We start from the raw sequence: 128,789 nt of genomic DNA on the forward strand, positions 1-128,789 counted from the left end.
TTCTTAGATAGATTTTTGCAAATGAAGTGTCAGAAAAGACTGAGAACCTTCAGCTTGTATAAATCTTCCAGTCTTACCATCAGGCTATGCTTATACAAAGTTCTGCTGAAGGCATTGCTGAAAGTGCGTTAGTTATTCATACTCCCCTGACGGCACAGATACTTCTAAGGTGCAAAGACTTTCCCGGACTGCTGAATTTGCTCACAAACAGTGGTACCTTAAAGCCAAAGCATAAATACTAAATTTGAGAAACAAATTTCATTTTAACAGAATTAAATAAGAGCAATGCCTTTTTTACAAAGCCTAAGGAGCACCAGCATACCAATTTTACTGCCACCTCCTTCCCAAAGTAACTTTGCCTTCCATTGCCATTAACAAATCCAGATACTGAATTCATTGTAATGAATAAGTTAAAAAGAATAACATGGGTATTTAATTTCATGGGTCATAATTTCTAATATCACATTTCAAGAGATACAAATGTACTTTTTCTAACATATCATGATAGGTATTCTCTACTATTTGTTTTGAACAGGACTAATTTAAAGCAACAGAATTAATCGTTTTATCAATGGTCTTCTAGATTCCTTTATGATAACCTACTTTGATTTTACAAAAGAGAAAGATGAAGATGGATGATAGCTACGATGGAAGAGAAAGAAAGAAAAAGCAAGAAAGAGAAACCCAAGAAGTCATTCCATTACAAGTTGTTTCTCTTTCTTAACTTTCTTAGAGAGAAAAAAAAAAAATCGGAGCTTCCAAAATATTGATGTTATGAATTTTTCCTCTCTTTTTTGTTTTTGTTTTCGCGTGTTTTTTTTTTTTTTATTGGTCTTCGCCTTCTCCCTCCGCCCCTCATCTTTTTTTTTTTTTTTTTTTTCCCTTGTGTGTGTGTGTGTGTGTGTGTGTTGGTTTGTTTGTTTATTTTTGGTTTTAAGAGCAAGATACTTTTCCTGTTTCGTTTTGGACTCCTGCCAACCGAATCTGCAGTTTTTCTACCATTTGTTGTGCTAATTCAACAACATCCAGTAGGTGGCCTCAGCGCATAATCTATTTCTTTACTCTTCTTCCAGTGACTCTGCCTTGCTTTTTTTCATTGCAACAGTTTTATCTTAGTTGGAATCTCCTGTGTTTATCCCTTATTTTCCTCGGGGCTTAGAGAAACATTTTCTTTAAAGAATATGAGTATTTTCCAGGTCCTGACAGACATATGGGTTGAAAAACACAGCAATCCTTAGAGTCTTCATCTCTGGATCTTTCAAAGGACTTTGCTGAGTCTTGTGGTTCTCTCGCATCTCCACCTCCAGAACATAACTGACCTGGGAATCAGTCAGTCCCAGCTATGAACAAGGGTATCACCTACATATATCGTCCTATGGGAATGCCCTTTCAGATAAAGAAAGGGAAGTTATTTTGATACAAAAAGTGTGAAATTAATTCTTAACCTAATCAAACACCTTAATTATCTTATTTATTGCATTTAAGTATTTAAGACATATTGATATTCATGTATCTACCTATTATCACAAAATAGGAAACACTGAGCTCTGCCAGTTAGTGGGGTCACTTCTATAATATTCTACTTTGACAAGTTTCTGTATTCAGTCTGCCTTGTTAAACATCATGTAATACATCCTGCAAACAAACCAGTTGACATTTTCACTGGGATTTCCTACACTGAAAGAAGCGTCCATGCCTTTGTGAAAATTAGTTATCAATTAAGTATATTTGTCTACAATGAAGTCCCCAAAAATTCTGACCTGATTTTTGTAGATAATTGATGTGTAAATTCAGTCTTTGACAATTGCCAGTAAGCGAATAAGACAGACAGTCTTATAGTTTCCCTACCATAATGAGGCCTGAAACCAATTTGGCGGGGATCAAGGAAATATGAAGCCTCCAAATATTTCCAGAACTGCCTCACTATAAACTTTTTCAAAAAGGCAGATTGAAATGTCCTATAATAGATGTGCCTGTCTGCATCAAGAAGGATATTTTTAGATATTTTTAGATTTGTGTTAACAAGAGCTTCCAAAGGAGAAGTTGATGTCTGGTCCTATCATACCCTAACATCACTTTCATCTAAGCTTGTGACCTTTGTCGCCCCACAATGTGAGTCCAGTACTGGCTTCACTTAAGGTTTCATTCATATGGGGCACTGAGGAAAATGTCTGGTCAAGACAAATAACCATACGATGTATGTAAGCAAGGCTTTATTACATTTTCATTTAGAAGAAGGGCAGTTTTATATTTTTTTTTTTTAGTAGGCTAAGATATAGTGACCTAAGTTACAATGACTGAGAACATCCACACAGAAGTTTAGTGCAACTTAGCATATGTGCAGTAATTTATTCCATTTTAACATTCCAAAGTGTCCTAGTGCAGGGAAGCCCTGAGAAAACAACATTAGCCAAAATGAAAACTTGGGTTTGCATTTGTTCCCTCCATAGCCTGCTCTGCTACCATGGAGACAGACAGCTCTGTCACATCTAGTAATCTCATCTTCAAAGAAACAAAAACATTCTTGGTGAAAGAGCTTGCACCCTTCACTGAAATCCCACTTCATCACAAAAGAAAACAGAACTATTCTCTGCCACCCTTGTTTTCTTCTCATCTCTTCCTCTCAGTTGTAATCAGAGCTCCCAAATTGTTCCATGGACAGCACTACCAACAGACACATAACACCCTACGTGTCTCCAGCAACACCATCACAGCACCCTGTCCACTCTCTCATATCCCTTCCTAATCCTTCCAATTCTTCCCCATGAAGGCAGGACCCTGCCACATCTTCAGGCAACCCTCGCATGCCTAGCTGAGGCTATCTGGTTCACACCTTTGATGTCTCCTCTCCGCAGCTCAGTCTCCCCTCCATGACTCCTGCCGGTTTGGCTGGGGACTGAGAGCACCCTGTTCAGACAGCACTGGAGCACTGGCCAAGCGCTGGCTGCTTCTGAGCAGGCAATGACTCAATTCCTCCTACATTTCTCTCAGTTCAACTTTCTTCTCTCCTACAACTCTTCACAAAAAGTATGTAAATGTAACTTCTATGCCACTATGACAAATGTTCCTGATGATACTACTGACAGAGGCATCTTGGTTACTAACGTGTCATTGCGGTCAGAAACCAGGCTCATGAGATGAGGGTCCTGGGGTCTCAACACATACTAAAGATGGAGTTTCACTCTGCTCCCTACAAAGGAACTTGACCTCACTCCTCATTTCTTTGTCTATTAACAGAAACATGAAAGAGTCTATCAAAACTAAAATTCAGAAAGGTGTTGGGAGTTTAAGACAATGGTTGTACATTGGCATACTGCTGTTTTTAGCACTGAAGAAAGAACAGAGTAGGTCTTGTAGCTCTCAAGAACACAATGAAATAAAGGAATTAAAACTACATTCAAGTGTTCAGGAATAATTGTAGTTTGGGGGTATATTCTGAATACCAAACATAATTTTGAAGGAACTCCAACTATTTTTAAGGAGAGAAGTGACACATGGAAGTTATTTTCATGTTAGCTGAAGGAAATGCAAATTTAACCCTCAGACTGGGAAGAGCAAAACTGCAGCACATTCCACTTTCATGAGATTTAAATAAATCTCTTCACTACAGACAAATAAAGCTCTTACAAGCAAATGGCAGATCTCAGCTCTGCTCCTTCCAGAAACTGCTGCCAGAAAATCTTGACCTCTTATTTCTTTTAACCATGTGGTTATACATGATTTGGGTGACTACAGCAATCACAAGCTCTTTGTTAACATAACAGTGCTGTGCATAAACTACTGAGGAGTCGACGACCTGGGCTCATCTTCCACCCAAGGCACTCATCTATCCTGATCAACCTAGTGATTTAACTGCTGCAATGCATTCACCGTTTCAATCAGATCTTGGTATAAATTCACTAGGCTGAACATAAGAAGAGTCTCACCCTTTCCTTTTCAAAGAAGAATAATGAAACTAATTTCACCATTACAAAGAGGCACCTCCAGGCACATCAGTTACCTCAGGTAACCCAGGACTCCTGAACCCCAAACTAAACTGACATTTATGGTGTGTCCAGCAACAGAAAATGTGAGATGGAAAGCATCAGCTTTTTACATACTTGCATTGCCACCCACAAGACTTCAATAGGAATTAAAGAGGTTGAGCTGGGAATGCTGGCTGGCATAAAGCTGGTGTCTTTTGGGGGAAAAGTGAGCAGGTAAGTGGAAAGGAGAAGAATGTCCCCAGTGTGCTGCAGAGATTTGGTAGTTAAACTAAATTTTTTGTTTCTCTCACTGACCCCAACATATTTTAGCTATTTTGGAGTGTTTAGCCCTTTTCTCCTGCAGAGTGGTGTACAGGAAGAGGAAGACTAAGAATAGGATCATACACCAACCATGCACTGTGTTCACTGTCACTCAGACTTTTGAAGATAAGCAATGATGAGTTAAGATACTTGCCAAAATCACTTATATTCTGCTCTCTTTGAGCATCTCTAGTTTAATTAACATTTGTATATTTTGCCTGTGAAAATACTGTTTTAGAATTGAGGCTCTGATACTGATTCCACTTCATTGTTAATCTAAGCACACCTCTACATGAGACATTAAACCAAGCATTCCGCACAGCTGTGCACTCAGACTTTTAGCCTTGTGCCCAGAACTGACCCTGTTAAATTTTATAAAGTGTTATTTTGCTCTCAGCCACACCAACCCTTACACAAAGTTATCCTTTCATAGGCCTACCATGGACCCCTACAGCATATATGGACCCCTGTACATAAGCAGCTCTGACAAGAACACAGGAATTCACCACTGATACATGTTGTAAGACTTGGCTCTGGCCATTCTGGATCGCTACGGGAATCTTGGGAATCTCTGTCTTCTTTTGATCATATAATAGGGGTTGATCATAGAATCATAAAATAGTTTGGGTTGCAAGGGGCTTTTAACATTCACCTAGTCCAACTCTCCTGCAATGAGCAGGAACATCTTCAAGTAGATCAGGTTCTCAGAGCCCCATCCTACCTGAATGTTTCCAGGGACTGGGCATCCACCACCTCTCTGGGCAACCTGTTTCAGTGTTTCACCATCCTCAATCTAAAAAATTTCTTCCTTATATCTACACTGAATGTACCCTCCTCCAGTTTAAAAATTTTGCACCTCCTTCTATCATAACAGGCCCTGCTAAGAAGTTTGTCCCCATCTATTTTACAAGCGCTACTTTATTCATAGTCCGCATTAAGGTCTCTCTGGAACCTTCTCTTCTACGTGTTGAACAACTCCAACTCTCTCAGCCTTTCCTCACAGGAAGGAAAGGTGTTCCCTCCTTCCCTCCTTCTAATCCACTTTGTGATCATCTGTTGGAGAGGGTCCAGAAGAGAGCCTTCATCCTTCATCCTCCATCCTGTACTGAAGAATGAATCACCTCATGTCTAATTAGCAGCTTTCTCAAGCTGTTCCAGCTAATCCCCTAACACCTCAATTAAGCATCATCTAAAGATGGGGACAGCATCAGGCAACTCCAAGTGATTATCACCTGTTCAATGAGGAAGAGCTAAGGTTACATTAGCATTCACCTTGATTCCACACTCTGGTTTTCAGAGATCAGAATGTTATTGAACGGCACATCCTAAAAGAGCATGTGACATTACAAAACAATTATGACAATGTGGTAACATCTTTTTCTGCAGCAAAACCTGCAGGACTATTGAGCTAATGGCCAAGCTTTTTAAATCACAAAGTCAGACACTTCTTCCTTGCCCTTCTGTATGCAATCCTCTCTTCTGTCATGTGACCATCAGGTTCAGAAAAATTAAGACAGCTTATCTCTCACGAGTCTTTGATGAAGTAAGTGTTGGCCCTGTTTTTCTGGTTTAAGAGCTTATGCATGGTGTTATAGTGAGATGTAAACTTAGTCAATAAGCCTAACAAGCTTGCACTTTACCTATGCAAACTATTCTGTAGAGTACAAACAATATATATTTTCTTGCCATAAAAAGAAATATGATTATGATTATGATTATGATTATGATTGTGATTACTATTATTTATGATTAAAACAAATTGAAACTGACATGGAATAGTGGAAAATAACATCCTGCAAGATGGTGTTCAGTTTAGCTTTGACCTGAAATTGTGCTTTTAGGTGTTGCAAAATAGACAAAGCAAAACCTGAACAGACATAGACAAATTTGAGAAGTTCATGAGGTTCATACTGATGATACAAAATTATCTTATCTGTATGAGGCAACACACTGACTGTTTAAAAATCTAAGGTGGCCTTTTGACTTCTTCTATAGTGAGCTGCAGTTCATATTCTACTTTTGAGCCTTCTCATCTCTGATGTCCATTCAGCTCCAGATCTTTCAGGCCTTGAGAGATGGTCATCAACAACTGGAACTGCAGAGAGGTTAGGTGAGACTGAACACAGAAGGATGACAATCATTCCTGCTCCATTCCACATGCATGTAATTGCTCAAATATGAAAGCCCAGGACTTCCTTATTACAGTTGTCCTATATTTTTTCATAATAAATTAAGGAGTCATTTCATTATGTATCAAATATCTTGGTGTGTACCTTTTACTGTGGTTGCTACGGGTCCTAAACAAATGAAGGACTGCATCATTACATCTTCACAGGAGCTGGCAGGACACAAGAAGTTCACAGGATACAGTGATAAAGAAGAAACAGGAGACACAAAATGAAGGTAGAAATTTGCTTCAAGGACTTTCTACAAAGGGACACCAGTGAAAAGAAGATTAGAACACTGAGAAAAATAATGGCTGCACTGGAAGGACTGATTAGTGTGGGCATTAGATCTGAAAACCAGGCACTGCTGGTTTGAACTCAGTTCTTCAGAACAGTCAGCTGTAGGCTCAACTGTTCAAGGAGTTGCATGCCCTCCATTGCATACATTTTTTGCTTAAGATTTCACTGTCATAGAGATTTAGCAGTAATATTAAAATTATACACAGAAGAAATTTCTCTACACTAGCATAAATATATCTACTTTAAAATGAGATTGCTTTGAGAATCATATCAACCTATTAAACCTGAAACCTCTGGACCAACCTTTGTACATGCAATAGTCCAGTAATTTCCAGAAACATGTAATGGCCATCACATCTTCAAACATCCACTATGTCTGAATTATGACACTCGGGAGGTAATTTTTTTTTAAATTATAGGGCCATCAGGAAATAATGTTGAGTATTATAAAATTTTCTATGGAGCATGTCAAATAATTCAGAAGAAAAAATAGAAAGATGACCTTGTTTCAAAGTGGTTACAGTTCAATTTTCCACATGCCAAGAAAGTTTGCCAAACATGAAGGAAGTTTACAGGAAAGTATATGAAATAAACCCCCCAGTGGGTTTAATTTTCTATCACACCTTAACACCTGATGGCAGAATAAATATATGGCAGACAAAGAAACACAAGTCTCTTTCTGTAAAAGAAACAAAACAAACCAACCAAACACCCAAACAAAACCAGCAAGCCACTGAGTGAATTGTTCTTGAGCACTTTGCTTCCAAACCAAATTTCATTTGCAATTTTTTAAATGCAGAAACAGTTCTATGGTAGTTAGATATAGCAAAAACAGAACTGATGAAGAGGTGGACAACAAGCATCAGCAAATTGTGGAGATGCACCTAAGTATTTGAACATTCAGCAAGATCTAGAAAGTATTTAAATTAGACATTATTCATATGGGTTTGAAAAGAGTTCTGCCTGTGGCCAAGGTACTTCCATAATTTCTTGTGAGAGAAACTTTGCACTTAACAGTAATCTTTTAGTAAGTTACAATAGGTAACTTAGTTCATAGCTGGCATTATTCAGACCAGCACCTTCCCAGGGCTAAGGAAAAGAAGTCAAGGAGCACAGGTGCCAGTATAACACTGCTGTTCTCCACTAGCTCCAGCTCTGGCCCATGCAGCAGAAACTCTCTTATACCACAGTCCTAACCTGTGTAAGCCTGGGTGGCAAAGCATGTTCCCATGGGCTTCACTATCTCTGCTTTGACTACTGTTATTTCACCTCAAAGATGAAGCTTCTCTGAGGGAGCAGCTGGTGTGTGCATCAGAGCTTCTCACATCCCTGCTTTCCAGACCTAATACAGAACGAAGAAAGCAACAGACGCGTGGGTCATTTACAATGCATCCTCCATTCTTACATCCCTGATGCTTAAGAGGTTTTCTGGCTTTGCTGTATGGGGAGCTCCTCTGCCAGCAGCCTCTCATAATCTTCTACACATTTCTGTGTCCTGAGAGTCAAGGGTCTGGGCAACCTCCTCTGTAGAAAGTCTTTCCTTAGATTTCTGAGGTCAGTGGGGAATGACTGAAATGTAGATACTATTTTAATGTTGCAACTTGTAAGTAAAAGATTGATTTTTAAGATTTAAAGAGATGAAATAAAATTTAAGAGAATAGTTAAGGGTGGAAAGAATAAAATAGTGTCAGCTGGCTGAGTAGGAAGTACTGTAGAGTTTTAAGAGTGTTGAAGTTAGTAATGCACAAAAAGGGAGTGGTGAGAAGAATTAAGAATCTGGCCAAAAAAGGTGTGTGTATGACATACATCCAAATGTTGAAGAGATGATACTTGGAAGACTGATAGGATTACAACGTGTAGTAAATATGGGTTGGCTACGGTCCTCCTCTAGTGGAATCAGATAGGATTCTCCTAAAGGAGAGACTCTGAGATCTGTTTCTGATCCCAAAAGAGTTGAGGAGAGCACACCACCACCAAAGGAAAGGCTGTGGGGAAGACAAGGCAAGCCAGTAATTGTGGACGACTTGAGCTTTTAGCATCACAGACATGCAGGAAGGAGATTCCCGACCTGGCGACCAGCAGGTCTGGTTGAAACAGGTCTGGTTGTAACATTAAAACGTGGCACAACTAAAACATGAGCACAGGGTAGAAATCCGCTTGCATGTAAGCACCCAGGTGTGTTTCCCACCCACGGAAACGTCGTCACAGGGGCACACCTAAGCTCGAGGCCCAGAGAAAACATTTCGGGACCCACGTTGTTGTATCAGGTGCCTATTGCTCTATCAGCCCTCGTTGCCCAAGTGCCACCATCGCGGCAACAGGGCCCCTCGCCCAGAGGGACGGGGCCGAGCCGTGCGCGCCGCCACCACCTCCGATCCCGCAGGTGCCATTTTGTGCCACCTCGGGCCCGAAACGCTCCCGCGGCCTCCGCGGGGCTCCTCCGCCGCCGCCCCCCGCCTCAGGAGGCTGCGAGCGGGGACACGGCGGGGACACGGCGGGGACACGGCGGGGACCCGCGCTCCGGCCCCGCCACCGCCGCCCCCGGGCCCCGCGGGCCGGCCGTGCCGCCGCCGCCGCCCCCGCCCGCACTACATTTCCCGGCAGCGCGGGGCGGGGACCGGCCGGGCCCTGCTGGGGCTGCTGGGAGGGCCGGTGCCTCGCCTCCTGGCTTTCCGGAGCGTCAGGAAGAGAAGGGTTGGTTGGGGTTTTCTTATTGTAGGTGTAAGCCGAAAGGGGAAAGCTCCGCGACCTAAAAAAAGCATCACCGCTTCCTCAGTTCCCAGCGGGACCGATAACGGCAGCGCCAGCCAGCGATGGGGGCGGGAAGGGGGCTCCGGCCGGTTCCCAGGTGGTTCCACGGGGGAAGCGGTTCCTTCCTCTGGAGGGCTGTGGCACGTTAGAGGTCGGGCTTTAAAATCATCTATTTGATTTATGGCTTCTGTAATCACTTCGCAGGCATCCTGGAAACTAACAGCTGTTGGGGGATCGTAGTGGCTCCGGGCTTGGACTGTTTGTGGGTGTTCGTTCCAAATGGAAAGTCAGACCCTGTGAGGCCGTGGCTGAACACCACTGTACACTTCACTAGGGAAGACCAGGAATGTGAGGTTGGCATCTGGGCCATCTCTTTGGCCGTACCTTCCTGACCAGTTTTTTTCTTTTTTCCCAGCGTTATGCCAGATGTAAAAAGGCAGTCTATGAAGTTACATAAATACGCAAAACAAAACTGTACCCACCAATATTTGGGAGTGCACACAAACAAATGCAGAGAACGTGAAAATAAGTATAGAATCTTTAAAGCTCAGGTTTGGTTTTGGTTGCTTCTAATGGAAAACTGGTGCCTGAGCTGGCCTGTGCATTTTCTTTGCTCAGAAAATTGATAGATGATGGTTTTTCTTCAAGAACTATAGGTGACCTGTCAATTTAAAACAAATAAATAAATAAATTACTTTTGAGGTCTCTGTTGGACATGATGGAAAGCTTTTTCCTACCTTCCTTACTAACCTTCTCTTCCTGATATATTTTTCAATCTCAGTTTTCAGATGTCTAGAAATTTTCCAGTGGAGCTACATGTCCCCATATGGCATATTAAGCCCAGTGAGAAGAGGTTCATTTTTTTAGTTACTGTTGTTATGTGTTGGCCATGATCCACAGATAAAACAATCCATGGATCACAGCTTAAAATGTAACAGGTAGGCAGATGTACATTGTACACCAGTTCAGGGTTACCTTCAATAATAAATAGTTCCTCTAATTGCACAATATAAATATTATGTGCCTATTCTCTAATGCCTACAAAGGGCAGGTAAGTGAGACAAAACCGCAAGACTTTAATTATAGGTGCATGACATACTAACATGGACAAACCAAAAACATGCACCTTACATAGAAAAGGTCTTTTTCCTAAGGGAAAGTTCGCAGACATTATCCAGAGATCAAAAGGCATAAAAGCAGCATTTCCGTAATTATTCAGAAGCTGCTGTAATGCACAAGCATGTCAGTTATATTTTCTCCGTTTATCCATCGGGAACATGAAATGCTAAACTGTTTTCTGTGGCTTAGGAAGTCCCTGAGTGTGTCCATGTGCACTGAAAGAGCACTTGTTTGCTTTCCCTGTTCTTACACTGTTTGCCTAAGTACGTGCTGCTGGCTGCGTGAGGAGTAAAATACAAGGTTAAATAGATGTTTTGACTAACACGGTATGACTATTCTGCAATGAACAATGTTGCTGCCAGTGCTGTGTAGGTATCAGTCGTGTCAGATCAGCTGTGTAATTTAGTTTTCTGAAATGAAACACTTCTTCATTTAAACTGCTGCTCTGAGCAATAAGACCATTCTCCACAATCAATTTGCAAAGTGTCCGATACTTACTACGTACATACATAAAAGACTGTTGAATCTCCGACATGGGACTTCTAGTAGCCAATCACTAAAAACACTGGGTTTTAATACACTTTTTCTTGTGTATGTATTCATTTTAAAATCAACCTGCATTAAATAATTGCATTTTTCACCATGAAAGTCAGTCTGATTTCCAAGACTAAGAGCGTAGTTGAGGATGACACCTTGAGGATGGCAATCACTTGCTATCACCTACTTGTTTATTGTGAGAAACTGAATAATCATTCAGTTCATCCACACCATTTGAGATGTTACATTACTCTTATCACAGCTTTCCTCTCTCAATTCCTCCAAGCTGTTGAAATGTCTCTTAGGCAAAAGCTATTGCACAGTGTGACAGACTGTTCACTCTTTGGCGTGCCTTCCAAGTTGTTCTAGATCTTTTTTGAGATGGGAGTAGAAAGCAGGGGAACTAGTTCTCACTTGGCATGGAAGACGTGGGTGCATGATGGATTCATCGTGGTGTGATTGCTTTATATTTTCTTATCCTTTCTTCCCTGAAAAGCTATTACGTCACTTTGCATGTTACTCTGATAAACTTCCCAATACTTTGTGAACTCTTTCCCTTCTTCAGAGACCATTGATTTGGGTTTAAAAAGCAAGGAGTTTTCAGCCTGACAGATTTTGAAACAAAATCCAGTCTAAAACTAGGTGGTCTTGTGGTCTTGTTTTCTCCAAGTGTAATTTTCAGGGAACAGGAAGGAGGCTGAGGAAGATAATATTGGTGTAACTCTCCTTCAACCACAGGAAATTAAATGAGCAACAGTGAAGTATTTTAAAAATGGCTTTCTTTGGCTTTCAGCTATGGAATTAACATGTTACAGATTTCAAGTCTAGTACAGGAAAATAATTCAGAAATTAAGTGGGCAATAGTGAGAAATACAGACCTTTCAGAAAATGTAAGGGACATACTTTATATTCAGATATATGAGAAGTGACACTGTGAATGCTCAGATAATATCCTACATTCAAATGGAACAGAAATAAGGGGAAAAGTTCCGTCTGTAATATTGTGATGATTTCACAGTATTTCTGTGGGTGAGATTTCACGCTTAGCAAGTGATGTCTTGGGAAAGAAAAAAATCAAAAAATAAAAATCTCCCATAGATATTCAAAGTCAGCTGTGGAAAAAAAGTTTTAATTTCTCAGTTTCTAGTATAAAATACAGTGAAAGATAAAGGACTACAAAAGCAGTGATAGTTTTTTTTCCTTAGGTTTAGCTGAGAGTAAAGATCTGCTGGACAGGTTTCCTTTCTTCACAAACTCCCTTTGAGACTTTTTTTGTCATACCACTTTGTGCTGCTGTGGTATCACATGCATCAGCCTTTTGCCGCCAACCAACAAGATGCTCAGTTTAATCCGTCAATAGCCAGCTACAGGCATTACAATCAGAGATGAAATGAGACAACAGTGAATTTTAAAATAAGAATCTTACATATAATATTCAAAGATACAACAGTTTATTGTAGGGAAAATGTATTAACAAATGCATTGGATGCATTTCAAATGGATGTAATAAAATAATCAAAGTGCAAATATAGTCATAAATATAGTATTAAACATGTAACAAAATGTAGTACAACTTAAAAAAGGGTTGAGAAGTGTGACTAAAAGAGCTGGACAGGATTTTTCCACCTGCTTTAGGATTTGAAATGTCTTTTTCCTTATACTCTCTAACTTTCTATGCTACAGAGTACTGCATAGGTCAATAGACTCATTAGTACTCAAGACCTCAAAGCCCTGAATACAAATCATCTCCCTAGTTTAGATCAGAGTTTTACATGATGAAAACAGCAGTTTGCACAGCATGTTGTCTCATGTGTACCATATAGCACAAGCGTGTAGAGCTGAGGCACATCTAGAACCACTGTGTGGAAATCAGGCCTGTACACTCTTAGCTTCTTTTGGGGAATTGTTCAACTTAAATATTAAGTGGACCACAGAAATCCGGATTTGCAGATGAGGGAGAGTGGCATTTAAGTTTGAATCAAAGCAGAAGTGTTTTAATCTCTAGTCCCTCAGAAATCAGCTGGGTCACTCTGGAGGCAGCAGGTTTGAGGCTCTTTTGAAGTAACCAGGGGAACAGAGTTCAACCTTGTCCAAGCCAGTACACTCCTGTAAATACTTCATGCTCAATGTTCATAAATTTCTGTGTTCTCTGAGAAAATAGTTTCACCAAAATGTTTATGTGTGGATTTCCTCTGTAGCTGAAGACCCCAATAACTGGGAAATTGTAGAGAAAAAAGCAAGTTAAAATCCAAAAGAAAAACAGTGCTGTGATTTTGCATGTAGCAGAGACTTGAGGGTTAATGTCATTGCAGCTGGCAGCAAAGTATGACATCACGGACATAAAAACATAAAAATCTCAGCAATTTTTCCTTTCAAAGCATTTTTTTTTTCCAATTTGCAGGCCAACAATGCAGAGGAATGTATCAGCCTTTATTTTCTGCACAGACATTAGCAGCATTATCTCAACTTTTGAGAAATACACAGCAAGCCAAAATCAACCATCACAAGACATGCAAGTATATTCTGGCAGTCACAAAGTTTTACAGGGGGACAGAGGGTACTTTCTAACTTACTGAGAGCCACTTACATGAGAATAGGCAAAAATCCTGATCCTTAATAATCACATCAGCTGATACCCTATAAAGTGTGGTGCAGAGCTGGAAACTCCCATCTCCTTTGGGAAACAAAGAAACAGAGGCACAAAGGAGCAAATACTTTTTTCCTGGTAGCTTGCAGTTATAAAGATATGGAATGAAGCTGAACACTCAGAGAATTAGTAGCCACACATTACAGAGTGCATTAGAATACACTAGAAACTGCAGCTCACTCTCCCCAGGCTATTTAACATCTAAAACAAGACAAAAAGCAACAGAATTTGAAAAGAAGGAAAAGCGGAGAATAGAAGAGTAGGTCTGGCACAGAACCATTATTCGTTTCCTTCTCCCCCTATTATTTATTTTTACTTCTAGCCCCTACCTGCATGTAAGGCTGCCCTGGCTTTCCCTCAGGCCACAGATCTGCAAGTCCAGATGAGATATTCACGACTGCCACACTTGGAGTCTGCCCTCCAGCACTTGGAGGTTTAAATTAGTTCTTTGGTTATACCCTGCTGTTTCCAGTCTGTGTTCTCCTCCGATCCCTACTTACTCCTGTACTAGAACGCAGTCTCCAACCCACTGCTTTCCTATGTATTCAATTAATAAATTAAAACCTTGCTAACTTTGCTTTTTGTTAGCTGGATATCAGCCTTGATGCCTCATTTCCCAGACCTCCAACCATTTTTGCTGGTTTTGCTTTCCTGCTGTGTCTCTAATTTTTCCATGTCAGAAACCTTGAGTTACTCTTTATGAGGAATACTTTTCTCCACATCCCAAATGGTAGGAAACTGCCTCACTCTATTGTTCAGTGGGAATTATGAATTACCTTTTTTTTTTTTTTTTTTCCCCAACTTCTCCCTTTAAATCCATCCTGACAGCCTGTACATCGTAAATGATGCTTTAGCCCAGACTCCCTCAGTAACTATTCACTTTTTTTTTTTTTTTTTTCCATGAAAAAAGGAGAAAAACTACTTATGGGACACTTCTTCCTGCAGTACAGGCAGGTACTCTAGAAAGTAAACATGCTAATAAGAACATACCATGGGCACATAGGGGAGCATGCAAAAGCTCTGAGCAAACAGCTGATTGTGGCAGCTGACTGATTATCTGTGTTTATTGTACATCGACATTCCACCTTATACATTGGCAAATGAAATCCTAGTGCAGGATCAGAAAACACACACTGCTTAACAAAGCTGATTTATAACAGCTCTTGGACACATGCTTAATATTTGAGCATATGCTGTAACATTTCTGCATCACACTAGAATGCACCCTTTTTTTTCATTCGTCTCACTGTTCTGAATAAAGCGGGTTAACACTGGAGGCAGATGGGAGCTCAGCCAACACTGCCTGATTACCAGACTGATATAACAGGCATTCCTGTATGAGTAAAGAACGTAATTTCACACCCTGTGTATAATACTACCTGTTGCCATGGCTAGAGGCAAGAGCACCCAGACCACACTTTGTTATGGCATGGGAGACCCAATTAAGTTAGTCTTGTTTTGTGAGCTTTCATTCCTCTTGCCACGTGTTCCTTTGCACTGTGTGAACATATGATAAATTTCATCACAGAGCTGGCCTATATCAACACATTTTCTTGTTCTGATGAGGTTCACTGCTGAAAATGCTTGGGGTTTTAAAAACAATCTATCAGGTCCTGACATTTGTAAACACATCTTAACAGGCAGTGAACTATGGGACCTGAGCATCCAGTGGCTAAGCCATGGTGATATTTAGTGGCTGGCATATTCCTCTTCCAATGAGAATTTCTCCCTCTCCTAATGTCTGAGGAACACAAAAGCTGCTGGTTATATTTGCTGTGTAGTTCATAAATACTTTGAACAGATGCCAGTGCAGCACATCTCACCCCCTCACCCTCACTAAAGAGGACTTGGCACTTTCCCCAGAATGAATGGGGCACCAGTGGGTAATAATTTGTCACTTTTACAATTCCTGTATTTTCAAATCTGCTAATAGAGGGAATTAGAATTCCATAAACTTCCGTTAGATGGCAAATATCACTCAAAGGAAATGCACACAGTAAATGAAAATTCAAAATGTCAGTCAGGGTGTGATGTGTCCAGGATGATAATCCTTCCTCTTGACTGGAATCTCCTTTGCCCCTTTTTTCCCTCTGCAGGAATAAAAAAGGAAAAGTCAGTTTTGAGGAACTCTGGCAAAGTGAAGTTTGCCCTCTTTCCCTCAGAGGCAACACAGGAGACATCTGACGTCTATGAGCAAGACGCTAGGGTTTCTATAAAGACTCACTCCTCTTACAGAAGCTGCAATGTGTGACTGAGGAGAAGTTTGTGTAGGCTGCAACTGCAGTGACATACCTGCAATTGCTAAAGCAGCTGATACTGCCAATGAAAACTTACACAGAATTATAGAATGCACTGAGTTGGAAGGGACCCATCAGGATCATCAAGTCCAGCTCTTGGCCCTTTACAGGGCACTTCGAGAGCGCCATGTGCCCGAGAGCATTGTCCAAAACACTTCTTGAGCTTCGTGCTGTGACCACTTCCCTGGGGAGCTTGTTCCAGTGTTCAGGCACCATCTGGGTGAAAACTCTTTTTCCTGAGATCCAACCTAAATCTCAGATTCATGCTGTTTCCTTGAATTGTGACCAGAGTGAAGAGATCAGTACCTGCCCCTCATGAAGTTGTTGAAGAGCACAATGAGGTCATTTTAGAATTCTACAGTAAGCATTCAAAGAAAGCAGAAAGATTAGACTGTTTACAAGCATATTACACTATTTCACTTCAACACCTGGGGTACATGGGGGATAACTGATGCTTTAATATAAAAATATTTATTGCAATTTGAGTGTTCTGATAGAAAAAAGAAGAAATTATATGAGAGCTTTTAAGGGAATATGGCTCCAACAGCATGACAGGATATTCCTGTTGGTTTTTTTACTCTAAAATGAGGATGACTATGCTAATCACCATGCAATTGCATTTATCCAGCTTAGACCAACCTTAACTATCTATTTGGTTTATCCATGCTTCTTGTGACACATCTATAATTAAGATTAAGTGGTGGTGAAGTCAGGTGAATGTAATAAAACATCACAGATTCGTGTGAAGCATAAACAGCACTCTAGTGTGCTACTGGGTACACTGTTCCAGCAAAGGTGCCAGCATCTACCCAACAAGAGATGCCAAGTGTTTTCTTGAAGTTAAGGTAGGCCAAAATACAACACAGCCCTCAGTAAAAAAGGCTACAGACTAGCAGTACACTTACACGGGCTAAGTACTACAAACAAGCAGAAGTGACAACACTCACAAAGTTCCTCAAACATGTTCTTATGACTTGAATGACCTCAGGTTGCTTTGAAGACATCCAGTGGGAGGTCACACAAAACAAACACCACCAGTCCAAATTCTGCACTCCTGGAATTCTGACAGCACTCAAAAATCAGTCCAAAAGTAACGTGTGGCAAGAGGGAGGCATCCTCATCTGATACAAATTAGAGTAGTTCTATGTCCGGTTGTGTCCCCGCTCCGGGTGGGAGCTAACCGCCAGCTAGCTCGGGTCAACACAGACACAAAGTTTCCAGTTCGTTTTGGCTTCCCGGCTTGGCAGCTGGACTCAAAGGTGACAGTCAATATCAGCAGAAGAGAAAAGGCTGGCTCTCAGCTTAGCAGGTTAAAGGATGTTTATTAGCAGAGATCTCCAAGCTCCGAGGCGAGCGGCTCGGAGCTTCCAGGCTGAGAACCCAGCAGCTGAGAGCCCCGTGGCTGAGAGCTTCCAGGCTGAGAACCTGGCGGCTGAGAGAGTTTGCTCCTCCCTCCGACCCCCTATAAGCGGGGGAGGGTCCCAGGGAGGATACAAAAAAGACCACAAATCAGGGGTTTCAGGGGGTAACAAGGTGTGCCCACCCCCAAGCTTCAGACCACTAAAATCCAGAGCCAAAGGAATTTCCCCCAGGCTACCTATCACCTGAAGCTCTCTCACGGAGATTTCACAATCTGGGAGGGACCCCGGGAGTGATAGGCAAGCTGCCCCAGAGAGGGGGGTTGGGGCAGAGGGGATGTTACATGTCATGTGAGGTATGGGATGATTGACACAAAACACCTTATTATACAGACAACACAAAAGGGATACAGAATTGGGGATACAGTGAAACGAACCATAACATAAACTTCTTACAAAAATCTAATAAAACAGTTCTGCACTACCACATCTCCCCCTTTTTTGTTTTAATGACAGGAGGAGGGCTGGAATGGAGGAGGATGATATTCGAAGTCCGGGTAACTCTCAGTGAGCCACTCTGGCTGAGTGGGCCACTCCATCTGAGGTTCATCCTCTGGGTGTCTTCTGTCTTCTGGGTCTTCCTCCAGTTCCACGTCTTCCTCCCATCCAGGCACGGATGATACAGCAACATGGTTCACAGAGGGGGCATGTGGGGTGCTAGAAATTAATCTACTTAACATTTTTTTGATGATACCAAATCCAATTAAAATTAACAGAATAACAAACAAAAATAACAAAACTGATTTCAAAATTGAACCCACCCAGCCCGAAATTCCCCAGTCCCCAACCAAGGAGCAGGTGAAACTTCCTCAGCACAGGGGATTGGCGCTGGACAGGTTCCATTGGGACTAGAAGAACTAAAACAAACAATCAGCATTCGAGCAGGGGTCATTCAGGAAAGCGAAACCATCCAGGGAAAAATCTTCCCTCCTTTTCCTCCTAAAAGCTGCCTGAGTAACCTGTGGCAGTTTCTTTTTCTCCCCCGAGACCTTCGGGACATAGGGCCTCACCCATTTTGATGGTAACCATCTCGGCCCCGTGGGGGTGGACACACAAGCGTACCCACGGCCCCACGTGACTAAATCATGAGGTCCCTCTGTCCTTCCAGTCTCAGGGTCCCGGACCATGACTGGCGGCCTCTCTTTGATGTTTAGCTGAGGGTTTGCCCCGAAATGACGAACAATGGGAGGGTTTAAAAACTCAAAGGTGCTGTTTAAAAAATTCAAAGTGAATAGAGCCCTGGCCAATCGGGTCTGCGGTGTTTCTGTTTTCAACACCGGTTGTTGTTGGTTAAGGACCCTTTTGATTTCTCTGTGGGTCCTCTCCACTACAGCTTGGCCTGTTGGGGAATGAGGGATGCCGGTTTTATGACCCACTCCCCATTGTTGCAGGAAGCTGCAGAATTCCTTGGAACGGTACGCTGGGCCATTATCAGTTTTTAATTCTTTTGGGATGCCCATGAAGGAGAAAGCCTGGATGAGGTGTTTAATCGCATCCAAGGTCTTCTCCCCTGCGTGGGCAGAAGCAAAAACTGCACCGGAAAAAGTGTCCACAGACACGTGCACATATTTAGATTGGCCGAATTGGGGGATATGTGTCACGTCAGTCTGCCACAGCTCACAGCTGTTCAGACCTCTGGGGTTTACCCCTGCACTCAAGGTGGGGAGTGCATGCTGGTTACATGAGGGACACGTAGCCACAATTGCCTTGGCCTGTTCCCGGGTGATGTGAAACCGGCGAACAAGGCCAGGCGCGTTCTGATGATGAAGCTGATGGCTGAGCTTTGCCTGCTCAAAAATGCTTGGCAATGGGGCCATCGCTGCAGGAGCAGCAAGAGCATCAGCCCTTCTGTTCCCCTCAGCTACAAACCCCGGCAAATCGGTGTGTGATCTTGTATGCATCACAAAAAATGGCTGCTCCCTGTGGGAGACAAGCTTGACAAGCTTAGAAAGCAGCTCAAACAGTGCGTTGTTAGACACTTCCTGCAGTATTGCCTGATCTGCCCTCGATACCACCCCCGCTACATAAGCGGAGTCCGTTACTAAATTGAAGGGTTCGGGGAACCTTTCGAAAGCCCTGACAACAGCGGCCAACTCAGCAACCTGAGGTGATCCCTCCACCTCGGCAACATCTGCCTCCCACTGCTGAGTCTGAGGGTCCTTCCAAGTCATAACTGACTTGTGGGACTTTCCGGACGCGTCCGTGAAAACTGTCAGGGCCTCTAAAGGCTTCCTGCTCCGAACATCTTTCAAATTCAGTGTGAATTTGGCATCCTGATTAAAAATTTTGTGGGCTGGCCGATGAATTGAGATTTGCCCAGTGAAGGAATCTAGAGCAAACTGCAGTGCTTCATTTTCCTGAAGCAGGTGTTCTAACATTGCCTTTGTAATCTGGCCCGATCTTAATCCAATTGGAATGTGAATGCATTCAAAATCACACCCTGCCAATTCCCTGATCCGAACTCTGGCTTTTCGGATCAGTTCAGCCACCAGTTCCTGTGGACGTGTCATTCTCTTGGACCTTTGATGGCTGAGAAAGACCCATTCTATGATTAGAAGTGGGTCCTCTCTGCCCTGGTCCTTTTTGATGTTATTTCTCCATTGGAAAATGACTCCATGGAGGTGTGGCAATTTCCCCATTATTATAAATTTGAAAGGCAGGTCTGGATCACACCTGTGAGCCTGCCGAGTGGACATGAGATGCTGTACCTTTTCCAGCGCCTCCTTCGCTTCCGGGGTTAGTTCCCTGGGAGAACTCAGCTCCTCTCCCCCTTTCAATAAATTGAAAAGAGGGGCTAGGTCCTCAGTTGTGAGGCCCAGCCAGGGTCTCACCCAATTCAATGCCCCACACAGCTGATGGACATCTGCAAGGGTCTGAATTTTGGCCTTGATTTCCAATTTTTGCGGCACAATGGTCCGCTTGCCAATTTCCAGCCCCAGGTACCTCCAAGGTGGCATCCTTTGAACCTTGTCTTCCTGCAGCTCGAACCCTGCAACAACCAATGCATTAATTGTCAGGTCAAGTGCGTGGGACAAGACATCATCGGTGGGAGCACACACAAGCACATCATCCATATAATGATGGATGATTGCTTTCTCTGCGGCTACGCGGACCGGGGATAGCAAGGAAGCCACATACCACTGGCAGATGATAGGTGACACCTTCATCCCTTGGGGAAGAACCCTCCAATGGCAGCGTTTCCTCGGGGCCTCTCGGTTAACAGTGGGAACCGAGAATGCAAAACGTGGTGCATCGTCAGGGTGTAGGGGAATATGGAAGAAACAATCTTTTATATCTATAACAGCCAATTTCCAATTTTGTGGGAGCATGGTCGGGGTAGGCATCCCAGGTTGAAGAGAGCCCATGTCTTCTATCACATTATTAATTTGTCTGAGATCTTGGAGGAGTCTCCACTTGTCCTTCCCCGGCTTCCGGATAACAAAAACCGGCGAATTCCAAGGGCTGGTAGTCTCTACAATGTGACCCTTAGCTAACTGCTCCTCCACGAGCTCTTCGAGCGCCTTCAATTTCTGTTTTGAAAGCGGCCACTGTTCAACCCACACTGGTGCATCTGTTTTCCAATTCAGCTTGTGGGTAGGGCGCTCCTCAGCGACCGCCGCCCAAAAATCCTGTGGGGGGTCTGGGATGTCAATCGTGACTCCCCACTGGGCCATCAGGTCTCTCCCCAACAAGGGTTCCCTATAATCCAAAACAAAAGGGCGTAAACTGGCCAACTGCCCTTTTGGCCCCTTAATTTGCACCACACTCTTTGATTGTTTGGCCAATTGCATTCCCCCTATTCCTTGCACGTGTCCTGCCACGTTTTCCAAGGCCCAACGTGACGGCCAGTGCTTAGCTGGTATTACAGTCACGTCCATGTCCTTGTGGAGCAGGCCTGTGATGTTAATGGCCTCATCACCCACCTGTAACTCACATCCCACCTGGGGTTTCACTTCTGTGATGTTGTGCACGGGACAAGCTGTTGGTATGTTGTCTTCTTCCAGGTGTTCCCAGGTGGGTATGATCTGGGCAACTGTCTGCCCTTTAGGTAGGAATGTTGGTGGGTGAGTGCAGCGTAGCCAGAGAACGAATTTTCCAGGATTGTTATCAAATGTTCCTGGAAGAATTTCGATCTCTTTTGGGGTGTGTTTGCAGTCTCCCACAACGATGAGCTTACCTTTGACCCTTGGCCAGGTACCCTGCTCACTGTTGTCAACTGACACAAAATTCCAGTTGTCGTCTTTCAGGTGCAAACCCTCCGTGAGCTGCAACCTGTAGGGGGTATATTTAGAATTGGTTGTCAAAATTGGTTGTGCCATGTCATGGTCCGTGTAAGTCATTTCCAGTGTGTTATGTTTGCTGCCACCCTGAATGGGGCATTGCAGCTTCTCCTTCTTTTTCCCTTGGCTCCCTTTCCCCTCCCCTCCTGCCTGGTCCACCCCATTTTTTTCCTCACGCAGGGCGGACCTGCGCTCTTTCACCAGTTTTTTTGTGAGGGTTTAAACCCTCTCCCTTTTTCCCCTTCCCCTCCCCCTTTTTTGTTTTTGAGGTCGTCTACTTCTTTCTTGAGGGGGCATTTGGAAACCCAATGCCCCAAATTCCCGCACAAAAAACACTTCTGGGAGCTTTGCACAGAATGCTTCTTCCCGGTGTTCGGTGTTTTTCGGGAATCTTCAGTTTCCATGGCTGCAACTTGATGAGGTTTGGGCCATGGACCTGTAAAGAAGCTCATACAAGGCACCTTTACGTGACATACTTGAAGCATGTCTGGTAAGGTTGGTTTGGGGTGTAGGGGTAAACTTAAAATTGCAGCACGACATAAATCATTTGCATTTGAAAACGCAATCTCCGATAAAATGTGTTCCCGAGCCATTTCATTTTTGACCTGAGCTTCAATAGCTCGGGACAGCCTTTCCACAAAATCTGTGAAAGACTCACTTTGGTCCTGCCTGATTTTCGAATAAGAAATCGCAGGACCTTGTGTTTGCATGCTGAAGAATGCAGTCAGGGCTGTCTCTCTCACTACGTGGAGGCACTGGACAGGAATGACCACTTGGTCAGTGGCTTCTGCCCACTGCCCCTCCCCAGCCAGGTGGTCGAGAGTGAGAGGGTTTCCCTGAGCATCAACCCTGGTGTTAACATGGTTGAGGAGCCCTGGTAAGGCCTCCTGGAGCAGCCTTTTCCAAGCTGTGACCCATAGGATGTACTCTGTTGGGTTTAGCAAGCAAGAAAACAGGTACTTTAAATCAGCAGGCACCACTTCCTCTGCAGAGAGATCTGCTTTGAGAAGCCCTCTGAAATATGGTCCATCACGGCCATATATCCTGTGAGCTTTGCAGATCTCTTTGATGGTGGCTCGGGGAAATGGGTGATACTCTGCCCTGTTGTTACCACCGCGGGCATTGCGAAAGGTAACAGGGGCAAGGGTGGGAATGGAGCAGGAGCTGGCAGCTGTCTCTGCTCCCGTTCCCTGCTCCGGCACTTCCGGGTTTGAGGGCGCTGGGACGCCTGTGCCCTGAGGCACTTGGTTGCCTGGCAACCGAGTCCCTGCAAGGGCCGCGGCTTGCCCGGGGGGTGACATCATTGAGGAGTGGGGGGGGCGGGGGGGATCCCGGGGGAGCGGGGTCGAGCCCCGGCGGGGCGGGACCGGGACCGGGCTGCTCCGGGGCGGGCGGCGGCGCGGCGGCTGCGGGAGGGAAGGGGTGCCGCAGTGCGCACGCGCAGCCACAGGGGGTTGGGGGGGGCAGCGCGGCCGCGGCACGCGGGGCGGGGGCGGGGCCGCGCGGGCCGGGGGCCGGCACCACGTGGGGTGGGGGCGGGGCCGCGCGGCTCGGGGCCGGCACCACGTGGGGCGGGGGCGGGGCCGCGCGGGTCGGGGCCGGTAACACGTGGGGCGGGGGCGGGGCCGCGCGGGTCGGGGCCGGTAACACGTGGGGCGGGGGCGGGGCCGCGCGGCTCGGGGCCGGTAACACGTGGGGCGGGGGCGGGGCCGCGCGGCGCGGGCACCACGTCACCGGGGTAGGGAGGGGTGGGCGGCGCTGAGGGGGCGGGGCAGTCCCCCGCCATGCGGTCTCCGCCATCTTGGGAACCCCGAGAGGACCACGCGGACCTGGACCCGATTAAAAGCGGGGAGGGAGGGTTTTCCCATGCAGCATGGCCAGTGCTGCCGGAGATCTCCCTCCTGGCTCCACCGGGCCAGCACCGGCGTGGAGGCTGGGGTGCCCCGGAGGCAGAGCGGGCGGGCGGGACCCCTGCCGCTCCATCGAGAACGCTTTCCCGGGGACAAGGGGACCGGGGAAAAGAGGTGGGGGGAGGAGGGGGAGAACACGTTTCTCCGTTGGGCTCTTTCGGCATTCCCTTTTGAAATTGAATTGCCGAATTTAACTTCATTGCTACAGTAAAATACTTTGTAGCCTTTTTGTCCCCAGTTTGAATCAACCTAATTAATTCCTTTTCTACAGTGCCACAGAAATGTGGGCTGCAGAGACTGTCCGGAGAGACTTGGGGAAAATGCACATGAACCCAGCGAACAAAACTTCTTAACTCGCCTTTTGAGATTTTCAATTTGGCCTCGTTAATTACTGACGCATAATTATAATACAACCTTTTCTGAGCAGTCGTGAGCTTTCCGCCCATGTTTTCGATACTAAGTTACTTTTGAACCCAAACCCAGATGAAAAGCACTCCCCCCGCGGACCCCGTTCGCTCTAAATCACAGGAGGTTTAACCCTTTAGCTGCGCAGCTATTTTTGGAGGATTTTTTCCTCCCCAATAGATCCCCCTCCCTCGGGGGAACCCTAAAACCAGTAAGTATGTCCCTTTGTGGGTATACTTACCTGTTCCTGTGCCTGGGGGGTGCGTGGTCTGGATGTTCTGCTGCAAGAAGGACTCCGGTCGGGGCTCGAAGCTCCCCTTCTTTCCCCTGGAATTGCCTTGTTTAAAAGTCAATTTCACAGGGGTGCGTGACGCCCAGAGACTGTTCTTCGGGCTAAATCAGCCCCAGTCCGTTCGCAGGGTCCGCCTCGTCTCCGGGGGGCCCTGCGTGGGCGCTGGACGCTCTGTCACCGTGGAGCCGTGCTCCACGTGGTCCAAGCTGCTTCTGCCGGCGTGGTCTGCTCCACGTTGGCGCGCCAATTATGTCCGGTTGTGTCCCCGCTCCGGGTGGGAGCTAACCGCCAGCTAGCTCGGGTCAACACAGACACAAAGTTTCCAGTTCGTTTTGGCTTCCCGGCTTGGCAGCTGGACTCAAAGGTGACAGTCAATATCAGCAGAAGAGAAAAGGCTGGCTCTCAGCTTAGCAGGTTAAAGGATGTTTATTAGCAGAGATCTCCAAGCTCCGAGGCGAGCGGCTCGGAGCTTCCAGGCTGAGAACCCAGCAGCTGAGAGCCCCGTGGCTGAGAGCTTCCAGGCTGAGAACCTGGCGGCTGAGAGAGTTTGCTCCTCCCTCCGACCCCCTATAAGCGGGGGAGGGTCCCAGGGAGGATACAAAAAAGACCACAAATCAGGGGTTTCAGGGGGTAACAAGGTGTGCCCACCCCCAAGCTTCAGACCACTAAAATCCAGAGCCAAAGGAATTTCCCCCAGGCTACCTATCACCTGAAGCTCTCTCACGGAGATTTCACAATCTGGGAGGGACCCCGGGAGTGATAGGCAAGCTGCCCCAGAGAGGGGGGTTGGGGCAGAGGGGATGTTACATGTCATGTGAGGTATGGGATGATTGACACAAAACACCTTATTATACAGACAACACAAAAGGGATACAGAATTGGGGATACAGTGAAACGAACCATAACATAAACTTCTTACAAAAATCTAATAAAACAGTTCTGCACTACCACATAGTTCCATTTCTAGACTAGAACCAAGAGTAATGATTCCACTTGAGTCTTCTCTGACACAAGATTGTGAAAGATGTTAATCTGGCAGTCTTAAAAATGGTTTCTCTACAAAATAGTCTTTCATAATGTAGACTAGTAAAGTGAAGCTGTCTGGTGAATTTTGTTTCACAAGTTTTATTCAGCAAGTTTCTTATATGCCCAAAATCTTCATACAGGGTGGGGAAAGGGGATGTCTCTCACCTTCTAGCCTCCAACTCCAATTATAAGGTCACTCTCAATGTTAAATGCTATTAATTTCCAAGTATTAGTGCAAAGCACATATTTAAACCTTTTTTAAAATTAAATAAATGGGGTCAGTTTTTTACACTTTCTTGTTTTAAGTGAGCCACTTTAAACAATACAATCCACAAAAAGAAAGCAGTAGCTAGTGTCATTGACTATCGTTAGCGTCCTGAATGTACAGCTTTAATACAATTATACTGGAAAGCGGGCATATAAATGATCATGACAATGATTTGCCAAGCAAACGCCATCAGTTGTATTTTTTCTGGTGGTACTCAGCATTCTCTCATCATACAGACTTTCCTTGAAGTTGTAAATGTTCAGCAGCTTAGACTTTTCAGAGTTCTGGTGCCTAAGGATAAGCATATGGTTAGAAAAACCCTCCAAAACAATGCTGTCCTAAGGGACTTGTGTATATATAGCAGTAAACGAAGAGCATTTCACTGAATTAGCAAACCCAAGACTCCAGTCTGGGTACAGCCAGAACACATTATTTTAAAGTTGAAACGTCGTTCATTCCTTCAACAGAACACCACCCTGAAAGGGTCACGCTCACTCGCGGCGAAACCCCTTCCGTGCAGCACTGCTTCAACACAGGCCAGGTAACCTCTTCACATCAACCACACCTTGAGGTGCAGGTCTCAGCACGGAGTGCTAACCACATCATGTGTATAAATACTTAAAAAAAAAAAAAAAAAAAAAAAAAAAACCACCAGGGAAAGTGCGGGGGAGTTCGGGAGTAGTGCTCGGGAGTAGTGCCGAGGTCCTCCGCCCAACAAACTGCTCTGTCCTTTGAGCTTTCGACCCTACTCCGGCCTCAGCGAAGAGCCCACGGATCCAAGCGTCCTCACGGCCTCCCGGGGCCGCAGCTCTCCTTGCCGGGGAGGACCAGGTCCCCGCAGCTCCGTGCCGAGCCCGCTCCCCCGCCCGGCTGAATCCCATCCCGGCGGCCGGCAGCCCCGGGCGGAGCGCGGCCCCCGGCCCGGCGTTCCGCCGCTGCGGAGCACACACCGGCCATACCCTGCCGCCGTCCCGCCTCGGCCGGCCCGCCCCCGGGCGTCCGCTCGGCCCCGCGCCGGGGCGGGCTGCCCGATAAAGGCAGGGCTGCTCCGCTCCGCCCTGCCGTGCTCCCTGCTCCCTTCGCACCGCTCTCCCTCCCCGGCCCGCCCTAGAGCCGCTGCGCTGCGCCGCGCCGGGAGGCGGAGGTGCCCTGCGTGTCCTTCAGGCCGGCGGGCGAAGGTATCCGCAGTGCCGGGGCGGTGCGGCCGGGCGGGCGCCGGGGGACAGGACAGGACGGGACGGGACAGGGTGTGCGGGCGCGCCGCAGAGGATCGAGCCGCGGCAGCCGGCCGCTGCGGGGCAGCGGCGCGTCCTGGGGAGGCGGCCTGAGGGGGTGGTGAGCCCGTCACTGCAAGCTGAACGCTGCTCCTGGGGCTCCTTATGAGGCCGATTGTCTTGGTAGGCGCGCAGTGCCAAGGGAGAGTAGGGTTATCCAGCATCCTCCGGGGGCTGAGGAATTTACTGCTACGCTTGGGCAGCCTTGGCTACAGGACTGCTGTATTTTTGTGGGATCGCAACTCTCCCGGTACAGTGAGAAAAGTTCCTCGTCGCCAAACGCTGCTGAGGTGACTGCGTGATCAACCTTTAGTCTTTCGACTGGCAAAGGTGGTGTGCCGTTTAGCTGCCAGCCTCAATGCTGCCCTTGTGGTTCGTGGGCAGTGATGGTCTTCAAGACCTTGTCAGGTCCGCAAGAGTCTGTCGTGGTAAGCATTAGCACACGTACCGACAAGCCTTTGCCGGCCAAGTTATCTGCGCTTAAAATCTGTCTGATAGAACATTGCAGAACGTCTGATACTTCTTTACCTGCGTGAACATAGGCATACTAAAAAACAATGCAAGGCATCGTAAGTAATCTGAGATTTTACATGTGCGCAAGGCCCCCTTGGTTAATTCACCTGTAAATACATCCCTGCTCACTTCAGTTGACAAACCAAAATCGGCTGAGTGACAAATTTCATTGTCTGAATGGATATGCTTGGTTACGGTAGCTGGTGTAGTTAGCAATACTAATGCATTTAATGAGAATGGAGGCCCAGTCAAATCTGGGTTAGAGGAGAAAGGTGTCCATGGACATTAAGCATCTCATTGAAGGATGCGGAGTTGGTCTTCTAACAGGAAGTCTGCTGTGTTCTGTATGCATAAACAACTCTATTTCATTAAGTGAAAGTCATACTTTTCTGAAAGATCTAATGTGCGTCTGACCTATACAAGCCTAATATTATGACTATTTTACTTAAAGAATTACTGTCATAAATTTTAAACTGAGTTTAGGTCAAACTGTGTATTGCCTCTGAAGGCAATTGCCTCACTTGGTTTTCCATAGGGATTAACTTTAACATCCTTATCTATGCTAAAGATACCAGTCCCCTTTCATGCAAATAGAGGGTTTTATGTTAAGTGCATTAAATTAGTGCAATCAAGTCAAATTCAGCAACTGCATTCATTTTAAAGACTTGTTGCTTCTGTTTTAGGCTCAACAAAGAACTTGTGCTTCCAAAAATTTGCACTTTTTTATGAATATGAAATTTTTTCCTTTATAACTATTTTTGCTTAGAACTGTAATAGCTCTATAGATAATAGAGCCTATTACAGGAAATGCCAATATAGGTTCTAGAAAAAAGTTCCAGTGCTGTTTTGATATTTGTTTCATTTCTTGCTGGTGCTACTGCCTCTGTGCACATTTTGTCTCATTTTAATGAGAAGGAAGAGTAGAAAGTACTCAATAGAAAGCATTCACCCCACGACTTTGCCAGAAAGTACTTTTTTTTTTCTGCCCACTATGTCTTTGGCAAGTGTTTTTCTGTTATCAGAGCAGTTTTAAGATGTCCCAATGTTGCTGCCAGAAAGCTTACTGAAATAACTAGCTCTGCTCTAGCAGAGGCCAGTTTCTTTTCAAGAGCAGCCTAGTTTCCCATGTAAAACACCTGAGACTTGTGGTAACACATGTATATTCACATGCTAAATTTAATGAACTTTGCTCAGAGTAGCAGAGTGACTTATCTCCTGGCAGTTGTCAAACACTATTACCTATACATATAGGTAGCAAAGTTAACTAAGAGATGTAATCAGACTGGGCATGTAGTGCTAAAGGTTGAAGTGTAAGTGCCAGTGTGCTCTACCTTTAGCTGAGAAAGAAGATGTTATTGCTTAATAATGTTATTAGTCAAGGATTAAAACCTGTTTTGATCAAGGATTATTTTCTTGCACAGCTTTTGTATACTGGGAAATAAAATAACATTCCTCCCAGGACTTAAAGGCTTGCTTGGTGTCAGCATTACTGGGATGTGTACAGATTGTGAGGTTAAACATGTACCTGAGATGGTATGATTCAAGCCTATGACATTTGCTTAATGCAGGGAGGTGAAGAGAAGAAACTCAACAGCTTTGCAGCACATTCTTAAAGAACTATGTTCAGCTGCAAAAGCAGGTTCTCATCAATAATGGTAGTACAGGTAGCTGAAAAGTCAGTAGTGACAGTTACTTACCTAGTATGCTTTGGAGATTTATAAGCATATTGTCTTCTGAAGCTCCTTTTGCTCATCTTTTTTCAGCACAATTGGGACTGTGACTTGTTCTGCATACGATTTCATGGTGACAAGGAGTGCCTACAGAGCAAAGAAAGCTGTGGTCCTAAAAGCAGATTTTTTCCTGATCTATAGTACTAATTTGTAAGCTAAAGTTCTTTGATCAAACCGTAAATTTTGATTTGTAATTGTCATGTATTTCTGTATAAGATGCCCAGTGGGCATATTTTTATTAATATTAGTATGTATTTATTTATTTTAGATTTTTGTCCACATTCTGTCAGAGCAGAGAATGAAACCCATGGCATGAGGGATGGGGAATTTGTAAGGCAGATGAGTGCAGGTGTTTCCTACTGCTGCTAAGTGGTAAATTAATTGTATACTGCATTCTGGAGGAAAGTGGAAGCAACCTGAAGATGAGACAGAAACAGGACAAATGGATTAGATATGCATGTGTAAGCCTACATATTTTTTGAAACAACTCTCAAAAGCAGGCTAGAGAAAATATTTAGAATGGATCTGAAAATGTTTTAGCAATGTTGATATTTGCATTTTCTCTACGGTTTACCCTACCTGGTAAATGTTTTGGGTTTTTTATCAGGTATCTGAAGAAATAGCCTGAAGATGAACTTCTTCCTGGAAACATTAAAATTAATTGTACTTTTAATTTATTACTTACTGGAGTCACTGGTGTTCTTGGTTGTTCCTGGACGGAAGAAGAATGTTAGTGGTGAAATCGTATTAATAACAGGAGCGGGAAGTGGCATTGGAAGACTCTTAGCAATAAAGTTTGCCAGCCTTGGAGCCACGGTGGTCCTCTGGGATATTAATCAAGAGGGGCTCAACTCCACAGTTAGACTGGCCAGAGAAAATGGAGCAGGAAGAGTACACTCTTACATCTGTGACTGCAGCAAAACACAGGATGTCTACAGAGTAGCTGACCAGGTAAAGTATCTTATTTGTGGCTTTGACATTATTCTAAGATGAGTGCAAGCATGGATGTAAGATGCATGATTAAGTTTTCTACTGGATTCAAAGCAAGAGATTAAAGTTAATTCATTCTGAATGTATTGTGTTTCCTATCTATTTCAAGAATTCTGGTTTTTAGAGTTGACTTGTATATCTCTATTCCTTAAAAAATAAAAAGAGCCATCTCTCTCTTTCAGTAGCTCATTTTAACTGGGTAGCTTCTCATTCATTCACTCAATTACTGAGCAGGCACTTAATCGTGAAGTGCGGAAAATCAATTTATTGAAGCTAAAGCAGTATTTCAAGTTCTGGCAGCCTTTCACCAGAAGACCATACATTGTAAAAAGGATTAACTGCTTAGGCAATTTTCAAATCATCCCATTGCTGTGAAGAGATTTTTGCAGACTTACTTTATCTGAATTAATAAATGTATCTTGAGGTCTTAAATATGTCTTTCTTTCATTTCTGAAGAGCTTTGTAAACATAGCATGTGGTTAGATAATCCGGGCAGACTAGCAGTATTGCCAAAAGCTAAAATTGTTAAACAGTTTCAAGTGTAAGAACCTGTTCTCATTTGCTTAAAATTTGCTAAACTTAACTGTTGAACTAAGAGGTTTCCACAGTGAGTCTTACCTAGGTATGAATTTTTTTAAAAAAAATTTTCAGCTGTCTTCAGGAACACCTGTTGGCTGAAATAATATTTTCATGCTCTTTAAGAATCTCTAGCCTTCTGTCTTTTTCTATCTGTGCAAAAATTCCTATGAAAAGCTTTCTGATATGTGAAGCTTGTGCATGAATTGCAGTTTGTTAGATGCTGGTGCTATTGGTTTTGTATTCCAGCAATGCCGGTCAGCCTTGGTCCCCCTTGCAGTTCTGTTACACCAACTGAGCTGGGCATCTGCTGTCCTTGCAGAGAAGTTGCACGTCTCTCCACAGGCCTGTGGCTGTGCTTCCTGCTGAACTGGGAGAACTGGAGGAGGAGTATTGTGAAGGATACTGGAATGAAGCAGATGAAAATTGACCTTTAGTTTTGAGGAGTTGAACTGAGGGCTAGCTCTCTGGGCCTGTGGAGAAAAGCAGTGGCTGAGCCATGCTGGCCAAATTCGAAAAAGAGAACAGGGTGTAGATCTGTGTGACATGGGCTCAGAGCTAGACAGGAACAGAGAAGTTGTAGTAGGGTCCAGTGCATGGTCCCTCACTTATAACCTTCTGTCAGCAGTTCAGCAACTGTCAGATTCACTAATAATCCTCATGCTGACCTGCATAGAAGAAAACACCCTACTACCATTATTTCGGAAACGGCATGTCCTGCTGATGATGTAGAATCATCTAATCTTACAAATTACAAAAAGACTTTAGTATTAGGTGGTGCTCGGTGCCACTGTTTACTTCATGCAGCGTAGTAGACTTTGGTTCTTAGTGTTCAGCATCAGCCTTTGCAGGATATGACAGCATGGTTCCAGGTCCTTTTTCCCCTTCTGGTGATTCAGCAGACTTGGAGTTTTGCAAGACTGTTGTGAGTTAAAGTCATGCTGGCAGGGCAGGATATGTTTGAAAACTTTGCTCCCAATGAAACAGTCTTAAAGGTGAAATGAAATGCATGTGAATCATTATTGTGTGCTTCATCAGCCGCACAGAGACACACTGAAGAAGTTACTTTGGTAGGAAGAAAACCCAAAGGCTCTGCATGTATCATGTCATTGTTTCTTTCCTCTACCAACAGGATGAAGGACAGCCTTTTGGCCATTAAAACCTATGGCTTAAAATTTATTTCTTGTATCCCTATTCCAGAAGTACCCAACTCCTAAAGCTTAGCTAAAAAAAAAATAGACAAGACTGGAGCAAGTTTAAGGAGGAAGAGGAGGTTAAGATGGAATAAAGGATAGGTGATAAATTACTCTTTAATTCTTCGGTGTTATACCAATTTCACTGTTTTACCAATTTCATTTTTCCCAAATAGCTCAGATCAATGACCGGTACTTCAAATTCTATATTAAATATTTTCATTTCATTCTCCTGTAGAAAGCTGACACAATATCTTGCTGCCAGCTGGCCTACAGTTGTTCTCTCAAATGAGTCTGTTCAGGAAAGTTCTCAGTCTGGAGCTAAAATGAAAGCTATACTTCCTCTTACTGAATTAAATGTATAAGTATTATTTTTTAACCAACTTAATTTCTGGGATAGAGTGTACCAGATTCTAGTCCAGAATTGCTCTTTAAGATGTGTTTACTGTAGCAAAATACTTGTATTAGTTAAGCTTTCTGCATTAAAGACTTACCTGGAACATTTGTCCACGGAAACAGAGGTGCTGAAAGCAGAAGCTTGTGTGGAGCTGTTGGGCTCCACAGATTTGAAGAAAATCCATTTGACAGCTCACCTTTAAAAAGGCATCAGGTGAGACTGCAAGAATCTGAGGAGTTTGGATCCATAACAAGCATAAGTTCAACTCATTTAAATGTGTAATATATCTGTATGGTAAGTTTAGATGTTAAAGAATGAAAAAAAGAATGTTTTGTATTTATTGCACACTATCTTGATGCTTTCATTTTAGGTTAAAAAAGAAGTTGGTGATGTCAGCATTCTAATAAACAATGCTGGTATTGTAATTGGGAAGAGATTTCTTGATTCTCCAGATTCACTTCTAGAAAAAACCATTCAAGTGAACACAATGGCACACTTCTGGGTAATACTTGTATTTTGCATATACATACTTAGACATCCTTTTAACATATTTTCAATGTTAATTTTGCCTTTTGGAATTGAGGAAAACACATGAGGATATAGAGTTCTTTGGAAATTCAGTCAGAAATCATACAAGAAATTACTTATTTTGCTCTGGAGCCTGTAAAATTAAAGAAAAAGCTTGGAAGAATGGATCCCTTGGGAATCTCTAGGTGGAAGGCAGGTAGAAGCACTTTTCATTTAGGAATTCTCTTCAGAACTGAAGTCTACCATCTGCTAAATTCTGAGGCTAGTCATATGTTGTGGTCTCATTATTAATTGACATGAAGCAGGCCCACCCTAATAGTTGCTGCTTCTAGTAACAGAGAAGTGTTCAATTCTACTTCAGTTCTTCTGCTCTGTTAGTGTTCTAGTTGTTCTGTGGCTGTGATAATTTCAGTAAGAAACACCACATGTTCTGATAATCCTCTTAATTGTAAGTGGAGCTTTTGTCCAGAGTAAGTAACCTGGTGTGCTTTTTCTTCCTTTTAGTGAAGGCAGGTCACCTATATGGTGCTTCTACCATAAAGAATTGTAAAGAAAATATTCAATCATGTTTCAGTTTATTTTGAAATCACAAAGATTTAATGAATTTAATAGAAGGAAAACATGAAATTAAAGTCTTTGCCATTTCACAAAATTTGCAGTGAACACTTAATTCTCATTTGAAAGAAACTTCATTACTAGATTAAGCTATATATTTAGCTTTCATCGAGTTACCATTTGTCTTTGGTAGACTGGTGGGGTGGGAACTCCCCACTTAGATTGCTGAAGGTTAGAGTTCAAACAACAAGCTCCACATACATACACACATCCTTTCCATAATGGAATGGGGAAAGCTTATTTAAACTGTTGGGAGAATTTCTCTAAAGCCAACAAACACCTTAAAAATATTATGGCATGTAGCTTTCTTAGTGAAATGTTACATTACAACTCTGATTTCCTTTGCAGACTTACAAAGCCTTCCTCCCAGCAATGGTTGCCGCTAATCATGGACACCTGGTTTGCATAGCAAGCTGTGCAGGATTCCTTGGAATCAGTCACATTTCAGGTAGTGTATTAAAGCTAGTATTAATTGTGGTAATTAGTTTGATTTTTAACTCTGCAACCAATATCCATGGGGGGAGGGGATAAAAAAAAAAAAAAAAAACCAACCAAACCTGATTTTGAGTTTATGGATCTTTCTGTATAGTTGAAGCAAGTAGTCAGACTTTAAAACAGCTGACCTTAAACAGACCATTCCTTTACAAAACATTTTCCAGAAGCTCAGCAGTGCTGTGAAACAGGTTTTTCTGCCAAGGCAGGAGGATCTAGAATCCATACAGAACTTTGGAAGCTGAGAACCTTGATGTTGTTAAAATTTAGTTGCAGGTTTCTGATAGGGAAGAGGCCACTTTAGATGCAGAGGAAGCTCAAAAGGCACTTCTGGAACATGTATACAAAGAGGGAGGAATATGAAATAAGGTGACATAGCAGTAAAAGAAATCTAGCTCCAAGGAAGTGATAATAAGTACAAACTGAATTTCAAGTTGAAACCACATTAGAGAGTCTTGACAACGTGAGTTTGACACATAAGAAGTGCATGGATTTAAAGAAAAAATGGTATGAAAAAATGATATGAAAAAAATAATTTCATTTACCATTGTTCATTAGAGAGTGAAAAAGTGGTAGCAGGGAAGTCATGAGAAACCCTCTGTCTGCTAGTTTAGAACAACAGTTGGTCTAGGAGACGAAAGAAAAGGAATGAATCACATCAAAAGCAAATTTTAACCCAATCGTGAAAACCATTCCTATTCTGATGTGAAGTGGTTTAGTACTGGACAGTAAAGTTTAATTTGTAAATTTAAATATTTAACTGCAATTAATGTTTTATTTTACAGATTACTGTGCAAGTAAATTTGCAGCATTGGGTTTTGCAGAGTCAATTGATATGGAGATGAGAGCTCTGAGAAAGACTGGTATTAAAACCACAATTGTGTGTCCTTATGTCATAAACACAGGAATGTTTGATGGTGTTAAAGCCAAGTGAGTAAACTCTTGTGACGTTTTTATGAAAGTTACATTTTTAGCATGTTATAAACCCCTATTTCCTTTATGAAAACCATGAGCCAGGCTTTTTTCTGCTTGTATTATTTTTAGGGCTTCAGATGGGTGTTAACAGTGCTATCCAGTGACTGGGTAACTCAGAAGGCCTACGTACTTTACTATTCATTTAAGATGAAATGTGAAATATAATTGGTGTCCTTTCCTCTGCAGAAGCCAAATTTGTCCATATGTCCAAAGCTCCATTTGTCCTCTCTGGTTTCTAAACCCTCGTTCTCCTCCTGAAATTGATGGCATAGCTTTGCTCAGTATGCATGTATAATGACAAAGTTTAGGGGCCAAATAAAAGTCTAGCGTGTCTTAATATGAGTTTTCTGGTTTTGTCTTATGAGAGGTCATACAGGGGAAAAATAACAATGTCCACTCATTCTAATATAATGAAGATTCTGTTGTTCATAGGACTTGGGGTATTTCTTTCTTTTTTTAATTGAACAACTGTAAAATTGAGACTTTTTTGAATAAATTGTGAATCCAATGCCATTTGTATTATAGCAATAAATATTTTCTTTTTCAGGTGGCCACGTGTGCTTCCTATTCTGGATCCAGAGTATGTGGCTGAGAGGATAATCAGTGCGGTTCGGCAGAACCAAGAAATGTTGTTTATACCACGCATCTTTTATTTTTTGTATTTTTTTAGAAGGTAAGTTGTTCCTTTTCCCCTCTCTTTTCTGTCTGGGGATGCTTAAAGTATAAAAGAGGCTTCTACATATTGATGTGAATTTTCATTAAGTTATGCACACTTTTGGAAGGGTTTTTTTTGTTTGTTTGTTTGTTTCTACGGGTTCAGTCTACCCTTGGGCCACAGAACAATGGCAGAAATGTCTAACTGTGCCTTGCTGACTCCATTGGGATGCAGTTTTACTAGGGGCTGTAGAGACTGGGCCTGCTTCTCCATAACTGCATGTCAGAGAATTATTGGTTGGAAAAGACCTCTAAGATCACTGAGTCCAACTTCAAACCCATCTGGTGTCTTGCTCCAGCATTTGGGTGCTTTCAACTCTGTTGTAAGCCAGGTTGGAATACTGATCTATCTAATAACTCAGGCTTCCAAATGAGTGTAAAGGATATTTTGAGAGGACCAGTGAGTCTATATTCTAAAGAGTATACTGCCTTTGTCAGTATTAGCCAGGTTAAATGAATTCTGTGATAAAACTGCACAACTCTTCTGATATCTGTTTGTTCCTTTTTATCTTCTTCCATGTCCCTACCTTACAGCTTCCTACCAGTGAAAGCAGCTGTTCTCCTTTTAGACTACTTTGGAGGCATGGAGATCATGAGCACCTTCAAAGGTCGACCAAAGAAGGAGTGAGAAAGCACGAGATTCAGAGACCAGCAGCTGCAAAGTGGATGTTGTTAAAGGTGGTGGTGGGAAAAGTTCGCTTGACTAGCAGCTGTGAACTTTGGGTGCCTCATTTCTCAGTAGTAACAAGATTTTTGAGAGTTGCTTTTTAACTGGCTCTTAATCAACAGCTTTCATCTGAACTATTTTTTTAGTCCAGTGAATTTTTTTTCTTTTCACTACATTATGAAAATACAACAATTGAATTTAGTTGCTTTGGTTTATAATGGCTTAAATGTGATCCTGCATCACAAACCAATAATTGGCAACTTTAGAGGGAAGAAAAGACCAAGAAACCACATGAATTTAGCAGGTAGCCAGAAAAGCCTCTAGTGGATCTGACTTCTTGCTGCCAATCAGGGAACCCTGAGGATGAGCTGTACTGCTGGTGCCATTAGTATTCCCTGGTAGGCTGAGGAATTCAAGAATTTCCTCAAACAACAGATTCTAACTCTTACAAATGAAAGTTTTGTGAGATTAAAATATGCACTGTGTTGGTGAAAAAAATTAATTTATTAATTTTTGGAGGTGTGATCTCTCAACTCACAGATGACAATGGATGTTGGGGCAGGGACAGGGAAGGCTATGCAAATTAAGCATTTGTGCTGCTAATCTGTTTTGCACCTAATTTATTTTAAAAGCTAATACCATGACTGCAACTTTGTAACAAAAGTCTGTACCTTTTAAGTAGAGTATTTTAAGAACTATTTTAAATTGTAATCTCCTAAGAGGAATAAATTTGTATTTATAAAGCAAGAGAGACTGCAAGTCTAGGTGGGCTATTCAATGTCTTGTCAACAGAGACAATGAACTACTAAAAGCATAGGTGTTGTGTTCTATAATAGGGGTTTCTCTTGGGATTATTTCAGAAAGGAATTATATTGACAGAACTGAATGGTATCATTACAGCCATCCTTTGAGTAACAGCACAAAGTTTTCCTTCTCTGAGTAGGGTAACAGGTTGCCTAGTGTCTACAGAGACTTATTTTACTTTCCCTTTACTCTTAAGACTGTCCATTTATTTTGAGCATATGCTGAAGAGGCATTGCCCTTTTTGACAATGGATGCTTAGAAAGCTACCTTGATTTTTTTGTAATCCAAAACAAGAAAAAGGAAGCTTTTGTGTATGTCACTTCTGTACATGCTAAGTCCCACTTCATGTCTCAGTTCTCTGCTAGCAATTGAAACAGTATGGAGAAAAAGGGACTTTTCTAATGGAGAACCTTTTTTTCTTGAAATGATGGCCTAGAGACTACTTTCATTTCCCTTGTCTATACAAATAGTAATGTTTATTAGCAGAGAAAGGTTCACATAGAACTACTTTATTACTGAAGAGCAAGAAACACTGAGTAAAACAAGTGTGTTAAAATCACCTTACCTTTACAATGGATTGATAAGAGCTGGAATTCAGACTGGTGAAGAAAGATTTGTTACAATCTCCTTTCAGATCTTCTGCTTTTCTTCCTCAAAATTTTTACTCGTTTTACAGTACACCTCAGGAAACAGAAGTTAACCAAGTAAAAAGAGATTGTCTCAATGTGCTGTCTATACACACATTGCACAGTTCAAAATTCTACCATAATAACTATGTGGTGTATCTGCATCTTCAGCCTTCTCACCTTTTTATAGTAACAGAACATACTTTTCCCTTCTGGTTATGCAATACTAGATATGCAGAGTTCTGGAGCAAAAGGGAAAAGTGAGCTACGCATATGAACACTATGAGTATCAAATTCCAGCTCTAGTGAGACCAAGTAGCTTTTCATTTTTAGTCTTTGTGAAAACATTCTGCTCAGGAAAATTAGAAGAAGTGAGTCTGGCAGTGGGATTTGGGGATTCTCAGCATGTTCATGTTTGTTACAGTCCTAGGAAGATTTTATCTGATAATCTGTGCCAGAAAAATACATCTCCAAGCGACTTTACTACTTCACAGAATCAGTGGAAAGGACCTGTGCTCAGTTAAGTTTTGTATATCTCTAAGGTTGGAAACTCTACAACCTCTCTGGGTAACCTGTTCTAGTGTTTGCTCACGAGCTGTTTAAAAATAAATAAATGAAAATTATGTGTAAATTGAATGTACTTTTTTTTTCATGTCCTTTCAGAGGATACCACTGAGTCTGAATTTGTGTTTTACACCTTCCTTTTAGGTACTTGTACAGATTGGGGCTGAGCCTTTTCTCGAGACTAAGCAGTCCCAGAAATCCTTGTATGGTAGGTGCTCCATATCTTAATTATCTTTGCAGCCCTTCACTGGACTCACTGAGCATATGCAAAAACTAGTTATGAGTAAATTCATATCTCTTAGAGACCAATTTCTGTACTAGACCAAGCATAATATGTCATACAGAGCTTTACTAGAATATCTCTGCTTGCTAGCTGTCCTAGTAGGAGTACACAAATAATTACTTTTATATAAATATGCTGCTACCACATTGAATATTGTGGTCACTGGTAAATTACATCATGTGCCTGGAGGATAAGAGCCTGTCTTGTGGTGGTTTTTATCTCCTGCATCTCCTGTGATGGCATGACAGATGAGGAGTTGTATCCTGGAGATCAAACACCACACATTCTTCCCCTGTGTTCAGCTGGTTGCATGGAGCAGGTGTTTGGATCTTCAACTGAGATATAAATGTCTTGAGATAAAAGGTGGCTTACTTCCAGCATAACAATGATCTTGAGTGATTACTTTCCTGATGCCAAAAAAGAGTCTTTCCTTCTGCTCTCATCAAGAAAACTCCTGGAAGGATCACTGGGCCACTCAAACAAGAAGATAAAACTTGAAAAAGAAAAGCATATCAGCTGTGACAGCTGGATGGTATTCCAGGCAGATCTCACAAAAGAATTGTTGGTTTCATGGCCATTGCTTGAAATTTTAAATAGTCTCTCCCCAAAAATGATTGTCCAAAACTTGACTGGGATGGCCACATTGGCCTAATGATCATGGTTATGGCAATTCAAAGGTGATCCGTGGTGTTTTATTGCCTGCTGTATTTCTTTTCCTTGTGAGATCATAGTCCTGTGGTAGCAGAAATCTTGCTGTTCCCTCATGCTTCAAAACACAGTGTGCTGGGGAGGAGGAAGCCGGAGCTATGTGCACCTGCTTGGAATCTGGTATTCATGGTGGTCTTGTTTCATTATAGGAAGGAGCCAAGCAGGTACTTCTTCTCTGGTAAAATTCCTGGGGACAATTGATCTTCCAAAGACACCAGTGTGGACTGCATACTTTGCTAAGCAGGTGTTCAAAGCCATAGGCTTTTTAAAATAAGCATTTCAACAAAATAGCTTCTCTCACTGACTTTTTCTTTGCTGTGACAATCAGGAGAAATGGGTTTGGATCAATTATGGGATATTCTAGGAAAATGCTAGATTTCTATCTCAGGTGACATTAAAAATGTGTTATCAATGCTTCAAGTGGCGGGGAAGAACTACAAGCAGGGACTTTTGTCTACTCACCATATGACACTTTCTCTCTAGTCTTAGGTGTCTCCAGGGTGATATTTTCTCTGCTTTTCAAAGCCACCAAGCTCACAGCCCAAAGTTCTGTGAGAAATTCACAGATAGCTGGTGGCCTATGGCTGAGGAAAACAGCTCTGTCTATGGAAGAGAGGTGGAAAAAATTCACACCTTCTTCCTTTGCCCTTGGCAACATCACACTACAGAGATGAGCATCCTCAGGATTGCGACAGAGATGTTCAAGACAAAGGTGTGACTGTAGGCCCGACATTTCTAAGTTTGAAGAGTTTTTAGCCTGCTAACAGTGCTAACTGTTTCCCAAGGGAAAAGTTCTTGAGAAAGCCTCTTCTCAAAACAATCTTGGCAAAACCACTATCCTTTCCCAAAACAATCTCTCTCCAGGTGGTGTTTCGCTGTTTCTCTAGTTTCACCAATGGGATTAGAGAGGTGTCGTTCCGTGTCACCAATCACGTTAAGTCTGTATCAGAACACCTTATAAAAGGTGGTAAGAATTAGGCAATAAAGCCTTCTATACTCTGCCTTCTGAAATATTTGGAGTTTTTCGTCTTTCTTTCGTGTCCAACAGCGACATGTGACAAAGACAGAAGTTCTGTGCCAAGGTGCCTTGCGGTGTTGGATCTGCTGGGTTGTTACTGCTCGATTATAACAAACCTTGATTCTTGGTACAGCTGTGTTGAGAGATTTCACCCCTTATCCAAGGTCGTGCATAACTACATCTAAGGAAACATTGTTCTGCAGGACTTGGAGTGGCGTAGTCTTCCACAATCCCAGCCCAGGAGGGAAGAACCCTAAAACATATTGTTACACTTTTCCCTGTCCATGTCTTGGGGTCCACAGGCAGCAACCCCAGCTTTGGCACAGAAAAGAATCAACAGAGCCAGAATAGGAGCAGCAACAGCAACACTGTCAGCACAGGCAGCCAACAGCAATTCAAGAGGTTCTTGCTGAACACATTTGGCCTGTTGGCACCATAAACTTCATGCCTAGAAGGTGCCATGGTCTAGGCTATGGAACCTGGGTGATGGTGCAGTCCCTCTGGGCAGGTACCTGCGTCACCTCTATCAACTGTATTGCTGTAAAGGCAGCTTGCTCAGAGATTAATGCAAGGTGATAAATGATAGCTGAGGAATCTGTTGAGCACATGGCCTTTAATTAATGATTGCTCCCCAGAAAGGGGAAATCTTGTTGGAAGATCACTGTGGAAGATCTTCTCTATATTAATTCTAGAAAACACACTTTGCCTTATTTATTGTCTGCATATTTCTGGCATGATAATGATTAACCCTGAAGCACACTCACAGAATACACCATGCACAGCTAATAAAGTTACAAAACTGATTTGACTTGTGCTACAGTTATTGCAGAATGTCCTGCCTGTGTTTTGGGGAGCTTCTAACAAATTAAGAGAGAGCTGTCACTTCCAAGTAATTGTATCCGTCAAGGGTGTTGTATCCAGAAGGAGCAAATATCACTAGAATAGCCAGGTGAGGTGGCTGTTTGAAGTGTTTCCTTCAGGAAGTATGTAATTTCTACCCTCTGGTATTCTGTCGGTCTTTAAGGGACTATGGGAGTAATTGACATGGTGTCTAATTGAAATTTCTGTTAAAATTTCTTAAAAAAAAGGAATACCAAGTTAATTCCACCAAAAACAAAATAAAAATACTTGAAGCAGTTAGAGCCTGCTGTAGCAATTATCTCCACTGGCAGCAAGAGGCAGAAATCTGTTTCCAGCCTTGCTTCTGAGCCAAAGACTTGGAAGACAGCTATGAAACTAGTTTATTCAACCTTTATTTTTTCCACATTGAAATATCTGACTGCCTTATTTCACGCTTTTAGATCCAGATAATTTTATCTGCAATGACATTTGTATCAATATTTTAGGCATTATGGATTGGTCCTTAGCATTCAGATAATTGAAAAACAAAGTATCTTTGCTTTTAATGTGTGTGCAATTGTAACTCATCCCATCTAAATGGGTCAGGTGGTCAGCTACATTCAAAGGGGAGAGGGGAAAGCACTTAAACAATCACTTCACATTCAAGAAATAATGCTGTGACATTTGCTTTTTCCTAGATTTGGAAAGAGACAGCTACATTTTTTGGAAAAGAACTACAGTATCCAAAGTGGAAAACCCCCTTGGAAAAGAAGACTGGAGGAGGGTTAAAAAAAGTGAGGAACTTTAATTCACCAGTTCAAATGGGAGTGCACTAAATATGTGGAGAGTGCAAGAAAAGAGGGAAGGGTGATATTGGTGATATTGTTGATGTGTAATTAGTTGGTATATGGTCTCCTTATGGGATGTATCAGAAGACTTCCTTTTGGTCCACAGGATTCTTAAAGGCTGGATCAGTTTCTACTGTGGTAGAGAACTTCCTGACTTAGAACAGGGGTAGGTTTGCATTGTGTCTCACAAACAAGGTATTTTGTAAAAAGGATAAGCACTTCGGAAGAGTGGCATATGGGATATATATATATATATATAAACATATATGTATATACATTCACACTTCAGTCATACATATATGAAGTATATTTATTAGATTTTGATTCTGCATGCACAGGTATAAAGAGGCAGACAGGAAGGTTTTCAAGCCTCTTCCCTTTTAAAAGTCTTTTCAACTAGCTTTTGCAATTTAGTATATTGTCCTATAGGACAGGTTTGAGATTTACATCTGAAACCAGGTAGTGACTTGTGTGTCAGATTAAATAAGCTCTTATAGCAAGCATTTTATGGGGTAGCACCCTGACCGCTAGGAATCTAGACTAAGGAGACAGTGGCATGTTCATAGCATTTATTTTTATTCAGCCAGCCACAAGCCTAGCCTTTTTAACATTATTTTTCAGAACATGGCACAGAAACAATGGATTTTTCACATCCACAGGAAGAGCTGTTGCATTATTTCCATTGTGAAGGCCTGTCCTGTATTACTCTCTTTTATATATGCTTTTTTTGTTTTGTTGTATTACAGCAGAAAAAGCCACAAAGACATACCAGGAATATCTATCCATGTTTGCCACCTGAGTTATAGATTTATAAACCTATAGATTTATAGGGTGGTTTGTTGTTTTTTGGTTTTTTTTTCCTTCTTAATAGTCTTGTCTTAAAATCCAGAAAGTAGCAGGAGAAGTCCAAGGAGATCAAGAGAACAAGCTAAGGGATAAGTTCAGGGTTCACACCAATTCTCTGAGGATTTTGAAAGAGATAGAATAGAGCAATAAATGACACCTTTACAACCAAATACAGATTCTCATAACTATGAAGTGTGTGATCTTGCCACTTTGAAATCCAGGAAATCCCCCCCAAGGAAATCTACAATGTCCATTCCTAAGTTCCTGCATGTGAACCATTAGAGCTTCCATGGTGGCTAATGAAGTTAAGGATTCATTAGGGCTTCCTGCCTGTGTATTCCATTAAACCTGTTTTGGGAGACATTCTGCCACAGGACTGGTCTCCAGATTTTACACACCTACTAATATTTTTAAGGGTATTTTCACATCAATAGATGCATTAATCTTTTAAACTGTAAATCAAATATATTCTGAATAAAGAATGACTTGAATTGAAGGACTTAGAAAATGTGGTAACTAAAATAGTCTTTTCCAGAGACTGGGGTCAAAGAGTGCTGAAAGGTTGTGTTTGTTCCTAAATGGGGAAGTAAGTATCCTTTTTCTTCCCCCCCCCCCCCCCCCGGTAAGCCGGCAAGAATTTTTAAGGTTTTTGGGGGGGGGATGCATTGATAATATCTGCTAATTAGGGGCAGAATGGCACTGCATCTTTCATCAAGCACATAGTCAGGACACTGCGTCAGTAGTGACTTAGTAGCACTTCAAGATTTCTGGAAATTCCTTGGCTTTCATCCTATTGCCACTCCCTAGCTGGACTGTAACGAGACTTGGATGGAAAATTTTAAGAACCTTTGTATTTTGCCTGCATAGAAAAAGGACTGCTATAAATTGACTACTGTTACATTGGATATTTTTAGAGATTAGCAAAATGGATTGATTGTAACTGGACTATAGTCTCCTAAAGTAATTGTCTGTTAACAAAAGTAATTGTCTTAGAAGAAAAAAGATAAATACCTATAAACTTACATACACATATGTTATGCTTAACTTTAGATTACAGTTAACATAATGGTAAATAGTTAGCTTCAGTAGTATGGAGACTTCCAACACTAAAGTGGCTGATGGTTTGAAAAATAATTGAGGTAGACAAAACAAAGGGAAATCACAGTCAATACAATGCTGATAATAATTGTTCGTATTCAAGATTTGTGTATGCTGTCATGCAACTAAGCACACACAGCTTAGCAGTGGCTTTCCACTGAAGCTGGAATGGGATTAGAGTAGACAGCACTGGAGAGGTGTGTGCACCCTTGCATTTACTTTTCTGCAGATATACGGATATTTGCATTCTGCATGAGGTGATGTTTTGGATGGCTAGCTCTGTGTCTAAGAACCTCAAATAGCACCAAGTCCAATGTCGGCTGTTCCAGACAATGGAATAGTTTTTAATATTACTAATGTGGAATACTCACGGGAAAATATGTGAAGAAATGCCTTGGAGTACATCGCCTGTTTTTCAAACAATATGCTTATCACAAGACTAGTTTAAAGGCTTATTGAGAGATTATATGAGTGAACTTGGCTTATATTGGGATTCTGCCACATCCTTAGATCTTCCCCCGCAAAAATGTTAACAACATCAGACCTGTTCCAAAAATAAGAATTGATAGAAATAGACTTGTTTACGTTGGTCCTGCCAGCTGATGCACCCTCTGGCTTTGCCACAACGAGAAGTTACACAGATACGTAACTTCGAATAATCCCTTTTGGCTCTGTTTTCTCCACCCTACATGACAGGGAATTTAACCATCATTGTGCAACCATTGGTTTGCAAGAGGGTTTTGGCTCAGAAGGTGCTGACAAAGATGATGGTAAGAAATATCTCTTGGGAAAGGGTGACCTGGATAACCAGCTAAACGGGAGCCACGTCAGTGCTATTCTCCTCATATTGGTTCTCCTTTAGGGCTACAAGAGAGGCTTGGCAATGATTTCCTTACAATGCCTACTCATCAGCGGGGGCAGTTGGTGCTACTATTGCTGAGAACAGGCACCTGGCATATACACTGCTACTATACACTGTACACTACTACCTGTACAGGCTGGGGCAGAGCGGCTGGAAAGCAGCTCGGTGGAAAACAACTTGGAGGTGCCGGGCAACAGCATCCAAGCATGAGCCAGCGTGTGCCCAGCTGGTCAAGAAGGCCAGCGGTGCCCTGGTATGTATCAGCAATAGCGTGGCCAGCAGGACCAGGGCAGTAATTGTCCTCCGGTAACCCAGCACTGGTGAGGCCACCCCTTGAGTCCTGCGTTCAGTTCTCAGCCCCTTAGATCAGGAGGGACATTTTGGTTCTGCAGCATTTCCAGAGAAAGGCAACAAAGCTGGTGAAGGGTCTGGAGCACAAATCTGATGAGGAGTGGCTGAGGTTGTTTAGCCTGGAGAAAAGGAGGCTCAGGTGGGGCCTTATCGCTCTCTGCAGTGACCTGAAAGGAGCAAGGCAGGGAGTTGGCCTCTTCTCCCAGGTAACACATGCCTTAAGCAGTGCCAGGGGAGGCTCAGCCTGAACATCAGGAGGAACTTTTTCATAGAAAGGATTGTTAAGCATTGTAATGGAATTGTAATGCCCAGGGACATGGTGGAGTCACCATCCCTGGCGGCGTTTAAGGAAAAATTGGATGTGACAGTGCCATGGTTTAATTGACAGGGTGGTGCTTGGTGATAGGTTGGACTCAATGACCTCAGAGGTCTTTTCTAAGCTAAAAGATTCTGTGATTCTTTGACTATTACAATGAAGAAGAAACCAACGCTGAAAAAAATAGTCAAAAAGGCACTTAAAAATTATTGTGGTAAACTAACATTTGGTTTGTATCCCTCAGTCTCTGTAAAAGACATTTAGACTTACCACAGAGTGACAATAAGTTTTCCAACCTTTTCCCTCTAGCAGGTGGTTGGACTTGAAGGGATATAAAGCCTGGCAAAGTTTTTCATGTGGTTTTTTTGTTTTCCTTCTGTCTTTACAGAAAACAGTAATTTGAAATAGCAAGATTTCAGAAGGATTTTCTACACCTCATATATTTTTCTGGAACAATCCTCATGGTTGGAATATTCCCTTACTTTTCAGGTCAGCAACAGGAAAACAGCAAAACATCCCTTACAAGCATTTCTCCAGTTACATTGTACATGAGCCATTCAGCAACTGATTGTCTCTTAAAGACAGCTTTTGAGCAATGCCTGTGAAAAGCCCTGTCATGAAGAAGCAGTTGCACAAGGAAGTTCTTTAGCAAGCAAGATCTCAACAGGCATTTTTTAAATCACAATAATATCTGTGCAACCTCTAATAGCATTAGATGTGCAGTCACAAAAATACTCCCAGCTGCAGAAGACTATTCTCTTGCCAGTCTGCCTTGACAGTTCACTGTTGCTTGAGGAACTGCAGCCAAGCCAGCACTTTCAGCACTTCAGCAGGTGATTCACCAGCAGTTGAGTCATCCCTGTCCAAAGCTAGCACATGCAAAACCCAGAGAGGCGTGGAGGGCTGAGGAAGGGAAGCACAACAAACCTTCCTCCACTAATTCATGCCATCTGGGAATGACAGCCCATAGGCCTGCAGCTTTGTTTGCAAAACATTGTTTACAATTTTTATTATGAAGTCCATAGGGAAGGAGAAAATTTTATTTAACAGTTCATCATCATTACACAAACCGTTGTTCTGGGTTTAGCTTCAGAAAACAGGAAGCAATACTCATGATTAGTTAGTCAGATCTTTTTGCAGGCTTTTGTTGTTCAACAATTAGATAGGAAATTTGGAATTGAACCCACTGACATGCAACTGAAGTCTTTTGGTGTTAAGAGGTCTCTCTGGTGAGCCATAGAGGATGTGAGCTGTTACAGTCTTGACTCATCACTTTGGTTGGTGGTAACCCAGGCTTACATGGGAGGTCACTTGGCTTAAATGTCCATAACTGAACAGAAGGGCAGCAATCACAAACGGTTATTTGTAAGCAGATGCTGCTTTGTGCCTGAGGCTCACATGTCCCAGTGCCTGCACAATCACTTTAAGTGTGAATTTATGTAAGACCAGTCACTACCCACACAGAAGCTCTTCCCTTTAAGCTGCTTTGTTAGCAAAGGTGAGCAGTCCAGTGAAGGACTCAGCAAGTGTAAAAACTGGTAGAAGGTTGAAGATGAGCAGTCCCTAAGCAATGGGACAGGGTAAAGGCAGCAAGGTCTCCTCATTTCACAGAATCACAGAATGATTAAGTGGGAAGAAACTTTCAAGATCAAGAGTCCAACCCATGCCCTAATACTTCAATTAAACCATGGCACCAAGTGCCACATCCAGTCCTTTTTTTATACACATCCAGGGATGGTGACTCAACCACCTCCTCAGGCAGACCATTCCAGTACTTCATCACTCTTCTGTAAAAACTTTTTCCTAATATCCAACCTCTATTTCCCTTAGCACAGCTTAAGACTGTGTCCTCTCATTCTGTCAGTTGCTGTCTGGAGAAAGAGACCAACCCCACCTGACCACAGCCACCCTTCAGGGAGTTGTAGAGTGATAAGGTCACCTCTGAGTCTCCTTTCCTCCAGCATGAACAACCCCAGCTCCCTCAGTCGTTTCTCACAGGGTTTGTGCTCCAAGCCCCTCACCAGCCTCGTTGCCTCCTCTGGACGTGCTCAAGCATCTCAACGTCCTTCCTGAACTGAGGGGCCCAGAACTGGACACAGCACTCAAGGTGTGGCCTCACCAGTGCCGAGTACAGGGGAAGAATGACCTCCCTGGTCCTGCTGGCCACACCATTCCTGATCCAGGCCAGGATGCCATTGGCCCTCTTGGCCACCTGGGCACACTGCTGGCTCATGTTCAGCTGCTTTCACCAGTACCCCCAGGTCCCTTTCCTCCTGGGCACTGTCCAGACATGCCGTCCTCAGCTATAACGCTGCAGGGGGTTAATGTGGCCAAAGTGTAGGGCTTGGCACTTGGACTTAGTAAACTTCATCTTACTGGACTCTTTCCAACCATCCAACCATTCCAGGTCTCTCTGCAAAGCCCTCCTCCCTTCCAACAGATTGACACATGCTTCCAGCTTAGTGTCATCTGCAAATTTACTAATGAAAGACTCAATAGCCTCATCCATGTTATCAATAAAAATATTGGACAGAACTGGCCCCAGCACAGACCCCTGAGGGACACCACTGATGAGTGGCTCCAGCTGGATGCAGCACTGCTCACCACCACTCTCTGGGCCCGGCCATCCAGCAGCCAGTTCCTTACCCAGCAAAAGGTGCTCCTGTCCAAGCCACGGGCTGCCAGCTTATCCAGGAGTGTGCTGTGGGAAACAGTGTCAAAAGCCTGGCTGAAGTCCAAGTACACAACATCCACAGCTTTTCCTGCATCCACCAGGTGGGTCACTTGGTCATAAAAGGAGATCAGGTTGGTCAAACGTGACCTACCCCTCCTAAACCTGTGCTGGCTGGGTCTGAGACACTGGCCATCCTGTAAGTTCTATGTGATAGCACTCGGTATAAACTGTTCCATGACCTTACTGGGTAACGAGGTCAGGCTGACTAGCCAATAGTTACTAGGATTCTACTTCCCACCCCTTTTTGTGAATGGATGTCACATTGGCCAGTTTCTAGTCATCTGGGACCTCACTGGTGAGCCAAGACTGATGGTAAATGATTGAGAGTGGCTTTGCAAGCTCATCTACCAGCTCCCTCCTCACTCTGGGATGGATCCCATCTGGGCCCATAGATTTATGAATATCCAAGCATCTCAGCACTTCTCTGACTGCCTCCTCTTGGATAACAGGGGGACCATTCTGCTCCCTGACTCTATCAACCAACCCAGGAGGACAGTCGTCCTGAGGACAAACCATCTTCCCACTGAAAATGCCTTCTTTGCCTCAGTTAAGGACCTCTGCCTTCTCCTCATCCGCAGTTACTGAGCTCCCTCCCATATCTAATAAAGAACAAAGGTTGGTCTTACCCTTCCTTTCACTATTAATATATTTGTAAAAACATTATTTATTATCCTTTACAGAAGTTGCCCTTTTAACTTCAAACTGAGCTTTGGCCTCCATATTTTTTTTTTTTTCCTACATGCTCTAGCAACCCCCTTAAATACTTTCTGAGAGATCTGACCCTCCTTCCAAAGATGATACATCTTTTTATTCCTAAGTTCCTCCAAAACCTCCTTGCCCATCCAGGCAAACATTCAGAAGTAGTCTGCTTGTGTTACTTTTTACTACTTTAATACTTACAGAATTGTTTCTTCCAGTTGCCTCTGATTCTTCCAAGAAAAGAAAAGCCTGCAACAGTGTACCGTTTTTCCACACAATAATTACTTCTTTCATGGCTGTTTTGGAATACCAACTTTTAAGGTCTAGATACTTTTAACATGAGTTAAGGGCTGTCTCCAAATGCATTAGAGCAACATAACATTTTGTACCCTAAATTCATCTTATCTGTTCTGCAAAAGTTTTACCAAAAGCTGATCTATGCACACGTTCACGATCACTTCAGTGCAAAAGTTTCATTACAAGACCATGAAAGAGACTCAGAGCAGCAACAAATGCAACTCCCTGCCTTTCAAAAGCTTCAGCTAAATCCAAAGAAGTTTTCAGGACTCTAAATCTAGACAACTTGGACTCAATGATACTTGTGGGTCTCTTCCAAATCAGCATACTCGGCAATTTTGTGAACTTCCTTTGAACATCTTCAAGAGCACAGATTCATCCCAATTGTGGCAACAGAAGACTCTGAGCTAGACAGGGCCTTACACTGTAGGGTAAGAGAAAAAATGAGATAGCAAAAATGTACATGTGGGAATCAAGATATTCACCTAGACCTGGGAGAAAGCATACAGCTGCTGCTCCGTGCCTAGCTGTGATCAAATAACTACACTGAAAAAAATCTATTAAGGACCATATTCCAAGGCTACTCAGACTGCAAAGAAATCTCCTATTTCCCAGCAATGATTTAAGACTCCTGTCCTCCTTTTCTCTTTAAAGTCTAGAGACAGGGGAAATCTTTCTTTTCTATTAGATGAATTCTGCCACCTCTGTGGGAAGGGACCAAAAAAGCTTGAAAGAGCCCGTAGTGGGTGGAGTGCTTCTGTTTTCAGTCTGTTGTACAACAGCACCATCCAGCTGTCAAACTAAAAAATTATCAAACATTAATGCCACTATCCAGATTTGGTCCTTGTATTGCAATCAAAAGGAGTAGTTATACATATAAAAAAACAACCCCAAAACACAAAACTCAACCCACAGGTCCCTTCCTTCTTAATTAATTATATTAATCCACTGCGTTAACATACAAGAATGTGCTTTAGGGAAATAAAGAATTGAGTCCAGGTTTCTTTCATCCAGTAAGAGTGGCAAGCTGCAGCGTACCTCTGTTTCAGTGAAGCGTGGAATGCAAGCTCTCAGGTATGAGGAAAAGACCATTATCTTTGGCTCAAAACCAAAAGCAGTTAATCACGCTACAAAAATTAATGGAAAAATCTCAATTCATAAGAGCTTATGTTTTAGCTATCACACTTTACCACTCGAGATTCAGTAGTGAAAGCAAAAGCAGCAACCTCAAGTGAGGGATAACAATAGTAACAACTCAAACTCAAGTAAAAGATCACTCTTGAGAGACATTACAACATGAGAAAGAAAACTCCTTGCTCTCCCAAGATTTTTCATAAACTTCTGTTACTTAACAGTAAGGCATATGCAACGGAAATAAATGGCATTCCCTACAACAGAAGGCTGATTACCTGAATTAAATCTACAAGGTCACTGCTTAAATTGCCCTCAGTTCCACACTGAGCTCATTTTTGTTGTAACATCCACGGGGGCGTACCATGTGCGTCCATTGATGATCAGAAGTCTAATGTTAGACTACAGTTCCTGCATTACATGTGCCTTAGCCCATCCAATGATCCCACATTCTTGCATTGACACCTGAAAGCACTAATGCATCTCCCTTTCTGATTTTTTGAAGACCAGTACTAGTTCTTTACCAACCCTTTACAAAGCAGCACAGGGTACCTATCAATGCCAAAAATAGGCCAGTCATCTTTTAAAAGAAAACAATGCCAGCAGAAGCTTCCCAGGCAAATATTATCAGAAAAAATGTAACTTGTAAGTCCAAGTGTTAACCTAAGAGAAAGAGCATTTCTACATACAAAATGAACCTGAAAGGAAACCCTAGGATAAATGAGACAACTTTATGGAACTTGAGCTTATGCAAAGAAATATGGGCATAACCATATCAAGAACAAGATGATGTTTTTCTTGCATCTATTTAAAATATACTGCAGATTTTAACATAAGCCCAGAATTTAAGAGCACAGCAACAGAAAAACAGCAAGCACTAGAATAGTAGCTAAAGCCACAGGAGCAAAGAACATGTCCAAAGATACAGCAGAGGTGGCAAATGACAAACCTGTGCCAAGTAGGAGAGAAGGTGCCCTTAGACAAGCAAGGCAGCAAAGCCAGAAGAGTCTGAAGAGACACAGCCCTAAGGAAGAGGACAACAGCTCCACAAAATCTGCAGATGAACAAGAAGATCAAAGAGAGGCATGGTTAATGAAGAAGTATTGTGGCTAAGTTTAATAAAAGCAAGAAGTTCTCTCACTATGAAAGAGAGAGCAGAGAACATGTGACCTTCAAAAGGAGCTGTAGTAGAAAGTCATTGCAAGACTACATCATTAAATCAAAGACAGAAAAAAGGTATTAGAAAAAAACTGCAATGAGAAGGGACCAAAATGTTAAAATCAGTCAAAAATGAACTAGTGCCAAATGGGGGAAAAAAAGCGGAAAGATTGGTATGTAGGAGGGTATTAAGAGGTGGCAAGAATGTGACAGAAAACAGCAAGCTCTTGACTCTAGAATGTAAATATATTCAGCTCTACACACAGGGGAACAATAACAAACAAACCCCTCACCAAAAACAACTGACCAAAGACAACAACAGCAAAAAGCACAAAAAGAGGAAAATGTCAAAGTCTGTACTTTAGGTGAAGAGAAAGTAATTAGAAAAAAAGAATCTTATGATCTTGATGGACAAAAGTACATTTTCCTTGCCAGGAACTGACAAGAGAACTTGTGACATGCTTGAAGGCTGCACATCTTTGCTTGGAGAATTGTATACTCAAAAGGCATAGAGTTATCCACTTATTCCAACAGAGAGAGTAAGATCAATCCATTTCAAAACTCAGATGTAGATGGAGAACAGAAAGGAGGCGCAAAAGCAGATTTTGTGGAGTTACTAGTCAAATCAAACAACAAGGACGCAACATAAAAATTACAGCAAGCATTGAAATAGGCCTACAGTGGAAAGAAACAAGACAAGCCACACAGGAGAAACAGAAAGCGGTGAAGCCTTTCCAAAACAGTCTAAATAGAGAGACAACACTTTTACACTATCCTTCATGAGGTCAGCCAGAGTTCTGCCAAGTTGATCCCAGTAAGAACTAAAGGATTTCACATGGAACCTGAGCTCATGGCAGTAGTTTTTCTGTTTTATCACAGGATAAAAGCGTTTAAGCCAGGACACCAAAAGGTAAAAAACACTCTTTCTACTAGGCAGCAACCTGTTTAAATCTATTAGTTGTTCAATTTAGCTAAAGAATCAACCTTATTTAAGATTAGACTACCTGTTTAAACTGAGCTTTGTAATCTTGTATGAGTAAGCATTTCCAAACTCCAGGTTTCAGCTGTCCAGAGTCTTAGTCTATAGTTAAACCTGCCATGTCACTCAGAGGATCTGTTTACATGTCTGCAATTCCCCCCCACCCCGCCTGCCACCAAAGTATCTATTTACTATCCACAGACCATTCAACTCAGACGTGAGGAGTTCAGTTTTACCTTCACCAGTCTCTCTAACCTTCTAACTCGCAAAGCTTGCAGATCTGATTTACTGCAAGCTTCTGCTGTCCCTGACAAGTGCAGTGGCAGACCTAATGACCAGCTTGTCGGATTTAGGATTTTAGTTCATGAACAGTGGTATTTAAACTGGGGACACAGAATACAACATGTGAAAATAGTGATAAAAATCACACATGGTAAATCCATACTATTGAGCAGAACAGCTGAGTGCAAGAAATATGTTGCATGTACCAGCTTCTCAGCCTGCTCCAGTCTTAGAACCACACTGCAGTGCTCGCCAAACCCATCTTTTCAAACAGACTTTCTGCAAGTCCCATTAATTTCATATTTAGCATTTCACAGCAAGGTAGCTTCTTCTTCCAAAAGTTTCTACACAAGTTGCATTGATACCCCTATGTTCCAATAAAAAGAGGCCAGGTTCCTATGACAGGAAGTATAAATAAACCCAGGAAGTTCTATCCTAGAAAGCTCACACATTTCAAAATTTAAGCTATTTTTTTTTAATCCAAGGTAAGGCAACTGTAAAATCCAGTTCAATAAACTGTAACTTGGTGCTGCTAAATCTTCATATATACAGTGACAACAGTCAATCAAATTTAGGTTTCTGGTCAGTAGGGCTTTCCCATTGATTCCAAGATTTTCTTTCTTTCTTCTGCTGAGGGCATCTCTGGTTTCACACCACTTCTCTTCCTTTGCATCATAATTTCGTGCTGAAAGTAGAACAAAGTGACCATGAGAACAGATTTTGCAGAACCTCTGCTCCTGATCTCTGAATGAAAAATATTCTTTAATAGAAAAATGCTTTATATATCAAGAGCCAGGTACTCTAGGTCTGATTAGCTGATGCCTAAATGTACTAGTAGTTAGTTCAAGATACCTGATAGTTTACCTTGTTGCTTCAGAATACAGTGCAATCAGTATTTCCCATTACGCTGTGCCAGACTAATGCACAATTGTCTGTAAATATGGGGGTTTTGTAAGTCTCACAAGTATTTAAAGGTTAAAACTTTACTACAATGGTATAAGGAAAGGAAACAGCAGAAAACAGTTTAACTGCACATAGTTTCTCATGATACCTCCCTACCACCATAAATAAGCTTTATATTAGGTTAAAGTAAACGTGATCCAAGCCAGTGGGAAACCAGATAATCTTTACCTTGACTCAGAACTTTGTCATTGAACTTGTTTAAAAGAGAACTTATTACTAGAAATATGTGACTCAAGTTCAGAGGAAAACATCAGGTACAGCAAGAACATTGACTCACAATGCAAGAGAGTAAATTCAGAACAATCAAGTGAAGTACTTTGATGTGCATGTGCCTAAGTCTTCCAGCAATGCATAAGGAGACTACCTGGGCTGGTAAATTACCATAACTACATCATTAGCCAAGTCTGAAGGGTTCAGAAAGCAGCATGTCAGAAGTAATGCACATAAAACAAAGCAGGGAGTAAAATTTAAAAAGTTTTCTGTGCTTACCCAGAATTTTCTGCAGTTTTTGTACTTCAAAAAATAATCAGTACACAGATCCTTGTTATAGTTGTTGTCATCCATACATTTTGTAGTGGCATCTGTTTCCTTTAATAGGGGAAAACATACTTCAGAGTTGAGGGAAGTTACTGTACTCAGTGTTTAAATATTTTAACAAGTCCCAGAATATCTATGAAGATAGGAGTGAGCTCTTCAGATGAAAGAACACTATTAAAGAGAGCAAAGGAACACCTATTACAAAGGATCATCAGTACATCCAAGCAGTGATTTCATTTGGAGATAACAGAGAATAGTACTCTTCAGACAGTAAGTACAGAGTCCACAGAATAGTTGTTTACAATGATGCTTGGTATAGCTCACAAAAGACTTAAAAAATAACCAAGCTTGTCTAACCAGGATTTCAGGCTCTGGTTTTAGGGACAGAAAATTTAAGAGACTGCTATCAGTTGTATAACTCCTATTTATGGGAAATTACTTATTTCATGCTTACTGTAATGGATGACTTTCAGCCCTTCCCATCTTCACTCAAGAAACTTTTAATACAAAGTGCTATAATGCAAGTGTGCTATCTACGAAACAGTCCTCTAGAAAGTGCATTATTTAACATTGAAACGTACAGGCAGAAATCTCAATTTGATCATCTTACCGCTAGACATGGATTTATATCGTGATCTCTAAGCTTTTTTGCATGCCTGGACATTCTAGACAGACACTCGTACCTTGGCTAGAAAGGGAAAATAAACAGGTTAAGTATCTACTCTTCACAGTAACTCAGCATTAACTCTGAATTTCAGGATGTTATAAAGGCCTTCTAGTAACACAGAGTTTGGTTATCTTTAAAGAAAACAAACAAACAAACCCCTAACTCCTTTTGCAAAGCATTATTTCAAAAGTGGTAACTGCAAGACAACACTGGTAAGTTTAGCCCGTCACCAAGACTGCTCACTCCTGATGAATTCCTGCAGAGAACAGAACCGCTGCAGCAGCCCTCTCACACCAGCCTGTGTATCATGGAGGAAGTGACCATGTGGAGGAGAAACAGCTCCAGAGAACCTGTTCACAGCCAACACACTGTAGACACTTCAATTAATAGTGTGTGGGAGGAATGTACAAGTAAACTCTTCCAGATTTGTTCCTGCTCCATAGCTGGATCACATCTGCATCTTCACTGAGCTTTCCCAGGTATGACAAGTGCCCAACTATCTCCTGTGCTGCTGTATCAAATATTTAACAGAAAAAGAACTGGTTTCACCGCAAGGTGGGACCAGACCCACTTACACTGTGTATGACAGCCTGAATCACATTTTTTACCATTCAGTAGTTTGACACTGACTCTAGGAACTGTAAGCTTGAGAGACAGAATTCAGTGCCAAGAATCTACACTGATCCAAGATGATGACATCAAGATGAACAGCAGACCCTCCTTCCCTTTACAGCTTCCTATACATTGCCTTCAGCACACATATGGCACTACAGGTATGTGTCCCAAACAAGTACTAAATCTAACAAAAAATAAATTAATGTTGACCAGATGACTGCTTGAATCAATGCAATCAGAAACACAGGACAGAGGGAGCAAATTAAAGTACTGCTAATGAAGGACACAGCTTAATCTTGTTGGTTTTCACTTTCTTGAAAAACACCGATGCCAATTCTTAACTAAGACCTGTGTTTGTGCACAAAGATGTGTGTGATAAGTCTGAGTCTGAAGTAAAAAGTCTGTATTGCTTGATACCAGATAAAAAAAATAAATTCAAATACTGCTCTTTGTAGCTCATAAAAAAACATGTTTTAGATGGGGTTTCTTCTTTGGGCAAGAGTAAACAATTCCCAGCAAACAAGTCTTAGGTTTTACAAGCTGTGCATGTATACTTTCCTGCAGCTTGGAGTACTCTTTGCTTTCAATACGGTAATATTCTGCAAATGGGACTTTTAATTAACAGCATGGGGGGGCCAATACTTTCACTTTCCTTTGATAACTATACAATGCATAAGTTAATTTCACAAGCTAGACAAATGTTCTTTTTCTGGTGGGTGTAAGTGCATTTTTGATGAAGCACTTCCAACTCAAATGGAAACCCAAAGATGTATACTAGCACCATCACAAACCTCAAGAGAGGAGAAGGGAGGGGAGAAGTAGGAAGCAAAAGCAACATACCACAATGCCTCACCTAACTCACCACAACAGATACAAGATTTTTAGATGTTTCCATGTGTCTGTGTTATAACACTGCATTTCACTGATATATTACCACCTAAGCATACATGCCTCAAGGTGTACAGTATTAGTCCGATTTCAGACTTACTCTCCAAAAGAATACTTGGGAGTCATAGGATGTGCCGTCATAACCAGTACTCCTTATACAAGCTGCACTTGACACTCTCAATTTGATTACGCTATCAGAGTCTGCAACCGTGCCCGTTCTAAGGAACGATAGACACAATCCATTTAACACCCACTTAACGAATAAGCACTTCAGGCTCTAATGAAGATGCACAGCTCGGAGCAGGCAAATGCTTAAACATTCTTAATACCATCCAAAAGGTCTGATAGCTCCTACGCCAGTTCCTCTCTCCTGCTCTCTGAAGTACTTCGGACTCGAAGCACTACCAGCTGGAAGGGCAGGCGGGTCACGCCGAAACGCTGCTGGGACTGAACGAGCAGTTGGGCAGGAAGCGAGCTTCCCCCTCCTCCCAGGTTTGCACATCTACGGGCTTCCCTTCCTGCTTCCAGATTACAGGTCAGAGCCCAGCCACAGCCGAAGGCTTGTCTATTCCACAGTTCTTAATTATGCTTTAACACATTAACAGTTGTAAACCGTACCACAGAGAACCAGGGCTGTTGCTGGCACTCTTTAACCCTAGGGCTTTTTCGGTTCATAAACCATCAGAGCACTTTTCTACAGGCTGTCGCCCATTGAAAAGCGTTTGGTCCGCTTTAGATGCGGACATATAGATACAAACTCGCTAATTACGCTGCAGTATAGACCAGCTCATTAAAACTTTGAGCCCTGGAGAAAAGGCCGTACTAAAAATCCTACGGCTTTTCGAGCTGCTCCGGCGGCGGAGGCAGCCGGCGGGCCCTGACGCTCAGCACAGCGGAGCTGCCGCCTAGCCCGACTCAGCTTCCCGGGGAGAGCCGGGGGCCGTCCAGGTGCGGAGGCGAGGCCGGCGCCCCCCGCCCGGTCCCTGCCTTCCGCCGGCGGCGGAGCGGCCGGATGCGCCCGGCGACCCCTTTCCCCCGCCCCGGGTCGTTCCCCGCGGCCGCTCCCGCCGCCTCCCCTCGGCACCACCTGCCGCCAGGAGCGGTGCCCGGGCCGCGCCGCCGCCGGGCCCGAGCGGGGCTGCCCCGGCCCGCGGGAGGCGAAGGTCGAGCGAGACTTCCCTCCGCCGACCGGGAAGGGGAAGCGGCGGACGGGCACGGCGCGGGTCGCCGCCGGCGGCACTCACCTCCGTCCCCGGCCGTGTCCGCGGGAGCCCGGGGCGGGAGGGGGGCAGCCCGTCTCCAATTCGAAAGACGTCAGCGGCTCGGGCAGCGCGCTTAAGTACGGGCGCAGCCTACCCCGCTCACGGCCCCGCGGCTCCCCCCGGCCCCGCGCCGCCGCCGCCCACGCCCCGGCGGCTCTGAGTGGCACGGCCGGGCCGCCAATGGCGGCGGCGCCGCGCCCGCCCCGGCCGTGAGCGGCGCCTCCTTCCACCAACGGGGCGGGCGGCGCGGTCCGCAGGCGCCGGCGGCGGGGCGCGGCCGCGGCCCTGACTGACTGGGGGAGGCGTCCAACCCGCGGTGCGTGTGGGCGGCGGGCGGTGTGGGCGCGGCGTGTGCGGCAGGCTGGGCTGCACCGCAGCGCATACACTACAATGGCTGCTGGAAAGACGGGAAAGCAAACAATTTCCAGGCCCGCCGCGTCCAGCCCGAAATATGGGGAAAAAATTACAGAAAAATCGGAGAACACTGTAAAGGGTGGAAACGGGGCGCAGAGGGGATGCTGAGGCTCCCGCGGTGAGTCTGCTGCGGGTTTGGGGGGCAGGCGCCGGGGTTTAGCAGGGAAATATCAGGGTTATTTAAATTATGAAGGGGGAGGAGGAGAAGGAGGGGGGAGAGGAGAGAGGAGCAGCGAGCAGTGAGGAAAAGTTTGTGTTAACCATCCCTCCCTTCCATCCCTCTCCCCCCATCTCCCGCAGCCCCCCGCCGCCCCGCGTCGGACCCCCCCGGGGGGGGAAAAGTAGGGGAGGGGAGGCGAGGCGAGCGGTGCCCCCCCCCCAACCCCCAACCCCCCTTCCCCTCCCTCGGAGGGAGAAAGAGATGATTTTCAGAAAAACCTCTCTCAGGAGTTTCCTCCACTCCTCCCCTCCCTCCCCGCGGCGCTCTGTTGGTTCGCGAGGAGCGGGCGAGGCGGCGGGGCTGCCCGGGGGACGGCAGGAGGGCGCGGGGTGCCCGCCGCCGACCCCCGCGGCGGGCCGGGCCCGGGGCCGCGGGGCAGGGGCAGGGGCAGGAGCGGCGCGGCCGCCCCCCTCCCCTCCTCGCCTCTCCGGAGCCTGTGCTGTGAATGCAGTGACAGCGGCGAGAGCGGCGAGAGAGGGAGCGGAAGACATTAGAGACCGCGGTGCCGAAAAATGAGGGAAAAAATTAATATAAATTCGCCCACCGCCTCAAACCGGACAAATTTCGCACAGAAATTTCCCCCGTGGACCCGGCTACCCGTGGGGTGTCCCCCGGACCTGGCGGCTGCGTCTTTGGGGGGATCCGGAGTGACTTTGGGGCACTCGACCCCCCTTTCCCGTCGTTTTTTGGACAAAAGTTTTTTTTTTCGTAATAAAGAAACGAATTTGCCTGCTCTCCCCCTCCGAGTAGCCCAGGAGCTTTTCCCTTCCCCATCGGTGTGTGTTTAGAGAAAAGTGTGAACCCAAGTAAGTGCTGAGTCGTGTTGCATTGGGGAGGGGGGTTTGCTAACTGAAAGCAGGAGAGATCCGGAGAGAGAGAGAGAGAGAGCAGGGACAGCTTGTTGTCAGTATCATAAACAACCAAAATGGAGGGAGAACTGAGGCATATAACAAAATAAAAATCAGAAAAAAATGCCAAAAAATACCTAAAAATCGGGGCTGCTCCCCCTTTTCTTCCTCAAGGTAACAGAATAAAACCCGTGTCTTCCCGAGACCGTTTTAAGGTTTCAGGGAGCAAGGAGTTAATATTTATTATTTTTTTTTTGTTGATGAATTCTTTGGAAAGGCAAAAGCCTCTTATAACTCGCCACCGACAATGAGAAAACGTGAAAATCCCTTTCAGGACGGAGAGGTAGGGGGAGATGATGGTGCAGAAAGTGTATAACTTGGGGGCAATGTGGAATGATCCTAGATAAGATAAATGCTGTATGTGGTGCTTTATAGCTTCCTTTTTTAATGCTTTCTTTTAATGTGTCTATGTGTTTGGGGGATTTGGGGAGATGGGGGCTCCTTTCTTTTCCTCTGTCTTTTTCTTCCCCCCCCCCCTTTTTTTTCCTTCTTTTTTTTTCTCCCCCCCCCCCCTTTTTTTTTTTTTTCTTTTCTTTTCTTTTTTTTTTTTTTTTTTTTTTTCGGACGGGAATGTAATGCTTTTGTAGTGTCACTTTCCTGATCTAATTAGGATGTGTGAGGCAAAGAGTAAACCTTTCCGGTTTATAAAGTGCACTTTCGTTGCCTTTGAATTTCAAGTTTTCTTGGTGGCTCTCTCCTCTATTTAAACTGGATTCTTCAGAGTTGGTGTGAGGTTGAGCTAGTGCTCCATAGGAAGAGCAGAGAGGGCTCAGGGGCAGGGCACCTCTTCTGCGAGGGTTTGCTGATTTCCCTGGCACGTTCAGTTCACCTGTTTGTCTCCTACAAAGAATGTATTCTGCAGTCTCCTCGTTTTATTTATATGAAATAATGATGCCTCATCTCGCCTCACATTGAAGTTAATGCGAAAGTGCTGCTGATGTTGGTTCCACGTGGGATCAGGGACATAGCAGGGCATTTTAAAGAGACAGCTTCTCTTTTCCTAGGGTTATCATCACCTCTGCAGCACCTCTGCCTCTAGCAGAGGGGTGGTTCGTTGTTTTTTTTTTTTAATGGAAAGATGTCAAATCGGCCCTAGTCTGATAAATTAAAGAAGGATAACAGGGGGAAGCGTGCAGAATCGTTGATTTCAAAGCAATTCTTTTGTGTGTAGCAGGTCTTCAGGGAGTTTTCTTGGTGTGTTAATTAAAATGCCGTGTTTTGGAGAGTGTTTTTGGAATGTGTGTTGCAGAAATGAAATAGTCTCAGGTTGCTTAATATTAAGGTCTAGTGCTATTCTGCTAGCTGTGAATTCTGTGAGAGGAGATAAATTCTCTGTGTGTAGGGAAATTTCACAGACATTTTGTGAAAGTTGTGAAGGGTGTTATTTTTACTTTGGATACATTCAAGTTTGTTGGGAACGTGTGAGTTTGTTCAAAAGTTTATTCTATACCTAAATCTCCTAAAACATCCCCAAAGGTTTTGAAAGTAGTGAAAAATAATTGTAGATTTTAATTGGCCGAAGTATGGGCTCTTTACAAGTACACCTTAGCTGTGTAGTTATAACATCATTTGGAAGAATTGCCTCTGGCTTTATTTAAAGAAAGAAAAGTCATCCTAACTGGGCTCTAGTGTCATGTCTATGTCTGCATGTGAGTATTCATGCATGCTTTTAGCATGGGTTCTGGCTGATACTGTTTTTTGTGTTTGGTTTTTGTTTGTTGTTTTTTTTTTTTTTAATTTTGCAAGTGTTTAACTGTGATGATGCGAAATGCTCTGCTTGTCCCTATTATCTCCTAAGTATTTTAATTTTATTTTTTACTATCCTATTAAAAAAATTAGCATCGCCTCTTAACATGGCCATTTGATATCTTTATGAGGAGTTGCAATGTTTCCTTTACACTTGCTTTGTTTTTGGAGTCTTTATATTTAATTCTAGATTGAAAATTGAGTACAGGTATGCGCTTCTTGAGAGGGAAGATGGGTTACTGAACTTGGAGGGAGGCTATTGCAGCACATGTTTTCTGTGAATTTGTGGAAGTTGAGTATGAGTTGTGATAGCCCTCTGTGTTGAATAGCATGTGCTTGCAAATGATCTCTACCCTTTCTGCAAGTGTGACCAAAGAAACTTGTTGCCTAGGATAGCCTTGTGGTTAAAGATTTGGGAAGAAATCTTAAAGTTTTCCAGTGACTCACAGTTGTGAAAATTAAATCACATTAACTACTCTTAGGTTAGAAAAAAGGGTCATTAAGGAAGAAAGATTAATAATTTTGTATAAAGGAATGATATTGAATGTTTTTCCAAAACTGCCTTTTATGGTTTAGGGATCTCTTTTATAGTTAAAAGAATTCAGACTTAAAAGTTCCTTTCTGAATCTTTCTTAAACTGATCTGTTATTTTTATTGACTGAAGTAACATTACCCTGGAATGCATAGAAATTTGATGAATTAATAGCAGTTCACCATATGTTGGTAGTTTTAATGTACCAGGGTAGATAGACAGATGGTAGTAGATGTGCAGAACTAACTTAAATAAACTAGTTAATGGTATTGAGAACTCTTCAAATGCTGTGTCTGTGACCATCAGTGTGAAGTGCTTAATGTGTGTACTACATTTTTACCTAATTTGGAGCTTTTTAATCAATAATATTTTAATGCTGGAAATAGGTATAGGCACTGGTAATAACAGTGTGAAAATAGCAATGCTGTGGAGTAGCTTTCTTGACTTACAGCTATGTGTTACAAAGTAAATTCGGTGTATCCAACCACAGTACAAAACTCAGGATTTAGGGTGGAGAAAGAAGAAAGGGTGTTCTTTCAGAATTTGATACTCTTCTAAACTGGATTTAATTTTAAGGTATAATCCAGATGGAGATAATAATGACAGAAGAAAAAAGTTGTTTAGGATTATTTTTTTACAAACTTACTCTTTTGTAGAGAAGAGAATTCTTTGTACAAAGCAGTGATGAAGTGTTTTTTGTTATTGTTGTTGTGTGGGTTTTTTATTTTAATAAAAAAATAAAGTAACTTTCAAAGCTTCCTTAGTTCTAAGAGTTAAGATAATCTTGTGTATTATGTATTGGTGTGATTCCATACATGATACAGTTTGATTTTTTTCAAGTTTTTCTAAAATTAAAACACCTGAGGAAACAAATACTATGGGCTCTTGTTGGTAAAGTTATCCTACTTTTTCTAGGTAAGCTGGAGAGGTGTAAATGTATTAAAATCCTTCTTAGAGACTTACCAATCCTAGTCAATAATTTTTAAAAATTAATAACTACAGTATTCTACAACAGTACAAGCAAATACAGGAATCCAGAGTGACATGCATTCAACTTTGCTTGAATACTTAGCTCAAATGTGTCTCTTGGTGTGTGCTTTTAATTAAATAATTATCCTGAAAAATTAGTTTTCAGTGTAGGACTTTTGAGGTTTAAATTAAGGAACCTTTTAAAAGTTTGTGTAATTCTAAAAGGCAGTGCCTACAAGGTGCAGCCACTTCTAATGGTTGTCCATCTCTGCAGCTGGTTAGTCAAAATGGTGCCCTAAAGTGTCTTCCTTTCAGAGTATTGCAAATGTTTTAAAATGAATGGGTTAAAGAGGGCACTACTCATGTTCTAAATAAACCACTGTTTACAACTGTTCAAGGTTATTTTGTAAAATAGATGGTTTTACTTCACAGTCTACACCATAAGTTTTTAAAATTTTCTGTCTATAACCCCTTATGTTGTTAAAACCAGTTTTTGTGAACAAATATTTTTTGGAAGGGTTCTTGAACAAATTTATATGTTTACTAAGCAGAAATATTCTGGAAAACATGAAATCTGTTCAAGAACTTAGACCATTCTCAAATCAGTATAGACTTAAAAGGAGCTAGCAGTGACCACCACTGAAGTGATAGAGAACTTGCTTTCAAGGTGTTATTCTCAAAATATCTGCTATTAGTAAAGATTTAGCTTGCAGAGGTTTTGAAAGAAATGTGCAGTATTTATCCACTGAACTGCTAAGCATCTTTAACTAATTACCAGATGTTTAGGTAGCCTTAAAAAACTATTTAAAAATAATTCAAATATTAGAACAAAGTAACATTTGTATCAATCAAATATAAAATGTTTAAATTTCTGGAGCCTAGGGGTGGGGTTTTTTTTGCAGTTATCTGTGCATTTTGATAATAGACAATTGTGTGTTTTTCCTCTAATCAAAAAAACCCCACATCTAGAATTTATTCAATTTATATTGATTTTTAAATTGTGTGATCTTGTAACTTGAATGTAAAACATTCATTAGTTCTCAATATAATCACTTACACAGATGCTTTTTATTTTTTTTAGTTGTCAAGGAATATAGTGAACATTTTTCTGAAATTGCATAGATTGCAGTTAGCAATGCATTTTACATAAACAGTTGTCCACCAAATATCAAATGCAAAAGATCCTAATTGTATGCAAGTTCAGAAAACCTAATATTAAACAGAACTGGTCACCATTACTGCAGATTCAGTTTTAATTTTATTTAGTTTGTGTTGTTAAAGTGTTTTCTATCTTCATCTGTATCAGTGTTCACCTGTTACTGTCTCATCTTAGGACAAATAGCAGAAATTAGTAGAACTAGAGGGAGTTTTTTTGACTTTTGAAAAGATACAACATGCTTTTAAGAGTAGTTGTGTTCTAACAGTTTTAAAGGATGGGGCCTTCTCATAGGGTGTATTAAAATTTTTAACATTTAAATGGACCCTGCATATCTAGCAAACGGTTACTGTAGGATCATGGCATTAAAATTAACCACCATATATGTCAGGAGTTTGAGATGACTGTATAAGTACATAGTTGACCGTGAAGAGTGGGAAAGGGTATATAGTTATTCTCATGTTGAAGGAATAAATCAGTTTCTATTGTAGCCTTCTCTATTGTCTTCTTCTCTCCCCTTCCTGGTTCACTGTTTGTCCAGAGTGCAGAGATACCTTGTCAATTATATTAAAATACATGGCCAGAGTGATGGGCTATTCTGTTCATGACCAATCCTGGTGGTTTTTATAGACTTACAGGGGGGCACAAAGAAAAAAAATGTGGCCCAATGGGTATTTGTTTAGAGGAAAGAAAAGAGAGAAAAAAATCCCCATAGGTCTGAACTATTATAAAACCAAAAAGTGAGATTAAAAAAAAACGAATGGAGACAAGTGTTGCTATAATGCATACAACAGTAACTCAAAACTCTGAAGTAAAATAGCTCAAATCAGATTTGAGAAAGTCAAGTGAGAGTCAGGAAAGTAAAACCTAAGAATTGCCATCAGATGCAATTAAGAAATAACTATGTAAAGAAACTTGGAAAAATGCAAAAAGTGTCTGTTACAGTAAACTGAATTGCTATAATCTTCTTTTGCACTTAATGTGCTAAATTCCTCTCTCAAGGAAAATATCCCTAGAAATCAGATTAGAAAGTGTTTAAAGGGAATTATTTGTCAAAGTTGTTTTTTCACTTAAGTTAGGATAACTAATAATAATCTCTTCCATATTGCTGTAATAATACTTTATTTGATACAATTTAGCCATACAGATTGCATGCAGATTTCCTAATGTATCATGCAGGTAATTTACCAGTAGCCTGACACTGTGTATCTCTAACCCTAAAAGCTTTTCTTTATGGTTGTGAGTCAGATCAGATCTGGCAATCTGCAAGTGTGAAGTATTTCTTATGAAATAAGATGTAGATTGCTGATTTTGCCTTATGCACATTTACTGTGAATTGCCAAATAACCAAAAAGGGAGGAGGGTGTCAGAAAACTTAGCTTCCCTCTTCGTGTATTATGTACTTGTATTCTACGGGGTGTCAAATTTGCTAGTGCATGAGTTTTCTAAAAATCCCTGCAAATCATCTGATTCTGAATTAATGAGATCTCACCATACTACGTGTTTGAGCAGCAGAAAGATCCTGTGTACGTAAATCAGATTTTACTGTCTCAAGTGCTTGTCACTTCTAATAAAACTGTTTACTGTGTGGTGTATGTATTTATCATGAATGTTACATTTATATATGGGATAGATACAGACATGCGCACATTTTAAGGAGACATTTAGGGACAATATCATGTCTTTTGAATCAGTTGTGGTATAGGAATATTATTTTTAAGAGATCTTTTTGAAGGAAAGGCAGAAAGAGAGATTCTGGCAGCTTGCTATTAAATTTCAATCAAGCCAGTATAGTTAGTAATAAAACATTTACAAGTTTGTAAATGTTAAGTTTCTTCAAACTCTTACTGTCACGTGTGGAATTTTCATTTATACTATTTTGCATTTACTGCAGCTGCCTACATGCAAGGCTTAGTACTACTGCATTTATCCCATGCAAGTATAGATAAAATATATAAAAGTAGAAATTGCCTGCAGCTGTTCTTATGCTTTCATAAGACTACACTACAAAGGTGTAAATTTATGGTGTTAGCTACCTGCTATCAGTTACTGGTGCTCTTCTCACAAGTACTTTAAGAAGAGTATTAAACTAAAATAAAACAAGTATAAAGTAGTGTCAGAGTTTTGTGTTCTGTTTAAAAGCTAAACACAATATTGTTTAAGCTTATTTTGTTCACTGGAAGTTACTGTGGTCAATACATATATAATTTGTTTCACCTAGGACCCTAGGAAACACCTAGCTTAGAGAAGAGTTTAGACATAAATGCCAGTTATTTAAATCTTTAGGTTTTGGGTTTTTTTTTCATCTGTGATTTGAAGTTTTCTTTTATTATTTTGAACACTAGGATTGTGCTCAGATTAAACCACTCCTAATTATGCCCCAGCACAAACATATTGCTTATGGCTATATTTTAATCAGTTTCAGAAAAAGTAATAAAAATATTATTGCATCTGTCAAAGGATGGTGTTGCTACATGCTATTTTAAATGGTGTTTAAGTACAGTTATAAGCATACCAGTACAATGAAATCAGCTCTATTCCTAAACAACAAAGTTACATTATTTTTTACTTAAAAAGTTAGCCAGGAATCCTAATATGTTAATTAGCCTAATTATTCAGGCTGGTTTTAGTATGTGTTGAAATAGCTTTAAAAAGTATATGTGAAATATTTATATCAAATTTGTTTAATTTCTCATTACTTGTAAAATGTAATGTTTTCCCAGTTATAATTTTAAAGGGTTTTTTGTCTTAGCTGCCTGAGTGTATTCTTTTCTTTTGGATACACTCTTTTCTGAATCCGGCACTTCTTTAACTTGCTTAAAATTCTTTTGTTCTCTCAGAATCAATTTGTGTCCCTTTAAGTTTAGCTATTGATAATTTTTGTACTACAAAAATTGTGCCAAGGAATACTGTAGAATTAACTTGAGCTGGTGATGCTACAAGTAGAAAAATTGAGTACAGGGTAACACAAGAAACTTAATCATGATGGTGTTGGGTGATGGGAATAGTCCCTAACTGGATGAATATTAAACTAATCTATGAAGAAAAAATGTCAGGTCTTGTAGCATTAGTCAAATACATGCTATCACTGTTTCTCATAATACTTAAACACACTCCTAGTATCAATTGCTGTAGAAGGCAAACAGAAATCTAGATTATACTTTCAGAAATGTTAAACTGTGAAATAAGTTTCTTGGGGGGGGGAGGGGGGATGGTTTTAGAGGTCTCCCCTGTAGTGTATCATTTTGCCTTGGAAAACTTGGCCACTTCAGAATATTTGAGAACAAGTAAGTTAAGTCCATCTTGAAAAATACATTTCAGTTTCTAGTACAGTTTTTATCTATGCATCATGTAAAACAAACTTGCTCTTCATTATACTTAAATATTTATACTGAAAGGAAAGGGCATTTAAGTTTTTAACTGCATTGATTGCTTGGAAATTTGATTGGAGTAGCAAGATACTTTAGTGTGAGGGGGTTGGCTATGTGTTATTATTTTCAGTTTTTCTGTAGTTTGACTAATAAAACAACTGAACATAAAAAGAGACTGTATCTTTCTTCAGTCCTCAAGCGAGAAGACAGGTGTGGTCAAAAAGGTGCTCTGATAACTTAAATCACTGGCCCTCAGTCCTCTCAAAATGTTTAAATCATATGAATTTGTGATGTCATTCATGTTGCAACCTTGAAACTGATAATATATTCAGTTATCGTGAAATGAACTCCATAATTCTTCATTAGCAGATTAAATATCTCAAATGTTTTGTCTGAATAATAACTTGAGTACTGTGCTGCTTGATCCATTTTTCATCAGGACCCAAGAAATAAAAAGTCTCTCAACTCTGAGCAAAGCCTCGAAGATTTAATAGGTGCTCTAAATGTCCCCTATTCTTGTCATAGTTCTAGGTGTTAAACTGTAGCTGAAGCTCAAATAATCCCTTCTGCTAAGCATCTGAATTTCATCATAAAGGAAGTAGTTTGGTATTTGGATGTAGTTCTAGTGTGAAAGTTTCATGTAGGCAGCTTAACAAAAAAAAGCTAAAAGACAGGCAGAAATTAGCTGTCAGGTTGCATGTGCTTTGTAACTGTCCTGTGAAGTATACTTAAATCCCATTTCTTACTTTGGGATTGTAAGACTCATAGTTTGAAGAAGAAAGAGCTTAACTATGTTGTTAATTTTTCCTTCACAAGTATATATAAAATTTGCCACCATTTTGGCTGACAACAGCCTCTGGAGAGGGACTTTTTATAAGAGAGTAGTGGTAAGACAAGGACTAAAACTGACAGAAGGGAAGTTTGGATTTGACATTAGGAAGAAATTCTTTACTGTGAGGGTGGTGAGGCACCAGAACAGTTTGAAGCTCTGGATGTCCCATCCCTGGAAGTGTTCCAGGCCAGGTTCAGTGGGGCTTTGAGTAACCTGGTCTAGTGGAAGGCGTCCCTGCCCATCGAACTGGATCATCTTTAAGGTACCTTGCAACTCAAACCCATTTTACAATTCTGTAATATATCCAAACTTTTTGTAAGTTAGGCCTTTGTAGGAAGGGTATGAGGTTTCCTTGACAAAGATAATATTGCCCTTGTGAATTAACTTATGAATTAAGTGTTACTTAGCAACTTTGTAATTTTGTGAATTAATTTATTAATTGTGTTACTTAGCAACTTTGTAATTTTGTAATTCTGTGTTTGGGGGTACATCTGAGAGAGAATGTAGTCAAAATTACTTCACTCCCTGTGCATGGCAGAGTTCTGACCCAAAGACCATGTGTTATGTCTTCTTGCTTTGAGTGTTTTTTAGACTGGTGGTATGGGGTAAAAAAATTAATCCTTTTTTTAACTTCTACTTTTTGCATTTGTCACTTGTTTAGGAAGTTTGTTTCTTGATATTTTTTTTAGTCTGTTGCAGTGGCTGGCAAAGTTACTGAATGATCTGACTATAGATTTTCTAAGTGGAAGAGGGAGATCTTTTTCCTGTCTGATCTTGACCAGATTATTTGAAAGTTTCCTTTTCTTTTCAACAGTGCTTTGCTAAAAATGAAAACAAATTAAATTGAACAAACAGTTAGTAAAAATGCATGGCCCAGGTTCGTCTTGCAAAGCTTATTAGAATCTAGTTGGATGCTAACAATTCATTTCACTGTGGACCTTTGAGATACGAAGCTTCTATTTCATGCTTTCCAAACATCACCATTTCCCTGTATCAAATTCTAGGTAGGTCATTAGTAAATGTGTGGTAATAACTCTATGGTCTGTAATGCCAACATAATAAACCCTTCTCAGAGTGAGAGATCTGTGTTAAAACTGAAGTGCTTCTCTGGGAGCAAGTGGTATTTCCCCGTGACCTTTTTTTTTTTTTTTTTTTTTTTTTTTTTTATCTTGTAACATGCATTTGAGATTGTTTCAGGTGGCACTCACTGAAAGGGGTGGTCTTTCAGGCTGGCAAGAAGCAAGCTGTTCAGGGTGTTTTCTAGTAAGTTAAGACCAGTATTTTTGTAGTTTTGTTCAGAAGCTGGTGGTCATTGAGGGTACATCATGGAACAGCAGAGTCATGTGCTTCTCGGCAGGGGATGCTGCTTAATGATGGAACTACAGTGTCCTGAATGTGGAAGGAGCAGACCAGCAGTTAAGGATTCGTTGCTTTCTGAAGTGTCAACAGGGAACTGCTTAATTCTGGCTTTTCCAAATAAACGAATTATTTGGAATAAGACGCTTCCTTTGCTTACTAGCATTTTAGGTTTTTTTCCTGCGGTATTAGAAATGGACACTTCAGGATGATTTTACAAGCCTGTCAGCTTGAAAGGGCAATTAATGTAACCACAAATGAAGTTAAAATGTTCAAAATATTTGAAATATTAAAATATTAAGCTGTCTTGAAAGCAAAGAAAAATAACTACTCTACTAATCTGGTGGTATTTTTCAGTGAAGTAAATAATACTTAGGTGTAATGAGTGATTCATTTGGCAGTAGCTTGGATCCCTCAATAAAAGAATGTTGGTATATTAATATACTTGTTAATATAATACATAATATGCACAATTTAGAAGAATGTAGTTTTTGATAACAAAACCATCATAACCCGATCAAAGAAAAAAGTGACATGTCTGCATACATCCATAACCTAGATATGTCTAGGTATTCAGAACCTTCCATGATGATTTCTGGGAGCTGTGCAAACACAAAGCTCTTCTGCTGCATTCAGATAGTGCATGATAAATTGCTTTCTAAGGTTAGTGAGTGCTGGTTTGAGGGTTTTGAATTCGGACTTAAAAGCAGTACTTTTAGAAAAGTGGTATTGTACTGACTCAGTAGCACAAAGTATTTTAGTCCAGTGTCGAAAGTACCTATTATAAAACATGTAAGTGGGTGTTACATGGCTCTGGAATTGACTTTCTAGAAATATGGAAATTACCTAGGAAAACAAGTATTTTGTTTTGTTAGAGCTACAGTTTCCCTCTGGTGGATTTGCCTTTAATTGAATTCTGCTCTGTGATTTTTTTTTCCCTTATTATTTGCATAAAATTGTACTCATGCTTTTTCCTCAAAACAACAAACAAACAAACAAAAAAAAAACCCAAACAAAAAAACCCCAAATAGTATTGTATTCCTGCTGTGATTATTATGCATAACATCTCTGACTCAGCAGATCAAAAGTTATGTTTACTGGAAAACAGAATTAACATTTTGTAATTTTTTTTAAGAACACTTAAAAATAGCTGTGTCAAAAGAGATTATGTTTTTAACATGCTAATCCACTAAGCCCTCATACATCACTCTGTAGGCAATGTTTTTTTTCTAAGCAGCTACCTCTTACGAGAGCCCATCTGAGAGATTTCAGGATAGCCCAGAAATACACCCATGAAGCTGAGTTCTTACGGAGAGAAACATCCTCAATAGAATGCATAATACCTTCATTATCAAATTGCAGGTTTGTTTTTTTTTTACCCCAAGAATTGTCAGCATGCTTTGGCCTCCTCTGAGAAGTTCTGGCTGTTGGGGAAAAATTGATGATTAAAACGAGCATATGCTTTTTTTTTTTCTTTTTTTTTCAGTGTGGAGGGTATTAGTAATTCCTAATTTTGATGGAGAATATTATGCTGTGATAACCAAATACCTGAATAGAATACTGTACTGATTAGGAAAAAGACAAAGGATATGAGAATTTCTGCCAGCTGGATTGGAGACTCTGAGATTCATCTGGATTAGTTGTTTCAATTGCTAATCTTGCCCCATGTTCCTCTGCCGCTTTGTTTTCTGAAGTTGTCTTTTCAATGTTTGTAATTGTATACTGTTGCTGAGTAAAGAGTCACACAGACGTGGGAAACGGCAGTGGGAAACTGACTTGGCATAAAACCCTGCAAAGTGCAAAAAATGCAACGGAAAAATAGAGCTCTGTCTTATCTTTGGACTTCAGAAATCTTAAATGTTGCTTCTAAGAACATTAGATATACATGTGGTAATCTAATATCTACCTATATGTTGACTGGCTCTGTATACACCGTTGACTAGAATTTTTTAAGTAATAAATACCAATAAAAGTAATTTGTTTGTATTTAGTTGAATTACTATGCAAAATTTGCTGAAACAGCAGAGAAATAATAATTTTCCTTTCTTTTTTAAATGCTAATTCAGAATGGTACAACGTGAATGAAAAGTTCATTTAGTTGTTACTATGTGATACTCTGTTCTGGTTAGTTATGGAAGTCTATTTAATGTTATCTGACAGATTAGAATATTTAACTTGAAAATGTGCTACTGCCTGACTGGCAAGTTGGGACTTTGCCTGTGACTGTGATTTCCTGCTGGCAAGAAGTCTGTTTTAAGGCAGGCTTGGCCATACTTGAACCTCACAGAGTTAGCTAAGGTTTGATACTCTGCCTTCTTCTTTAGGCCCACCGAAACATCTTTTGGAATTCGTGGCCAGTGTGTTTTTGGACTGTGGAATGACTGTAGAACGTAGAAGCCTGCTTCATGCAGTATAAGACAACTCAGGTTTGGTGGCATTAGCCCTGTATCTTGAAGTGATTCTGTGGGGGTTTCGTTACTCTGGTAGTCAGTAAACACATATGGCCAGAGCACAATGCGCTGTGCCTTTGATCCCGTCCCTATAGAACCACCTGCAAAGAGCAGTGCTGTAATGAGACGCAGGGAGAATGTGGGAAAGAAGGTGTTACGTGATACAGAGAAAAATGAAACATCATCAGGCCTGCACTGGCGATGGAGCCGTGGTGCAAAGACCTGTCTCCTCACCGTGCTTTCCTGTAAGGCACTGCACCTAACAGCATGAGGTAGTGCTTCCTACATAACACTCAGGGATTATATTAGTAAATAAAGTATTTCCCGCAAGGAGCTGTGTGTGTTACTAGACCGAGGTGCTGCGTGGAAGCAACCATGCCAGTTTTTATGTAAATTGTTTTTAAATAGACTGTTGAATATGGTGGTGTTCTAAACAGTCACAGTTTAAAATACTGATAAGGAAGGAATTGTTGTAAAGTGTTTTGTTCCAAAGCTGTATACTGAATTGTCCTGGCAGACAGAGTTCTTCGTTCTTCTAGGGCTGCGGGGCTGGATTTTCACCGAACAATTAGATGAAGTTACCTACATTTGAACTGACTGCTGAAGTTAGCCCAACAGGCGTGAGAGCAGTAACGCTGAAAATTGGTACATAAATCTCTTTGTAGAGCTGGGTTGTTAACTGCGTTAGTAAAAAATACGTTATTTGACTCACCGATTTAAATATAAAAACCCTAAAAACAAACACCTAGAGAGTTTTGTATGTAGTTAGGAGAGGGTGTTACTCAATTTGCATGTACGACCAGTGCAGAAACAGAGAATGTCTCTAAATTCAGCAAGTGGTGTGTGTTGCTCTAAAGGCAGCAAGTGACTCATGTGACTGTCTTAGCAGCTGGGCAGCAAGATTAGAGAGCTACTATGTACACATTCCCTTACTGAGGGGTCCAAACTATTGCTAAATGAAGTTGTATTACTGCCAGAAAGTGAATAACAGGCATAAGAAAATACAATAAATAAGTGTGTCATCAGGTTAGTGCAGTAGTTATTTCAGACAGTTGTTAAAGTGAAGGGAAAAAAAAGAAAAACCCACAACTTTTCCAAGATTCATATTTAAAAGATGTTTTTCCTTTTTTCAGACTCAAACGTCATATGAGATTACATGTGAAGTGTCCCTTTCAATTTAGAGATTTGGAAAAGTCATCTTGAAATGGCTGTTACTGACACTGCAAGGGGAAAAAAAAGTGTATTAGTGAGTGAAGAATCTTATTCCAAAGAACTCATTTATTTGTAAAAGTACTAAAAATATGCTTGTATCATGAAGTATTTTGATTTGAACTGAAATTGGCAAAGTGTGTATTTCTTGGTCACTTGCTAATTTGAAGGCTTATTCATGATGTTATTCCTCATGTATTTCCTAATTGTAAGAATTTGTGAAGTTTGTTCCAAATTGTCTTTAAGTTTTCCTGGCATGCCATTATGGATTAGTGGAATACGTATTCTTTTTATTTTTTCTTACGTTTCCCTAATCTAATTTTGGGGGTTTTTTTTCTCAGATACTTACTTTTCTTAAGAGAGTTGCTAAGCATTTTTGAATGCTTTGTTCTTTATACATAATGTGTTTACAGTTACACATTGGATTTCAACTATAATTTATGGATTTAAACTGAAAACTGTTACCCTGTCAAACTTATCTTCAGGATTAACCCTCGAGAGAACTCCTGCAAGTCTTGAGGACCAGAGGACATACACTTGACTGTTGCAATCAAGTAAATTGATACAGAAATCAAGAAGATGTAAATATGAAGCTCCTTAGTGCTATTTTTAGTGTCAACTTTCAGGCCATAATTATGTTTTAAAGATGAGAATGTATTTACTGAAGAGGAGCTTTTATATTTAAAAAGCCAGATCAGACAAGGTGTCGAGCTCATGATAAATTCCTTGTAGTAAAAGAGGACCAGAAGAATGTGTGTTCCTAGTTATCCTCACTGCGTTCCAGTGTCCTCAACAAGGTTAAACTGTTTGGTTTTTATTTTGCTTCAGGTTTTCTGGATTTCTGCTTTCTCTATTTTTCGATCTAGCAATGACTTGTTTCTCATCTTGTTACTCTTTCCTGTTCATTCCAAGCTTGTGCAGTTTTCCTCAACAATGATTTTCAGTTATATCTCTAAGAAAAGATGGAGACAGCATAAAATAAGATTGCCCAGAGTAGTCAGGACATCTGAAAACTACCTTCTCCAGGTGGACCCTCATTTTAATACTTCCAAACACTTTCGTCTGACCTTTTTATCTTTGCACATTAGATTTCTTCATAATGAAGTCACTTATTGTTTGGCATTTTGAAATTTTTGAGTTATAGGAAAACTTCAGTTTGGGTTTTGTTTTGATTCATTCTTTCTGAATGTTTCATTACTACTTTTTTAATGTACCATTTTTCTGTACCAGATTTCTTTTCTATTCTGCTTTCATTTTTCACTCACAAATTACTCATCAGTTGCAAAAGAAAAATGTTTCTGCTCTGCTTAGTCTGATGGTGGTCTGTGGCATAGGATGGCTAGGAAACAGGAATGTTTCTGTATTGACAAGTGTTATAGATAAAGCACTAGGAAATTGTGACCAAGGATGTACATACTTGCAAAATATATCAATCCTCTGACTACTTGAATGCTTCAGTGAATTCTTGCGTGCTGTTCTTAACACATTCCTCGGGATGAGCCATCTGAAATATCCATCTGCCAGCAGGGTTTCAGCTCCTGGGTCTTGCTGCCCTGTGTTCTGTGCCACAGCAGCTTCTCGGGCTTGGACTTCCTACCCCCACCCCTCCCCAGGGAAGAGCTCTGCCATACTGCAGTTTTGTTGAGCTGTTACCCTTTCTTCTGCAGTGTGTTTTGTTTTGTTAGAGCACCTTTGCACTGTTCGAAGAATTATATAAAATAAACAGCTGCCCTGAGAGGATTTTTGCATGAACGTGGACTTGGCTTATTGTTTGTACCTTTCAGAATTACACCCAAAATTTCTTAGCCACAAGTTTGTGCCACTCCACTGAATTAAAGAGGGAAGTATCTTCTCATGGATTCTAAGAAGGAAAATTCTTCATCTACCTCTAACCAAAAATACGGTATTATTTTTAAATTTGGTATTCAAATGTCCAAGGAGAAACAGCTGAACAAGATCAGACAAAAATATCTTGAATTTGTATAAGATTACCTCTTTTAAGCAGTCATGATTTAAGAAAGGAATAGGAAAGATTCTTTCTTGATATAGTTCTCTTCCCCCTGCTCTGTCATGCCATTCCATTCTTGGGATCGGGAATTATCCTGGGTTTGCTTCTTAGGGCTGTTAGAAAATCATGGATGTTTTGCAGGAAGTTGAGATGCTGTTTCTGATGCTATTTGTATCCTTCCGGTGAGAGTTTTGCAGTATCAACTTGTGGTAGTGTGTGCCACCTGCCCAGTATTCTTTTCCTTTGGCAGGAAGGCCTACAAATAAGAAGAAAAAATGGTTTTGAGGAAGTCTTTAGGTGTGGGGGGTGTTTTGTTTTTGTTGTGGGGTTTTTTGGTTTTTTTGTTGTTGTTGTTGGTTTTTTAAGCCTCAACCTATACTCTGACAGCGTTTCTTAGGGCAGGAGTTGCAGTCTCACTTCTTTCCTTGCACCGGCAGGGGGGCTGGCAAGTTGTCTGGAAGCTGTAAGTCGATCAGAAGTGACTCCTCAGCTCTTTAGTTTCAGATGTGATTGAGATATTTGATTCTCTTAAGAGCTGATGAGCTTCCTGGTGAGGAGAGAGAATTTCAGTAGCTACCTTCGGAAAGAGAGAAATCTTGGTTCTGGTGTTGGAGAGAGCAAGCCTTCTGGGGCAAGCTGAAAAGTAAAGCATGGGAAGGTTTGGAGCCTAGATAACTGAAACACATTTCTCCAGTAACTATAGATACTGTGGTCTTTCACAGAAGAGCAATGGACAGGAAGAATGTTTGTTTCCAAGCACCGGTGACCGGAGAAGAATTAATAGAACTAAAGGAGGCTTTAGGAGTTGTGTTGCTTTGTTAATATCTTAAAAAAAAAAAAAAAAATAGCACCCATTTTTAGGATTTAGTGTACTAGAGGCTGAAAAGGAAAACACAGCAAGCATTTGTCCTACCCCTGACAAGCTAACAGTGTTGCTTGAAAGAGAACTGAGACATGTGGAAGGGAAAGGGAAAAAAACCAGAGTACTTGCCGTTACATGTGTGTGCACTTTAATTTTGTGTGTTAGTTGAACAACATGGCACAACAGTGTCTCACAAAGCCAAATTATGTTCCTCTCAGTCATCACCATGGGCACTCCTATGCTATCCTGTTTTTTCAGGCCGTGGATCATTGAAGGCAAATACCCAGTGGGATGCTGGTTCTCAGAGCAGTATGTATCCCACAGATGGGAGTTCACAAGCCAGTTTTCTGGCTGGAAACTTATACATGGATCTTGACAATGGAACATATTTATACAGAGTTCTGGTATGCTCTCTAGCACATTGGAGGTTTTGCTTCAGGCTCTGGATACTTTGAGAAAACCTGCCCTACAGCCACAGTCTTTGCCCTGATGAAATGCTGAGCTGCTTGTGCGTTGTTTCTGACTCCTGTGATGGAGAGACACCTCTTACCCAACCTGCATCATGATGCTTATACTATAAAACCCCTTGATTCCAAAGGAGGAGAGCCTGCAGTGCATGCACAGGATAAAATGCAGTGAGAATAAAGTAAATTACTCTTGTGGGTTTTTTTTCTTTAGTTGTTTATTTAAGAATCAAATTTCTGTGGAATTTTTGGAAGAACCTGTTCTGAGATTACTAGGCAGAGTTTTTCAAAACCATTGTTTTCATAATCTGTTTAGAATGCAGCTTTCACTGCCTTTCACTTCAGCTTCAGGCACTGAGTTTTTCTGCAAATCATTCCTTGTAGACACATGCCAAGGATTGGGAAAATTAATGACCTTCTCTGCAGCGTTTAGTTTAAATGACACAGAGATCTCTAGTAGAATCTGAGATCTCTAGGACAGCGTTCAATTATCTGACTGAAAACATTGATTTCTGAGTCACTAATGGGATTGTGTAATAAGTAAGTAAGTAAGTAAGTGGAATTAGTAATTAAAAAACTGGCTGAATTTGGGTAGAGTTCACAGGAATGACAGCAGGGACTACACCACTATCCCTGTCTGATTTCAAGTCTCTATCTCAAAGGAAGGTGTTCAAAGGAAAAGGAAAAGTGTGCCAGAACTTTTTGACACAGACAAAACTTTTTTTTTTTCTATTAACCTTTGTGTTTTTGAAATGCACTGTTTTGAATGAATAAAAACTGAAGAAACAAAACAGGGAAGCAGACACTAATTTGTAAAATTTCAGTCCAAACAATGGCAGTTTGGCAAAGTTGTAGGTTGGCTGAAATAGAGGAGTTTATCATATAATGGCAAGTGTTTGGCAGCATGGTGAAATGTGATCCCACTCATTCTGCAAATAGTCAAATATACTGGATTTGAGTTCACATTTGTACTTACTGACAGCAGCGTTGGTTCTTGTGTAGATCAACAGAGGAATTGTGCTGCTTTGAAATCAAGGGTTTTGCAGCCTGATCAAGGCCTGTGATGACAGTATTTTATTTACCTGATAAATGCTGATCAAATTCTATGCTTGCATTTTATTTAGTAAGAATAATTGTACTTGTGTGCATGTTAAAACCTGGTGGTCTATTTCTGGCACTGTCAAAACCAAAGCTGTCATGAAAAGTTAGAGGAGTAGGGGTGATACTCCCAGAGTATTCTCCTGATCTTCAATAACCCACTTGTCAAAGGCTTCCTGAACTAAACTTGATGAGTTTGTATTTACTAACCTTTACTGAACTTTTTCCATAACTTTTTCACGTGACCCCTTGAGCTTTTGTAAAGGGTCTAAACACGCTGTTGCAAGGAATTAAACTGCAGAAAGGTTTGAAAGGCAGGGGCATTACCTTCTCAAACCTGCGTCCTTTCATTTAATTTCACATCTCTAGCTCTTTCAATGGAAGGGCTGCCATTCTGTTCAGCTTTCTCTCTCTCCAGCCACTTCAGTTGAGATGCACTTGTATGCTATTCATTTGCATCTCGCTTTTCTGCATGTGTATTGATTTCTCCAGAAACTCTACTTGCTTCTTGGAGCTTGGCATCCTTTTCTAAATTATGTTGCTTCTTCACCAATACGTTAATTTGTTCATATGTCTCCTCCTACCCACACCCCAGTTGTTCATTGAAGTTTATGCTTTCTTGCCTTGTGTAGATGTTAAGCTTACTGTAGTACTTCACTGCATATTGGGAATTAATTTTTAGGAAGGGAACCAGACAGGCAGTAGTCTGTGGTGTGTGTGTGTGTGTGTCTCCTCAATACAGCACAAGAGCTATGTAGCATGGTAAAGATACAGGACAAGGTGAAAAATGAAAAAAGTAGTGAAACAGTTTGCATGCAAGGAAGGCCTAAGCTGGCTTAAACTTTTCAGCTCTGTAAGAGATTACAGAAGGAAGAGTACTGAAAATAGAGATTTCGTATCACAGACAGAATGTTAAAGGAACCATGAGTGATATTGATGGGATAAAGGGTGAGCAAAATCATTAGCTAAGGTGAAAGAGAAATAGTGGGAAATGGGCTCAGTATAAGCTAATAGAAAGCTGTTGTTTATAAAATGTGAAATTAAGCTGTGGCACTCCTTGCCGTGGGATGTTGTCGGTACAAAAGATTACATGGGCATGAGAGAGGGCTGCCAAAATAGTGGAAAAGGGGGGTATTAAATCTGTCTAGATCTCTAAGTCCCTGAATCACAAGTGGTGATACTTCCCCAAAATACTGTGCACTTGTCTTCCTCATGATCAGCTGTTGGCTTTTCCTGGAGCAAGGCTGCTGGGCTGATGGACTTTTGCTCTGGCCTGCAAGGACCATCGATGTGTTGCAATGAGTATTCAGGGACCCCGAACCGGAACAAATCACCCAGAACTGGAACAAATCACCCTGGCTGAGCCAGATGCCTCGCTGTCACAGAAACCATGTCTGTCTCTGTGAACCTATATAGAGCCACTTGCAGACTAGTAAAGTTTTTTCCATGTAAACTTAAAGCCCGTGTTTTGTTGTCTAGAAAGCCTTTTAATTTCTAGTCTAAACTTATTTTGGTAAGCTTACACTTAGACTGCTTTGTTCCAGCCCTGCTGACTGTGTCTTTGATTTACTTATTAAGAATTATAGTCTTTTTTTTTTTTTTTTTTCCTTTGGCCAGATGTTTTGTTGCTCTATCCCAGATAATTTTTTTGTGAATATATATTACCAGATATATACATGGTGTTCCCAGCAAGATCTCAGTATTCCACTATAGTAGCATCTTTATGTCCCTTCCTGCACTGAAAATACAGCTGCCTTTTTTGAATCAGTGTATTTTATTTCTTCTGAACCAGCTCTCTTTAGTGACTTTTACTAGTTGCTTATAGGAGGGTTATACACAAGTTTTTTTCCTTCTCTGATGCTTCCAACTAACAGTTCATCACTTCTCAGCAGAAACCACTGTCCCTAAGACCGTTAGTCTCTTCTTTGTTGTTCCTTTTCATCCTGCTTCTGTAATTAAGATTTGTTACCATTTTTCTTCTGTGTTGTTTCAGTCTGCACTGTACTTCTGCTACCCCCTAGTTTCATATTTTCTGCATATTTTTGTGGTGCTCATGTAAAAGCATAAAAAAATTCTAAATGAAAATATTGAATCAAAAAAGACTAAAGACCAATCTTGGCAGAATTCCATGACTAACATCCTTCCACTTTTTTGTGAAAGGAATCTGTTGTCATCTCTTGATCTGCTGCTTTTCCTGTCTTACTGTTCTTGAACTAACTCCTCTCTTCTCGGCTCAACAAATTACTGCTCAGGTGAGACTAGAAGTGTTGTGCTTTTTTTGTATAAAGACTATTTGTAATGTTGAAGAAAAGCTGGGTGTTTGACATGGTTCAGCTTTTAAAAGTGACATTGTGTTTGATTTTTTTTCTTTACCTTCATGTTTTCATTCTTTCATTGACAATGTGCTCCAAGCAAGAGGCTATGCTATCATCATTAGCTGTATGTCCAAATAACTTTTCTTCACCTTTCTCAATATTGAAATGAGGCAAAAAGTGTGTACTTGGATTTGATGCTGTTGTGAGGCAGTTTCATCTCATCACAGTCTTGCTTCCTCTTAAGTCAGAAGACAGTATTTCAGTATGAAAGGTAAGATCACAGAAGTGTGGTAGATGCTTTTTTTTTTTTTTAAATTCACCTTTTGGACGCCCTGTGTTGGTGTCTGTGGTTTACAGCCATCTATGGGGCAGAAGTAAACTTCTGCATTACTTTCACTCTAGTAGGAGTAGTGAGTTCTGACAGTTGCCCAGGGCCATCTGTTGTGATTGTAGATTTGGCAGACTTAGATGGCACCAAGTTTATTCAAGGAGATCTGTGCACTGCCAATAATAATATGAGCTTGGTCTTTTAGGACCTTTTATCACCTCTACCAAAGTAAGAGCATCTCAGAGTGCCGTGGTACTCCATTAGTCTGCTGTGCTCAGTCTGTTTTGTCAGGTTGGTTCCTCTTGGGTATTGGGTCTGCAAGACAGAGCTGGTGCCAAATCCCCATGTTCCACAGGTTGCTGGAATCGCTGCTGTTCCTGACTCGGAATGGCTACTGAGTACAGTTAGTACCAAGAGACCACAGGGAATCTGTGCATGCTCTTGGGACTAGAGATGTGGGAATCCCAAACAGCTCATCCCTGGTCATGAGGTGGCTCTTCTCTGCCTCCTCTTGTGCTGGCACAAAACCACTCCAAAGACTTAGACTGCATGGAAATGATTGGAGTTCTTTCTATAGGGTTAATTTGGCTATTTTAGCTCTCGACGGTTAACTTGAATATTTAGGTCTCTGTCCTGGCACAGAGTGTGGAAAGGAAAGGAAAAAGGAAAGGAAAGGGAAAGGGAAGGAGGAAGAAGCACTGGAACAGTTTCAGTGTGGAGGCATGCTGAAAATAACTAAGTTCTGGGCAGACTAACAGAGTGCTGACGTGTGCTGTCTTCAACGTGACAGCTGGACAGATGTGTCCATCTCCGATCCCAAAGCATTAGCCAAGATGCTGTGCCAGAGCTGTTACCCCTGCCTCTGAGCTGCTCACAGATGAAAAGCTGAAAAGCTCAGCTGCTTTTGCTGCATGGTGTGGTTTCCAGCAAGGAGGGGGCTTGTGTCCGGCCAGCTTGGCATGTTGGCTGGGCATGGTTGCCTCTGCCTGTGGTTGACCCAGTAAACAAGGTGCTTAGGTGGAGTTACCTAATTCTGGAGATGGCTGCTTTGCATTTGGGATTGGATCCAGAGATGAGAAGGTAACTGCTGAAGTTGCTTGCCAAGGCAGCTATCAAATCTGATGACAGATGAGGCCTTGAGGTTAACTAACAGCAATTATCTTTACCGTAGCTATATCTGTTCTGAGTGATTTTTCAGGGGTTTGTTTTGTGTTGAGTTTTGTTTGTTTTGAAAAGTTGATGCCTCACAGTGCCGGTTTGTTTGTAATTCAAGGGAAATATCAGCCCTCGTCTTGGCAAGTACAGCCTTTTGGGTATAAACCTCAAAGTTGTGGTGACAAGTAGGGTAGCAATGGGAAATTAAAATGTAAATGTGTGATACGTTCTTGTATTTTCATTTGGGAAAGGCTCCTCCAAAAGCACCCCCCTGCTTTGGTAAGGAAGCAAGTGGTTTCAGAAAGAAACATGTTGAAATCATCAGGCCATTCACTGTACCTGTTTTCATAGTGGGTCTTTTTTCTTAGCCATTCATTTGCATAACCCTACTCTCTTTTACTGTTTTGTACCCTTTTCTTTAGCAGATGTTTCCCCCCAGCACTAGTCATGGTGGTAGCTTGTGCAAGGTGGCAGGACCGGGTGAGTCTGGGGACAGGGATGGAAGCTACAGGTCATAAATAAGTGTATTGTGTGTGGCTGATGATATGTAGCAAGTGTGGTTTAGTAAGATGACCTTACAGCTCTTCCTGCAGAAGGGGATACACACCTTCCTTTACTCCGGCACATTTCTGCAAGAAGATAGGAAGCAGGAAAGAAATGTAATTTCTACAGCCAAGTTTCTCTGTGTTACTTTTTCATGTGTTCTTACTGAAAGAAGGCTTGGGTGGGTGCCCTGCTGTCAGGCTGTATTACCCAACGTTAGCTGGTCACGAATCCATGCTTCGTGTTCACAGGTATTGCTTTTTTTCTTAAAGACCACTCATGTGGGCAGTTACAAACACTGATGGAATGAGCATGAGTCTCCACATCTTCCTTTCCTCATCTGGTACTCAGATTTCAGTAAGCAGGGCATTTGCAGTTTGAAATTTGTAATTGTAACATTATCTGTTAGAAGTAAAGGAAAAAAATCCTGCTAAAATAAGTAGCATAGAATGCACTAGATCTGCTTCAGATAAAGCTGACCATTATCGTGTGCTATTAAACCAAGTGTTTTAAAGGATTAGTAGGCACTATATTTTTAGAGATTGGTTAGTGGTAGGAAATAAGGCTGCCAGTGAAATCTTCATTCTAGAGTCCAAATGCAAAGATCTCTTATTAAAATTTATCCAGTTGTTTAGTTTTTCTTAACAGAGGGTTCACAGGTCACAGAAACAAGTGCAGTATGAAATTTCATACTCAATAGTCACCTGCTTTTAAAGAAAAATAGTCATATTCTGTCATTTCAGAAGACAACAGTTACTGCTTTTTGCTGTCAACATATGCTCCTGTGTGTTTACATTTGTGTGTATCTAAACTGTTTTGATTTTTGTTTTGTTAGTTTTATTTTTAGTAGTAGAAGCCCTTACGGACTCCAAGGGATTTCACTGGCTTTCTTTCTAGCCACTTTTTCCTATGAAAATGTGACCATACCAGTGATGTGAAAAATCCTGTCTGCAGCATCGCCTTGCAATTCATTAACACTGCTGCTCTGCCTCTGCTTGGCTTCATTTCACTTTTTAGGCTCCCTTCTCTTCACAGGAATCCCTGTTTTGGGGTTTTTTTTTTTTTTTACTAACTTGTCATCTGCCACATAAAGGACAGGTGAAGGAAAAAGAGGGCTTTCTTATAACTGTCTTATTAAGAGAGCCTTGTTGTTCCTAATCCACTATAATTTGTCTCGGTTTCCTCTTCCTTAATCTCATTTTGCCCCTATTTCCAAACCTCCTCACCTCCATGGAGATGACTCCTCCCTCCCTGATCTTTGGAGGAAGCTGGGAGGTGTGGTTAGATGCCAGAAGCGTTCAGTTATTACATAGGGAAACTTCATCCTGTCTGACAAGCATACTATTCGTAGCCTTGAGGGATGTACCTGAAGGGCACTGAGTTTCCACTCAGAATTTAAGTAGATTAGATTATGCATACATATTTGTTGTGACTTGGCGGGTATCCCAGTGCCCGAGGTCTTAAAACATATACTTTGCTATACTCGAGGCAAGCTCAACGGTGTGTTTCAAAAGATGCTCTGGGGAGATGGGAGACTGCTGTTTGGAGTCCACAAAGGTGTTATCCTCTCTTGATCTGGTATAACACAGGAATTCTGACTACTGTTCTGTCTAGTCCTGTATTTTGTCTTGATATTAGGTGCTATCAGATGCCTCAAGGGGTGGTATAAGATACAGAGGAGATTCTCTCTTATTTAACTCTCTGCTGGTTTGTATTTTGTCCCAGAAGAAGAGAGTTGTTACTATTTTTTCCTGAAGCCCTATTGAAATCATGTTATAATTTTGGATGATCCAGTTGTAAATCTTGTCTAACTGTATGCTGCCTTCCGGCAGTTAATCTCACAGGCTAACACTTTGCTGTTAAAAAAACAAGTTGTGGTATTTGTTCATTTAAAATTTGCTATCTGTGGCTTTATTCAGTATCTCTGTCATAAGAACAGATAAAACCTGTTACTCTGAATCTGAAGAAGTTACTCCATGGCCAATAATTTTAATAATCTTATCTTGCCATCTTGTTTAAAAAAAAAAAAAAAAAAAAAAAAAAAAAAAAAAGACACAAACACAAAAATGCCGCCCCAAAATTCAGGTGCTGTGGATACGCTGGAAAGAACTGTGAAGTTAAAACAGCTGTATTTTATGAAATTCTGTTTGGTATGGCACTTTTCCTTATAAGGACCAATGACCAATTGTTTTGATTATTTAGAAGGAAAAAATTCCATGAGAACTGTTACTGAAAATGACTAACTTGGCATTTGGGATCTGTCGCTCTCTTACAACATTTGATGCAATACTGAATTTAAGATAGCTGAAACATCCAGTTAGCTGCTCGGTGCTTCAGCTGTTCTTATGTGACCTATTCATTTAATTTTCTCGTAAATTGCTAATGATATTTGTAAATAAATACTCCTTCTTTTTGTAGTGCTGTCTTCTTAATATCCCGGCCTTTGTAAATAAAGAACAGCCTGTGCGTCTGATAGAAATCTCCAAGACTCGGTTTGCGATGCACAGTGACCTACAAGCTTTGGCAGCAAGGAGCTGAAGTGATTCCTTGGGTTTTGCCACCAGAGCAGGGAAGCCTTGGAAGGAGGAGCGTGGCTCTGCAGCTGCTCATGGCCGGTGGAGGCTGTGAAAGAGCATGGTGGTTGGGGCTACACTTTACAATCTAGGGATGGATGGGTCTTGTTGCAAGAGGAGGGGAGACTTGACGGAGATTTGGCTGGATTTGGTTAAGTAGTTTTGGTTCTTTGTTTAAGCAAGGATTGGAAGTTGATAAAAATGTGCAAGCTGATATGCCTTAGATATGAGCTGCTTTGTTCTCAAAGTTGCACAGGGGGATGTGAGAGAGATAGGACCAGGATTTAGCAGATCTGAAACGTACATACCCATCTGACCCATTCCTTTGGTGTCTTAGTGGCTTTGGTGGCTTAGTGAAATATGCTTGAATACAGTAATTACAAATCCATTTACGTTATCTATTAGAGTAGTCTCTTAAAGGTAGAGGCTGAGGAATAACCCATTGTTGGGATTTTTTTCTTTTTTTCTTCTTTTTTCTTTTCTTTTTTCCCCCCCTTTTTTCTTTTTTCTTTTTTTTCCCCCCCTTTTTTTCTTTTTTTCCTTTTTTTTTTCCCTTTTTTTTTTTACATTATTATATTCTTCCTGTATGCCAGAAAAGACTTTTTTAATCTAACAAACAGCAACTGCATGCAAAATTCACTGCATTTTCCATTCTTTACTTCTATTTTCCTTTTGTAAGTATGGAAACATAGGATTCACTCAAGCAGACAATAGCCTTCTTGATTGTCCCTTTGTGAACTTTAAAATGGATGAAGTGAGAAAAAATTTCTAGGCTGATGATTACTGAGAAATAATTAACAAATCCAATTCACTATGTCTTAGTGCACAGTAGGATGTTACCTTGAATACAGTGCAGTTCCTCTTACAGCATCATGTGTCTGTGCTGAATTCTCAGTGTTGCATCACAAAGGACTACTTACTGTAGTAAATGCTTGTTGTGGTGAGCTGGGTTCCACTCCAGGTTTCTTTGGGTTGATCACTTATAATGCACTGGAATTTTTATTTCTTCCTACCTGGCTCACTGCCCATCTCCTGCTTTACTCCGGGGTCATTCTGAGTAGAGGTAGATGCTCTGTACGTGTTGGCAGGTAGGCAAGAGTGCTGCTTTTGTGATGGAGGTTGGAAGAAAGTTGGTTATAGTAATTGATTAGTTTTGAAGTGTCTGCCAAGGCTCTGTGACTCAGCATATTCGGATATGGATCGTTACGGGATGGACAGGTACAGGTCACTGCCCACATAAATGAAAGAGGGAAAGCACACCTGGACCTGGCCTCAGGAATGAATCAGCACAAGGGACCACAAAGGATGTAACAGAAGACAAGGAAATTCAACAGGATTCTTGATCAGTGTCCTCATACTTGCTCAGGGCTGTGGTTTTGCAAGTGACATCGCCACCGAATCCAGTAGTGAATTATTTTTCTTCTCTCAGATGGTGCACAGTGCCACAACAGAGGCCTGAGGTAAATGGGTTTAAAAAAAAAAAAAAAAAAAGAAAAAGAAAAAAAAGAAAAGGGAAAAAAAAAAAAAAAAAAGTCGGTAGCTTCACCTATACCATAGTGTCCTCCTGGCCTGGGTCTGCTGCAAAGCACTGTGTCTCCTCAGCTGTGAACAGTACCCAAGAAATGGCTACAGGATCCTGTGGAGGCTGGAGGAGGAAACCGATCCGGTAAGTATTGCATGCCCAGTTCACAATAACTTCACAGGAGGGTTTAAACTGCTTTTTCTGGAGCATCGCTCCATCACTCAGGTGACAGCCTTTCCCTTGCCATTTAACTTAGCCATTCTCAAACTTATGTCAGACTCCTGTTTTATTTATTTTCTGTGAGCTCCTTATACACACAGATGTGCTGTCACTCACTGACCACCTCTAAACTTTCACACTCCAGCTACTGTCCCTCCATCCTTTCGTTTCTCTTACTCTCTCATCCAGAGTATCAGCCCTTCACTGTTGGTACTCCCTGCCCTCTCCCTGGTCTTTGCTCAGCTAGCCTTGCCTGCTTACCTTACAGTCCAGCTGTACTGAAGGAATTCTCAGAAACTTTACTGTATCAGCCAGCTCCCTGATACCTCCTATGTCTTCTCCTTCCCCTTGTTCTCTGCGCTCTGTGTAAAAGACCCATTTCATTAGGAGGACCATCAAGTTATCTTAGCTGCCCAGATCAGTTATCCTCGCTGTCCAAATCTTTGCAACTCCGTGCTGTACCTACCTTGCCCTATTTGGAAAGCCTGGAGATCTCCAGAAGGAGAGTGCTGACCCTGCTCTTGGTGTTGATGTCACCATGGAGCTCACTGTCTGCTCCCTGCCTTGGGGGCCCTGAGGCTGGGGGGAAGGCAGGAAGCAGCCCAGTGCAGTTAGACACGGCAAGGAGCTAGCTGCCTGTCCTTCAGCTGAGCTGAAGCCATGGCATGTCTCGCCTCCATGCTCCCTGGGGCTCTGCTCCTCATGTTGGGTGCAAGGGGAGACAGTTTGAAGGCTGGAGAGAGCCACGTGTTTTCAGGGTTTACACAGACATAGAGAATGGATGGTGTTGTACGGGATGCTTCCTCCTGCTGCTGCCTGCGCCCCTGCCTATGTTGTGTCCTTCAGCTTAGCAAGTGTTCATTTGCCTTCCTTCCAGTCAGTGACTGTCACATCTGTACTGCTGACTCATGTTTTGTAGTTTGTCCATTACCTGACTCCACAATTGTTAGAGCTCTTGATCACACCTTTTGATTTTTTTGCATTCTTTTTTCTGCACTCTTGTTCCCCTCAGTGAAATGTCATCTTCTCATCAGTCTTTCTTTAAAGCTTTAATGTTAGATTTCTTTGCTGTGCCAAGTCCTAGACGTGATTCACACTTTTCTGCCTCCTTTCTCTACTGATTTGATCTCTCATTTCCTCCTCGCTAATCACAGCCTTTTCCAGCTTTGGTTATGCTGCCCCCCTGCTCCAGACCTTAGTCATGCTCAGAGTGTTTATTCATCCTAGAGCAGTCTCAAATACAAAGCTGTGCTGTTGCCGAGTTCCGTTATTGTGCTCAATCTTCACTCAGGGTGAAGTACACAAAGAATTTGGAACTGTGTTGCTCTTCTTAATCTTCTGTGTGGTAGAATGAGCTTGTGTAGATCTAAAAGCTGCAACAGAATTTTCTTGCCTTGACAGTGTATTTTACAGTAATTTTCAGGAGTCATAAAAAGAGTGACAATAGTGTGTAAGAGGGAGGTTTGACACAAAAAGCACAAGTAAAGGAGGTGTCAGGTTGTTGGTTTTGGGTTGTTTTTTCCCCTCTAAGGAAATACTCCTCTAACACTCCTGGATGAAGCTTATTGATAGGTAACCTTGCAGTGCATTATCACAGTTTGCCTGTTGTCTTTATAAAGGAGGTCCTTAAATCTCCCAGGAATTTGTTGGGGAGTGCTGTCCTTTAGCATAAGGACAGCTAGTTTTCCATGTATTGAGTTAAATATGTACTGCATACTAGTTTGTACTTTAAAAACAAAACAAACAAAAACCCAACAAACAAAACCAGAACCTTTTATACTCAAATTCCCTATCCGACAGGTTCAAAACATTTCAAGTCTTGAAACAATAGCAACCAACTTACCCTATTACATATGTCTCAGAAAAACCTGCAACAGCATATGCAGTATGTGGAAGTGATTTGGAAAGCATCTTGCACTTTTGAAGGGCACAGGGTGAAAAGAATCATGAGGGAAGAAACTAGTTAGCAGTATTAAAATAGACTTTGTAATGAGTGGAGTGTCTAGTAACATCTTTATTTTTTCTGATTTCTCTTAGTGCATATAAAAGCTGCAGCCCATATGAAGAGGGGAATTGGTAGCTAAAAGATAGCCATCAGATTTCAGAAGATAAACAAAAGGTGGATCTGAACCTTGAAATTGTCAGCTCAGCAAAGGCAGAGTGGTGAAAGGAGGGTTTCCTGGAGAACCCCCAGAAGATTGTGATGGATTATGCATTTCTGGAAGGGGACAAGAAACAGGCAGTACAAAGGTGCTAAACCTAAACAGTTCTAACAAAACACTGGTCAAGCATTTTATCTCCAACACCTTGTAAAACATAAGAGGTATTTCAGATTGAGATCACTACGTCAGTTGAGCTGAAATGTTTTCTGACTACTCTGATTCTTGTGTATACCATCTAGAGGAGCACTCTGTGCAAGACTTGCTTTTTTTCAAGGTCACTATTTTTCACTGAAAAAAATTCACCATCACCTAAATCAGTAAATAAATCCATTTGTCGAAACGCCTATCTGAAAAATTAATTGAACACACAGCTGTTGCAAAATTCATCCCTTCACAACTTTTTTAAAATAAAATTAAACTAAACATACCTTTTTGATTGCAAATTTTTTTCTAGCCTAGAGCTGCTCTCCCAGAGTATGAAAGGAGCTCAAGTGTCCTGTTGGAGAGCACTTTAGAGGAAGACATTCTCCGGGATTCACAAAAGCATCTCTATTTCATGTTTCCATCTGCCCTCCAGGATTTTTCCCCATAACGTGCATGAAACATTGATGCATACCATACAGTCATAAGACTATTTTTATTCCATCTTTTTTGTCACCATCTTCCTTCCACCTTTCTGGAAGCCTGCCCTACTAGCAGTTTGCAGCTGTTCAAGGCGAAGTCTTGCATGTGTTTTTCACACGTCACTTAATGTAGGCTTGAAATCGGGGAAGCAGAGTCTGCTGAGTTGCTTTAAAAAAAGAGTAAAACTTGTAAGTAGTCTGGTGTCTTAGTCTGTGAGGAATAAAATTTGAATTTCAGGACATCGGGGTCTTTCATCATAGGTCACCCAGTGTTGGTGAATGCTTACTGTGGTAAACTGTGCCCAGCAAGACTTGGAAAATCTTAAGCCAGTGTGTTTGGAGATGGAGCTGGGACAGAGTCAGGCAACATGTGTGCATTTCACAACCTGTTTCTGTGGCAGCTGGGAACCCTATCCCTGTCCTTTGACACGACATGGAGAAACCTTGTGCTACTGTCATACCTGCCTGACTTGGTTGTCCTGCCAAGAACAAGATGATCACCTTGTGATTTAATGGTGAAGTTGTTTGGTGAACACATTGTTATGACATTTCTTCAGGCTGACAAGAGCTCCCAAAATGGTTTTCTGTTGATGCAGCTCCAGGACAAAATCTGTGTGCACTTCTAGCAGATGCTGGCTTTGCTGCCTGAAACTGATCCAGTTGTTGCTGCTGGTCACCTGAATCGGAATATTGTAGTCCAGGTGGCTGTTCTGGATACTGCCTGCCTGCCTTATCTCCCACAGCAATGTTCAGTTGTGTAGCTCTAAATTATGTATGACTTCTTTTAGTTGTTCACTAATCTGGCATCAAATCTCAGAATTCTTATGCGTTGAGGTGTGCATACCAAATTGCATTGCAGGGCATCACAGTGCTCTGGAGCAGAATACTCAGCATGCCGAATGGGAAATGGGAACAAATGCTTACCTCCTTCACAAGGATGCTCCAGGCATCAAGCATCAGGGCTTGTAGGGGCTCTGAGAAGTCACTAGTCAGGGTAAGCTCTTTAGGTGTGTTCTAACAGCGTTGCACAAAGCTAGTACATGAACACTGTCAGAAATACATTTGGTGTCTGTGCAGCTTCAGAAAGGCTCACTGGTTACAGCTTTGAAGAGGGCTTTGCTTTAGTATTGCCTTAAATATTCTGCATTTTCAGTTAACCTTCCCTGAGGCTTTTGTGTTTTAGCTTGTAAGGTCATTGATACCATCACCCAGCATCACAGTTATAGCAGTAGTAGCAAAAGCAATCACAGCTAAATGTAACCCCTTCTGTTTACTGTAAAGCTACAATAATCTATGAAATATTTTCTTTTCAGATAGAACTGTAGTTCCTTGACTGTAGGTTGTATTGGAAGTGACTGCTTGGAAATTGGTCACTCTTTCTTACTTGTTGCCTTTCTTGGGGTAAGAGGCAGAGGAAAAAGGGCAATCAGGATCACAGGCATTTTAGTTGGATTAGCTCCAATAAATAATATGGTTTAAAAAAATCCAAGGTTACAAAAAAGCAGTGTCACAGCTTTTGCCCCCAGGCAATGTTGTTTTGGCAGTGTGACTCAGGGCTGGACTGGGCTTCTGCTACAGGCTTTGCACTACTGCATGGTTGCCACCTATACCCAGGATGTGGTGTTATGTAGTGGGAAGACTACCCTGTCTCTCAGTCACTTTATATCTGTCCTGCATGAGATGTCTTTTTTTTTTTTTTCCCAGACTTCATCTTCCCAACTATCTAGTGTAGTTAAGGGAAATTAGCTCCTGTGAAACGCCTTCTCCTAGCACACTCCTTGCAGCTTCTGTGAGGTATTGAGATTTTTTTCAACCACCACCTTGCCCCTCTTATTTGAGCTTGTGTTAACTAGCAGGACTAGAGCGCCAGAAACCTTTTTACTTGAATGATAGCTGAAACTGTTGAAAACATCTTTAGTTATGATTTGTTAGGTGACTGTCTCAAAAAGCAAAACTTCTAACACCCATCCAGTCTATTTGTGCTCCGCAACCTAATAATGTTGTCTAAATGGTACGTGCTCAAGTATTCAGGTTCAGGAAAATCTTCTGAAATGCAAGTATGTAAAATCATGGTTTCAAGGGTAGTCTGGGCCAGGCAGGCCTGTCCTGGGCAAATCTGAAATCTGTATTTGGTTGGTAGATGCTGCAGTAAAGCATAGAATTGGTGGCCGACTACATAGGAATGATAATATGAGAAGAGTCAAAGAAGCATTTGTGAGGAAGTCCTGGCTTGGGGAATTGGAGTTCTTGGGAGGCATCAGCAAGAAGTAAAGATGTTCTGGTTCAAAAATCAAAGTGAACTTCATCAAAAAACTTTTTAAGGAGACTTAGATGATGTAAGAGGGGAGTACTTTGCACAAGTAAAATGGCAGTTTAAGAGGTACGGTCAAAGGGCAGAAGTGCTCAGTTAAAGGATGGTCCCAGTTAAGTTCCATGGATCTCTGTGGCACATATTCATGAATGGTATCAGTTAAGGGGATGAGCAGTTGGGTGAGTAACTGCTGTGAAAAAGAGAGCTAGTTGTGGAGAGCAGTGGAAGGACATTAGAGTGCTGAGGACTATGCAACAAAATGGGTAATAAGATTCAGTGTAGATAAATTATGATAACTAAGAAAGATAACTGGGCCAAACAATCCCTGTTATATATTAGATTGTGAGTTTGAGCTGAGTTGTTGAGCTCAATTACTGTTGAGGAGTAAGATTTGGGAATTGTGATTAGCAGTCCTGTGAGATCATGAACTCATTGGTCACCAAAACACAATCCAAATATTAGAGTAAAAATGTATAGACTAAATTTTGAGAATGTCATTACAAGAGCGTATGTTTGAGTTGCTTCCAAGTGCTGTGTGCATTTCTGGAGACTTCAAAGGTTTATTAAAACTGGAAGAAGCTTAGAGAAGGTCAGTAAGGATGATGAGCTACATGAAGTGGCTTCCATTAAAGAACATTTCTGTAAATTGGGTCTGTGGTCTGGGAAAGGAATTAATTGAGGGCAAGGTTGTGAACATCTGCAGAGGAAGGAGGATGAAGAATAACCGCTGCCTTTCAAAACAAAAGCATGCACAGTTAGGAGAGAAGGCAGATTCAGAGCCTTCAGAAGAAGAGGCTCTCCATTGAATCAGCAGTGGGGTGACTTGTCAAACATATGTTGTAGATATTATAAAAAATTATATGGCTTCCAGGAGAATCATGGACTATTGTTTGGAAGGGTGATGTGCTCAAAGTTGCTAAACAGAAACCACATATGGTTCAGAAATTCCTCGACATCAAAGGAGTGGGTGGTCTGAAAAGAATCAGAGAAATATCACATGTCGGTGACCTGTTCTGTACTTTTGGCTGGCTATTACTGAAGATAGAACACTGGCCTAGATGTATTGCTAATCTTGCCCATGCACCCATGCTCATTTTAAGGTGTCTTGTAACAGAGGAAAATACTTTTCCTTAAAAATGTCAGATTAGTTCCTGACCATATTAGAGTATAATCTCATGCACCTTTAGGTTGTGTTTGTGCTTGCCATGTGCATCTACAGGATTTGCTTTTGCATTTTATTTTAAAAATAGCATGCGTCTATATGCAGATTAAATAGTAGCCAAAGTTTGTTTACACAAAAGCATCATCACTTTAAAAACGGGTGCAGATTATTCTTGAGGAGGAGGGGTGGTGGTGGTGTGATTCCAGAACACATGAAAACACTTCTGCAGGTTTTAAAAATTCTAACAGTAATTACACTAGCAGTTTATTTGTATCACAGTCTCTCTAAAGTTTTTAGAAAAACATCTATGCAGTGCCATAGAGATTCTTAAAAAGTCCATAAAACCACAATCATCAGATGGGTTAGCTCTAGGCAGCTCTTGTTTCCTTTAATTTAGTATATAACCAGGAATCCTTTGGAACATTTAGTAACCAAAACTGAGCTCTCAAGATTTAAAGTGGACCTAAGTAATCTGGAACATGGAAAGCCCATAAAGAGATGCTGGATGGTATTGTGATATTTTTTTGCTTTAAATTACAGACTATTAGGTCATGCTAAAATAAACATTAGTAAGTTCATGTTCTACTTTTCCAGAAACTTAAGGAGAAAGAAAAAGGCAGCATGATAGAATTTTTCTTCTATATTCTGAGAAAAAAAAATTATGTAATCCTCTTTTTAGCGTAGCATATTATAAGAATGAGTTACTTGCTAAAGTTAAAAAGCCAAATTTCATGACTGTAGTACAGGTTTCAGAATTGCATAGAATTATGACCATGAAAAAAAAAAAAAAACATATTAAAGTTAATAGTCATATCTATATAAATGCCTATTTTCATATGACGGTTACTGTCCCACAGGAATCTAGTGGGTTTTTTCCCCCAAGTGCTTGCTTTATTAATGAATAAAAGATAGACGTATTTAACAGAAGTTTACTACTGAAATCTGTGTGTTTGCTGCCCACAGGAAAATAAATTAGTTTAATAATTTTAGTGCATTTATTTCCATTGCTACCCAAATTTCAGACTGGTTTGAAGGGATTGGGGTTTTTTTCTGCTCAACCACCTACAGTTTCTGTAGGTTTCTCTGTTTTGTGGATGTTAAAAACCAAAATACCAGCAAAGCCTTAAATAAAAGCAAGTATTGATGAATCCTTTATTTTTCTATCTTCCATATTATATTCTTTGCAGCATAATCATCATTCTGCACACAGTAGATATTAGTAATGTACTGTCACTAACAGCAGACTACAATGGTTGCCTGGTTTTAGTTTCAGTGGTTATGTTATTTCATTGTGTTCTAGATGTTAGGCTGTTTCCCTGAGGGGTGAACTCCTATGTGTTATTATCTCTAAGTCATTCTTATGTTTATATCTAAGATTGCTGGAGAGATAATTTTCACTGTTTTGCCCACATCATTCCATTTTCCTGCAGCAGCTTTCGCAGGCAGTTCTCGTGCCGCATGCCTGGATTTGGTGGTTTGGTGGTGTGTTCCTGCAGCCTGTGCATGCTCTCACTGCTGTCCTACCACGCTCCCTCAGCCACCCCTCTACACTTGTAGGCTAGAGCTTGAATCCTTGGAGCAGGATTTCCCTGAACTGAGCTGTGCGCTATAAGCAGGTCCTGAAGTTCGAGATAAGATAAATACAGCCTTGTATATACTTTTTAAAAACCCACACAGCAAAACTATCTGTTCTTTTGTGGTTAGTTTGCATATGCGTGCATGCTCCCTTAACGTGAAGCACCGCTGTTCCACAGAGCCAGTGCTTACATCCTTGGATGGTTATTTGCAGTAACTGTTGTCTGAAAATGCAGAAGGCCAAGTGGCATCACCCACCTCTCAATGCCATCTTGTCCCACTGGGGTCTCAGTGTTGGACCCCTTTGTCTTTTCAAACCTGTCTGTCAGCTTAGGAGAGAAGAGGAGCTGTAAAACCCTGGCTGATTGCCAGCTGCTCTCAGGTAGGGTACCTGCCAGCTCTCCCCTCTCGCTGCCTGCCGTACAAAAGGCCAAAGTGCCAGAGACAAGGCTCTGGGGGCCAAGATTTGTCCCTCCTGCCATTTGGCAGTGCCTTATTTTTAGGCAGCTGTGCCAGGTGTCTGTACGTGTTGCTTGTTCTTCAGGTCTCTTCCAAATTGCACAAAAAAGAAGACAGAAAATTAAAATCACTTTGTGAAAGTGCAGGTGTGAGCTTCTCCTGGCCTAGTCAGACTTCACGGCCAAGCTCACTTTCTGTCTGTCTCACCCTAGCAATGCCCATTCTTCCTCCTTTCTGTCCTCCAGCATCATGCCTCAACTTGAGTTTCCAGATGTAGAACCACAGAAAGGCCTTCATTCCCCCTTCTTCCTCCACAGGATCAGCATCTTCCTACCAAAGCCAGGATTCTCTTTCTAGATATGGGCAAAGGTGAGCAGGCTCCCTCAGCTGTCTCTTTTTAAAAGTGACATGCTGTTCAAATAAATGCAGATCAAATGGCCTGCCAAGCACAAGCAGGGATGTAGACCTCTGAATCAGTCTGAAGACTTGATTTTAATTCAACTTAAAGAAAGGCACCCCTAAAGTCATCAATGCTTCAACATCTTTGCATGTTTTTTTCTTACCTGCTTGACTGTTTCCATTGGTGGGATCAGCTTCTCCACCTGAGATCCTCCCTTACGGAAAGTTAATTCTCTCTAAGAGAGACCTCTGAAAGCCACAGGTGGGAAGCTGGATCTTCTGCTGCCTGCAGCTACTCTGAGTTGAAGCTTCTCCTGCAAAAGAATTAGTGTTTTTCTACAGAGCCAGTCAGACCTCCTGCTCTCTCTCTGAGGCCCGTACAGGTGTGCAGTAGGCACGTTGATCCTTGTTGATCCAGGAAGGGTGTCTGAGCCTTGCAGGGCTGCAGGTCCCAGCATGCTGTCCTGGAGCAGTGCAGGCACTTTGCCACTTCTGCCCTCAGCCCCTTCCAACAGCTATATCAGCGGGAGGATTCAATCTGCTCCCCCACAAAATGGAACTGCCTAGTGAGAGGCTTGTGTGTAAGCCCACAGCACAGGGAAAGCCAGAAAAGGCTGCACGGTGTTCTTTTGGTTGCCTTAATGTGGGGTTAGATTCCTTTGTCTTCAGGAGCTCTAGCAACGTTTATGGCATTTTAAGAGCCCCAGGTGAAGGGGATGAGTTGTAGTTGGAGTCATAGAACAGTTTGGGTTTAAAGGGACTTTAAAGATCATCTAGTACCAGCCCTCATGCCATGGGCAGGGACACCTTCCACTAGACCAGGTTACTCAAAGCTCTATCCAGCCTGCCCCTTGAAGACTGCAGGGATGGGGCATCCACAGCTGCTCTGGGCAGCCTGTTCCAGTGACTGCTTCTCTGCAAATGGAGGTGCTGTCTGACAGTCATTTTGGCTCTTCTGAGCCGTGGTGAGTGGCTACATCAGCTGTCTCTTGCTGATGATCTCACCACTCAGCTCCCCCAGCTATTGCTCCAACAGAGTAGATTTCATTTGTCAGTACTTTTTAATCAGGTGACTGCTTGTCAGTGCTTTTTAGACTATTAGTCACCTGGTACAGAAAAGAGGAAAAATCATTACTTACACTATGGTAATGCTGACTCTTCCAGGTACATGGCCAATAGAGGCACCGAAAGTCATCTATTGTCCTTTACTCTGAATGGGTCTTCACTGTTGGCAAACCTGAGAGAGGTTGGACTGGGGCATCCTGTGATTAGTTTGCTCCATTACCACCCTGAACAGCAGCAACTCCTTGCTTACTTGGGTTGTATTTGTTCGTCCTCTTTCTTTCTCAACTAGGATGCCAGTGGGTGTTTCAGCCTTCCAAACCTCACACCACAGTTCCAGCTAGGACATCAGCTCTTGCCCAAGTATTTCTCTCCCATGCCCCTGCTCCCTTTCATCAACCACAGCAAACCTTGCCAGCTCAAGTCACATCAGCACCTAAACCCCTGAGGTGGGAGCACAGGTTTGGGGGCAGCAGGGGAGAGGGAGGCTGCCACTTGCCAGAGCTGATGGGATTTGTGCCACGGTGTGAGCGAAGAGCAGAGGTGGGAGCTGCCGCTGCTGCTGGCCGTGCTGGGTGGGGCAGTGGTGAGCGTGGCGCTGCTGGGGAGTCCTTTGCCTTGTGCAGGGCTGGGAGGGTTCACAGGCACAGCCTGGATGGACATAACTGACTTCAGAGAACTTGGTCCTGTCCGTGTGAGTACGTGCTCACCTGGGATCTGTGCGGACAGCACTTCTTAAAGAATCACACTTTCCGTAGGGTAAGTAACCACTTTCCATTTTGTTTCCTTAAAGAAATATTGAAAACCCACGATGACTCTAATGCTATTAACTCCTTACTGAGTTCTCCCGTTGTTATGATTCTAATATTTCTAGGACCCTTCCTTTGGCTTAAAACGGATTGATTTCAGGAATTGAAACTAGACTTGCTGTTTTATGTAAAAGGCAAAATGACAAATACCGTGTTCTCAGTACTGTGTTCTCGTTACTGCTCTTTTATTTTGAAAGAGAATAACCATGAAACTGTTGTTTTCCTTTAGTGTGCTTGAACCCTCTTGAGTATGAAATGCAAATTAAGAGCAGGATTATTGGTTATATTTCTGTATTGTCATCATTATCCTTTTAGTTGGGATAGAAAATGTTTTAAAATATTTTCAAGTGTAACTATTTTATCAGATTTTTAAATAGGAACTGTGAATTTGGAAAAAAAAATGTGTTATTCTATTTAATAATAAAAAGGAATAAATTATATTTATATTTTATATTATTTATCTTCCACATAAGGGTTTGGGGGCTTTTTTTTTTTTTTTTTTGGTTGAAATTCAAATATTGTCTAACCTGGAATTATCAGGGTGTTTGGAAACTTAGCAAAATCAGTGCTTCACAAATTCTGGAAGATTTGGTAAATTGTAAGAATTCTAAGAATTCTGACAGAGAAGTCATGTTTTGTTACTAGTGCCCAAGTGGGCTTTGGACACGTGCATGTGACAATGCATTTTGCAGTGTGATGCTTCTCTGCTTCATGTGGAGAATACTTTGAACTTTGTTATTCATTAAAAATTCTTTCTACCTCATCTAGGTGAAAAGCTTAATAACTGTGACTATAAGTAGTTACAAGGAGAATGGTACATCTTTGTCCAGTATTATGCCTCAGCTCCTGAAAAAAGTGGTCTAGAAATCAGCATTATCATGGACAATTTTTGTCTTCTGTGCATAAGGAAAAGTCTTTTTTCCAATAGCATATTTATTGTTGTAAAGCATAGGAATTATTTTATCTTTTCACTTAATCCTGTCAAGTGGAGTAAATGTTTTCATTATTCATACAAATGTAGCCCCTTTTGTGTATATCTTGTTGAGCTCTTTACATAATAATGGCCCTGTAGAAATTGAGATCCCAGTAATTGTGGGTGTAGCATTGCCCTCACCTGGATCCACGGCATTGTGATTTTGCTGTATTCCTAAGGGAATGAATGAATGAGTGTAATTGGCTGTCCTCCTTCATTCTCCTCAGCATTTTAGCTACATCTCATGTTGTTTATTTACTTGTTCCAGTTGCTTCATTTTCCCCTGGTTCCATAGTCCTTCCATGTCTCTAGTGGCTTGTCTCTGAGGGCATCTGCTTTTTGCCAGAGTGGCTTTAGATGTCCAATGAGCACTGAGGACTAAACATTTAAGAGAAAATGTTAAATGCCACTGAGATGACTATAATATTTTAACAGGATTTGTTGGGGTCTTTTTTCCAAACAGGAAATAGTCTGTAAATGCAAATAGTGAAGGAGCTAAGTCCATGAGGACTTAGTCCATTACATCTACGTGTCTGTCTTAAATATTGTCTACTTAACAACAGTAACGCATTAGTAGAAATATCTGGGGAATTAAACTCTTCCTTTGTGACAGTGGAAGATGTTGAGATGGGCATTGCAGGGGAATGGATTTATAAGGGTATTGCTGGGAGAGGAGGTAAGGAGTCATCAGTGTTTCCTCCCTTAAGCAAAGTGATTTGGGGTCCCCAAAAAGTGGAGGTGAGGGTTGTACTCATTAGTTGAAAACAGAACTTTGAGTGTTGGAGCTGTTTCTGCCTCCTGCCTGTATGTACAAAGCCCCACATAAATGTTTCTCAGCCATCAGAGAGCTTCAGTTGGTTGTTCTGAAGCACTCCTGACATTAATAGGTGTTTAGGGACACCTGTTTGCTCACATCCATGCTCACCAACAGAAGATGCTGGGGCTGTGCAGAGCCAAACTTGGGACCAAAAGGAAGAATGATTTCTGGAATGCATGAGAAGCCAGAAGGGAAAAGGTTTTGTGTGAGGGGAAGTGTTACATTACGACAGGGCTCCTGCCAAACAGCTTCAGCCTGCTGTGGGGTATGAGCACTGTGTAGGGCTTTGCCCTTACACATCTGGAAGAATTGGACAGGATAAACCTCCCCATTACAATGAGGCACTGAACATGTTTTCTGTGTATAGCTGTGTCATCCAGGAGGCCTTCTAGCAAGAAAAGGAAGGTCTGCTGCAAATTTACAAAAGGGTGATGGCAGAGGAAAGGGAGATGTAAGGGAAATTCCAAAAAGGCCCTCTCAGTTTGCTCAGGCATACCTAGACTTGCCCTCCTTTGGGATTTACCTGTAGCATGTTCATCATTTAGAGGTTTTATTATTTTTTTTAAATTAATTTTATTTTCCTTTGCAGGTCACCTTTTAAGCTGCTATTTCCTGTATAATTAAGCAGAATGAAGGCATTAGGTTCTAGTAAAGTTGGGCCTAATCCAGAATCTTCTCTTATTCAGTCCTTTCTGAGTAAGAAACTCAAGTCTGGGCCCATGTTTTGCTGTTACATCTAAATTATTTGTGGTCTGTGGATTTTTATTTTTTTTAACTTTATGAAAACTCCTTTGCTTTTGTCTAATTTTATCTCTTTATGTGTCACTGTCCAGCATAGCATTAGTTGAAATTATGTAAGTATACTGCAAACTGAAGTGCATAATTGCTACTGATAATGCAAGAATGATTCCTGCAGTTTATAATTAACAGTATATAATGTTCTATGCATGGGTTGGATCTGTCCCTTTTAACTTTTCCTTTCCTATTCTTTCCAATCCCTGGTCTTGCCGCATCACAGTCTTTATGAATGCACTGGTTTCGCTGGAGTCTAGTCCATTGTTCCTTTTGTTTTTCAGACCAGTAAAAATGGGAAGTACTGGATTCTGGTTTCCTCCAAGAAGAGTCAGCGGAACTGGTTAAGACCAAAATCTGAGGACTTTAGTGGGCAAACATCAGGTGTGCATTGAACAGAGGCCGCTTTAATCCTGCTTTAAGTATATGCTTCTTTAAAAATAGTATTATATATAAGCTTTTGTGTAACATGTTTTTTATATTTGATACTGCATATAGTTATTCATCCTGCAGTTGTGAAAGAACCAGTAAGAATGTGGGTTTTAAGTGATAGATAATATGTTGAGACACAAGCAGGCAATATTACTCATAAAATTCTTTCAGCTGGTCTTTGGAAAATTTAATATTTGAGGATCAGTGGTTTTTTTTAAGTTTTATCTCCATTGCTCAGTCTATATATCCACACCCCAAAAAAGGAAAAAAAGTGGTTATTTGCTATTCAGAGATCAGTACTGACATTCTTAATTGCCTCACCTATTGAGAAGTGATACTGAGATAATAGTGCGTACATGTCTTTTAATAAAGCGCTGTTGTTGTCAAAGATTGGATCCACACTATATTCGTTCCAACGAATGCATTTTTAAGGACACTTAAACACAGTTCAAAGTCAGGTTAATTAGTTTTGATGGTAGAAGAACAAAACCTGAATCCTTCGTTCCTGTGAATGTTCTAACAGGTACAGCAGCTAGGTTACCTGAAGTTTTGGGAAAGATAACAGTAATGCTGTATTGGCCTGAATATAGGATGGTCTCCAGCCTCAGGTGTGATCTTTGCATTGAGAAAACGAGTGAGAAGTTGTTGGATGTTAATTTGTTACACCTAATACACTGTTTCACATCAGAGGCTGCTTCTGACATCACATCAGATTCTGTAGAGCACCCTTCTGCATGGCCTCATATCCTGCATCTCCCCAGCCTGATGCACGTTCAGTTCCTTCCCACCCACCCCAGTGTTATCAGCTCACCCCTATCCTCATGTCCGTAGATATTCCAAACGCCTGTGCAGCACTCCCTGAGCCTCCCTAGCCCTACACCCCCATCCTGGTTCTGTCCACTCTCCCTCCCTGTGGTGGCTCATCCTCCTTCCCTGCACCTTTCCTGCTGTCCCCACTTTCTCTTGTCACTGTCTGCGCACAGAGTCCACTTGCTGCTGAGCTCTGGACCCAGCATGGCTGAAATAGCACCACTCTCATGCAGCAAACTGTGGAGGCTGTTCCCTCCTTTTTTTGCCTTTTCTGCTAATCCTGCCTGCCCTGTCTCAGGCTAGGTATGGATTTGGCAGGAGGGCCAGAGGGGCTGGATCCCTTGTACCTTGTTAGGGCTGTAAGTGTGCCCTGGCCATGCAGTGAGGGCTGTGACTGCTGTGCTCTCAGCTCTGTGTGGTGGGTCCCGTGCAGGTGCCTGTGTGGTATAAAAGTACCCTGTGCAAGTGTAGGTCAGGTTGGATTTTTTTTTTCTCCCTCCTGAACTTCATTTGTCAGGAGAGATTAGACTAAAACAAAATTTCATTCTACACTCAGGCCAATATGCATTGAAGACCACTGTGCTCATTAACAGAAGAACAAAATTAATTTTACTACCTGATTCTGATTAAAACCTTGATTAAAAAAAATACCTTTCAATCAACAGATATATCACAACTTTGATTTGAATCAGATTCTCCTTTTGATTACATTGATGGTTTAATTGAAGTCTTTGGAACTGGTCTTCATTTACTTTTATTGAAGAAAAATATTGCTCCTAGGTCTCCAAGAAATGGTTCCTTATGAAGTAGAATTAGTGAACTAGATTGTTGATTATGAGACAGGAAATAAAATTAAGCTGACATTTTGCAGACCTGTGCATTTTCCCACTCATGGAACTGATGTCTCCAGGCTTCATCCCACGAGTGGGAATGAGTTTGAGACAAATACGAAATCAAGAAAGTCCTTAAAGAAAGCCTTTTCTCTCACTAGGTATCTTTAAAAGAAGTTAGTGTTTCCTTGCAAAATTTAAGGGAGTAAGGTGGTCTTGCAAAACTGCTTGTTTAAAGGAGGTAGCCTAGTTTAACCTCTCATTCAAGGACTTCAGGGTTAAAAGGAAGCACATTTCCATTTTGGTGTGCCAGTACTTCTCTCTGCCTCTAAAGACAAGGGAAAATGGGGAGGAGGCAGGAGAAGGCTTAGACAAAGACATACTCTGTATACACGTTTCATACGAAGGTCTCAGACTCAGGATTTCTTAAAATGCAGATATTAAAGAGGCACTTCCCCTTCTTCCTCTCCCTGCTTCTCCTGTTCTGCCACGCATTGAGGAAAACACAGCCTTTCCTTCCTTCTTGCTTTCTTCCAGGACCATGCTGGGGCACTTGTAATGACCGTGTAGTTTTCCCCCCGGCACACCTGGGTGCTGCTGTCCACTCCTCTCTGGAGCAGTTGGCTCCCTCCACCTCTGCTGAGCCTCTGCAGGGATGAGGGGACAGCTCAGGCCGGGGCTCCCTCCCAGCTACCCGGCCTCGCACAGTGCCAGCAGGGAAGAGCCCGGTCTGTTCTCCAGGGAGGTGGCGTTGGGCTGGAGCAGCTGCAGCCTGGTGGTGCCTGCCCGGCTCCAGCTGCCCAGCCCCACCTGTCCCAGCAGCTGCGGCTCCCCCAGCCCTGCTGCCGGGGCTGTGGCGCTGCCCGGCCGCTGCCCGGCCCCGGTGCCGCCCGGCCCGGCCGCCTTTTGTGCAGCTGCCCCGGCAGAGACCGGAGGGGACGGCAGCTGCCGGCCACGACACCAGGGCTGGGGCTGGCTGCTGGCACTTTCAAGGGAGGAAGACTAAATTCTGGGGCTTTCCAGCCCTCCCAAGCGCTTGCACTGAGTGCTGTCCTGCTCTCCTCTTTGTCCTGCTGCTGCAGACCTCGCGCTCCACCCTTCCCACTGTGGCTGGCACAGGATTTTGGTATCTATAGTAGCAGTTGTGCTCCAAGGATAAAGCGAAGCTGTCAGCAACCCCTGACAAAGGAGGGCTGTTGAGTGCCCTGTGATGGCAGGTGCCCAGTTGCCACTATATGATACCAGATGACGAATGTAAAGCTTCTCAGCCACAAGTCAGACACAAGGATCACGTCATGCACCTCCTGACAATGAAAGCCTCCGGTTTAGTTCACATTTTACTATGCCACAGGGTCAGCACTTGGAGCCTCCATCCCGAGCTAGCCCGAGTCTGAATATTTACAGCCTTCATGTCTCACAGGGTAGCATGAGGAGGCTGGGGGCATCCAGCACTGGGCTGATAAAATCCTGATCTCTCTAGTGTAACCCTAATCTGTGGGACTTCTGTCATTCATAGATCAAGTCCCTGTTAGCAGAGGGTGAGTTTACAGGAGAGAATTTCGCCTGTGTTAGGCATCATTGGCAGTGCATGCATTTTGCTAGAGCAGATGTGCAGTAATCACGAGGAAGGAGGTACATACAAAAGGGAACCTGAGCTTTGCCCTCCATAGTGTCAGCATGGGTACTGCTGCATTTTGTGCAGGTTTTCAAACATATTAAGGCTTACAGACTTTCACTTTGATAGTTGTGTGTGCATGTGTGTGTGTGTGTGCGTGCATGGGGATGTCTGTGCAAACACCACAGGCGTGGCTGTAATTCCTTTGAAATTGGAAGCTGCCAAAAAGTGCCTGGATAGGTAGGCTCTTTGCCTGATGCCTCCCTTAATCTGACAAATTTTGCTCTTCTCCATGAGTGCTTGAGGGGAAGGTTCTGAGGTGTGATTTCAGGGCATATGTGGATCTGTTCATCCTGAGCAATGCATTTTAAGAGTTGCAGCAAATAGTATAAAGAAACCTGTAGGTATTACATTAGACCAGCTGAACCTAACTTTATTTTTAAGTTTTATTCAGAAGCATCACATAGCAAGTAAACTTCAAAATCTAAGTTTAGTTACAAACTAGTTGTTTCTTATTTTTTTTTTCCAGTCCCCTTTTGCTTTCTTTTACGACCACATGAAACTTGAGAAGCCATCTAAAGCTAAATCATTTAGTGGAGTTGGGCAATTCCCAAGTGTCCAACAAGAAGGCCTGGTTTAGGCTGCGATGGCCACTGTCATTCCTGGTGATTTGTCAGAAGTAAGAGATACCCAGAAAGTCCCTTCAGGGAAACGTAAGCGTGGTGAAACCAAACCAAGAAAAAACTTTCCTTGCCAACTGTGTGACAAGGCCTTTAACAGTGTTGAGAAATTAAAGGTTCACTCATACTCTCACACAGGAGAGAGGCCCTACAAGTGCACACAACAAGACTGCACCAAGGCCTTTGTTTCTAAGTACAAATTACTAAGGTATTAAACTCTATTTATCTTTCAGATTATATTATCTATTTTATGTTGGCTGTGTTAAGCCGTGTAAAAGTATATATTTCTGTACGCCTTCAGCTGATTGCAGAGAGGATGTGTTAATTAAAGTAGCCATTGGATTGTTTCTAGAATTCTAAATTACCTAAGTTTGCAAGCTAATGTCTTTGATTTTGTTTCTTAATTTGTTTTCTGCTTTTGTTTTCTGTTTGTTTGTTTTTGTTTTGTTTTGTTTCATTTTTAATGAGCGTAGAATTTTCATTTGTATAAGGAATTGTCACAAGAAAAAGAGTTTGGACTGAAAGTTCTTTGGCTATGGACTTTTACACAAGTACTTTCATACTTGCCCATATACCCCTTTTACAGTAGCTAAAACCCACCAAAACTAAAGTGTCAATTTAAGAGAAATGGCTCGCGTTTTGCTATATTTAAATTTGTCAAACTGTCTTTGTAGTGTCATGCTTTCAGTTAAAAGGTTCTGTTGCAAAGCAGCCCTTAGTGTAGTATTTAGCTGCCATTAAAAAATGAGCACGTGTGTTTTTTGATCAAAATAATTACTTACAGAATATATCTGTGTTTAAAGGCATATGGCTACTCATTCTCCTGAGAAAACCCACAAGTGTAATTATTGTGAGAAAATGTTTCACCGAAAAGATCACCTAAAGAATCACCTACATACACACAATCCCAACAAAGAGGCCTTTAAGTGTGAAGAATGTGGAAAGAACTACAATACCAAGCTTGGGTTCAAACGTCACCTGGCTTTGCATGCTGCAACAAGCGGTGACCTCACCTGTAAGGTATGTTTGCAGACTTTTGAAAGCACAGGAGTGCTGCTGGAGCACCTAAAAACTCATGCAGGCAAGTCATCGGGTGGAGTGAAGGAGAAAAAGCACCAGTGTGAGCACTGTGATCGTCGGTTCTACACCCGAAAGGATGTCCGCAGACACATGGTAGTGCACACTGGAAGAAAGGACTTCCTCTGTCAGTACTGTGCACAGAGATTTGGGCGGAAGGATCACCTCACGCGCCACATGAAGAAAAGTCACAACCAAGAACTTTTGAAGGTCAAAACAGAGCCAATGGACCTTCTAGATCCCTTTACCTGCAATGTTTCTGTGCCTATTAAGGATGAGCTGCTTCCAGTGATGTCTTTACCTTCCAGTGAACTGACATCAAAGCCATTTACAAACACTTTGCAATTAAATCTCTACAACACTCAGATTCAGTCCATGCAGAGTTCTGCATCTGCACACCAAATGGTTGCCACATCGTTACCATTGGGAATGCCTTGTCCAATAGATATGGAGTCTGTCCACCCTTCTCACCAGCTATCGTTGAAATATCCACTCGGTACTACCTCATACTCAGTTTCTATGCCTGAAAAAGAACAGCCATTGAAAGGGGAAATTGAAAGTTACTTAATGGAGTTGCAAAGTGGTATGCCTTCTTCATCCCAGGATTCTCAAGCATCTTCATCAAAACTAGGGCTGGATCCACAAGTAGGGCCGCTTGATGATGGGTCTGGGGAAGTTTCCCTTTCCAAGGGCTCCGTTCCTATTAGCGAACCTCTAAACGCCCCATCATTGGACTTTTCTCAGCTGTTCAACTTCATACCTGTAAATGGCCCTCCCTACAATCCTTCTGTTTCAGTGGGAAACCTCGGGATGAGTTATACGCAAGAGGAGGCACATTCTTCTATGACTCAACTTCCACCACAAACCCAGGATCCACAAGATCCTAGCAATAGTATAGGCCTTGGGTCTCTGCACTCATTGTCAGCAGCTTTCACAAGCAGTCTAAGCACAACCACCACCCTACCACGATTTCATCAAGCTTTCCAATAGGATGTACAAAGCTGGCTTGTTAACTGTCTATTTGTAGAAATGCCTTAGGTGACCATTTTTAACTTAGTGCCTACTATAAGACATTATAAATTCTCTGCTTTTGTACAGTACCAATCTCATGAAGCCAGTAAGAAATTTAAATTAACTTTTTTAAAATGTTTTGAAAGTGTTTATTCTCAGCTGTGTTTACTTTGGTTTGTTGTTTTTTTTTTTTTTTAAACAGTCTCATTGTATTGTTTTCATTTTCACTGCCAATTTACACATTTTAAATGTTCAGTAGAAAGTCATCCCAAGCAAACTCTCAACACTCATCCCGTTTTTAAAACTTTTTCAACCATACCAGCTATTCTGTTTTATTGATGTCAGTGGTAGAACTTCCACTTTTACCTTTTAATATATTTTACTATTTGCAAATAATTCATTTAAAATATGTATCACAAAGATTCCTGAGATTTGGGAAAAAAATTCTCCAGTCTGTTTCCAAACAAATCCTCTTCCCAAATGGTGACACACCTGACCTGTTCTATAATGACAAATCTAAATTTTTTAAATAAATATAGAATTCAGATTTTTCTGAAAACTTGTGTGTGTATATATAGAAGTCCATATATACACATGTACGTATATATAGCATTTTGACTTGTATTGAAGTCATTATAAAAGTTAAGAATTTTGCCATTTTCTGGCTTAAATTTTGGTGGCCTGTTATGGATAACAGAAGAAAAAAAAATTAGCGTAATTCTCTAAAATTAGGGCTGAACTGAATTTCGACAGAGAATCTCTGCTTTCCTAAATGACATGTTTCAAGTTGAATTTGAAACTGTGTTGTGCTTTCGTGACTCTGGTATAGGGAAACAGGCAAAATTAATGGCTGATCTTGAAATAGAAAAGTGTTGTAATGTAGTAATGCAGAATATTTTGTTGCAGTTTTTGTTTTAATTCTTAACTTGCTGTTTTTTTCTCTTTAGTAGCATAGAAAGAGTACTGCATAGGAACCTTCCAGTAGTGTGTTCACATTTGTAGGCATCAGCCTTCTCCCCGCTGCCGCCGCCAAAGGGTGGATCAAGTCCAGCCAGAAAGTGTGTACCTGTTTTCAGTTCAAAACTAGTGTGCAGTCAGAAAGTGAATGTAAATTTGCAAATACCAGTTTGTTTTGTTTTGTTTTTATTGGAGTGATCTTTTCAGTTGTGTTACATGGTGTGTTATGTCCTCCTAAGCAACAAGTTAGATGTTAATCACACTTTCTACACCTGGGTACTTGGTTAGGGACTTTTTGCCCATTGCCAAGATTTAAAGACAGGACTCTTAGGAGTGAAGTAAAAGCATATTGCTTACACCACTTTTACCTAATGCAATATATTCTATTCCCCAACCCCTAATAACCAAAAGAGGAAAAAAAAAAACTAAAAAAACAACCATCCCTGTGATGCATAAAAGCAAACTAGATTTGCTGTAATTCAACAATAACGTTATTTTCCTTGTCATTTTCGTACAAGGAATTAAAAAATGGAAATCGAGTACATTAGTATCTGTCAAATAGTAATGAGGATTCATACAAGGTTTTAAGTGGTTAAACTAAATATACTTCACAGAAACAAAAGTTGCTCCCATTTAAGGAGCTCATGCTCCACATGTTTTATCAGTAGCTCCTACTGTTTTTTTTTAATGCTAGGAGCAATATGCAGGTGTAGTTTTACTATTTTATACATATGTGTATTTAAATTTTATTACTGAAAAATAACATTTTTATAAATGTGTTTGTGTTCCAAAGGCATTAAAATAAGGATGTATTAATAAGGAAAATACCTTTTGAAATTCTGCAAACTGCTCCTAGATTTTGATTTTAGGAGCACGTTATCTTAAGGTGGGCGTTTAGCTCTGCTTCACGACTGCTTCCTCTGGTTTCTGTGAAACAGATTGCTCACTTACATCTTTAGTTGAATGATTTGTTCAATATTGCTTTTTTTCCATTCACCTTTTTAAAGGAAAGAAAAACACAGATGAACAGAGCACAAGCTGAATACAACCGAATGTAACTCTAGTTTATATGAACGACCGTAACGCATCTAAGAAAAACTTGGGTTTATTCTCGATCCTTTTAATCTAAGATGAAGATAAATGGACTTAATTCCTCCGGTGGGTTATGTCCCACGTGGAGCTGAGCATCTGCGACTCTCCCTGCAGCGGAGGAGAGCTGGAAGTGCTTGGCATCCTGCAGCTGACCCAGCAGTGTGGCCGGGCAGTGCTGCCCTCCCTGGGCAGCCTCTGGCACCCAAATTTCCAGTCTGGAGCCACTTGTTATCGGCCCCAGCTGCCAAAAGACTTCATAAAAAACAAAACCCACCGACACTTGGCCAACATGTGTTTCTTAGTGCGTAGCCAGAACCCTTACTACTTTGTTCGTGCCTTAGCTTCCTGAGAAGGGATTGACATTTCACTTGGAGTTAGGTGTACATTTCACTTGAGCAATAGAGACCTCAGACAAGATATTGAACCTCATTCAGTCAGGGTTTCAGTGGGTGGCTGCACCCAGAGTGTTTGCAGCTGAGCTAGGATGTAGAGTAACACGGAAGCAGACTGACCCTTTAAGCAATACCAACACCACCAGAGTGCTTTTGAGCGTCGCTCAGGCGGAGACAATATTGGCCACTACTAAACCATCAGTTTTTAAACCCCATTTTCTTCATTTCCCATGGATTCTTGGTGGGAGGGGGGAGGGCTGGCTGATCATGCACCACTCTTCGTGCAACTTCTAAACTTCTAGTAAGGTTGTTTTGTTTTGGGTTTTTTTTTTGTTTTTTTTTTTTTTGTGTGTGTGTGTGTGTGTTTTTGTTTTGTTTTGTTTTTTTGTTTTTGTTTTTTAATATATATATTTTTGTGTACTTGTTGCTTGTGCTTTATTTAGTAGTAAATTGTGGAATAGAGTGATTTATTGTTAATTTGGCAGTAGCGGTTTTTAAAAACCATATACTGACTGAAACATGAGCCAGAGCTGATTGCTTTATTAAGCTAATAATGAATGTTAAGAGTACATATTTTCAGGATCATTTGCCTAGTGAGCTAAACTTGTATTATAGGCCAATATTTTTTAAAATAAAGCTTGGTCAACCTCTATGTTACACATATTACAAGATATAGCACTTTCAAAAAGAAAACCTAAACCTTTTAAGAAAATTTCGTACAGGTTATGCTTTTTATTATAAAACCTTTTATTATAATTTGTTTCAAGTGCCATTAGATTACATATATGTAGGCCTTTGGTATAATGCTTTGTGTACAAAATGGTAGACATTGTAATTTTAAACAGGTACATTTTTACAGTGTTTTCTTATCAATTTGCTATATTGCACAGAACCAGTGTGTCTTTCTTAAGGGTTTTACAATGGTTTTTACTAGGTTTACATGTTTCAAACTACACTGTCTTCTACTGCCATTTTGAATACCAGTCAAAAACAATTAGGAGTTTGTCCTCACCGTTTGCAAACTGTGTCTTCTGGAGTTCTTGATGGTAAACTTTGTCAAAAATATTTAACATGCAGTATTTGATGCAGAATTTTTTTACCACATCCTATCATCGCTATGCTGCTGTCTGAAGTTAACTTTGGGCCTGATCCTGCATCCATAAATGGGGATCCTGCATCCTTTTATGTCTGTCTCATACACTGGTTTAGCAGCCATCTCCTGTATTCTTCTCAGTCTATAGATAAGCCTCTGAAATATATGTACTTATCTGGTATGTAGTAAACCATTATAGGCTTAGCTGCCCATCCTGCTTCCCCCCAGTGTACAGTTTAAACCACAGCTTACTTAGCATCATGCTCAACTTACAAGTAATGCCACAGTAGTTCAAAATGTGTTGGGGTAGTCCCAAAGCTTTTATGCAATAAGGGTGTCTTACTTTTGTTGGAAGGCAGTGTCTTTTGATAACAGTTATCTAGCCCTGGAAGTGACACAGAACTATTGCTAATCATATGTAAACACTTTTCAGTATAAGCTTCAGTGGTACAGTTGAACCAGAGTGAATGTTTATCTCCTCAGAAACACTCCTGCAATATTGTTATATTGGATCATGCTGCTAATGTAACTTGGGATACAACTCCTCTCATGGTGCTACAAACCTCCCTGTCTCATTCAGATGTATTTTTACCCATAGAAAAAAAAAGGACTATACTAGACCTATAGTTGTATGATATATTTTTATACTGTGACTTAATTTGTCATTAATGAACTTTGTGCAACACCACAATGTATTCATATGCACTTGCAAAAGTAAAATTTTGGACATGCAAATATAAACGCAGACAAGCCCAGCTCTTGTTCACAAAAATAGGTGACTGCTAGTTAATGTTAAATGTGGGCTTTTTATATGGTGTGGAGTGAAGAACATACTATATTTTACTAAAAGCCTTAGATAAAAACTGGGAAGAGTATACTGGTGAATGATGTCACACCCAAACCTGACTCGGATTGCTGAAATTATATTTTTAGCTAGTGGAAAAATTGTTTGGACTTGTATGCTAAAATGTTTTTAATGATAAAAGTTTTGAGTTGGGGAAAAAAAAAAAAAAAAAAAAAAAAAAAAAAAAAAGAACACAGAAAACCCTGCATTCCAGACTGAATTTGTATATGTTTCTTGCATTTAAAATTTGCTATCCTGTGATATGGGAAATTGAGTTGCTTATCATGTATATGTACTTTAAAATGTATTCACAAACTACTGTTGTATTTGTATAAAATATAGACAAAAAGATTGCATATATATTTTTGTGTATAAGCTCTGTAAAATAGCAATCACGTTATGAAGCTGCAGCAGAACTTCATTTTAAACATTCACATCCAAAGAAACAGACTATTTATTGTCCACATACCCTGATTATAAAATATACCTTGCTGCTATTAAACAATAGTGCTGCAGCTTCTTGTGGCCTACAGTGTTATGTTTGCTGTACAAAAATATGTGAACTCCACAAAATATATCAATAAAATTACAGAATGGTTTTAGTTAATGAATAACTTATGCCTGGCATTTCAATAGATAATCTTGATCTGCATGTTTGGGATTGCAAGAAGCAATTACAGAGTACATCCGGTTCTGCTGGGTCTAGTTTGCAAAAGCATGACTGTCTTTATAATTTATGACTGGTAGAACGTCAGTTTTTCAGAAAATCTTAAGGCATAAATATCTGCAGTTCATTATTTTACCAAGGAACAAATGGGATGATGCTACTGTGTCTGTGAAAAGACAGATCTGAACTGAAAGAAGCAATTGAGTTTGCCATCAAATCGCACTTTGAAACACTGAGACACTGGAAGGTAAGTATGGGGTATCCATAGTGGGATCATTCCTTTGGGACACATAGGTGAGTGGTTCCCCATCATTTCAGCTTAGTGCAAGTCTCATACATAGTTTGTTGTAGTTTGCAGGACAAACTTTAAAGGCGTGGCATGTGCTAGACACAGGATGTGGATGTCTCTGCAGTATTTCTAGGAGAAACTCAGTTGCTTTGACCCCGTAGATGTTGGTCTGGCCGTGGCACTGTCTTCTGAAGAAGCCAGGCTAAAGCCTGGGGAAGAGGTGCCTTGCAGCCACAAAAGCAGCCTGCACACAACTGCAGAAAGTTACCTCTGCTCGTTCCACACAGGTGTTCCCTAGCATAGACTGTTTGCCAGGAAAGTAAAAGACTAGCATTTCACATTTCATTGCTTTTCAGAACATATTTCATTAGCATCTTTAGCACTGTCTGTGTTTGCCTGCTTTTGAGTTCCTCTCTTTTCCAAATCTTGGCTTTGTAGGTTCCTTGCTATAGCCCAGTTGGAGAGAAATGATTGTTAGAGAGTTGTTGGCTTTCACTTTCTCCACGTGCAGACATCTTTCCTTTCTTGTGATCCCTACCCCATTCCTCTGAGCTGACTTATCACTTCTGTGCCACAGGTTTCTAACTTGGTTGAGAGGGTTGACCTCGTTATATTGAGAGTCAAAAGCTCAACACATGCTCTGCAATATGAAATACTCTGCAAGACAATTTGTAGCCACCCACAAACACATACCCCCCACACACCCCCTCCAGAGAAAACCACCCCTTCACTGTGTTGCTGTCCTAGCTGGTCTCACCCACTGTTACTGATTTAGCATGTCCTCCTTCCAAGCAGATAGTCTCTAGAAATTCTATCAGCCTCTGCAATAATTGGAGTGGGTTTGCACAGATGACATCTTTGTGTTATACAGAGATCTCTTGATGCAGTCCCTTAAGAATTTCCTTGTTAAATTCAGAGCCACAGACATCTTCCCTTCTCTCTCTCCTGTAATCACCTCTTTCCAAAACTTGCATTCGAAAGTACACTAAAATAGTTCTGTTGTATCCTCTATACCTGGTCTCGCTGTCCTCCAGGAGTAGGAGAGGAAAGCTATACTGGTTTTCCCCTTCACTTTCCCTTGTTCTTTACATAATCTTTTGTGGTTTTTTTCCTTTCCACATGCAAACATGCTCTAGGATGAAAAATGTTTTTTGACAGAGAAATCCAGGACTGATGCAGAGCTACTGTGGATGAGCAAGAACTGAGCAGCTACATTGTTTCCCTGCTTTGCAAATCAAAACATTCTATAAAACTGGGTAGAAATTAAGTTTTCCAAAGTGGCAGCTGCTGTAGTTCACACAGCAAGGATTGGCGATCACAAACAGGCAGCAAGTGGGACAGCAAGATAAACTCTGCTACAAAATTTAGTCTGTACTTAATAGTTTGAGAAGTATATTGGAAGATTAACTGGTGCTTATCAGTGTGAGCTGGCGCCTTTAGCAAATAAACAGCAACACTGTATTTCTGGTTTGAACAACACTGGAGATAGTGGTGTTGAAAATGACAGACCCCAGCAACAGCGTGAAGGTTCAAGTTCCTGCTCATGTGTTATATCCCAAGTAATTCAGTATGAACTTTCTCTAATCCTAATAAAGGTGTAACAGCTTGCCTGGTATTTTTACTTTTCTATAATTTTATTTATTTATTTATTGTAATGGTCTGCATGTCCTCCAGTAATGAACATTTTCAGTGAAAGTATTTGGAAAAATATAATGAACAATTCTGTTCTTCATTGTCATCACAGCCTTGTCTCATTTGGGGATATTTGTATCACAAGATCACCAGCTACAAAGCTAGTTTGCCTCAGAGGGGACTGAAGAGACATCAGCTGTCAGCTGAGCACTCTGAAAACAGGCCCATGGTGCTGCCTGCTGTGGCTGAGCTGGAAATCATTTCAATTGATCCCTTGATAGTTTACCCTATTTAGTGGGGCTGATTCTCACTGTTGCACTGAACTGCCACGTACGAAGAAGAATGGTTTAGTGTCACTTTCACATGTCAGAATTCTGCTTGATGTGTATTAAGTAGTGCAGAAAAGCTGAAGAGACAGGGTTTCTAAAAATCAGTACATTGCTTAAACTCTGCTGAAAGTTTGTGTGCACATGTATGTATGCACGCATGTATGCATGGGAAAGTAATCCAAGCTGGAAAAGTTGATAGATTAGTTTTGGGTTTGTTTTTTTTTTTTTCATTTTGGTTTCCTCCAAAATGTTTTAAGTCTAAAGTGTTTGTGTTTTACAAGTCCAAAGTGAATCATATCATTTGTTAAGGTATCCCCAAGTTAACACGGTGCATGGTTTCCCAGGCAAGCTGGAAGGGCTTCTTCCAATTACTTGATTAATCTATGAGAGACAGCAGTTTATCTAAAGGGTGCACAGACTCCAGTGAGGAAGGTGTTTGTCAGCTGTCCTTGTGTAGTCCTAGATACAATTTCAGCAGAAAAGTTCCATAGGCTGTGCCTCTGAAATTAGGCTCAACTTTGGCTTACAGGCTTTTGTGTTAAATTGTTACACATGTGGTCATGGGTAAATCCTCAAAGTTCCTTCACAAGTACTTATATTGAAAATAAAAACAAGATACAGGTTTTCTGTGGTTTAGGGGCATGCCATAAGTGAACAACATCTGAGCTGTAACATAAGACTATCAAATATCAAACATTCATGACAAATAAACACAGACTAAAGTCCCAAACTTTCTGAAGTCTCACCTGAAAATTGTCTCCTTTTCTTTTGTCAAGTGTTTGACTCCTTACACCGATGAAGTATTACACGGTTGCCCCATAGTTTATAAGCTCTGTTCACTTGGGTTGAATTCAGCAGCATTTTTACAAGAAGCTTCTGCACTGAAAGCCCTGCAATAATTTACTTGAATTGTATGACCCATTTTAACGTTGAGCTTAAAACCCTTCAGCTTACGGCAACCTCTGAGAATTTGCTGAGCCCCACCAGAGTACCCAGGCCATGACTTCAGAGCCACTAAATGTAGCTGATTCTCTTGCCTCTTCCCCTCTACAAGTCTCCGAAGAGGCGGTGTTTGCAGGAAGCCACCACATTTGCTATGGCGGTGTATTTAATATACATCCCAGAGCCGGGCGTGATTTGTGATAACAGGATTAAGCTGCTGGGAGATTCTCTCCCCTTAATGCATCAGTCTAGGCATCAGTATTAAATCCATGTCTGGCAAAGCAGCAGCCTCCCAGCAGTAGACTTAGCACTAACATACCCTCCCGCCCCAGGTCCTTTGCTGTACGTGATTCATTTTTCTCATTAAGCATTGAAGCTGTTTCCTAGTCCTTAAGCTACAGGTCTTAAATTCCAACTCTGTATTTGGCATCTCCTTGTGACCCAGCAAAGTCAGCTTTGCTCCCAGGGCAAGACTGCAAAACCAGTCTTGGACAATTTGGCTGAAGACACTGCATAAGGTGCCTGCCATGTGACAGCAGTCAGCCTGGCAGCATAGGCATCTGTCTTTGCATGGCCAGAAAATGCTGCTGTGGGTGAGAGCCTGGAGTTTACATTTCATTTTCTTTATCCCTAAGTTTGCATTCTTTTAGCTTGTCACAAGGTGCCCTTTTGAAATTGTGGTATAAATCTACAGCAGCGGGTCTCAGATTGTTATCCCTGGTCCACCTTGGTCATTGAGACCCCTGTAAATCAGCTGTGAAACCTCACCTGCATTTCCAGTGCCTCCAGTTAAAACCTCTGTGTGTTCAGGTAAGGAGAGCCTTTGCTTCATGCGCTTGAACACAGGGAGTAAACCTAGTGTGAAGGAAAAAAAGCATCAAACAGCTGTTTGGCAGTGTGTGTTTGAAACTTGATCTTATTATTTATAAACTAGGGTTTAACCTTTTAAAATGTTTATTATTATTATGTCTCAGAAGTAAAACAGCATCACAGTTCTTGCGGATGTATTTTTTCCTTGCATTTGGGTTTACCTTTCCCTGTTTTAATTAAAACTTGCTTGTATTTGCAGTTCCAGGGTATCATTTGTCTCACCAAAACAGCCAAACTCTGAAACGTGAATGGGATTCTTTTCTGGCTTGTTCTTGTAGGTGGGAAAAAAAAAAAAAAAAAAAAAAAAAAAAAAAAAAAAAAAAAAAAAAAAAAAAAAAAAAAGGGGGGTGGGGAGGGGGGCGTGTTTAATCAGTGCCTATCTTCAGAGAAAGCCTCTATAGGGACTGGCTCCAGAAAATGTTATCACTTACACCTGTGCAATTGACCATATCAGAATTCCTTTGGGGCGACTCTGAATCAATCATTTGAGGTCTATGAGGTGTGACCGGAACCAATGCTTGGACTATGAAACTCTGTGCATGAGGAGAATGTAGGTTCATCATCAAATCCTAAACTGAGATCAGAGGGGCTAATAGTAAAAGGAGAAAAAAAGAAAACGCTTGGTTTCAAATAGAGAAGAAAACCTCTCAGAAGTCACTAAGCCGCAGCCTACAGAACTGTCCTGCTTTGAGTAGGACTGTAATTTAAGCACTGAAGAGCTACATTTGGCTCCTTTAGCAAGGTTACAAAGTAACCTAGTGGAAACACAATGCTACCTCTGTGTTGTAAGGCAAGTCTTAGAAGCCTCTGGATAGCCAAGCCTTCAAGGGATTGTTACATGGTACAACCACCAAATGTACAAAGAAATAAAGTAATCATTGAGGAGAAGTATATAACCACACACTCCTAAACTCTCCGAAGTCAGTTCCAATCCCAAGTCCTGTCCTTCTGTTTTAGACAAAACTGGCTATTAATCTCAAGAGTGATGCACCTTGATGAAAACAGAACTGGTGTTTGGTACGTGTCCTGGTTATATCCATGCCAGCCCTATAAGGCCCCTTGGTAGAGAGGCTAACTTCTCCTGTCCACTGACCAAACAAAGAGCAGTAGCAACTAAGAACAATGGCAAACAAAGACTTTCTATATTCCTGATATGCAAGTGAGATATGAATGGGGGAACCGAGTGAGATTCTGTATTCCTTCTCATCCAGAAGCACAGACTAGGTTGGGCAGCCGGTGTAGCATTGGATGCACAGGTATGTTTTACTTGCAGAAATACAGCACACCAGCTTGGAACAAACCCACTGCTGCTGCAGGTTATTGTAGCTGTGACAACTGTGACATATTGCAGCCGACAGGACACAGGCAGGGTGCCTCACTCCTGTCACTTGTAAAAGTTCCTATTGCATTCTGTACTGATGACTTCTGGCTCCTACAGCTTCCTTTTCCCTCAATGGGCACAGTTGGTTGGAGGCTGCTGAGGGCTGCCCTGGGGAAGGGTGGCCGGGAGGGAAGGGGCAGCGTGTCCCCAGCAGCCCTGCTCCCCTCTGCAGGTGGCTCACTGGGGCTTACCCCAGCCTGCAGTGATGCTGGAGCTAAACAGAGCTGTGAAGCTTAGCACGGACCTACAAGGATTGCAGCTCCTGGGAAGTCACTGGGCCACATCACCAGTGGATTACAGGAAAATAATGTTCATTAAGAATAAAAGCCTGCTGGCATTTAAATCAGATTTAATCGTGTTCACATTGAAAGACTCTGGATGTTCCCTTGCTTTGGTCCTCAGCCATAAGTTTGAGGCAGGACAGTAAAGTTACATTGAGGCACTTTACACCCCAAAGGATGCCCCTCTTCCTGTTCAGAAATTCAGGGGTATATACCCCAAGAACAATACTACAATGCCTACCATGGCAGGGCAGAACAGAAATTTTTCTGACAGAAAAGGGTAACAAGAAAATTAACCGAAACGGTAACAAAAGGACAGCTGGCAGATGTGGACGTGGAGTTTGGAAATAATAATATGGAAGGTCTGATACATGCTTTCAAATGCAATTTCAATCAAAGGAATTTGGAAACAACCCTAATCCTGTCTATTTTATGAACATATTATTTTATTGCTGTTTTATGGCATTCACAATCATCAGACAGGCTGCTGTAGTTATCAGCTTTACAGGTCTAAGCTCAGTCTTTTCATCCACACATCCTTCTACCTGTGCCTCTCCACACCCAACTTTCCCTTTGAACTTCACTGCCACTATAACCTGGTGAAAACAGGCTTGGAGAATTCAGAGCAGAAATGTCTTTCTGTGCTTTTATATCCTATGTGGCACAGAATCCCACTGAAGAATTGGAGCCCTACTAGCACTTGGAAAACAGGCATAAAAATCTCTCTTTCTTATGTAGCTTCATCCACTTTCTGCAGCTTTTCATTTCCATCACAACTCAGCTCCTAGAAGACATTCTCTGCAAAGACTGGAAATGGAGACTTCTACAAACAAGCTTAACATCGTAGTGCTGCTCAAGAAAGCAAAGTTAATACCTGTTGTCTTTATGGCTTATTTCACTGTACATTTAAAACTACACGAAAAATCCTCTGGTCCTCCCCCACCCCCAGAACATCCCTGTGTAACTGATGATGAGCCAGAGAAATGCCCTGAAGTGGGGGTAGCAATAGGGTATTTCATGCTGTACAATGGAAAGCTGACGGGGTGTGGTAGCACCTGACAGGTCCAGGGGTCTCTTGCTCTGCCAGAGTCCCTTCTGGGAGGGGTCAGGAAAGAGAAGCCTTGTGTTGTCAAGGAGTCCCATCTGCAGGAACTGTCCCACCCACCCTTGTGAGGTCTCTCAGCATCCGTTAGTCTTTGCACTCTCATTTGCTAACAATTCCTGTTAGTACCTATTTATCTAGATCTTCCCTAGCCTGTTTCACAGTGCCAGATGATAACCCAAATTCTCCATTCCCATTCATCTGTGGTCCAAGTTTGCTTCCCTGTGAATTGCTGCGGCAAATTTCTCCTGATTATACTAAATCTCAGTACTGGGGAAGATCTCTATCACTGATTCACAGAGAAGTGATGTCTTTGAGACCCTCTAGTTGAGTTGATCTAGAGTTCAGCGAGGGTCAAAAAACCAATGAAACAAAAAATCCCTAAACATAACAAAATGAAAACACCAGGAAACCCCTGCAGGAGCTGCCTGCAGAGTCAGTGCTGCCTAGAGATAAACCCTGGAAGAAAGGACTCTCAGCCTGAAGTTCCATGGCAGAATCTGTACTGAAAAATCTGACGTCCAGAGGAAGGTTCTGAAGAGTGAGGAGGTAGGAAACGACTTCCAAGCTTGCCAAGATATTTGTCAACATGTTCAGAAAGATACTGGAATATTCAAAAATCCTTAACTCTTAACTGTGTAGGTCCCATGAGGGTGCTCTACTATCTGGGCAGTACAGCAGGTATCAAACACTATGGCAGTTAGCATGAGCACTGCAAATATGTGAGAGGGTCAAAATTCAAGCCCTTTAAAAACCACATGAACCACTAAAACAAAATTCTGTTTCTTTGATTTCTAACCGGAACAGTTCTGTAAATTCAGCAATAATTTTTCTAAGAAGGATCCAGAAATAAAACAGACACCTGTGGTAGTACTACATGGGGTGTGATGAGAAGATGACCAAATACTTACATGCAATTCTAGTTACTGTATTCAAAGGATGATACAGAACAATAATTTGTCTTTATGCTGCTATTAAGGTTGGGGCTTGCAAAGCTGAGCGCCCAAACCAGTCCCCTTGTCCCAGTCCCAATTTAAGTAGTAGGTTCCTACAAACACACTTTTACATTTATGCCTGCCATAGTGTGATGAAACGTTAGCACTCACCACTTCAGCTGCTTCCACTGACAAAGACTTTGAGCTGTTTAATGCACCTGATGCTGATCATTCCTGCCTGGAGCCATGGTGAAATGCATTCATCAGTCACTGCTTTATTTACTTCTAGGGCATTTTGCTAAAGGCATTCAATGGGCAGAACATATTTCTTTTTCTTTTGAGATTAGAAATGATGTGAAATACTTAGGAGATAATAATTTTTTAGCTTTAAATCCGTTTGCCTTGACTTTCTAGAGACTTGCTTCAGGGCTGAAGAAGAATGTTTCCAGGTGAACCTGATTTGGTACTGACAGTTGTGACAGATGCAGTTCATTTTGGGGGAGGGAGGGGAAATGGTGAAGGGAGGATAAAAGGGTTTGGAAGCAAGTTCAGGTCTTTTCTGTCAGGGAAGCTTTCTAGTCTTCTGTCTTAAGCAGCTGTCTATTGTTTTCTCCTTCATATTATGCCATCACCTATTCCTCTTAATTGTTTTCTTTCTTTTGAGTATTCCCCCTCTGCGGACTCGCGCCCCTGCAGCAGCCCTTTAGTTATCCCTGGCAAAGATAGCAAAAGCTTTTTGGGGGGAACATTTTCAGCCAGGACTCGTCGCTTGCCTCCACGCCTTTCCTGGTACTCCATTGACTGGGAGCAGCTCTGCCTCCTGCAACCCTTAGGATCTGGGGGCTTTGGCTCTGTCTATAAAGCTACCTACCACGGTGCAACAGTGGCCGTGAAGCAGGTGAAGAAGAGCAGCAAAAACCGGCTGGCATCTCGGCAGAGCTTCTGGGCTGAGCTGAACGTGGCCCAGCTCCAGCACGATAATGTGGTACGTGTGGTGGCTGCCAGCACCTGCGCCCCGGCCAGCGAGAACAGCCTGGGCACCATCATCATGGAGTATGTGGGTAACACCACTCTGCACCATGTAATTTACGGCACTGGGGACGCATGGAGACAGGGGGAGGACGGTGAAGGAGGATGCGGAAGGGAGGCGCTGAGCATGGAAGAGACTGTGTGCTATTCTTGCGATATCATGACAGGCTTAGCCTTTCTGCACTCACAGGACATTGTGCACTTGGACCTGAAGCCTGCCAACGTTTTCATCACTGAGCAGGGAGTGTGCAAGATTGGAGACTTCGGGTGCTCCCAGAAACTGGAGAAGGGCTTGTCCCAGAGCGCCCACGTTTGCCAGCAAGGGGGCACGTACACGCACCGTGCCCCTGAGCTCCTCAAGGGGGAGAGGGTCACTGCCAAAGCGGACATCTACTCGTTCGCCATCACCCTGTGGCAGATCGTCATGCGCGAGCAGCCGTACCTGGGTGAGCGGCAGTACGTGCTCTACGCCGTGGTCGCCTACAACTTGCGCCCTTCGCTGGCTGCCGAGGTGTTCCACGAGTCCCCGCTGGGCCAGACGCTGCACAGCATCATCAGCTGCTGCTGGAAGGCCAACGCAGAGGAGCGTCTGAGCGCAGACCAGCTGCTTCCCAGCCTCAGGGCCCTCAAGCAGAGGCTCTAGGAACGCTCAGGACTCTTTGAATCCTTTTTGTCGACTTTTCTTTCCCTCCACCCTTCCTCTGAATATAATTAATTTAGCTCCTGTGTCATCTAAAGGCTTTGTTGCTGGTTTTTTTATACTTGGGGGAAAAAAAAAAAAAAAAACCCAAAAAACCAAACTGTTTTGATATAAGAAAATAAAAATGAAGATATTTAATGATACAGGAAGGGGATAGAGGCAAAGATTAAGATGTTGGCATACATGACTTTTTCTGGTTGATGTGTTGTGCTGCCTTGTTCACTGAGAGATGTGCAGAAAAAATGTTCGTTGTAAGTAAGTGAAGTGCAAATAAGGGTCTACTTCTGGAAGGTTCTTTTTACATAATACCTTTCGGTATTTTTAAAATGTCAAATATGAGTAGTTCTTGACACCAGCTAGGGCAGTGCATTTGAGCTTTTCCTCTTCATTTACCAAAGAATGAGTATGTATCACAAATCAATGAATGCAGAAAAATAAAGAGTGTCAGTGGCCTATTTAACTTGTTCTTAGATGTATTTAGTTTCAGTAACTATGCTGCTTCTGATATGGAAGATGTGAACTACTCATATAGTCCTTGAGATAAAGAACCTTTTTTTCAGTCTAAGACTACTAAGAGTAAGAAAATGCATTAACAGCCTGTACTTTTTGTAAGGCTTCCCTGCTATCAGGTATGTTAGTAGCAACTGCTAATTGCAACACTGTGAATTTTGAAGTATTATAAGAACATTTTGTGGAGAAGTAGAATGTAGTGTGTGGAGTTCTTAAAAACTGTGTGTGGGGGGGGAAGAATGGTAAAGGGAGGATTATTTGCGCTTCATAATGCGTGGCTCAGTATTGGACAAGATACTGTAAGTACTGAAAAGGAAGTTTGCTTACAGCAGTAATAATGTTCCTCTGCTGGTGCTCAAAGCATATACTATTGAACTATCCTCTGCAGTGCTTGTCTTATCTGCTATCTTTCCTAATCTGGTTGTAGTGTGTCTGGGAAAGGAAATGCTGTAGGCAATGCTGAAGACAAAAAGCTCTGATCCCTGACTTATCAGAACAGATAATTGTACATCTGAACCCTTATCTGGAGCTGCCTGCTGTAGCCAATATTCCCATTCTACTCAAAGCCTCTGCTTCTTTTTAAGACGGGAGAAAGAGTGATGTTTCAGTCAAATTGTTTTTCTTCTTTACCCTTCCTCCCCCTTGCTTCCATTCTGGAGAGAGGAAAAAAAAAAAAATCCCAAAGGAATTGAGCCAGTTTCCTGATTTCTGACACACATCTGTTCTTAGCCCCGTGAAATCCTGGAAATGAGCAACTATGTGAATTTGAGATGATTCTGTAGGTCTTTATGGTATTTGGGTTGGTAATTGAAATTAATGGTTTATAAAGCATATCTAAGCTTAACTATTTCTTGGTCTTCTGTCCCCCTTAAGTGGAAAAGGAAAATGCTGGCTGGAATAAAAAACCCTGAAGTAATTTCTGGAAAAAGTTTCCTGTGTTTCTCTGTCAAAATACTTACACTATAGAACAAGAACTTTTTTTGTGTGTGAGTGTTGTATAACTTACTTAATAAAGAAGTTGTTTTATAGACAACAACTAAGTCAGTTACCTTTTGAAATTATTAGCTGAGGGCATACAAGATAAAATTTTAGAAAAAACCCTTGATGTGCCTCACCTTAACATCAAGCCTTAAATAAAAATGCTTCTGCAGCTTTCAAAAGAATAAAAAAATTGAATTAATTTCTTTTACTAGTTCCTCAATGCTTGTGTTGTATTTATTTTGCCAGTCTAGGAAGCTTGCTGCTTATACTGCTAGAAACCTGTGATTTTTTTTTTTCTTTTTTTCTTAATGATACTTTAGCATCAACAAGTGCTACTTGAGCCTCTGTGAAAAATCAAGCACCCTTCAAATTCTCTGTTGTACTTGACAGAAGGATACTGAATGGCCAAGATCTACTCTTGAAGTATAATCAGCTCTGCAGATGTTTCTGTCAATTTTATGGGGTTCTCTTTTGATAGTGTGAGAGAGAACTCTGCCCAGCACTCAAGCTGTAGGCACACCATACTCTGCTGTCGTAATGATGGTCTCTTTTTTATTAACTTCAAAGGTTTGTTTTGTTTTTTGATTGTTAATGAGCTCTGAGTTAACACTAATTAAGAAATATCTCAAGCCTAACAACTCAGAATACTTGGTTCTATGTGATGATAATTTTGCCTGTTTGCCTCACTTTACACCAATATATCTTGAATTTCTTTCTGCCAGTTTGTAGTTGGCCCTTGCAATTAAATAACTCCACCATCAACAAATTTGTTTATATTCTGGCTCCCAATCTTGCACTTCATTTGTTGATGTGCTGGGCAGCAGAAGATCCCCTGAAATACCAGTGGGCACATTCACCTGCTGAGAGAACTGACACTTTTACCCCCTGTGCCTATCTTGACTTATCCAGCCCCGGGTTTTCTCTCCTAAACGTGGCTGCTTAGTAACTTTCAAAAGTTTGCAGTGAAGAATTTTTCAAATACCTTTGGAAACCCTAAGGGAACTTATCAATCAGTGCCTTATCTACATGCTGTTAGTGCTCCTAAAGGATTCCAATACAATCCCACACAACTGTGAAGTGCAATTCTCCCAATGAAAGCAATATTGGCTCCTTCTAAACAAATCATGTCTATGTATCTGTTATTTCCTTTAATATAGAATCTGCTAATGTATCTTGTACAGATGCCACTCATGGAATTAGGAAATTTATTTTTTAAATACTTCCCTGGGAAGTCTTTTTTTTTTTTTGTAAGTCTTCTTTTAAATTTTTTTTTCAGACTTCCCTGGGAAGTCTTTTTTTAAGGTTTGTTGTTATTTTTTGTTTGTGTTTGTTTGTTGTTTGGTTTTTTGTTGTGTATTTTTAAAGACTTTCTTGGGATATGATCCTGGACAAAAGAAGAGCCAACAACACTTGGTTGATTTTTCAAGGATTGCTTTCTCCAAGCTCAAGATTGGTCCATCCCCATGAGCAGGAAATCAGGTAAATGTGATAGGATGCCTCCAAGGATAAACAAGGAGCTCCTGATTAAACTCAAACATAAATAATAAATATGCAAGAGTTGAGAGATCAGTGTGGTGTCCGAAGCAAAGAAGATTTACTATCGGTAAAGAAGAATCAGGTTAGGGAACACTGGAACAAGCAAGATTTACAGAAGTTCATGGGCCCTGACGGGATCCACTCACAAATGCTGAGGCAGCTTGCCAATGTCATTGCCCGGCAACTCCTGCCCGCCTTTGAAAGGTCATGGTGCCCAGGAGAGAATTCTGAGGTCTGAAAGAAAACAAATATAACTTTTTACTGCAAGATGGCCTAGAAGGAAGTTTTGGAAAACTTAAAGCAAATCAACCTCATCTAAATCCCTGGAAAACTGGTGGAACAAAAAACTCTGGAAGTCGCTGGTAAGTATATGAGGGACAAAAAGGTGATTGGGAGTAGTCATCAGGGATTTATGAAGAGGAGATCATGTTTGACGAATTTAGTAGCCTTTTGCTATGAGATTACTGGCTGCTGGAGGGCAGTGGTGGTTGCTCATCTTGACCTTAGGGAGGTTTTTAGCACTGTTTGCCATTACATCCTCATAAAGAAACTGATGAAGTACTGACTAAATAGCGGAAACTGAAAATTACCTGAGCTACTGGGCTCGGAGGGTTGTGATCAGTGACACGAAGTCCACCGGGAGTCGTTAAGTGGTGTAAAACAGAGATTGGTACTGGGCCCCGTGCAGGCTAACATTTCCATTAAAGGCTTGGATGACGGGATGGAGCACCCTCTGCAAGTTTGCAGGTGATAGAGAATTGGACGGAGCAGTCGCTATCTTGGATGCCGGTGCTGGTGTTCAGAGAGACATCACCAAGCTGGAGAAATCCGCTGATGGCAAGCGGCGCAGGGAACCGCAGCGTCTGGCGGGCGGCGCTGGATAACCCCGAGCACCGGGACGCGCCCGGGGCCGAGCGGCTGGAGAGGAGCTCCGCGGGAAGGACCTGGAGCTGCTGGCAGACACCGAGTCGAACATGAGCAAGCAATGCACCCTTGCGGCAAAGGCGGCCAACAGCATCTGGGTGCGCTCCGAAGATTGCTGCCAGCTCTTCCAGAGCGCCGCTGGAGGAGAATGTTCCCCGGTGTTCACTCGGCCCTGGGGAGACGCATCTGGGGCAACGCGGCCGCTTCGGGACTCTGCGGGAAGAAGAAAGTCACGGACGTACCGGACCAGGAGTGCAGCAAAGGGCCATTGAGCTGATCACCGGATTGGAACCTCTGCATGTGAGGAGAAACTGAGAGATGGGACCGTTCGGTCTGGAAAAAGCAAGCTCAGGAGGATCTTACCAGTTTGTAAAAACACTGATGAGAGGCAGTACAGATGGAATCAGTCTCCTCTCAGTGCTGCTCAGTGACAGGACTAGATGTAGTGGAAATAAACAGGACAGGAAACCCCATTTAAATGCAAGAGAAAACATTTTTTACTGTGAAGATGGTCAAACACTGGAAGAGGTCGTTCAGAAGGATTAAGGAGTCTTCATCCTTGGAGATACTCAGAGCCCAACTTGACATGGTGCTCAACAAGCTGCTCTGGTTGACCCTGTTCTGGAGGGGGTTGGACTAGAGTCTCTAGAGGTCACTTCTAACCACAGAAGCTCTGCAATTATAATAACATTTATAGATGTTTGAATTTCAGACATCTCCTGAGTTCTCCTACAAAAATCCTTCTAGCTTGAGTCTATTTTGTGTTTCCTTCAGGGATAATGGGCATGCAAAGATCACTCTGCTTCTTTTCAATGGCTTTGTTGTCCTGGGGGAGAAACAGGTTAAAATGTTTAGATGGGGGCAGTCTTGATCTTGTGGTTTTGGTTTTTACATAGGTATGCAACACCATTCCAGGTGGTTTGCAAGACATGGTTGTAAGTTACAAACCTTAAGGGCTGCTGTTACCTAGTTTATTTATTGTCTTTGTTTCTCGAACTGATTGCCAGTAGCTTGATCAACCTAAACAGAAAATTTATTGAAGTATTGCACAGATTCAGATGATGCAGCATCAGTGTAAGTCTGGGAATGGCAGCATTGGGATGCCTTTGAGGGCCAGGTATGCTCTATTCAAGACATGGGTTATCTGATGCTAACATCAAGTAAGAGGGTACCTCCTCAATCACCATGCATCTTGACTGTGTTCTGGGCAAGGAACAAAGCCTCATTTCTCCCAGCTGCTAAATGTAAAGGTCAGATCTCTCGTGTCTTACTATTAACTGAGTTTCACATCTTGATATAATTATTTTCCTTGGAAAATCAACAATTCTTGTTTGTTTGTTTGTTTGTTTGTTTATGGGGTTGGGGGTTAAGATTTCCCGTGGAATTTTTCCCCCCATAAGTTGCTAGGAGACTAAATATTGATAGTTAAAAAGTGCTTGACCCAGACAAAAGGGAGTTGATCACTTAGTTTAGGGGGAAGGAAAGGCTCCCGGGAGCTGAGGTGGGGGGCAGGTTGGGGTTTTTTTCGGCTCTCAGTTTTCCGGGAGGAGGACGGTCGAGCGACAGGTGGCTGCGCGGATTCCACGGTTAACGGAGGGATTCGGTCCTGAGAATTTCTATCATCTGTTGGAGCGCCCAGGAATTCGGAGTTTCTTCGCTGTCCTGCTGGATTTTGGGTCAGCCCGGGTCCAGCCGCTGCGGGTTCTCTGGCACTGCCCACTTCGCCTGCCAGGGCACCCCCTGCCTGCCGAGGACAATCCACTGCTTCCAGCCATCGGCGCCGGAGCTTCCACCGTTTGCCCTCGGGGTTCTTGGTTCTGTTTTACTGTTATTATAATTGCTGTTGTTGTTTGTCTGTCCTGTTATATTTACTAGTAAAGGACTGTTATTCCTTTCCCCATAGCTCTGACGGAAAAGTTTGGGGTTTTTTTAATCTTCCAAATTACAATAACACGGAGGGAAGGGATTGGAATTCCCCATTCCTAGAGAGGCTCTGCCTCTCCCTAGCAGACACCTGTCTTTTCAAACCAAGACAAATAGCAGCAACCTAAGTGCTGTTTCTGGGACCCTGGGGTGCCATGTCGCAGCAGCCAACTTCTCAAGGTGAGCTGCTTTTTGTTTTGTTTTATGTTCTTTGTCCCTAAGCAGCACAAGATGCCTTTCAAACTTCCAGCTCTGCAGCACTGAGAGCTAACTATGCAAAACTGGCTGGGTAAGCTCCTGCCTCGTGGCAGTCTGGGGTAACCACAGCCTGCATGGAAACTTCAGCTCCTTCTCATTAATCTCCCAGTGCCTAACTACCAAACCTGGCTGCATTTGCTAATTTTGGAAAGTACATATTTGCATACTGTAAAGTGCTTGCATTCTCATGGGTAGTAACGAACAGGAGTAGCCCTGGACATATTATCCATATTAGAGTGTTGTATTTTGTGCTTTCTTGGTTATACAGACAGTATTGCCCACTAAGGGAAAACATGAGTTAAAATTTCTGATTCTGGCCCTTTTTGCTTTCATTTTATACCAAATGACATTCACCATCCCAATCTCCCCTGACACATCTCCTTTTCTTTCTCAAATGGGCACACGTGTAAAGTTTGACAGAATGCACTTAAGAGTTTTTATGTAATTTTACCTAATTCAAACTGAATCCCCAGATAAGAGCCAATACTAATTAGTGCTGGAATGGGTTTAGGTCATTTTTTTTTTTTTTTTTTTCATACCTTACAATGAGAAGCAACTTCTACATGCTATCCTGAGTTCTGCAAAGTGCAGCAATTATTTTAGCAGTCAAGTGATTACAAGAAAGACAAGAAAAGATGGCTAGAAGCATAGCAACAATGCAATTGTAATAAACAGTTTCTAGGAAAAATGAGAAATAAGGAAAAGAAAAGGGATGGAAGTTTATAATTCTGTATTAATCTTAAAATTCTGTATTAAACTTCAATTACTATAGCTATTACTGAAGGTTTAGTGTCTTTGGATCCCAAGTAGAAATATGAAGAGACATTTCATAATAGTTTTTAAAAGTCGTTAGCATAAGATACAATGCTTGATGCTGTGGTCTTTATTTGGCTTGTTCTATTGTTTGCTCCTCTTTCTACGTCTTTTTGGGGATTTTGTTTGTTTGTTTGTTTTTGTTTTGTGTTTGTTTGTTTGTGGGTTTTTTGTATTATGCTTTATCTCAACCCACAAACAATGTGGTAACACCACTATTTTCAAACAATAAAAATACTACATAACTTGGAAGGGAGCACATCCTCAATTCAGAAGGTAGGATGGGGAGCATGAAAACATAAGTCTGAAGAAGTATGGGTTGCTTCTGTATTCTGTGATAAGATATACCACAGCAAAGGAAACAAACAAAAACTGTTTCACACAATATACCACAAATATTTGTAAATTCAATGGGACATTAAGTGGATGCTTACCATTTGACTCCTGTATCATTTTCTTGCAGTGTTAGCATCTGTGTAAATAATTTCATCTGCTGCAACAAAGATGAAATTAGGGATACGAAATGAATGGTTATTTTTAAAATTAACTCTACGTGGAATATTCTACTTTTACTTTGTTCCAGCTATTTATCTGCTGCAAATACCTTCATCCAGCGCTAAAAGAGGCTCTTTCTATGCTTCAGTTAACCCAGCTGCCAAATATTTGTCTGCCTGTCAAAGAAAAGCCTTAAAACCAGTTAAAGAAGGCAAATGGAACAAAAAAGTCTACTGGCATCTATCCCAGTCTGCCAGTAGCTAAGGATGCCATGGGACAATTTGACAGTAGAGGCACCACCATGCACCCCTGGACTTCTCTAAGCACGAGGCTGAGTTTTGCTGTCGACCCAGCCTGAAGTTCAATGGCCCAAGTGTTCAGCAGAGCAGGGAGGTGACTGCATTTGCCTTCGCAGGGCACCTGGGATAATAGGGCAATTCATAACTTAATAAATATTCTACTGCACATGTGCCAGGCTACAAAGAGCAAAGTAGGCTGCAAATTGGAAATGTAAATGTCCAGTTCTTTTTAAGTCACTCCCTTCACAAGGGCAGAAGGAAAACCAGTTTTATTTTCAAGCCATGTATTTTTCTCGACCACTTAAAAATGGTGAAAGGGTTTTGATTCAGATATGGCACAAATGAAGCTGGTCCCAGAGACAAGTATAGAAAGTTGCACCTGAATAGAGACTGTGAAAAAGCTGAATGTAAGTAAAGGAACTGATAGGCTGGGGAGTCTGGATTTCTTTTAATAGTAGTTGATAGCATATATTACATAATATAGTAAATTTAGAGAGATATGATACACCTTTTCCACATCCTTGTTTTTCTCCTATCCAACAGTTCCAATGAAATGGTTTAGAGATAGCACAAAAGCTACATGCAAAGCTTTTGAAGGAATGTATCACTGCACTAACATGCCAATAGATGAGTGTCACACTGATTTCTCTTTGTTAAGTGACAGAACTCCAGACCTCCCCTAAAGTTGTCAATCCTTGTACAGCTTTTGGGAGTGAAATGATTGCTATTAAACGTTTTCCAACTGAAAGGGGAAAAGCAGATATTCTTAAAGTTTAATAAATCATTCCTCCCAACAGCTGACTTTCCGAGGAAACAAATGTAGTTATATTTTTTAAAACGTTTTCACAGTTGCATAGTTTGCTTAAAAAATTCTAAATTGAATTGCAAACAGCATTTGAAAAAGTGTCTTGATTATAAAAATCAG

At 41.6% G+C, this 128,789-nt stretch overlaps 4 protein-coding genes across 13 annotated transcripts; 3 read left to right on the forward strand and 1 right to left on the reverse strand.

Annotated features, from left to right (window-relative positions):
* The first annotated feature begins 26,763 nt into the window (after positions 1-26,763).
* LOC120756312 (epidermal retinol dehydrogenase 2-like) lies at positions 26,764-38,429 on the forward strand. Of its 5 annotated transcripts, none has more exons than XM_040072481.2 (8): positions 26,779-26,879; positions 29,252-29,368; positions 29,826-30,169; positions 32,745-32,876; positions 33,866-33,965; positions 34,795-34,939; positions 35,532-35,657; positions 36,233-38,413. In XM_040072481.2, exons 3-8 carry the CDS (start codon positions 29,849-29,851, stop codon positions 36,324-36,326), a joined length of 918 nt encoding a protein of 305 aa, XP_039928415.1. In that variant the 5' UTR covers positions 26,779-26,879; positions 29,252-29,368; positions 29,826-29,848; the 3' UTR covers positions 36,327-38,413. The 5 variants fall into 5 exon arrangements, with proteins under 5 accessions (XP_039928404.1, XP_039928415.1, XP_058278399.1 ...); XM_040072490.2 differs by lacking the exon at positions 29,252-29,368 and adding an exon at positions 27,179-27,403 and having other exon boundaries at positions 26,816-26,879; XM_040072470.2 differs by lacking the exon at positions 29,252-29,368 and having other exon boundaries at positions 26,764-26,879; positions 36,233-38,429.
* A 10,691-nt stretch (positions 38,430-49,120) lies between these two features.
* Positions 49,121-57,863, reverse strand: CHCHD7 (coiled-coil-helix-coiled-coil-helix domain containing 7). The gene is made up of 4 exons (XM_040072533.2): positions 57,724-57,863; positions 54,920-54,997; positions 54,262-54,360; positions 49,121-53,494 (listed from the first exon to the last, which is right to left on the reverse strand). Exons 2-4 carry the CDS (start codon positions 54,971-54,973, stop codon positions 53,393-53,395), a joined length of 255 nt encoding a protein of 84 aa, XP_039928467.1. The 5' UTR covers positions 54,974-54,997; positions 57,724-57,863; the 3' UTR covers positions 49,121-53,392.
* Positions 57,864-58,056: 193 nt separating this feature from the next.
* Positions 58,057-111,233, forward strand: PLAG1 (PLAG1 zinc finger). Of its 6 annotated transcripts, none has more exons than XR_005702964.2 (5): positions 58,089-58,273; positions 99,420-99,519; positions 103,352-103,710; positions 104,306-106,648; positions 107,555-111,233. XR_005702964.2 is itself a non-coding variant. In XM_040077167.2 (5 exons), exons 3-5 carry the CDS (start codon positions 103,469-103,471, stop codon positions 105,567-105,569), a joined length of 1,401 nt encoding a protein of 466 aa, XP_039933101.1. In that variant the 5' UTR covers positions 58,089-58,273; positions 99,420-99,519; positions 103,352-103,468; the 3' UTR covers positions 105,570-111,233. The 6 variants fall into 6 exon arrangements, 5 of the variants coding, with proteins under 5 accessions (XP_039933077.1, XP_039933101.1, XP_039933120.1 ...); XM_040077167.2 differs by having other exon boundaries at positions 103,352-103,535; positions 103,641-103,710; positions 104,306-111,233; XM_040077143.2 differs by having other exon boundaries at positions 58,057-58,273; positions 104,306-111,233.
* A 7,715-nt stretch (positions 111,234-118,948) lies between these two features.
* On the forward strand, positions 118,949-121,551 carry MOS (MOS proto-oncogene, serine/threonine kinase). The gene has a single exon (XM_040067944.2). It carries the CDS (start codon positions 119,019-119,021, stop codon positions 120,066-120,068), a length of 1,050 nt encoding a protein of 349 aa, XP_039923878.1. The 5' UTR covers positions 118,949-119,018; the 3' UTR covers positions 120,069-121,551.
* The last annotated feature ends 7,238 nt before the right edge of the window (positions 121,552-128,789 follow it).

The sequence above is a fragment of the Hirundo rustica genome, chromosome 1 (assembly GCF_015227805.2).
Source record: "Hirundo rustica isolate bHirRus1 chromosome 1, bHirRus1.pri.v3, whole genome shotgun sequence".
In the NCBI taxonomy this organism is placed as follows: Eukaryota; Metazoa; Chordata; class Aves; order Passeriformes; family Hirundinidae; genus Hirundo; species Hirundo rustica.

Coding starts and splice junctions, on each gene's coding strand:
- MOS (XM_040067944.2), top strand. CDS start 119,019: ATGCCATCACCTATTCCTCTTAATTGTTTTCTTTCTTTTGAGTATTCC.
- PLAG1 (XM_040077143.2), top strand. CDS start 103,469: ATGGCCACTGTCATTCCTGGTGATTTGTCAGAAGTAAGAGATACCCAG. Junction 103,711..104,305: donor TCTAAGTACAAATTACTAAG/GTATTAAACTCT, acceptor CTGTGTTTAAAG/GCATATGGCTACTCATTCTC.
- LOC120756312 (XM_040072470.2), top strand. CDS start 29,849: ATGAACTTCTTCCTGGAAACATTAAAATTAATTGTACTTTTAATTTAT. Junction 32,877..33,865: donor ACACAATGGCACACTTCTGG/GTAATACTTGTA, acceptor TTTCCTTTGCAG/ACTTACAAAGCCTTCCTCCC. Junction 34,940..35,531: donor TTTGATGGTGTTAAAGCCAA/GTGAGTAAACTC, acceptor TTTCTTTTTCAG/GTGGCCACGTGTGCTTCCTA.
- CHCHD7 (XM_040072533.2), bottom strand. CDS start 54,973: ATGTCCAGGCATGCAAAAAAGCTTAGAGATCACGATATAAATCCATGT. Junction 54,361..54,919: donor ATATAAATCCATGTCTAGCG/GTAAGATGATCA, acceptor CCCCTATTAAAG/GAAACAGATGCCACTACAAA. Junction 53,495..54,261: donor AAAACTGCAGAAAATTCTGG/GTAAGCACAGAA, acceptor TTCTACTTTCAG/CACGAAATTATGATGCAAAG.